The sequence below is a fragment of the Mustela erminea genome, chromosome 17 (genome assembly GCF_009829155.1).
Source record: "Mustela erminea isolate mMusErm1 chromosome 17, mMusErm1.Pri, whole genome shotgun sequence".
Taxonomy (NCBI): Eukaryota; Metazoa; Chordata; class Mammalia; order Carnivora; family Mustelidae; genus Mustela; species Mustela erminea.
Window position 1 is genome coordinate 53,416,202 of NC_045630.1, and position 144,179 is coordinate 53,560,380.

General features: G+C 34.5%; 1 protein-coding gene, 2 long non-coding RNA genes and 1 pseudogene across 3 annotated transcripts; 2 read left to right on the top strand and 2 right to left on the bottom strand.

Annotated features, from left to right (window-relative positions):
- The first annotated feature begins 16,885 nt into the window (after positions 1-16,885).
- Positions 16,886-18,884, top strand: LOC116575941 (annotated as a pseudogene).
- A 4,033-nt stretch (positions 18,885-22,917) lies between these two features.
- Positions 22,918-26,381, bottom strand: LOC116576156. Its single transcript, XR_004280061.1, has 3 exons — positions 26,335-26,381; positions 24,728-24,729; positions 22,918-22,932 (listed from the first exon to the last, which is right to left on the bottom strand). It is a non-coding gene; the product is annotated as an uncharacterized LOC116576156 (long non-coding RNA).
- A 17,798-nt stretch (positions 26,382-44,179) lies between these two features.
- Positions 44,180-63,331, bottom strand: LOC116575942 (tubulin beta chain-like). Its single transcript, XM_032317562.1, has 3 exons — positions 63,286-63,331; positions 62,473-62,898; positions 44,180-44,361 (listed from the first exon to the last, which is right to left on the bottom strand). The coding sequence occupies exons 1-3, from the start codon at positions 63,329-63,331 to the stop codon at positions 44,180-44,182; spliced, it is 654 nt and encodes a 217-aa protein (XP_032173453.1).
- Positions 63,332-80,538: 17,207 nt separating this feature from the next.
- LOC116575808 lies at positions 80,539-91,179 on the top strand. The gene is made up of 5 exons (XR_004279957.1): positions 80,539-80,622; positions 83,422-83,563; positions 86,747-86,793; positions 87,231-87,332; positions 90,976-91,179. It is a non-coding gene; the product is annotated as an uncharacterized LOC116575808 (long non-coding RNA).
- The last annotated feature ends 53,000 nt before the right edge of the window (positions 91,180-144,179 follow it).

Below are 144,179 nucleotides of genomic sequence, written 5' to 3' on the forward strand. Positions count from 1 at the left end.
ATGTGTATCACATGCTGATTTAAAAAAAAGACATATATGCAAGGAAAAAATACTAGTATCAACAATTATAGATGATGTTTATTTCATAATCTATTTGCAAAATACTGGTAAAAGAAAGAAATGACTGATAATACAGCAAAATTGTTTCACATTAGTAAAAGCAAAAGTGAAACTACATTGACTATGTAATCACTCTTCAACTTTTCTTTCTGAAACTGTCCTAATTCAGTTTACTAGAATATTTCTGCTCTTGACTAAATGCTTCTTGATTTATGTAAATATTTTCATTAAATTTGTAATCTTTATACACAGTTTTCAAAACTAAAATTGAAGTATCCTCTGGAAAAAAATACAGCTTACTCTCAGTTCATGTAAAATAAAAATAGTCCACCCTATAATGTCAAAGGTGCAGAGCATGAGTTCTTTTCTGTTCTGATTCTGTTAAGAATGATACCATGCCTACAGCAACTCTTCTAATGATAATTTATTGTTACAGAAAAGAGGAAAAATAGGCCAGGTCTGTTTATAGTTTTAACAGGCATCACATTCCATTATTTTATTTCAGTGCCCAGGTTTTCTTTGGGTTATGGTGAAGAAAACGAAAAATAACTTATTTTCAAGGCTGCCAGGAGCCACTAATGCTTTCAAATTGGTATTCGTGTGTAATTATATTTTACATTATGAACCTTAAACAGTAAAGAAAATTACATTTTTGTAAAAAATTTATTTCAGAGTAATAACCACAATTTGCTTCTTTTTTTTTTTTGCGTCTGCTGTTTTTGACAATGTACTAGTGACAACTTAAAAATATTCTCTGGGGCGCCTGGGTGGCTCAGTGGGTTAAGCCACTGCCTTCGGCTCAGGTCATGATCTCAGGGTCCTGGGATCGAGCCCCGCATTGGGCTCTCTGCTCAGCAGGGAGCCTGCTTCCTCCTCTCTCTCTGTCTGCCTCTCTGCCTGCTTGTGATCTCTCTGTCAAATAAATAAAATCTTTTAAAAAAAAAAAATATTCTCATAATTTTTGTCAACTTAGAAATTAAACAAATGCTGGTAAGTAGTAAGTGAAAATTAATTGAAAGGAAAAAATAAGGTGATAAGTGAAACTGTAATCTATTATCTATGATAACCTTTTTTTAAACAACATATCTAACTTTAAATATTCATTTATTGGTAACAAAATCTAGAGAAATTAATATTTTAAATGTATGAATAAATATTTGGTTAATTTTCCCAATAAATATTAAATTACAAATATCAGGAGACATACACACAGATAGGTATAGCCATGATTATATGTACCTCTGTAACTGTTTTTAGTTTTTTTTTTCAACTTTAAAAGTACAGAAAAGAAAAAAAAACTGTAGTTTTTTTCTCAATTTTTATGGAAATCATTAATAATTTTTTAAATTTACTTTTTTATTTTTTTAAATAATATTTTAACTATTGAAAATGAGGTCTAAAATCACATCAAAATCATAAGTAAAATTTGAAACAAAAGTAAATGATCCAGGCACTGGGTGCTGGCCCCTGAGCAGGCACGACTTCGGGGCTCTGCATTCCTGGCTCTGACTCCTTTGCAAGCTTGTCGACAAACCCAACATGGCTGAGATGGAGAAATTTGATAAGCCAAAACGTGAAGACAAAAATGTGAGAGAAAAAACCCACCACCTTCAAAGAAACGAATGCGCCACCGGTATATTCCACAGCATCGCCTTCTTTATTTACTTCTTTCAGATGCTTTTCTTTGTAAGGTCCAAAGAGGTTGGGTCAAGTGTAAATGACTGTCGAAGATTCAAGTCAACGAAGCCAGAGCTGTGGACAAGGAAGGCCGTGCCCCCTCTCCCATCAGCCTATCTGGCTGACAGGAAAGAAAAAGAACTTGCATGTTGGCAAAGGAAGAAGCTGGATGAAAGTGAGGGAAATCCAGAGTAAAAATCAAGTTGGTCCAAGGTGTCCCACAGGCTATAAAATGCAGTGTAATCAGAACACCATTTTTGTTGTTGTTGTTGTTGTTTAAAGGATTTTAATGAGGGGAATGCACAAACTTTTAATATGCAAATTAAAAGTTTTGAAACATGAAGAAAGGAAAAGAGTAAATGGTCTAACCTAATCTAAATGGTATGTGTAATTAATATTCCAGAAAGAGAGAAGAACAAGGAAAAGACACAAAAAATACTTGAGGAAATAATGATCTAGCTTTTCCAAATGAAATAAAAATTATAAACCCAGAGTTTCAAATAAACAAACTAACTGCTGAAATAAAGGTCCGTATATTCAGATCTTGAGGGAATATCAAAATGAAAATTTAAAATACCTATTATAATATGTATTTTTCCTGTTCTACTCAACTATTCTTGATCAGTTTTTTCATTTCTTTTCTTTTCTTTTTTTTTTTTTTTTAATTATTTATTTATTTATTTGACAGACAGAGATCACAAGTAGGCAGAGAGGCAGGCAGGAAGAGAGAGAGAGAAGAAGAAGCAGGCTCCCTGATGAGCAGAGAACCTGATGCAGGGCTGGATCCTAGGATCCCGAGATCACTCCCTGAGCCGAAGGTAGAGGTTTTAACCCACTGAGCCACCCAGCCACCCCAGTTTTTTTCATTTCTTTATACTAATTTATTTAAAGGACATATTTCTAATTTTCATTTTTTTGCTTGATAATTTTTTCTTCTCCTTTTTTTTGAATTTAACTTACTTTAAGTGTTTTGTAATCCTTTGTTGGAAAGTTAGATCACTGATTTTAAACCTATAAATATATTCCTTTTCTAATGTAATAAGTAAATCTAAGCTCTTCCTTTAAGCATTGCTATAGCTATACCTTCCCCAATTTTGATATATTGTTTTCATTATTATTCCATTCAAAATACATTCAAAATACTCTTTATTACAGCATGGGATTTCTTCTCTGACATGTATGTTATTTGGAGTTGCACTTTATGATTTATAGATATAAACAATGTTTTCTTTCAATCCTAGTGTATTAAAAAAACAAATCTATTATGGGGCACCTGGGTGATTCAGTCAGTTAAGCATCTGACTCTTAGTTTTGGCTCAGATAGTGATCTCAAGGTTATGAGATCGAGCCCCACCTCGGGCTTCACTCCTGGTATGGAGCCTGCTTCAGATTCTTTCTCTCAGGACACTCAGTGGGTTTAAAGCCTCTGCCTTTGGCTCAGGTCATGATCTCAGGGTCTTGGAATCAAGGGGTTCTCTACTCTGCAGGGGGCCTGCTTCCCCCTCTCTCTCTCTCTGCCTGCCTCTCTGTCTACTTGTGATCTCTGTCAAATAAATAAATAAAATCTTTAAAAAAAAAAAAAAAAGATTCTTTCTCTCCTTTTGCTCCTCACCACACCCCACTCGTGCTTTCTCTCTCTGCCCCTCCTTTTGCCCCTCCCCCCCATCTTTCTCTAAAACAAATAAATAAAACCTTCTTAAAAATTTCTGGAAACCAATTTTATGGTCCATCAGATTGTCTATCTGTTTCACTTGATAAAAAGTTTATAAAAAATAAGAAATTAATTAAAAAAAATTTTTTTAAAAAATAAAAAAAAAATGTGAAATACAGAGTTGTTAGTTGGAGTTTTATGAAAATTTAAGTCAAGTAAGGAATAAACTTGAGACATATAGTAATGACTAAAAATGACAATAAGAAACAGAAGAATATATAGTGATATTCTAGAAAAACAGCACTAATGGAAAATGGGACATACCAATATTGAATATGAAATCATGATTAAAGCCATGATGATCAGGGCAAACAAAAACACTTGGGTATATGTGTGAATGCACACATGCACGCACATGTACACACACACACACACACACACACACACACCAGCTAGTATCTCTGATATTTAGGTGTCATATGCCCTAAATCTGCAATATGGTTTTCCTCAATGTTTCATTTATTAGTCCCCTCTTCTTTTCAAACTTAATGTTTTAATACGCTTATTTTACAAATTGTCATGTCCTGAGCGGAATCCATACTTTGAATTATAATAACAATAACTGAATAAAGATAGTACATTGTTTGAGAATTCAGGGGGAAAAAAATTTAAAATGTGTCTCCCTTTCTATAATTTCTGCCTAAACTCACAACTTTGGTCTCAAGTATTTATTTATCTACATGAGCACATTCGCTTTTTTCTTCTTTCTATTTCTTCACAATTAGTTTTGAACATTTCTATTAAAAATCATGATCTTCATTCACATACACATTTCATCTCACTTTCCATAAGTATTTCCATAAGTGACCCTCTCTCTTTTTTGATAGTTTTACTCCTTTCTGGACCTTGACATTCAGAATTTAAATTTTTTGTATTTTTAAAGTTGGGCTTCAGGGGGCCAACCAATGGCCTCTTTGTGATATGAAATGAAATGGTATTTCAGTATAAAGGTAAACATTTTACAGGCATTTATTTCATCCTACCGTGTTCACCCTCTTGTCATAACAGTGCATGCTTAAGGTAAATGTTAGTTTGTCCTAGGGTTTTGTATTTGGTGGTAGATCGCTTTGAAATTTGGTATAATTTTGAAGTTTAAATCATTTGGAACACTTCTAAAGAGCTAAGTGTGGGACACTGCTTGCTATTCATTCCATGTTTCACCACCTCAACTTTTTCTATAGTACCACATAATGGAGTGGTACTGGGGGTACCAGAAGGACTTCAAATATTATGTGGAGGAGGAAGTTCTATCTCACCACTAAATTTCAGTTCTTCCTGTGGGCCTCATATCAGTACTTGGAGCCAGTACCACTCCGTTGTCAGAACCAAAAATCCTACCACTGAATGTTTGTGTCCCCTCAAAATCCTCATGTTTAAACTTAATCCCCAATGTGATAGTATCTGGAAGTGGGGTCATGGGGAAATGATTAGATCATGAGGTCAGAGCCCTTATGAATGAAATTAATGACCTTATAAAAGAAACCCCAGAATGACCCCTCATCCCTGTTGCCATGTGAAAACAGACAGAAAGACATCTAGGAACTAAGAGTGGGATCTCACTAGACACTGAATCTGCCATAAACCTTGATTTTGCACTTTACAGATTCTAGAAGTGTGGAAAAGGACTGGTCTTCAGAAGTCACCCAGGCTATGGTATTTCATGTGAAAGCCGAAAGGGATTAAGACAACATGATAATTATTCTTGATCACCATATCATCTCTATGTCAATAACAAAGTATCTTAATATCATCCGAATTCATCAAGTTTCTTTACATTATCTATACCTACCTTCAGTTTGTCACTCTCACTCATTTAAATTATTACTGGAGCCTATTAATCGTTCTGCTCCCAGTTTTACCTTTCACCAAAACATTCATTATCTTGCACCCAGAGTGACTTAAAAAAAAAAAAAAAAAAAAAAAAGCCCCAAACCGATTAAGCTTCTTCCCTTTTTAAACCTTTGCAGAGGCTTCATGCTAATAATTTGGTCAAAAATTCCATGTTTCCCTAGTTATGGGTTGGTTTCTAACCTATTTGTTTCAACAGTATCCCACTATTGTTTTATTATTTATTCCTCTTGTACTTGCTTAGCAACATGCCTATTTACTTCTTTACATGGTAAGCTACTTGAAAGCACAAATAACGTATTGCTCATTTTTTTTCTATATCCAGCGTCCACTTTCATCAGTGCAAAGGTGCAAGAAGCAAAATGGATCACACGATTCCATCAGTTATCTCACCACCTAAAGGGACATCTTTGTCTCTTTTAGGATCCAGCCCATAATAATAAACACAATTCCAAAATATATTTCACTATAGGACAGAATTATTATCATATGATGGAAATAAATATTCTAAATTCAACCAAAAATCTATATTAAAATTGTAGCAGAAGAAAATTTGCAGCAGAAAGTAGATGAACTGGTATCAACCATAAAATCTCAGATATAATCATTTTCTTATCATGGCAAAGTGTATCCCCCTGAACTGTGTGCTTGCTATTTCCTGTCAGTACAAGAGAGGTCTCGTCACAGCAGAAAAAAGTGCAAAGTGAGAGAAATAGGTACACAGCACCTATTTACATTGTCATGGATTATCTATCATTTTGAGTGTCTTGTGTCAGAACAGATCTGTAGTGATAAAATATTACTGAATACTGACAGAAATGGTATAAAGGGCTTCAACCCTTTACCAGTGTATATAGACTAGTACGTGTACATCGACCATTCTCAGCTGCACGTTACTTGTTTCAAGATTCAGACGGATATAGGACCCACTCAGTGTGATTGTAATGAGGATTCAATTCAGTGAAAACAAAAAATAATATGGGTGAAAATTAGTATTAGCAAAGGCTCAGTAAATGTTAGTCAAGTTTCAATATTAAGAATGATACAATATTTATTTCCTTCTGGCTCCACACTTACCAGGCAATTCCCTGAAGGTCTTCTGGAAGATCATTCTCTTATATTTCAATTCCTAGGCTTCATTTCCTCATTCCTATGTATCTTCCTCTCTAGGTCTCTATCTGAGGTTTGGCCAGAGAGATTTTGTTTTGGTTTGGTTTGGTTTCCTTAACATTTTATTTATCTATTTGACACAGTGAGAGAGCACAAGCAGAGGGAGCAGCAGAGGGAGAGGCAGAAGCAGGCTCTCCGCTGAGCAGGGAGCAGGATACAGGGCTCAATCCCAGGACCCTGGGATCATGTCCTGAGCTGAAGGCAGATTCTTAAGGACTGAGCCATCCAGGTGCCCCCCAAAGAGAGGTCTTCTGATACCTCTGGGAAGACGTCCTTATGGAAAGAAAGGGGGAAATCTTGAAGATACTTTTCACCACTTTTCCACTCTCAACCCTTCTGCATTGTGTCACTCCACTATCTTCAAGTCCCTTGGACTCCTTGACTTGGACTCCCTCCAAGTCAGCCTAAAACTGCTGGAAACTTTGTTCAGAGTTCCCTCAGAAGGGAAACTATGTTCTGATCCAACTGACCTTCAGTACATCATTCAGTACAAGGGGATTGTTGACCTTTCTGCAGCTTTAGCATCTTGCTTATACCATTGCAGTCAGTGATTCAAGTCTTACCTCCTTAATTTCTGACTGCTGCTTTAACTGGCTACTGTGAAACCTGACAGCTAGGCTCCTCTCCAGCTCAGCTGAGCTCCTGATGTCTATTAAAAGAAAATCAAAGTCCAATATACTTTAAAATTCCTACATTTGAATAAAATTCATTTGAGCAACATATAAAACAAAACAATATATCTTACTTTATGAATATTTTTATAATGAACATCATTGAAAATAGAGATTTTAAAATCTGTAATAGTTATTAAAAGAATACAATGTCATAATGAGCATTCATTCTGGTTTAAAGTTAGTAGGTGCACTTGGACTTTTTTGTAGGAATCGTATATATCAAAAAAGACACACTTTCCAATTAACAAGAGAGAAAAAGTTTTCTTATAGAGAGCCAATTTATGATCTTCATACATTTGCTTATTTATTGATTCAAGAAATTGATATTCAGTCTAAAACCTTTTTCAGTTGCTATTCTAAATCCTGTATACATAGCTGTGAGGCAAGACAGAAAATATCTCTTATCTCATAGGTTTTACATTTGAGGGGAACGTAGAAGAATGTTGGAACTCGAAAAACCAAAGTCTGTTGATGAAAGCAATAGTCATCCAGACCCCATAGTTCCCCAAAAAGAATTAAAAAAAATTGCAGCTATGTTTTTGTTTGCTTATTTGTTTCATTTTACCATCACCGCACTAATAAGAAAACTGAAGTTGCAAAATTGCAGGGTTATAACTAAGGTTTAGGGAATTTGGAAAAATATATTTATCATTAGGCACCAAATATATTTTTCTTCCTCTATGATTGCTTTCCTTAAATTTTCCACTGTAAATAAACTACAAAAGCCTGTAAACAGGAAGATACAATATGTGAGTCTTGATATTTTTCTGCTCCAGCCAGTCCAAGACCTGTTCAGTGGTCTCACTGATAGAGTTGCATGTGGCTGGCATAGAGGTTATGGGTTAAGTAGCCGAGGGACTCATCCCCACTTTAAAACTTTGACGTTTCGTGTATCCTTATAAATGGAAAGTAGCAAAGTGTTTCCATTAAAGATTTTAGTGCAGAATTCTGAAAACACAATTTAGAAACCTGAATCGAAAATGTTTTCTTTGTTATCCAACATGCAAACTATTAGAACAGGATTTTCTTTCCATAAAGAATTTATTTTTAATCAAATAATCAACATTTGTAGAGGTGGTTTTTTTAATGAGCAAAGTAATTCCATCATTCTAATTATATCTTAATTCTGTGATCACATTTTCCTACCAGATTGAATTTTAAAATGTAATCTTAAACCCTTTTATATATGTGTGTATGTGTATGTATTCATACCTCTTATTAAATTGTATGCACACACTAGGGTTTTTGTAGAAGTCATCTGATTGATTTCTTCAAAGAAGACATTGAAAATAACCAGTAAAAATAATTTTGTAGAGTGCCAGTGTGGCTCAGTTGTTAAGCATCTGCCTTTGGTTCAGGTCATGATCCCAGAGTCCTGGGATCAAGTTCAACATCAGGCTCCTTGCTCGGTGAGCAGCCTGCTTCTGCCTCTGCCGCTTCTCTCCCTGCTTGTGCTCTCTCTCTCTCTCTGACTCTCTGACAAAAAAATAAATAAAATCTTTAAAAAAAAATAATTTTGTATATTATTTGTGTTTATTTTCTATACAAATATATTATAATAATTTAGTATTCTGTGCTGATAGATTCGATTATCAAAATATCACTAATTCTAAATAATTTTTCTTTTGATATAAATAATTTATTTTTGGTTTACATAAATTAAATTATATGAATAAACTTACATTTTACATATACTCAAGTCATTAGATTTAGTATCTGTATCAACACCTATCTTTTTATTGTGGTAATTATATTATCTTATCATCTCAAAATGACCTGTGATATGGAATTTTATTTATAAATTATTGCTGGATTTATTTTAATCAAGTCATAGATACTCATCTTAAGGACATGATATTTATTAGGTCAATTTTTTCTTGCAGTTTTTTTTATATTATTTATCTACAAAACATAAAGAACTTTCAGAACATATGTTGGAAGGTGAAAAAAACTATTTCTTGGTATAAGACATTTTTTATTTCACATTTATTTGTGCAAAGGGTTAAGGTTATGTGAATGTCATCTCTTTATGAAGTACTACACTCAGTTTTATTACTAATTCCCCTCCGCATCAAATCAAACACTGCATATGGTTATAACATTGATTTCTTAATTTTATGAAAATTGCCCTACCAACAGCTGGTCTCTTGAACAAATGAATATGTCAATGACTGATTACAGATTAATGATATAGCTATTCTTCAAAGGTACAGCAATTCACATTCAAATTTAGCTTCATAGTAGTTTAGAATGCTTATTTAAAAGGAATGCTCTTTAACTTATGCATTTAAATATTTTTATTGATATAGAATTGAATGCTTTTGAAAATAACATACATACTTCAGAAGAAAAAAGGACTGAAAGAATTTAAATTTAGGATTACTGAAAAGCACATCTGCTTTGAATGTAATGATTTATTAAAACCAGCATGAAGCAACTGCTAATCAAATTTCCTTGAAGGCATCAGAAAATATTATATTACCATACATGCTTACTTAGGGTCTGTTTTTAAAACGCTTACTCAATTCATGAAAATTTAGAAGTTGAGTTAAAAATCAGAAAGTGCTCCGAAATTCCATTTGCCAAGCATATTTGGAAAATACATATCATTATGCACTTAAAATAATACAGAATTTTAATGATAGCAGTGGTTTTCTTGCATTTTGAGATACTACAATAACATTATTTTGCTACAACAGTTCTGGAAACGAGTGTTCTCTTACCTTTTCATTTCTCTGCCCATCAGTTACTGTCATAAATGGTTTAGCTATTTGTCAACCGTATATTTGAAAAATATCTTTTTATGGGGTCCCAGAGGTTGGGTAAGTAATGAAGAAACAAAAAACAGGATAAAATTGACAAATAAATCTATTCTCAGTATTAACACTATGAACATTAGCAGTGTGCCACTTCCCAACTTTGAAGAATTTTGTTTTTTTGTATTATTATGGTTGACATTTTGAAAGATGATCTTCATTCAAAATTCACATCACCTAACATTAGGTTTGAGGAAAACTTCGCTGATACTAAACACACAATGTACTTAATGTATATGGCTATATAAAAGACCTCCAGAACTGAAAACTCTCTTAAAATGTAATTAATGTGATCCAATAAAAACTATTTGTTTGGCTTTTTTTTTCTTCACAAAATCACTATTTCAATTCTTATCAGTTTTTAAAATTCCATTTAAGCAAACCTATAAGTTTTGGTTCATGGAGCACAAGTTTATTGTGTCACAAAATTTTCTATAATTCAATTCTAGCAATAGCAAAAGCATCTGCTGAGATCACAAGAGCATTTTAAGGAACTTAAACATCCCCAAAATACAGGGTATTATGTAATCTTGCCTTACAGAAGACAAACTCTTTAAGTGTGTGTTAGGCAAGTCCCCACAAAGTGCCCGAACACTTATGTGTAATACACACATGCACACATGCACACATGCACGTGCATACACACACATATGCACTCAGTAAAGTTACCTATGAGTTCACAAGCTATTTGTGCAGCAGTCAAGCTTTGTAACCCAACCTCTTAAACTTCTGTTGTTCTAAAAGTATTGTCTAAATGAGGTGACTGAGAAACAGGGAATGCAATTTGTTGAAGGCCACACAGTAACTAAGTGATCAAGCCAGGAAGACACAATTAAAAGATAAATAGTGGGCACCTGGGTGGCTCAGTGGGTTAAGCCTCTGCCTTCAACTCAGGTCATGATCTCGGGGTCCTGGGATCGAGTCCCGCATTGGGCTCTCTGCTCAGTGGGGAGCCTGCTTCCTCCTCTCTCTCTGCCTGCCTCTCTGCCTACTTGTGATCTCTCTCTGTCAAATAAATAAATAAAATCTTTAAAAAAATAAAATAAAATAAAAGATAAATAGTGATTAAGGCAATGTTTAAATTGAATGAGTTGCTAACCCTTTATTTGAATACTTTGGAAGAGTACTACTTTAAAAAAAATTATTTATTTGAGAGAAAGAGAGCACAAGTGTGCAGAAGGGCAGAGGGAGAGAAACAGACTTGCTGCTCAGCAGGGAGCCTGACACAGGGCTCAATTCCAGAACCTTGGAGTCATGACCTCAACCAAAGGCAGATACTTAACCGCTGAGCCATCCAGGTGCCCCAAGAATACTACTTTTGAAAGGCCCTATCATAGCTCTGACTGCTATAAAAATAGTATCTAAGACTGAATATATAAGTATCTAAGTATACATATAGTATCGAAGGCTTATAAACAACAGAAATTTATTTTTCACATTTCTTGAAGCTGAGAGCATCATCAAGGAGCCGGCATAGTCAAGATCTGGTGAGGACCCTCCTCCAGGTTGCAGATTGCTGACTTCTTATATCCTCACACAACAGACAGCAGGAAGAAGCAAGCTCTTTCCATAAGCTTTACTTCTGGATCCTATCACCTGGAAAGTAGGGTTTACATGAATTTTGAAGGACACACTATTCCGTCCATAACAGTTCCTATTCTATACATTAAAAACAACATGAGAACATTAGAGGAATATATTGGTTTTAATTATACCCTTCCTGAAAAATTAGATCTAGCAAAGATATAATTAATATGATTCAAGTGTTAGAGCATCAGCTAATGCTTAGAGTGCAAACTAAAAAACTATTTATTCATGTTTCCCTTAAAAACATAACATGCAGGGCACTTGGGTGGTTGAGTTGGTTAAGAGGTTGTCTTTGGCTCAGGTGGTGATCCAGAGTCCTGGGATAGAGACCCACATTGGGCTCCCTGCTCAGTGGAGAGCCTGCTTCTCCTTCTCCCTCTGCCTGCTGCTCTGCCAACCAGTGCTTTCTATTTCTCTGTCAAATAAATAAATAAAATCTTTAAAAAACAAACAAACATAACATGCTCATCACTTTGAGCTACAGAGCTGGGATTGTATTTTCATAATTTTTTGGTTCTCTTAAAATTTTTTTAGAAAGCCAGAAAAAAAAAAAAATCACTTGTAAGCATAGGGAAAATAATTTAATTATTAAAATATTTCCTGTGCATAGTGTTATTTATTTATTAAATATTTCTCACTTGGACTAGAAATAACCATTAAAAAAGTCTTGTGTTGGGGCGCCTGGGTGGCTCAGTGGGTTAAAACCTCTGCCTTCAGCTCAGGTCATGGTCCCAGGATCCTGGGATCGAGCCCCGCATGGTACTCTCTGCTCAGCGGGGAGCCTGCTTCTTCCTCCCTCTCTCTCTGCCTGCCTCTCTGCCTACTTGTGATCTCTGCCTGTCAAATAAATAAATAAAATCTTTAAAAAAAAAAATCTTGTGTTACATATACTGCTGCACTTAATGCTTTCCAACTGTTTTCCTTATTCTTATTTTTTCATATTTATGCAAATATAATTAATACAATTGAATAAGTTAATGAGACACAATAATTCTTTTTTTTTTAAGATTTTTTATTTATTTCTTTGACAGACAGAAACACAAGTAGTCAGAGAGGCAGGCAGAGAGAGAGAGGAGGAAGCAGTCTCCCCGCTGAGCAGAGAGCCTGATGTGGGACTTAATCCCAGGATCCTGGGATCACGACCCAAGACGAAGGCAGAGGCTTTAACCCACTGAGCCACCCAGGCTTCCCGAGACACAATAATTATTAACTTAGCATCTAAAATATTTTTCATCAAATTAGTAATTTTCATCAAAATAGTAATTTTCATCAAATTAGTAATTATTTCTAATTGCTTTATTCTGGTAAGAAGTATTCTAAATAATAGAAGTTTTAAAAAGCTTGATACTCAAGATAAAATACATGTTCAGGGGGAAATAAAGGGTGGAAAGCAGATGAATAGAATTAGAAAAATCTTACATTTGGGCTACCATATAAAACTTGTTCAGGAGCTGGTAAGAAAGGGTTTTTACTATGAAATTTATTCTCAGATATCTAATTCATTGCTTTGGGGAAAAACTTTACTAATAAATACCAGGAACAAATCACCCCAAAACAGATTAGCTAATCATTCTATTTTTCTCCCAGAAAATAACATATTTATATTTCTTAAATCAAACAGTGATAGTTTCTTCAAGAATAGGATCAATACAGATATATGTTTAAATTTTTAATTAATTTATTTTTTATTAAGCTCCACATCTAACACAGCTCAAAGTCATGACCCTGAGATCAAGAGTCACATGCTCCACTGACTAAGTCAGCCAAGAGCCTCAAAATATAGTATTTGTAGTCATATTATCTACAAATAAGTTATTTTTATTTCAATGATATACTACTAATATTTCTTTCATAATTTCATGTTTACAAATTTTCTTAAATGAATCTTTTATACAACCTTCAATGTTATGCTATTACTGTTAGTCATTACTGCCTATAATCTGTGAAATAACTTGTTTATGTACTTATAGCATGAACTTGTTAAGATGGGAAACTTTGTACTTTAAAATTTAAAATATCCATAAATGCACATGCATACAGCCAATATTTATGTCAAAATAATTGTAATACTTACATTTTATACAACCTTACTTCTTCTCAGAAAACTTACATATATAGATTTCATTTGACAAGGATTAATATGCATGATTTATTTCACCAGGACATTTAATAAATAGTCCGTACACATAAAGAAGAAACTATGTAAAGACTAATTATGTGCTTTTATTGACTAATCTCAGTGCTTCAATTTCAATTAAGAGTACTTGTATGAGCCAACTGCCTTGTCTTCAACTGTTCTATTTCTTCTTGCATTCAAATCATTCAATCTCCTTCTCTCATGTCCTGGAAAATACCTGAAGTTCTTCCTTCTTAGCCAGTGTAAGCAACCCAGCATTTCCAATAGGACAATCTTCAAACAACTGAAATAAAACATGCAGAATGCTTCATAGAGCTCTCTACAAAATCAGCAATGACAACAAAAGAATGGTGCGTATGATTTCCACGAATATAATAGAACTTAAAGTGTCAATAAAAATCTTTTCACATGATTGCACTGAAAAAAGCTTTTTTTTTTTTTTTTTTGGCTGAAAGAAAGAAAATATTGGTTTTATTCATTGGCACTCATGTAGTTCACATCCATGGAGGACTTTGACTCTTAATAGAGAATGAATTAGATTGTATTATGTTATTATTAGAAAGACAAGCCTCACTTCTGTATATCTACTATCAAAACACTGTTCTCACTGTTGAGTGATCTAATTCAACAGACCTCGATACTTATCTTTTCTGAATAAATTATCACATGTAATTCTATTATTGCTTAAATTAGTAATGGATGATAGTTATAAGAATTATCCATTTCTTCCATTCAAACTGGATGTGACCAAAGCAACTCAAAGATTGGCTCTGTAATTGACCTTTAAGACTGCTAAGAGGGCAGGGGTGTTTACATTCAATTTATTTGATTTATATATTGGGATGGGCAAAGAATACCCATTGCTCAAGTCCATGTTTAGGTAAAGAGAAGACGTGGGAGAAGTTATATAATTTATCAGTTCATAAATCTCACACACTGCCTAAATTCTTCTTTATGTTTTCAAATTTTCATCCTGTTTCTCATGTTATTCTTTCTTTTTTTTTTTTCCTTTTTTCCTGATCTGTTCTGTGTCCATGGAGTTCAAACAGAACAAATTGCATTATTTGAAAGACCATGTCTAGTCGTTTTCTGTTTGTTTTCCCAATGGAAAACACCAGCAAGAAATCTGCAAATAGAAAATAAAAAGATCAGGGTATTTATTTCTTTGTGTTTTTGTTTGTTTGTTTGTTTTCCCTATCTTGCCAAAGTTCTGAGAATAGAAATAATGTATCTTATAGCTCCTGTCAGTTCTTAACTTTTCCACAGATCCAACTCTCTCTCTCTCTCCCAAATCTGTGTTTGGAAAGATTTCCCCCTTTCTTCTTCACATGTAGGCGTTGAAATCACTTTTTGCTAGTCCAGAGAAATAAAACACTGGATTATTTCAAATCCAGGAGAGAAAATAGCACAACTCCATCATTCTAAAAGAAGGGAGCAAAGTCAGTATATTTTGATGATAAGAATTCACTTACTGCTACCTGTTCTGATTGTTTGAACATGTTCACAATAATTCATCAGTATCTGTACCATAATGACAAATATGTAATGATTAGTATTAGCTCTGATTAGAACTACTAAATGCATTCTTCCTTATGCACTGATCTCATAGCATGCTAATGACATCATCAAAGGTCTTAGGCAACGTCAACACACAAAGTAGACCATGTTCAAAGACAGGGATGAACAACAACTTAGGCTCATCTAAAGTGGCTTTCACCTCAACTTGTTATCACAACAATGAGGAAGGCAAAGGATACAAGGTATTAAGGCAAATCAAGCAAGTGAAAGTAATTACGCCATGGTTAGTTCTTCTTAGGAAGGCACTGCTATTTGATTTTTCAAAGCAGATAAACAGTAAGGAAGCTCCTGAATGATGATTTCGGAGCTAAGAGATTGCTGCCTTTTATTACATTAAGGAAGAAAGAGTTTGCCTCAGTATTTAGGGGCGAAATAATCACATAAAAACCAATTACTTAAGGAGATGCAGCAATGCATTTTTTTTTGTTTTGTTTTGTTTTTGTCTTGTTTTGTTTTGTGTTTTCTAAAACTCTAATTTTTGTCCTCGGTATTGACTTGTTTTTCACAGATATGTAGCTAAATGACTGCAGCAGTGCTAATAATCATATCCAGAAATTTAATGTTTCAATGATGAAGACAGTGCAAATCTTCCTGTGGCTGTCTTTTGAAAGCAAAAATATAAATAAATAGTAAATAAATAAATACTTTGAAAATTTTGCTTAAAGGGCTTGGTAGGGTGGGGGGGAGTTGGAATTAAATTTTACATCTTGTCATAGTAGATATAAGGTAATTTTTAAACAACTTTACTTGGATATAATGCACATAGTATACACCTCAAACATTTAAATTATATAACTTTTTTAGTATATTCATTGAGCTATTGAACCATCACCACAATCAATTTTAGAATATTTCTATCTATCCAATAAAGAAATCTTTCATCTACCAGAAGTCACTCCCCAGTTCCCACCAAACCACATTGGGAACCACTAATCTACTTTCTCCCTGAAAGAATTTTCCTGTTTTGGACATTTTAAATGAATGGGATCATAGTGCTCTTTTATAACTATTTCTTTTACATACATATATGTGTTTACACATATATTTTTTATATATTTCCTGATGAATTGACCCATTAGAAATACATCAACACTGTTTTACAATTACTGTCTTAGATGGTGTTCTCTTAAATCAGATAGTAGAAAAGTGTTACAAAAGTACTTCTATATTGACTTCTTTTACCTATGTAGTTACCTTAACAATGTTATTTATTCTGTGGTGTGGTTTCCACTTACTGTTCAGTATCCTTTCATTTCAGCCTGACGGAGTCCCTTTAGTATTTCCTGTGGTGAAGTCTGCTAGAAACAGTATATATCAGATTTGTTGTTGTTGTAAATAGATTTGCTAGATATAGAATTCTTGCCTTAATTCTTCTTTCTTGACATATTTGATTGACAATACTACTATAGTCCAACCTCCATTATATCTGATGAAAAGTCAATTGGTAACATTGTTGAGTATGCCTGTATGAGTTATGTCCTGGAACACACATTGCTCCAAAGTCTGATACAATTAAATTTGAGCCTTTGGGGGCTTTGCCTCATTTCCTCCAGCTCCCTTAGCTGAGCAGTGGTGACTGCACAGACATCAGGGTGAACTGCACCACCATGTCTGCCTGCTCGACAAAATGGCCACCATCAATACTTGAACCCACTTCAGCAATGACTACCAAAACTTTAAGGAGCTCCATAGTGCTACTTTCTCAGGGGTCTGCAGATGTGTGAAGAATTCTTCCATACAGAAATATGCTGCAAAAATCATCAACACCAAGAAGTGATCTGCCCAGGATGACCAAAAACTATAATGTGAGGTCTGAATATTCTGACTTTTGAAACACCATAACTTTCATGAGAGTATTTCTGAAGAAGGTTTTCACAACCTCATGTTTGAACTTCTTCCTGGCAAGGAGCTCTTTGAAGAGATTGTGGCTAGAGAGTACTACAGTGAAGCTGGTGTTAGCAATGGTGTCCATCAGATTCCACCAGCATGACATTGTCCACTGAGATCTCAAGTCTGAAAACCCTCTGTAGGAAAGTAGATGCAAGGGTAGCTGATTTTGGTCTTGCTATGGAAGTATGAGAACAGCAGACTTGCTTTAAGTTTGATCGAACCTCAGGTTATTTGTCCCCTGAGGCCTTGAGGAAAAAAATCCCTCTGGAAAACCTATGGCTATTTGGGCCTGTGGGTTCATTTTATATATCTTTCTGTTGGGATATCATCCTTTCTTGGATGAAGATCAGCACAAGCTATATCCGCAGATCAAAGCTGGAGCCTATGATTTCCCATCTCGAGAGTGGGATACAGTGACTCCTACAGCAAAAACATAGTTAAACAGAAACCATAAACCCCACAAAATGCATCGCACCTCATCGGTCTTCCAAAGATCCCCCAGTGGCCTCCATAATGCATCACCGAGGGAATATGAAATAGTTGTGCAAGTTCAATGATCTGAGAAAACTGAAAGGTGTCATGCTCATGGCAATGCTTTTCTCTAGGAACTTTCCAGCTCCCAAAATCATATTGAATAAGCAGTCAGAGAGGGGTGATGTAAAGGACCAGAAACTACCATGGTGTATCCAGTTTGCAGATGGTAGGGAGAGCTCCATAGAAAGCTGCCCCAGCACCATGAAAGATGAGGACATCAAAGTGCACAAACAGGAGATCATTAAGATCAGGAAACAATGGACTAAGGTTGTTAACAATGGGGTCCTTGAGGCCTACAGGAAGATTTGTGATTTAAACCTTACATTTTTTTTTTTTTTTGAGGCCTAGGATGACCTCTCACAGAGGGGATCGATTTCCATAAATCTTACTTCAAGAATCTCCTATCTCAAAGCAACAAGTTTATCACACCGCCATCCTGAACCCACACATCTACATGATTCATGTATGCAGCTTACATCCCTGTGGAAGGCCGCAATAAGGCTTGAGATGAGGACCAAACCAGGCTCTGACTTGTGTCTCCTTTAAAGTCCGAATAACCTAACAAAAGGTTTAGGATGGGAAAAGTTGAGTAGCACTAAGAAAGGGTCTGTGCTATGTGTTGTGCACTCGCCTACATGACTTCCCACACTCTTGCTAAACAAATGAGAACAATTCGGTTGGGGTCATAAGTTCGTGGCTGGTCCTTGCTGCCCTAGTACAGCCCATAAATTACTTTCAGGTTTGCTGTATCAGTACAGAACAATTGTACTGGCATCAGCCATTGGGCGTCACAAGGTCTGCTTATAGTTAAGTGTGAAACTTATTATGGGAACCCGTGGTTGTTTAACTAGACATAGGTGTATTGCTTCTCCTATTATTACTATATATATGGCCTTAATGCTTTGAATAAACTTAGCACTGTTGGACATCCTCCTCAGTGGTCCTCCTGCCCCCATCTCTCTGCTTCTCAAGTTCTTTTCTTCATCCTCTTACCCTCACGTTCCTGGTCGATTTGTTGTGCCGGCCGCGACACATCCCCAACATTCTGTTACATGGATGGGCAGGGTCAGCCTCTCACCAGCCAGTTGGAGACCCTGGTCTGGCAACACTGGGATGGTAAATGGCTCAGTGTCCTCTATCACCACTATAATGGGCTCAGCCACAGAGGCATTAGGAGATGCCAGACAGCCAGAGGTCACTGAGTTTCTGCAGCCAGTGGTTCTGGAGGCCCTGAGGCACACAGGCAGTCCTGTTCATTTGAGGTTTAAAACAAATTACAGAGCAGTGGCCAGCAAGACATGAGTTTGCATGCAGTCCTGCTGCCTCCCTTTTATGTCTGTGTTTTTTACAGTTAAGCAGTTAAGTGTTTTTTATAGTTAAGGAAAGAAAAAAAAAGATTGTTTTAAAAAAATGGAATTCGTATCATAGCTCTGATTTTAATTGTTTGAGAAACCTCCACACTGATTTCCTTAATGGCTGCACCAGTTTACATTCCCAACAGTGCAAGAGGATTCCCTTTTTTTTTTAAGATTTTATTTATCTATGTGACAGAGAGAGAGATCACAAGTAGGCAGAGAGGCAGAGGGAAACAGAGAGCCTGATGTGGGGCTGGATCCCAGGAACTTGACCCCAGGACCCTGGGATCACGACCTGAGTTGAAGGCAGAGGCTTAACCCACTCAGGCACCCGGGTGCTCCGAGTTTTCCCTTTATTCCATATCCTCACCAGAATCTATTTTTTCATGTCTTTTGATAGTAGCCATTCTGACAGATGTGAAGTGATATCTTATTAATGGTTTTTATGTGCATTTCCCTAATGTCTAGTGATGAGCTTTGCTTTTCCTGTTGGCTATCTGTATATCTCCTCTGAAAAAATGTCTAATCAGATGTTTTGTGCCATTTTAAAATCAGATTGTCTGAGGTATTTGTTTTTTGTTACAGAGATGTATGAGTTCTTTATGTATTTTAGATATCAATCCTTTATCAAATATGCCTTCCAAATATTCCTCCCATTCAGTACAGTTAAGGGAATGTAGTCAGCAATATTGTATTAATTTTGTATAGTGATAGATGGTATTACATTTGTCATGGTAATTATTTTGTGATGTGTACAAATATCAAATCACTATGTTGTGTACTTGAAAATACATTATATGTCATTTATACCTCAATTTTAAAATGAGAGAAAGAAAAAAAATCCATACAAAAAAAAATTAGTTTTTAAGTACATTTTGGGGGGCTCAATCTGGCTCTAAGCAAAGTCTTCTCAGCTATAGTTTTGCCTGGTTCGCTGTTAAAATTCTGACAGGTTGAAGTTTGGCTTGTTGCTCTCATGGAACTACCAGCCCTCTCTTAATTGCTTATTACCAAAATTTCCATTGTTTTCAACAGTGCCCCTGTGCTTAAACTTCCTCATGCTCTGTTCCGAATATAGCCTGTTTCCTTGGGGAGAGGACTTTGTTCTTACTGCCTTCCTCTCCTCTTGTGTAAATCTTGTGCGTGTCTCGTGAGGCGTTGAGATAAGGGTAGAGACAGTGGCCAAAGTCTCTTAGAATGAAACCTTTGGTTTACAAACAGGGCTCTGTGCATGGGCAGAACATGTGATCTTCTCAGCATGCCTTTACTGGCGTAAAACCTCTATCCTATGAATAATGGTTAAGCAAGGATGTTGGGCCACTCTATCTGGAATAGACCCCCTTTCTTATGGGTTGAGGTTAGATGGGAGAGGGGAACCCCAGATCTCTCATTGTCTAATGTCTGGAATACAGGTCCTACAACATAGAGCTGGGGAGAAAAAGAATTGCTGATGTCTTGCATTTCTTGGAGAGACTGTAGCCCTAGTCTGTGACCTGGAAAGAGAGAGAGCAATCTTGGCCACACCCACCTGAGTAATGATTGATCATACTCAAATCTATAGGTTTGAAAGCATAGTGGCTCAAGTTTCCACTCCCTTGGTATTTTTATCAACACTTAGTAGAATTTCTATTTTCTTCAATAAGTTTATCTTTGTTTATATCCTTAAGACAGTATTCAGGGACATTAAATGTTTCAGTTGCTGTTTTTGTTTGTTTGCTTTTTTTATAATTTTCACCAGTAAAGTTTGTTTCTCTTGGGAAAGGGTCCTCTGCCATCCCAGATGTCATTAAAGTCAGTTTTTCCTCCCAAAAATCAAACATACTACTAGAAGGAATATAATTCTCATTACTGTATTTGAGTAGTAATGGATGAGATACATTTTGGGGAATGAACTACTATTCTTTATAGTACATTGTGATATTTTGAGTATATTAAATGGTGAAATACATGTGAAGTTATTGAGCATAGGAGCTGGCATATATATGGTTATTCACAAATTTTTCCTCTTTCTGAATATGTTGGGGGTCATTTTGTGATTATAATTAATCATCTAAAATTTATCTTGCCTAAAATATAGGCTTGAAAAAGCCTTTTAGGGATGCCTGGGTGGCTCAGTCAGTTAAGCATCAGCCTTCAGCTCAGGTCATGGTCCAGACTCCTGGGATCAAGTCCCACATCAGGCTCCTTGCTCAGTGGGGGGTCCACTTCTCCCTCTGATTGCTGCTGCTCTGCTAGTCCTCTCTTTTTCTCTCAAAAAAAAAAAAGTAAATAAAAATCTTTAAAAAAATAAAAAAGAAAGAGCTTTTTAAAGTTTTATATTTTGTCAAAAGAGAACAGATGTTGGTAAGGAAACTTTTTGGAAATTATAATGTCTCATATTTAATTAGCAGAAGTGTGAACTATGTTTAGTTATATATGTTTTATATCAATATCAATTTTTATGCTGATGTTCACATATGTATGTTTTTCTTACATCTGTTATTTCTGCATGGAGAAATGCATCCAACTAGTACTTCTAATCCTTACCAAGTCCTCAAAGAACCATGTAGGTGAAAAGAATAACCCCATTAATATCACAAGAGTGCCAATCTCCTCATAGGTTCACCCCATACATTCGATTTAGTTTAATCAATTTTATTTTGTTCCTGGCCTGCAATTGTACTCTGTCTTTCAGATTTGTGCACTGATTAAGGTTTTTGCCTTATCCTTGGAACTTATTAAGTATGTAACTGAGACTTACCTTTTGGCTTTTCTCATTTTTATCTATTTATGAGAATTAATATTAGTCCTATCTTCTCCTCACATGCCATGAGAATAAGTAAAAATATTAATCACTTCATCAACTCTATGAGCCAGATAACACTTCACATGCATTGTAAATTGTTATAAACCAAAATATATTTTTAAAAAATATTTATAAGTTCAATGAATTATTTTAGACTGTTTGAATTAGACATAGACCTGAGAACTAAACTGGACTATTATTTTTGTTTTTTAAAAGCACTGTAGGCATTATAGAGACAACCTCTCTCAGAGCTAGTGAAACTGGGGTAGAGATCAAGAAAAAGATGAACATACACTGAAATTTAAGGGATTCCAATATAAGAAGGGAATCCTGAGTGAGTGAATTAATGAACTTTTGTGTAAGAGAAAATCTTAAAATTAATAAAACATGCCAAATATTCTTAGTGAGTAGAGGTTTTTTGTTTTGTTTTAACCTCCAAGATTTTATTTAAACTCAAGTTAGTTGGGGCACCTGGGTGGCTCGGTGGGTTAAACCTCTGCCTTCAGTTCAGGTCATGATCCCAGGGTCCTGGGATCGAGCTCTGCATCAGGCTCTCTGCTCAGTGGGGAGACTGCTTCCTTCTCTCTCTCTGCCTGCCTCTCTGCCTACTTGTGATCTCTGTCAAATAAATAAATAAAATCTTAAAAAAATATATTAAAAAAATAAACTCAAGTTAGTTAACATATAGTGTAGTATTGGTTCAGGAGTAGAATTTAGTGATTCATCACTTACATAGAATACCCAGTGCTCATCACAGTAAGTGCTCTCCTTAATGCCCATCACCCATTTACCCCATTCCCCGACCACTTTCCCTCCAGCGAACCTCCGTTTGTTCTCTCTAGCTGAATCTCTTGTTTGCCTCCTTTTCTGTTTATTTTATTTTATTTTTATTTTCCTTCCCTGTGTTCACCTGTTTTGTTTCTTAAATTCCACATATAAATGAAAACATATCGTATTTGACTTTTTCTGAATGACTTATTTTACTTAGCATAATACATCTAGCTCTACCCACATGACTGAAAATGGGAAGATTTCATTCTTTTTGATGGCTCAATGATAGTCCATTGTGTACATAGAATCCACCTTCTTTATCTGTCATCAGCTGATGGACTTCTGGGGTCTTTCCATACTTTGGCTATTGTTGATAATTGACTAGAGGTTTTTTGGAAGCAACACTGAAAGATCATTTTTGAGAACAAGTTGACTTCAAATGTGGAAGGTTTGTTCTCTCCTTTAATAAGTAAAAAACTCAGTATGTGTTGCTATTGCTGTTGCTTTGTTCTTCTCAGGAGTAGAGGAAGCTGATACATTAAGGAAATGTAAGTGAATATTATGAACTATTGATATACAAGATTTGGACAGAACCACACATTAGGGGCTAGTTTCTGTTATCTAAGCATGAGCTGATAAGGAACTAAGCATGGGAAGTTGCTGTGGGATTGGAAAAAAAGAGCCAGATGCAAAAAAAAGTCATGAAGTCTGGACCAGCAGGCTTCCAGAAGGGAGCGAGAAGCATCAAGTATAAGCAATGTTTTTCAAAATAAGATAGGAAGAAAAACAAAAAGTGTTTCATCCTGGGGATTTTAGATCTATGCATATTATGCACAACAGGTAATGCTCTCCACTACAAAAGTTTTAAAATCTGAAATAATAAGCAGAGAATGTGGCATATTATATCCAGAGATAATAAAACTTCATAGCCTCAAGTGTGTGCTGTGAAATTTCCTTTATAAAACATTAATTATATGAATGTGTCACATTAAGCAGTTCTTGGAAAGAATTCTTATGTTCCACTCAGAAAGCTGGATTGATTTTTCTACTCATGAACAGTGCAAATTTAGTTAAAATATTGCTTCTCAAGGATTTTACTTTCGTGTGTAAGAGATTATTTAATATTGGCTATCAATTCAGGTAACAATTATTTCCAATGGGCAATCTGTTCTTAAGATATATGGAACCGATTAGAAAACCCCTGTAGGTTGAATATTTAATTATAAACAGCCTAATTAACTTAATTTCTCCTAATACTAGAGTCTGAAATTTTGCAGAAGTCGGAGAGATACACTTTCCCATTCAAGACACATGCTTTATCAAAATTTATCAGTGTGGAAAAAAAATATTATGATTTTCCCCATTCTGGAAGTTTATACATTTGGCAAAATGTAATAGTTCTTCTGATTTATGACTTTAAATTTATTAATTTTTATTACTAGAACTAATTATGGCCATTTCTACTTACTATTTCCCTCATTAGAAAGCTCCATTACACATCATCAGTCAATTAATGACTCATTGCTCTCACTGTCTTTTCTGCTGTGTTATATTAACTTCATGAGTAGCAAAGGGTTTAAGTATTTAGATAATTTTGATTACTACTATTTGTAAGAGAAAAGCAATCAAATTTGTAATAAGGTGATCTGCATCACATCCAGGTTTTCTCAAGCATGAATCTTACATTTTGGAAGTATTTTTCAAGAGATTAAAGTTTTCAATTTATTTACAAAAATATAAATAAAAATTAGGAACTTGAAAGGGCCCACATGACTGAGAGATCACAAAATGTATGCATTTTGTGTCTGCTTCTAACGGAATGTCTGCTTCTAAAGAATACAATTGTCACTATGATATTTAAAGGGTGAGACAAATCAATTTCAGTGATGAGAAAAGCTTTCTAATGTGGCATACTGGGAAAAGTAGAGGAACTAAAGACCTCATTTTTATTCTCTTAATAAATGCTGTGGATAGAAAGTGATATATCTCTGTTCTTTAATTTTGTATTACCAACTCAGCTTACGGAATGTATACCAAAAATTAAAACTTCTCATCTTTAATACCTTGAACATAATTTTGTAGCTAATAAGATAACAATGGCATATCAATATATATTCTGGAAGGAAAAGAATACCACTGATAAAAATAAAAGGAGATATTGTCATTACTGGGGAAGTATTTGCAACACTTGCATTTGGTAAAAGGAAACTACTAAGAAAATAGAAAGAATTCCTACAAAGCAACAAGAAAAAAGAGACATACAGGTGGAAAAATGAAAGAGGTAACCAAAATAGCCAGTATATATTCAAATGATATCAACTTCATCAACCATCACAGAAAGACAATTTGAACCACAATGTTCGATACTAAGTTTTGCCTGGGGTGTAGAAGAGCCAGAGCTACGATACATCGCTGTGAGTGAGAATATGTACATCTTCTATGCTATCTACTAAATCTCAGTGAACATCTACGACATTACTCTGCAATTCCATTTCTTGGAGTGTCCTCAATAGAAATATAAGTATCTATTCTCCATACCACATGTGGTAGAATGTCATAGCAGTGCTATTCATAGTATAGCAAAACTCTAAAATTATGTCTATCATCATTAGAAAGATAGGTAAATTATGGAATACTTGTGTAATCAAATACTATACAGAGTAAAATGAATTAAGTAATACTTACAGAACATGAATTATCCTCACAAATATAATATTAAGGGAAAGGAGCGAGATGGAAAAAAATACATACTGAATGATGACAATTCTTTTTTTTTTTTATCCTTCCAAATTTTTGTTTAAATTCTAGTTAGTTTACATACAGTGCAATATTAATTTCAAGAGTACAATTTCATGATTCATCACTTACATACAACATCCAGTGCTACTCATGAAAAATACCCTCCTTAGGTGCACTTGGGTGGCTCAGTGGGTTAAGCCTCTACCTTCAGCTCAGGTCATGGTCTCAGGGTCCTGGGATCAAGCCCCTCATTGGGCTCTCTGCTTGGCGGGGAGCCTGCTTCCCCCTCTCTCTCTGCCTGCCTCTCTGCCTACTTGTTCTCTCTCTCTCTCTCTGTCAAATAAACAAATAAAATACTTTAAAAAATAAATTTAAAAAAGAAAAAAGAAAAGTACCCTCTTTAATACACACCACCATTTAGCCCATCCTCCACCTACCTCTCCCCATCCACCCTCAGATTCTTCTCTATCATTAAGAGTCTTTTATGGTTTGCCTGCCCTCTCTCTCTCTCTGTTTTTTTTACCCTCCCAAATATTCATCTGTTTAGTTTCCTAAATTCCACAGATTAGTGGAATCATGTGGTATTTGTCTTTCTGTCACTGACTTATTTCACTTAGCATAATACACTTTAGCTCCTGAGCCTAGGTGGCTCAGTTGGTTAGGCAGCTGCCTTCGGCTCAGGTCATGATCCCAGAGTCCTGGGATCGAGTCCCACTTCGGGCTCTTTGCTCAGCATGGAGCCTGCTTCTCCCTGTGCCTCTGCCTGCCTCTCTGGTCTGCCTGTGCTCACTCTCTTGCTCTCTATCTCTCTCTCTCTGCCAAATAAATAAATAACATCTTTAAAAAAAATACACTCCAGCTCCATCCACATCATTGCAAATAGAAAATTCCGCTCTTTTTATTGCTGAGTAATATTCCTCTGTGTGTGTGTGTGTGTGTGTGTGTGTGTGTGTGTGTGTGTGTGTATACCACATCTTTATCCATTCATCAGTCAGTGTATACTTGGACTTTTTCCATAGTTTGGCTATTGTTGATAATGCTGCTATAAATGTTGTAGTGCCTATACCCCTTCAAACCCATATTTTTGTGCCCTTTGGATAAATACCTACTAATGCAATTGCTGGATCATAGAGTAGTTCTATTTTTAATTTTTTTGAGGAATCTCCATACTGTTTTTCAGAGTGGCTGCATTTCAAAAGCTAACAAAACTATTCTGTAGAAATTAGTATTGTGCATCCTTCTATAGAAGAGGGAGGTAGCATGAGAAGCTTTCTGAAATAGAGGAAAGTCACTAACCTGATCTCTTGGTTATCACAAAGTTACCTTTTTGCATTTTTTTCACTTTTTTCAGTGTATGCTAAGTTAAACAACAGAAATTAAAAAAAAAAAATCCTCAGGAGGGAGAGGAAAGAAAGAAAAGATTCAGAAATTAATTGTAACCTTTAGGGTTTTTTTTTCTTTCTATCTTTCTTTCTTTCTTTTTTTTTTTACTTGATCATGAAAGACTAAAAGAATGTTTGCACGAATGAGACATTGAGAAAGATTATAATTTTGTGGTCATGTTCAAGTTAGTGTGTGGAAAATATGAGGTTTACATCTGTATAATGGATATTTCAATAACTTACTTAAACTCAGAAATTTATTAGAATGAAATAATGCCTAAGTGTCAACTGGTGTATGTGGGTTTGTTTTGGTTTGGTTTGGTTCATCACCTGCAGAAGTCAGTGGAGTGTTTGGATTGGAGCTACAATATTGGCATCTAAACTACCCACATTTCACCTTCCTTGTATCTGTGAAAAAGAAGGATTTTTAAAAGAGAAAATGGAGAAAGGTCTTTAAAACACGAGTTTCTTTGGAAGAAAAGTGGCTTAAGCAACAATTTAGCCTCAAGTTATTGTTTCTTTCTTATGATCATAAGAAAAATGTAAAAGCAAACTCTAGTGTGTTAAAAATCCTACAAAATGGTCTTATGAATTGGGTTTATCTTTTGTTTGATCTAGTAAATCTTATATAAATGGTCTTCAAATGTGGATGCTTGATGTTTGATGCATTAGAAGCAGTTCAAAAGGCAGAAATATGCATGAAAATCATCTTTTTTTAAGATTAAATTTTATTGAGAAAAATATTTATCATATTTTTAAAAATGTGGTTGTGAATCTTACAGTAAAATTATAATAAAATAATAGGATAATATGAAGCCTATTTAAAGATTGGCTAAATATGATGGTCTCCAAATGTCTACAAATAAAAAAGATAATTAAAAATGAAATACATTACATATTGTTTTCTCATTAGATAACCCATACTGTCCTAATTCACAGTATGGCAATAGTAAGACCATATTCCTAAGAAAATATTTTAAAAGATAAAGAATAATAATTAACTCAAATATCTGTCTCATTAAAATGTCTTTCTGATTGGATTTTAACTTGGAGAATTAGTGGATTACTAGTAAATATGATGATGGTAAGGGAAAAATTAGTTTAGTAAACAGTTAAAATACATAATGTAGAAATAATACTTGACCAAGTGTAGAAAAAATGCCTTGTGTATTTTTTAATGGTTTTGTACAATAAATGGACTTTTGTGAAAAACCTAAAATTATAAAGAAAAGAAAAATTATACTGAATAAGAAATAGTTAAATATTTCTAACTAGAGGTTTTAGATTGCCAGAGCAGCTGTGAACCAATAGATGGGAAAATATTTGGTGGACAAACAAGAAAGAGGTCCACTCTTCTAAGGATTAATCTTTTTGGTTCCCCTGTGTTGGGAACAATTTCCACAAGCTCAATATAAGAGGAACAAGATAAAAACATTAACCTGATTTGATAAAAGGATATTACAAATAAAGAACTCAGAGAGACTTCAGAGACCACAGAGATCTATATAAAGGGCCACTATCTAATATCATCACACTAGGAAACTTAGGAATAAAAGAAGGACATCTTGGTGGCTCAGTCAGTTAAACATCTGACGCTTGATCTCTCCTCAGGTCTTGATCTCAGGGACATGAGTTCAAACTGCCCTCTGGGCATGGAGCCTAATTAAGGGGGGGGGGAGAAGAGAATTGGTATTTATTTATTATTATAAAAAATAATTATTTCAGTTAAGCATAAACCTGGATTCCCCCGGGAGAATGAGAAAATATGGACACCTTACAAATTCAGGACTTGAGCACATAAAAGCGCATATTAGTTTGATGGGTAACGTCCAGTAGAGCCAGTGTAGCCAAGATGCACTATGAAACCAGAACAGTTTTAAGTATGAAGAAAGTCTTGAAAAATATCTAGTAAAATCAGACACAGGGCTTAGGAGGTCATAGTGTTTGTTTAGAAAAGTAGAAGTATAGCCATTGTAAAAATTGACCTAGAGTCAGAAGAAAAAGCTAAAGTCCTCAGAGTATTTGGAGACCTGAAATATATTACCAAAGACAAGTAAACTATAACAGAAATAAGAATACAATTTGGGGAGCACCTTTGTAGCATGACACCAGTCTCCAAACAAATAAGATGATCCAAAAAATGAAGAAATGACAGAAATATGTCTGTTATTGAAAGTAACATCAAGAAATATAGTAGAAATAGTGAGAAATACAGCATCAAGAAAAATAAAGTAACTTATCAAATCTTAGTAACTCATCTCAGGAGAGAGGACAAGTCTACTTCCTTGGGAACTGTGTTTTAGAAGTCAGAAATATAGAGGACCCAGCATATCAGAACACACACACACACACACACACACACACACACACACACACACCACACATACACACACACACACACAGAATACACTGACCACTTCCATCAGTAGGGATTCAGAGCTTTGTGTTGCCATGAAACTGCTGAGATCATTTTCATGATCAACACCATTCAAACCCCAGGGAAAATCTTCACATCTCTCGTTTTATAATCTTGATATGGAAGACAGCATGGTCCAAATACCCAGTCTCACGAAGTTTTGCTGCAGCTGATGATGGAGAATGCTGCCTCCTAAAGTGGAGAGGATTTGATCATCAAAAGCATGAAGATTAAAGAAAAGAAAAAAGAATTGTCATATCCTTCCACATGAATCAATGAATTTAATGAAGTCTTGAATGTATCGTTTCTGTTTGATGCCAAATATCAAAGTTCTATGCCTATTTATCCTTCAGTCCATGGTTCCTGAAATACTCATAACTTAGAGTGGTAACTAATTGCCCATAGCAGTAAGGAAATCTTCCAATATTAACTATACATTATTACTCTCAAATCTTGATATAAATACCTATACATAATTAGTAAAGTATGATATGAATTATTCAAATTAGAAACTAGATTTCAATATAATTTTAATATGATGTTCAAAATTATGTAACAACTCAGGTGTATTTAAATAAGTTTGGTTTTAAAAATTGATATGTATTAGTTATAATTGTATTTTGCCTATCAATTTAATGCATAATTTGAATATACTTGGAGAAAAAATATTTGTAAGCATTTTTGAAGTATATATGTAAGGTTTTGACTTTTTAACACTAAAATTAAATTATATTTTTTCATGAAAATATATTTATATTTTATATACTTAGAATTTAAATCTCTTCATCATTACTATCAACAGATTGTATATTTATTTATTTATTTGTCAGGGAGAAAGAGCACGCACACAAGCAAGCAGAGCGGCAGGCAGAGGCAAGAGAGAAGTAGGCTCCCTGCCGAGCAAGGAGACAGATGCGGGACTGGATCCCAGGCTGCTGGGATCATGACCTGAGCTGAAGGCTGTGGCTTAACCGACTGAGTCACCCAGGCATCCCACTATCAACTGATTGTATAAAACTACCATTAGAATAAGATAACTAATGAATTTCCTGATATATAGAAAAAATAAATTTTATAGAATAAATAAGAAGGATTTATGTATTGTGTATACTCTTATTTTGTTATTAATATAAACGTTACTTGTATATCAATGGAACACCCAGAAGTATGCAATATTGGTTTTATTTGATATTTTGCAGACTTCCAGTTTTCCAAAACCTTAGCTTTAATCATATCTGTCAATTTTGTTGTTGCAATTTTGTTGTTGCAATTATTTGTCATAATAGAAGGAAAAAAACCATATTTTCACAATGGATTAACTTTACTTGCAACTTTAAATTTCTTAGACGTACAAAATGTTAGCCTCCATTTGTATTCTAGCAACAACCCAACAAATGTCAGAGGTGTGCCTGTTTAGTGGTTTTGGAAGAAATTAATGGATGTCTGCTGAACTATGATTCTACATGGAAATAAAGAGTCCTAACAGTTACAGGGGAAATGGATGGATAGAGATATACAAATAAATGAAAGCAAATGAAGTTTCAGTACTTAAGAATGAAAATGAAGAATAGTATGGAAAAGAATATACAAAGCAAATAAGAGGCAAAGTTACCACCTCTACATAGATTCCATCCTGAGTTTTCAAAGAATACAGTGGAGTGATTTTAAGTACGTATTGAGCATTCACTGCAAGATACAGATAGGTGTTCAAAGCCACATTCTTTTCTAAGATAGGGTTAGAATTCAAACCATAGGTTCTATGGCTTCAAACCGTACACTTGCTACTGTGTTCCATCTTATGACTCAAGTGATTGTTGTTAGAGAAAAAATAGTTTAGCTATAGTATATTTCTCAGTTATCTCTATAAAAATAATGTATTTTCTAAAGGCATAAAGGCAATGTTTCATATACACGAATGAATGTCTTTGTTTTGGAATCCAAATCAGTCAGATTAAAACGTAATTCTATAGTTCCCATCAGAGTTGGCTAACTACTATAATTAGCAACCTGGTGTAAGTAGTTATAGATGTCATCTAGATGCAAGATTTATTTTTTTTTATTTTAATAAACAATAGAGAAAGAATAGCGATTACCCTTGATAGATATTAGGTAACCCAAATCTATATTCTCGCCTTTGCAAATACCTTGACATTGTGACCATTTGCAAATATAAATTCATCAGTATTCACATAGAGTGATTTTTATTTTAAATATGTACAAAGATTATATGAAAATTATTGATTTCTTTCACCTTTGGGTCAATAAAAATACAGAATGACAATAAGATTATAGATCTAGATATATTTCATATTTCATAACATTGTTATGTTAGAGAGTACTAACATAACAAATATGGTTTTTGTTTGCTCCTGATGAAATTCTAAATATCAAGGTGTATTTCTTGACTACTGTGAAGTAAAATATATTTATGCCCTTCACCTTTTATTTCTTAGAAAGATTATTTTATCAGTTTCTCAGGGAAAACTTTCACCTCTTCTACTCAATCACATTTTATTGTTCTTGATAACCTAAGTCTGCTTTTAGAAGACAGAAGTCAATGATTGTAAACTGTAAAATATAAATAAATAAATAGAATAACATAAAACATTGTGTCTCTACATGAACTTTAACTGGGTTCAAGAGACTTCAATAAAATAGGTATTTGCAAATATATTTTTCAATTTTGGGTCTGCAATCTCCAAAGTTTCCTAGGTGAAATCTGAAACTGGCTCCTGTAATGAAGAAAGAAAACTGAAGAAAGAGATGAGCTATTTTAGATTGGTACGTGGCAGGCTTGTTTATTTGTTCATTTGTTTGTTTGTATTTGGTGGCAGATTTAATAAGCAAAGGAACTTACATGTGAGGCTTACCTTTGGTGGCCACAAGATGACTAGATCTCAACATCCACCCACCAGAATGGGGCTCAGTCACAGTCCAGATGATTTCAACAATACCTTACTCTCTCAAGGCTCCATCCTTGAAAATGACTTCCACTGTGGAAACAGTGGGGAGAGTGTGCATTCTAAGGACAAGGGAGAGTGTCTGGGTCCAGATTGCCAGTCAACCAGTGGTTCCACACACTAAGTTACATCCTACAGCACGATCCAGTACACAAACTTTGTATTCGGTACAGAACTAATGCTCTTTAGAAAACAAAACAAAACAAAACAAATATTTATAGAATTCTCATTGTTTTCTTGAGAATAAATGATCTACATGATTAATATTTGCAAGACAATTCTGAACATTTTTATCATTTATATTATTTTGAGCTCTACTTGGTTAAAAATAATATTTCCAAGGGCAATACTTATAATACATCTTTAAGAATGGTTTAACTTGTACACAAATAGATTTATAAATTTTTAGGAAAAAATGAAAATCTAAGTCACTAGATTAAAATCTTATATTTTTTATAATGTAGATGAAGTATCATGTAAACATGACCATAATAAACCCACCGTTTCCTATTCCATTTAATTAATGACTCAACTGTTCCAATTACTATTACGTGCATTATCCCTCAGAAAACAGATTAACAAGGATTATTCACAATACCTCTGTGGAATATTATGTTTCTTGCAGTAATGATGACAGAATTAAGATTTAGATGGGTTAAAACACTTCTTTTGGTTAAGAAGTGACATTAGGACTATACCAATATTTTAAAACCAATGTTCTAAAAATCAGAGAACAGTACTTCTCTAATTAGGTTACATTAACAATGACAACAAAAAGAATTGGTGTAAGAATGACCAAACTCAAGCTCTGGATCCATTCCATATAAACCATTTATGCCCTGGCTTCTTCATCTACAAAGTACTAGAAGAGTGTCTCTCACACGGTGTTGTTTTGATAATTAATAAAGATAGAACATTATTATTATTATTATTTTATTATTATATATTATTATGTTATTATTATAACCCTTTCCATATATCTATATTAATTATTATTATTATAACACTTTACATATATCTATATTAATCCTTACCACCACTTGTTGCAAAGTCAATATTACCTTTCCTATAGGGAAATTTAAAATAAGAAACTGTAATTAGGGGTGCCTGTGTGGCTCAGTGGGTTAAACCTTTGCTTTCGGCTCAGGTCATGATCTCAGGGTCCTGTGATCGAGCCCCGCGTGGGGTTCTCTGCTCATCAGGAATCCTGCTACCCTCTCTCTCTCTGCCCTCTTCTCATCCTGCTTGTGATCTCTGTCTGTCAAATAAATAAATAAAATCTAAAAAAAAAAAAAAACTGTAATTAATTTGGCTGAGGTATTACAATTAAATTTTTATTCCATTAAATTCAAATACAGTTTTCACTTTATTATATTTCTTCTAAATAACTTATATCAAAACTGGCATGCTGTTATATAATAAATATGTTTCTTTGTCTTTTTGAACTTTTCTCCATAGAGCAGTCATTTCTCTTTGCACAGAATATGGCTTACATCAATCTTTAAAGTGATATTTACAGGTAGAGAGAGTAGGTAAGTTTTATGTAAGTACCAGGCAGGGCCTCATGACTCCCAGAAATTTCCCCATATCGTTTTACTAATGTACTTTATTTTTTTTTTATTAGTGAAGATTTTCTTCTCTTAAAGGAGACTTTTAAGACATCATTCTGCAATTTTCAGTAATATTAACTAATGTCCTACTTTTGAATTAATAATTTTCCATTCCCTGAGAGTAATATCTTAGAAAGTGACATGGATGGATAACTACCTCTGTTAATATAATAGAAATTGTAGATTTTTTTTTTCCCACTAGAGATTGTAGATCTTTGAAATGCAGAGCTATATATTAAGGACTCTGAAGTCCAGAGAAAGGAGAATATTCATTGAAAGATTAGGGCAGTTCTCACCATTAGGATAAAGTCACTTTGCTGTTACATAATTTAAAAACATACTTGAATTTGTAAAGATAATCTGTGCACTGTCCCCAACTATTGTCCTATAAATGCTAAATAGTTGTCATCTGGCCAGTCCATACGAAAGGCCAGGCAAACACAAGAGTAAATATTTAAAACAATATGAAAAATTAAATAATTTGTATGTCTCAAAATACCTAAACATTAACCATTATGTACAAAAAACCCTTAAATTTCTTGACTGTTTAATTATTATCTAGACCAAAGTTTTTTGCTAAATATTTATTCATAAAAAGAATATTGGATCAGTTGTATGTTGAACAACAAGTAATCCAACATTTTAAAATTTCTTGTCAGTAAAATCAGTGTGAGGAGCTTGATGAAACTCATTATCAGAGGAAAAAAAATAACTTTTAAGATTTACTTACTTATTTTAGAGAAAGAGAGACTCTTAAGCAGATGACAAGCTGAGCATGTTGCCTGACACAGGGCTAAATCTCATGATCCTGAGATCATAACCTGAGCTGAAACCAAGAGTCAGACGCTTTACCCACTGTGTCACCCAGGTGCCACTCCACCAGAGAAACTTTTAATGAACTGTCTAAAATTAATGAAGTCAGTTATTCAATGTTTCCACAGATTGCACAAATGGCTTATAATAAATTGAGAACCATCATTCCACAAAGTCTAGGGAAATTTTTAAGAACCCTGCAAGGCCAGGCACTTCAAGCTGGGGCTGCAACTTTCTCCTGTAAGGAAATATTCCAGGGGCTGGACAACTGAATATCAACTGCCCCAGCAATCTGTTGCAAAGGAGCTCTTCTAGGTGGATTCGCATCTATTGAACACCAACAGATCCTTTCTCCCAGGCTCCAAGGATAGACCTGCATAGAGGAGAATGAAGTGTAGAAGCTGGACAGCAACACAAGACTTACCTACTTTCCATGTACATACATGCACAGCTCCTTCTCCATAGGGGAGATCTGGATGGGGAGGGAGGACACAGTGAAGGACAAATTCTCCATCCCTAGCATGCTAGCTGCTGCTCCACAGAGAAGAGGTTCTGTCCTATCCAAGGACGGCCAGGGCAAGCCTCAAAAATTAGCAGTCCCTGGCCCTGAAGAGCCTAACTGTATTTGGATTACATTGTGGAACAATTAATAATCAGGGACTTGATAAAAATAGTAAAGCAATCAGCTAGTTATAAGTGGAGACTAACAACTTGGTGGGTTACCAATAAAAGCAATCAGAAGTTAGTAAGATCAGGGAAAATAAAGTAGAAGACTGTGTTAAAAATAAGTAAATAAATAAAACAAAGCAATCAAACAAAGAACATACCCACAAACTCCCTGAAATATGGAAGTGGTTCCCAGACCACACACACAATAAATGGTGAAAAACTTCCCGACACAGGGCACTTAAACATAAACTCTCATTTATCAGAACTTACTGCTAAACTATGCTGACACAGGAGCAACATCTAGGAAACCAGGAAATAAAGACAATAATAAGAAAAAAATCTGAATAGGGACATGAAAGGCTGCATAATATGGAGTAAACAGACCTCATAAAATTAGTTGATACAGTAGTTAAGACAACATGATATTGATGAAAACGTAGACAAATAGATCAATGAAACAAAATAGAGAGCCTGGAGTCAGAATTACATAAACATAGTTAGCTAATCTTTGACAAAAGAATAAAGGCAGTAAAATATGGCTAGATAATCTTTTAACAAACGGTAATAATCTTTTCAACAAATGGTACTGGAACAACTGGATATCAACATGCAAAAAAGTGAATTGAGATGCAGACTTTACACCTTTTACAAAAAGTAACTCAAAATGGCTCTCAGAACTAAGTGTAAAATGCAAAACTTTAAAACTCCTAGAAGATAACTCAAGAGAAAATCTCTATGACCTTGGATATAGCAATGACTTTTTAGATACAAAATTAAAATCTCAATCCACTAAAGAAATAATTTATAAACTGGACTTGATTAAAATTATAAACTGTTGCTCTGCAAATTGTGTTGAACCAAGACACTGAGGAAATAGAAAAGTGAAAAACAAATAATAATAAAACACTGAAAGGAGACAGGAAAAAATGCCCAGTATTTCTACAAAGAGGTTTTAAATGTCCAGTTTTTAATGAAAAATGATGAGATGTGCAAAGATACAGGGAAGTAAGACACTTTTATAGGAAAATAAGCAGACATGAGAAGCTGAAGTTGAGGGATCCTTAATGGTCCATAGAAGCCAAAGACTTGAAAACACTTGTTACGAATATACCTGCGGAGAACTAAAGGAAATCATGTTTAAAGGATCAATGTACAATATACTCAAAGTGCTTAAGAGGAAAAAAAAGGTCAATGTTGAACCTTAAATCCAGTAAAACTATCTTTCAAAAATTCAGCTTAAATAAAGATAATCTTAGATAAAATTTATTGCTGGAAGAAATACTAAAGGAATATCTTTAGGTTGAATGTGACAAACACAAAGCAGAGAACAAACAGAACAGAGAATCCAAATGAAGGTGTTATAAGAGATGTATAATTATATACTTCTCTTTTATTCTCTTAATTGATTGAATAGATATTGCACAAAATAATAGTGGTAAATTGTATGGTTGGGCTTGTAACATGACAACAGATGGTAACTGAAATCCACACATACACAAAATAAAGAAGAGAAGAAATAATAAATAAAAGTTTACATAAAACTCTAAAATATATTTTTGTCTTCCTTTCTTCTTGCTGCTTATTATGATTTGTAAGTTTCTATAAACTAATACTTATATTAGTGTATTAGGCTTTTAATAAATGTAATATTTATAACAATGGTAACATAAAAGAAGGGAGGAAATGGGGCTACACGTGTACAGTTTCTATAACTTAAAAGATGTAAGTTAGTATATACCTAAAATAGACTCTGATCAGGTAAAATGCATATTGTAAGTTCTAGAGCAAAGAAATTGTGTTCACATGCCCCCCCCACACACACAAACATAAATACATTTACAAAATTAATTAGACTGACCAAGAAAAAAATGATAGGAAACTCAATTTCCTACAAATAGTAATATATCTTGAGAAATCATCTACCAACATCACAGAAATCTAAAAAAAAAAAAAGTACAAAAACTTGTCAGAACAGATTATTTAGATAAATGAACAAAATTCTAAAAAGACAAAACAAAACAAAATGCTGCAAACGGGTTAGAAATAAAGAGAAAATCTAATCGCAAGGAGAATGTGGTGAGGTAGAAGGACCACCTGCCCAGAGGACCAACCCACACAATGCGTCATTGGGGGCTGCAGGAGAGCAATCCAGTTGGACCATTGGCACCATGGCTGCAGGGGGGCGGTGTCAGACATTACCAATCTTGCCAGAGAGGAGGCAGGGGCTGGCCTATCCCAGCTGCAACATAACCCCAGGAGGGCAGGAGATACCACTGCCAGTACTCAGCTGCCGCCAGCAGCCTCACTACTGACACCATAGGTTGACCCTCAGGTGAGAAACGAGTAGGATCTATGCCCAGTGTGGAGCCAAACATAAAGTTTGAACTCATGACCCCAAGATTAAGACGTCCGCTGAGATGAAGAGTTGGACACTTAACTGACTGGGCCATCCATGTACCCCAGAAGAATTGATTTCTAGCCTAGGATTTTATCCACAACCAAATTATCTGTGGAAGTTATTTTGTGTGTGTGTGTGAAAGTTTATATATTTTCAGACATTCATTTCAAAAATGTTCCTTCTGTGTATTATTATTTAGGATTATACTAAAAGATATGCTCCAGCAAAACGAGAGAGTGAATAAGAAAGAAAAATAATGGGATCTAGAACCCAGGGAAACTAACATAAAAGAGAGGCAAAGGAAATTCTTAGGATGCTGATAAAGGGAAGACCAGCATGATAGTGGTGTCATAAGTGCAGAAAGGAGTCCATTCAGAATGCATCAGGAGAACAGAAAGTTCCAGGAGGATCTTCCAGGGAGGAAAAAACCCAAACCAAAACAAAAAACCGTATTTGACCATTTGGAAAATTATATTGAGAAGGATTTTTGCTGGTCTGCTAGATAATTTAGGAATTAGGGGCAAATGTATAGCAAAATAAACCAAAAGAGACACAAATATAAATTATATAGTAATAGGGTCCACAGAATACAAAGTCACAATAAACACTGGATATTAATTTAACTAGAAATTACCAAGAAGGTGGGTGTGATATTGCTGAGTCTTTGTCTTTTACATGAGGAAGGAAAAGGAGGATGTTTAAAACCAAGAAACTAAATAAGCATATTATTTATAAACGCTGATGTAAATGCCAGCCGAGATAGCCAAAAGTAGTGGTCTTGAGGATGACATAGCGTGGGAAGGGTGGGACTGGGATTGTTATTTTTCATTATAAATGTGATAATACTATTTTAACTTTCTAAGCATGTACATTTATCCATTTGATAAAATAAATATTAAATTAAAAAATAAAGAGAATATCTAACTATACTATAAGAAGTAAAGACATTGAATTAGTAATCAAATGTTTCTCCTTAAATAAAAGCCAAGGATAATATATCTTCTCTGGTTAATTTTGCCAAAATATTTTAAGAAGAATGTGTATGAATCATCTTTAGAGTCTTATAAATGTAGAAGGGATGGAATATTGGAACTTTTGAAGTCATTTTTTTTGAGTCTACTATTAGCTCGATTACAAAGAAGAAAATCATAAGAGAAGAGCACTATCTCTTGTGGATAAAAATGCAAAAACCTTAACAAAATACTAACAAACAGAATGCAGTAACATTTAAATGGTTAATACCCTGAAAAAAAAAAAAAAGATTTATCCCAGGAGCGTAAGATTAGCTATGGCCTAAAAACTAGTGAATTTAATACACTATATTAATAGAATAAGGGCAAAAACTACATAATCATCCATATATTCAATTCAGATATTTGAGTTAGATCTAATACTTTTTCTTTGAAAAACACTATAAAATGTAGGAAAACAAGGAAACTAATCCTATAGGAAACTAACCGATAGGAAGTATAAGATAGAAAGATAAAAATCTCATAAAACAATGAAATATTTTTTTTTAAGGATTTTATTTATTTATTTGAAAGAGAGACAGTGAGAGAGAGCATGAGAAGGGAGAAAGTCAGAGGGAGAAGTAGACTCTCCATGGAGCAGGGAGCCTGATGTGGGACTCGATCCCAGGACTCTGGGATCATGACCTGAGCTGAAGGCAGTCACTTAACCAACTGAGCCACCCAGGCGCCCCAAAACAATGAAATATTTAAACAAAAATGTAGGATCAACATATACACATCTATTGCAACTCCATGTTCTACAAATGAACAATCTGAAAAGGAAATTAAGAAAATAATTTATAACATCAATAAAAACAGCAATTATTTCTTTATTTCTAAAGGTTTTGTTTTTTAAGATTTTTATTTATTTAACACATAGAGAGAGATCATAGGTAGACAGAGAGGCAGGCAGAGGGAGAAGGGGAAGCAGGCTCCCTTCCAAGCAGAAAGTCCAATGTGGGGCTCCATCCCAGGACCCTGAGACCATGACCCGAGCTGAAGGCAGAGGCTCAACCCTCTGAGCCACCCAGGCACCTCTATTTCTAAAGATTTTATTTATTTATTTGATAGAGAGAGAGAGAGAGAACACATGAGCCTGGTGTGTGGGGTGGGGGGGAAGGGCAGAGGCAAAGAAAATAGCATACTCTTTGCTGAGCAAGGAGCAGGGCATGGAGCTCAATCCCAGGACCCTGAGATCATGACTTGAGCTGAAGGCAGACAACTAACTGAGCCACCCACATGTTCAAAAGAATATTTAGAAACACATTTTTTCAAAGAAGCTGAAGACTTATTACTGTTAATTACAAGACATTATTGAAGGAAATTAAGTTCTACATACACTTATCATTATGTGGGTTTTTTTCTTTGTTCAGGTTATTTTAGTTAACATAATGTTCTCTAGGTTCAGCTACGTTGTTGCAGAAGGCAAGATCTTTTTTTTTTTTTTTTAAGGCTCATTAATATCCTATTGTATATTTAAGTGTTTTCTTTATTCATTTGTTGATAAATCTTTATGCTGTTTCTATATCATGGATATTAATGAAGAATGCTGCTATAAATAGGGGGGTACAGATGTTTCTTCTGGATGATGATTTTCTTTCCTTTGTACTGTACACAGCACAAAGTATATACTGAACCCAGGAGTGATCTTGCTGGATAATATGTTATTTCTCTTTTTAATATTTTAAAGAACTTTTATACTGTTTACCATAATAGCTTTACCAATTTCCATCTCCACCAATAGCATACAAGGATTACTTTTTCTCTACACCTCTTCCAGTATTGGTGATCTCTTATATTTTTTTAATAGTCATCTTAACATGTGTGAGGAAGTATCTTATTGAATATATAAGTTGGAGATACTTTATCCATTCCACAGTTTATCTTTTAATTTTATTGATAGCTTCCTTTGTTATATAGAAGCTTTTCAGTTTGATGTAGTCTTATTTATTTTTTTATTATTCCTTCATTCATTCACATACTTACTTTTATTTCGATTGCTGTGCTTTTGGAGTCATATCCAATAATTATTACAAAGACCAATGTCAGTGAATTTTTCTGCATGTTTTCCTTTAAGAATTTTACAGTTTCAGCTTTTATGTTTAATTCTTTAATCTGTTTCAAGTTAACTTTTCAGAGCGGTATAAAGGGTCCAATTTTATTCTTTTGTATGTGTATATCCAGTTCTTTCAGTACCATTTATTGAAGAATCTATGCTTTCCCGATTGTGTGTTCTTGGCACCACTGTCAAAGAGTAATAGGACATATATGTGTGGCCTTACTTCTGGGATCTCTGTTCTGTTCCATTGTTCTCTGTGCTTCTTTTTAATGAAGGTACCATATTGTTTTTATTACTATAGCTTTGTAATACAGTTTGAAACCAGGAAGTGTAATGTCTCCAATTCAGTTCTCTCTAAGATTGTTTTGACTATCAGGGTCTTTTTCTGGTATGTCACAAATTTTAGAATTGTTTTTCCTACGTTTGTGAAAAAATTTCACTGGAATTTGCTTTTATTGACATATAAGTGACATACAATGTTACATTAGTTTCAGGTGTACAGTATAGTGATTTGACAAGTCTATACATTATGCTGTGCTCACCACAGTGTAGCTACCGTCTGTACCATACATTGCTATTGAAATTTTAATAGGGATTAAATTGAATCTGTAGATCACTTTGGAAGGTGTGAAAATTTTTGACAATATTAATTGTTCCAAGTTATGATCACGGGATACCTTTCCACTTATTTGTGTATTTATAATTTCTTTCATCAGTGTTTTAGAGTTTTCATTGTACAGATGTTTAACATCTTTGGTTAAATTTATTTCTAAGTATTTTACTGTTTCGATGCGATTGTAAATGGGATTATTTCTTTACATTTCTTTATTCTTATTATTTTATTATATAAAAGAAGTTTAATTCCTTTAAAATCATTTTTAAATGAAATTTAAAAAATCTAAATAAATGTAAAGACATTCCTTGGTCAAAACTAAACTAGTCATAAAAAATAAAAAATTAATTAAAAAAAAAAAAAACTAAACTAGTCACATTTATCTACAGATGCAAACACTGTCCATATCAAAGTTCCAAAAAGCATTTTTAAAGAAATTGACAATCTGCTTCTTATTATATGAAATCCCAAGGATCTTCAGCCAATCCAATCTTGAAAAATAACAAAGCTAGGGAACTCATACTTTCTGATTTCAGGCTTTCCCACAAAGCTCACCAAATTGGTGAGTTAAAAATATAGACACACAAATTAGTGAAATAAAAATTGTCCCAAAACAAACTATGTTTATGATCAATTGACTTTTGAAAAGGTGCCAAAAATGCAGGAAGCAAAGGATCAGCTTGTCAACAAATAGCACTGGGACAACCATATATCCAGATGCACACAAATGAATACAGATCACTATCTCACAGTATACACAATAATTAATGGGAAATGAGCACAGATCTTAATATTATAAGCAAAATTATAAAATATTAGAAGAAAATGAGGCATATATTTTTTAAAGATTTTATTTACTTATTTGACAGAGAAAGACATAATGACAGAGGGAACATAAGCCAGCGAAGTGGGAGGAGGAGAAGCAGGCTTCCCACTGAGCTGGAAACACAACACAGGGCTCAATGCCAGGACCCTGTGGTCATGACCTGAACTGAAGGCAGACACTTAATTTCTGAACCACCCAGGAGCCCCAAGAATATATTTTCTTAACCTTGGGTTATACAGCTTTCTTAGATATGACAGCCAAGTCACAAGTTATTAAAGAAAAAATATACAAATTCAAGTTCATCATAATTAAAAACTTCTTTGCTGCAAATAATACCATCATGAAAGTGAAAAGACAACCCACTCAATAGAAGAAAATATTTGCAAATGATATGTCTTATGTAGGTATTGTATCAAGAATATATAAAAACTTCTTACAACTCATTAATAAAAGGTGAAAAACTAATTAAAAATTGGCAAAGTATCTGAATAGTCATTTCTTGAAAGTAAATATATGCATGTCTAATAATCACATGAAAATATGCTCAACATCATTAGCTACTGAGGAAATACAGATCAAAACCACCCTAGAAATACAGATCAATATATCACACCTTTGGATTGTCTGTAATTAAAAAAAAAAAAAATACAGGGAATTAAAGTCATTGGTAAGAATACAGAGAATTTGGGAATTCATACATTATTAATGGGTTTGTTATGGTGAATAATAGTTTGATAATAGTTTGGCAGTTATATCTCAAATAATATTAATATCTCCACAATTTAATCACTATCTTAAAATATTCTTTAAGTATATTAACATTAAAATTGTTCTTAAATTTGAAATTGTGCCTTATTTATATATTTTTTTTTTTTATAAATTGAACTTTATTAAAATTTTAAACTTTCACTCCACACAAAACTACTAAGAGAATGAAAACAGTCACCAACTGGGAGAATATTTGCAAATCACCTTTCCGTCACAGGACTTGTGTCAAGAATATACAAATTGAAACCATAATGACATACTACTACACACTTAATAGAATGACTAAATTTTAAGAAACTGTCAGTACCCAGTACTAATAACAGTGCTGAGCAACTGGAACTATTCCATGTTACTAATAGGAATGCTTAGAAAACAATCTGGCCATTTCTTTTTTTTTTTTTTTTTTTTAAATTTATTTATTATTTATTTTTTTATATTTAAAAAGAAGAAAATTGCTGTAATTAGTAGATAGACCAGTGATTTAGAATAACTGATTAAACTGGAGTATTATATACAAAAGTATATTAAATAATTCAGATTTAATACCATATGCTTAACTGACATAACATATAGTATACACCCACAATAACAGAACTACTTAGAGAAGTTATTTGCATAATGTTCTGACCTATACATGAAATGTAATATGGGATAGATTTTGCATTTTGAAATACAGAAAAGAAGCATGTAGAAACTTTAAGCAGATTTTTTTTTTCAAGATTTTATTTGAGAGAGAGAGAGCACATGCAGAGGGATTGGCAGAGAAAGAGGAAAAAGCAGGCTCCTTGCTGATCAGGGAGCCCAATTTGGGGTTCTATCCTAGGACCCTGCCATCATGACCTGAGCCTAAGTGAGACACTTAAGTGACTGAACCACCAGGTGCCCCTAAGCAGTTATTTTTATACCTGCTCTGTTTAAGAAATGTTATTTTCTGATTTCTAAAAGTGTAAATGTGAGCTGTAAAGATACTATTCACTACTTTTATATCTGTTTTAATTGGTAGGACAAAGTAAGTACAGTTGTACATTTTCTATTCTATGACTAGAAAATGCATCAATACATTAAAATAATATTTATTCCACCTATAATACGACTTTATCTTTTATGTCTTGTAGAGACTAAAATAAAATAAGCCATCATGGCTTTAGAATAAAATAGTCTATTAACATAAGAAAGTTCTAATTGCAAGATCTAGATTTTCCATTCAAATGCTAATACACTTCTGTGATAGATGAATTTGCCTTTCCATAACCTGTATCCCATTTTTATGCCTATTCTATGTTAGCTTACATGACAAAAGAGACTTTGAAGATTTAATTAAGGTTAATAATTATCCAGCTTTATGATAAGGAGATGATCCTGGATTATCAGTGTAAATCCAATGCAAGACCAGGCAGCCTCTAGAGGAGAGCAGCCCATGGCCAACAACCAGCCCATGGCCAATAACCAGCCCATGGCCAACAACCAGCATAGAAACAGGGATATTAGTCCAACAACCACAGGAACTGAAATGGGCCAAAAACATGAATTAATTTGGAAGTGGATTTTCCCTTTAATACTCCAGGAAAGAACTCAGCCTACCTTGACTTTGGCCTTGTGAGAGGCTAAGTAAATAAACTAGCCATACCATTTTGGACTTCTACCCTACAGACCTGTGAGACAATAAATGTTGTTTTAAATTGCTAAATTTGAAGTAATTTGTTAAATAGCAATAGAAAACTAATATACCTGGGTTAATGAGACTTAGATTTTACAGAAAATTTTATGTGGAGATCAACTATGCATAACTAGCTGCATGACTCATTTACTTGTTTAAAATTAATCTGAAAAGTTAGTGTGTTATAGTACACCTGCTCTTTTTCTTTAATTATGATCATTGAAAACAAAATGGATATATAATTTAATATCTTGGCAATAATTAATATTCCTTCAGGCTGCTAAGTAACACTTTGCTTTTAAAACACGTCGGCTTATTTTACATAGTTCATACGATTTCTAAAAACTTTTCTAGAGTCTAGCCAGTATAGTAAATGGTTTTCAAATAAAAGACTGTCTCTAATGTGAACTGACCAATCTAATCACCACCCAGGACAATGGGTCCTGGCCAACCCTTTCATTGTAGAGGATCCAGCTAAACTGCCAGACTCCTGATCCAAGAAACTATTAACTAATAAATGTGCATTATTGTAAGCTTGTGGTAATTTGTTATATAACAATAGAAAACTAATACAGAGACCATTAACAATACCCTAGAAAACACTGCTCTTTCCCATTTTAATTACTTTCTCCTATTTACCCCCCAAGAATAATTTAGTATGACTTTCATCAAGACAGTCTGGTACTGCCACAAAAATAGACACACAGAGCAATGGAACAGAATAGAGAACCCAGAATTGGACCCACAACTCTATGGTCAACTAATCTTTGACAAAGCAGGAAAGACTGTCCAATGGGAAAAAGACATTATCTTTAACAGATGGTGTTGGGTAAACTGAACAGCGACATAGAAAGAATGAAATTGGACCATATTCTTATACCACACACAAAAATAGACTCAAAATGGATAAAGGACCTTAATAGGAGACCGGAATCCATCAAAATCCTAGAGAAGAACACAGGCAGGAATCTCTTTGACCTTGGCCACAGGTACTTCTTACTAGACACATCACCAAAGGCAAGGGAAACAAAGCAAAAATAAACAATTGGGACTTCATCAAGATAAAAAGATTCCACAGTTAAGGCAATAGTCAACAAAACTAAAAGGCAGCCCACAGAATGGGAGAAGATACTTGCAAATGACATATCTTATAAAGAGTTAGTATCCAAAATCTATAAAGAGTTTAATCAAACTCAGCACCCCAAACAACAAATAATCCAGTTAAGAATTGTGCAGAAGATGTGAGTGGACACTTTTCCCATATAGACATCTAGATGGCTAGTAGACATGAGAAGATGCTCAACATCATTCATCATCAGGGAAATACAAATTAAAACCATGATGAGATACCACCTCATACCTGTTAAAATGTCTAAAATTAACAACACAAGAAATAACAGGTGTTGGTGAGGATGCAGAGAAGGGGAAACCTCTTGCACTGTTGGTGGGAATGCAAATTGATGCAGTAACTCTGGAGAACAGTATGGAAGTTCCTCAGAAAGTTAAAAATAGAACTACTCTAAAAGCCAGCAATTGCATGGCAAGGTATTTATCCAGAGGTTACAAAAATACAGATTCAAAGGAGTACATGCACCCCATTATTTAAGGCAGAATTATCAGTAATAGCCAAACAATCAAGAGAGCCCAAATGTTCATCAGCTGATGAATGGATAAAGAAGATATGATAATATATAATGGAATATTGCTCGGCCATAAAAAAAGAATGAAACCTTGCCATTTGCAATAACATGGATGGAACTAGAAAGTATTAGGCTAAGTAAAAAAAGGCAGAGAAAGACAAATAATATATGATCTTACTCATGTGGAATTTAAGAAGGAAAATATATGAATATATATTTCATACAGGGAAATAAACCATACGAGACTCTTAGCAATAGAGAACAAACTAGGAGTTGATGGAGGAAAGGGGTTGGGGGATGAAACGGATGGGTGAAGGAGGCAGTTTTTGTGATGAGCGCTGGGGGTTGGATGTAAGTGATGAATCACTGAATTCTACTCCAGAAACAAATATTGCACTGTATGTTAACTAAGTAAAATTTAAACAAAATTTAAAAAATATTCTGACTTTAAACTGAATGTTTTCTACTTATAATTTTCATATAATTTGAATAATATGATTAATATTCTTTGAGTCTGGCTTTTTATCAATATTATATTTGTAAGATTCAATCATATTGTATGTAGTATAGTTCATGTGTTCTCCTTGTAACATATTCACTTATATATATATATATATATACATATATATATGACAATATTAATTTTATAGTTGGTGGATACTGAGTTATTTCAATCTTAAGGCTTTTATGTAAAATGAAAGTATTTTACATAATTTTTATTATACATACTCATATTAAACACTGATGCTATTAAGTATCCTGTTTAATAAGTCTACCAACTATACATTCATACTAATTGACAAATAAAACACTGGATTGCACTTGTTAATCTGTACCCTACAAAGCACTGTGAAATTTTTCTAGCCAGGCACACATTTTGTACGACTTTCTGCTACCACTGCCTAGCATAGTAATTGGTATTTATCAATGTTATATGCCAGAAATGAAAAATGGGGCTGGGCTTTCAAAGGTGGACTAGACTTTGAAAAAAAATATTCTGACTCATATAATCAATTCCAATTTGTACATGGGTCATATTTGTCATGATTAAAAACAGAATAAATCATAGAATGGAATCTGTAGGGATTCATAATCTGGTGGCAATGTAAATATAACCAAGCATAGGTCCAGATTATAAGTAATTAATGATATGCTTGCCTTTTGGCCTCCCAAGACAGTTTATTCTGCTATCTCTAGCACCACTCACTGTCATTGAACCCATAGTATTAGCATTTTTAGATCTTGGCATCTTTTCAGTTTAAAGGGTAGCTGGCTGACTCTTCAAGTCCAGGAAATTAAAAGTCTGTATTTGACCAGGCATGGAGGCAGTAAACAAAGTATGGAGAATGGAACTTATCTTGGCTATTTAGCCAAACACCTGGTGCTCTAATTAGTCAGGCAACATTATTTCAGAAGCCACTGTATCTACAGAAAGCATCAAAGGACATTGAAACACTGGAAGAGACCCTAGGAGGAGAAAAATGAACCAAATGGAAGTGGAATAATTATGAATGATAAGCGCTAAATGATCACAGATATGTAAAGAACAGATCCCAATGAAGGAGCAAAAGATAAGTAGTTAAGAAAAATAAATTTATTTGAAATGTAATAAAATTATATGCACATAAAAGGTGTAGTATGATGGTTGGCTTAACTAAGTATGTAGCTGGTTGGATTGATTACTTTAAAATACCACAGTCATAAGTAATAAAGCATATCTTAAATGGAGAATTTCAATAATGACAAAAATTAGGATTTGCTATTATTTGATTTGACTAAAATTTTAGTGAGTGAAATATATATAGTCTTTTTTCAAAGTGTCACTGATTAACAATTAGCATATAATAAAATACACATACTTAACATGTATAATTGATAATGTGACATTTATATTAAACCATGAAATCATTACAAAAATCAAAACAATGCGCAATAGATGTAGATATTTTGACATTTATTTTTAACACAGTTTGTTGTTGTTGTTGTTGTTGTTGTTTTACCAAATATTTGCTATTTGATTTTGTGTTGCCCTTAGGGGAAAATGGAACATGAAGAATCCTGATAAAGTAATGTAGTGTAACAGCAAACCACTGTCCTCCAGAAGAAACATTATTAATATAAATGCTGTTGATGTGTTTTTGTGGAAACATAATTTATAAGTGTATATAATATACCAATTTTAAAAAACAGTGCTTTATGATATCCATGGACAAAGACCAAATGAATGCAGTCTTCATGGTTAATCATCTTTAATTAACAGACTATGTAGCTAGAGAAATCCCCTCCATTTTGAACATTACTTCCTTCACAGAAAATTAAAGAAGTGAAAACAGGTTATTACACGAGAGCAACCTTCTACATTTTTAGAAAAAGAGGTATAAAATTATATTTTTATGTTATATGAAGTCTTGTATCTGGCTCAATTCCATCACTTATTTTCCATCATGTAGAAGTAATTTAGAAAACAATAGAGAAAATTCTATTTCCCAAATACTTCACCTCTGCTTTTACTGATGTCATTTTTTCCACAATGAGTGTCTTCCAGATCTTATTGCTCTTTTTTAAAAAAATTCTAGCTGTACTTCAAAACATTACAACTACATCATCTGTAGAAATTTCTTTTCTACTTATTAAAAATTTTAATGTTTTCTTCTTAATACCTTCTTAATATTTTGTTAGAAGAACAAATCAATCTTGATATTAATCCTTAATCTGTACACTGTTGAAGCCTTTATATGGGGAATTTGCTAAATTCTGAACATACAAACTCAGTCTCTCCACCCATTGTGATTACATTTTAGTGAGGATCAGTGTAGATAATTTTACCAACAGTATCTTTATAGCATAATCAGCAGTATCATAATGAAAGTGCTGGATGCTACATGAATTAAATGTATGGACATTTAACCTGGATATCAAGATTTGTTTTCTGAAGGAAGATGCATCCGAGCTACAAAACAAATGAAAAAGAGTTAGGCAGGTCACATATAAGGAAAGTGAGGGGCATGTGGATGACACCCAATCTTCACATGGAAAAAGATGACACATTAGGTTGACATCCATATGATTGAAATTTGCTTTTAGAAGAAATGTTAAGGGGCGCCTGGGTGGCTCAGTGGGTTGAGCCACTGCCTTCGGCTCAGGTCATGATCTCAGGGTCCTGGGATCGAGTCCCGCATCAGGCTCTCTGCTCAGCAGGGAGCCTGCTTCCTCCTCTCTCTCTCTGCCTGCCTCTCTGCCTACTTGTGATCTCTCTCTGTCAAATAAATAAATAAAATCTTAAAAAAAAAAAAAAAAAAGAAGAAGAAATGTTAAAAGTTTTCACAAAAAAAAAAAAAAAGAGGAAGTAAGGAAATAATGATGTGCTCATTTACTCAATGGTGGAAATCTTTTCACTCTACCTCAAATCTTCACATTGTATCCTTTAAATACGTATTTTTATTATATTTGTCACTTGTATTTTAATAAAGTTGAAAAAGACTAAGTTTCCCTAAACTCATTGTTCTGCAAGTTGCTTTTGCATTAATCGATCTATCCAACTATCATCTATCTCTGTTAAGTAAATTTTATGTTTTGAAATTTATATAAATTATATCACACTTTAAAATATATGATATATATTGGGTTATATTATTCTTTAAAATATATGATGTATATTGGGTTATATATTCCATTCAATTTATATTCTCAATAAGTGTTATGTTGAAACAAGTGACAGTGATTTACTACTTTTATCTTCTGTATCTGAAATATGCATATATCACATATATGCATATGTGATATATTACACTTTTATATTCATTATCCTATTTATTATTATTACTATTTATTATTAAGTAACAACACAATTTATTTCTATTGCACTAGATTTTTTTAATGTTCTTTCTCTTTTCCAGGATCCTTTAAATCATTTATTAACTTAATATATTGATTCACCAATTTCATATCTGATTAACCTCTTCTAGTTTGTGACAGCTTCCTAGATTTTCTTTGTTTTTGATTACTTTGATGGTTTTAAGATATACTGGTTAGATATTTTATAGAATGTCTCTCATCTTGGGTTTGCTTTATTTTTTTCCCTCACGATTAGACAAAGACTATAATCTGGGGGAGGTAGACTATCACAAAGGTGAAGTGCTATCCTCATTACATCATATCAAAGGTACATGATATTGGATATGACTTAACTCCATTGGTATTAAACTCTATCATCTGGTTGAGATAGTGTTTGCAATGGTTATTCATTCTAAAGTTCTCTGTACTTTTTTAAAGAAGTTAGAGAGAGAGCGCATGAGCAGAAGGGGCAGAGGGAGAAGAGAGAGTCTCAAGCAGATTGTGCACTGAGCTCAGAACCCAAACCAGGTTTCTATTCAGTGCTCCATCTCATGACCCTGAGATCACGACTCAGATCACAACTTGAGCTGAAATCAAAAGTGGATGTCCAACTGACTGCATCACCGAGGTACCCCAAATTAGATATACTTTTTACCTCTCTTCTCATTTCCATACTCTGTACTTTGGAAACAAGACATTAAACTCAATCATATTTAAGATGAGGAATTCGAAACCTTTCATCTGCAAAAACCACTGTCCAGAGCTTGAAAAGAGAAGCTACAAATTGACCAAAGATGTTCCCTTTGTTCCTCACTGTTTGACAAATGTGGAATGACATGTATCTATCACTATGATATCATGCGGAATATTTTCACTGCCCTAAAAGTCCTGTGTGTCCTCCTAGTCATCCCTCCTCCTCCATAACCACAAATTGTTTTACTGTCTTTACAGTTTTACCTTTTCCAAAATGTCGTGTAGTTGGAGCCATACAGTATATAGCCTTTCAGATTGACCTATTTCTCTTAGTAATATGCATTTAAGATTCCTCTATTTCTTCACTCTAAGTCCCCATGTCCTCCATGCTATTTGTTATGCTCCACAAATAAGTGAAACCATATGATAATTGACTCTCTCTGCTTGACTTATTGCATGGAGCATGGGGTGTGGTGCAAAAATAATGAATACTGTTATGCTGGAAATTAAAAAAAAAAAAAAAAAAAAAAAAAAGATTCCTCTATTTCTTTCCATGACTTAAGAGGTAATTTCTTTCTAGTACTGAATAGTATTCCATTATCTGGATATAACACAGTGTATTTACCTATGTACCTACAAAAGGACATCTTGGTTGCCTCTAAGTTTTAGAAATTATGAATAAAACTGCTGCAACTATCCATGCACAGGGGTTTTGGAGACATAAGTTTTCAATGCCTTTGCATGGGTATCAGGGAGTGCAATTGCTGGATCATAGGATTTAAAAAAATTCCTTTGATATGTCCTCTTTGACCCACGGAATTTTTAGAAGTATATTGTTCAATTTCCAATGACATGAGAATGCCCCACCATATTATGTTACTGATTTTTAGTTTAATTGTTCCATGGTCTACAGACATACTTTGCATAATTTTTTTTTTTAATTTGCTAAGGTTTGTTTTATGGCTCAGATTGTGGTCTATCTTGGTATGATACATGTTTACTTAAGAATAATATGTATTCTGCTACTGGATGGAGTGTTTTGTAAGTAGCAAGTAGTTCAAGTTTATTGATAGTACTATTCAGATCATCTATATCTTTACTGATATAGATATATTCTGCCCCCTTAATGTATCAGTTACTGAGAGGTGACATTGATGTCTTTAACATTTGCCTATTTCTCTCTCCGGTTCTGACAGTTTTTGCCTCATGTGTTTGGACACAGACAAAAAACAAAAATTGGGCACATACAGCTTTAAGAACATTATATCTTCTTGGAAAATTTACCTCTTTACCATTAAATAATATTCCTGTTTATTTCTGATATTCTTCTATTATATTAACCTCCTTTTTCTGAAGTCAATAAAAGTATATGTTTCTCTTTGAACAGTGCTTACCTTGTATATCTTTCTCTATTCTGCACATATTAACTTGAGTCTATATTTCAAGTGTCTGTCTTCTTTTCTTTCTTCGTTGATTTTATTTATTTATTTATTTATTTGACAGAGCAAGATCACAAGTAGGCAGAAATGCAGGCAGAGAGAGAGAGTAGAAACAGGTTCCCCACCGAGCAGAGAGCCTGATGCGGGGCTTGATTCCACGACCCTGAGATCATGACGTGAACCGAAGGCAGAGGCTTAACCCACTGAGCCATCCAGGTGCCCCTTCAAGTGTCTGTCTTCTAACAAACCTTTAGTTGGTTCCTGTGATTTTTATAATCCAATCTGTAATCTCTGACTTTAACTTGTTTAGAACATTCACATTTAAACTGAAGTTATTGATATGTCTAAATTAAAATTCACCATTTTATTAATATTGTCTATTTGTGATTGTTTCTTGTTTATTTTACTTCCTTTCTCTGACTTCTCATTTTAATTGGACATTTAATAAGATTAACTTTCTTTCCTATCTTTACATATTGTTTATTTTTCTGTTTTTTTTCTGTTTTCATTTTAATTATAATAATGTTTCAAAACATATATTGTCAAACATACAGAATCTTTTAAAAATGTGCTTTCCATGTAATAGGGAATGGAATCTTCCAGGAGATCCTGAAGAAGAGAAAAGCAAGATTAATACCTAAGCCAATAGCTTTAACCATTTAGAAACACACACACACAAACACTCACACTTCTGGAAAATAAAACATTATCCAATAGATACAACAGTAGGGGGAAAAAAAACATATAGAGTAACATAGTCTAATTTAACCTTAAGGTGTGGTGCAGGTATCTTATAATAGATTATTTAAATTCTGTCTTCCCATTTTTTGTGACATTGCTGTTACTCATCTTACTCTTCCATGTTGCTACAAAAGTTGGGTATTTGTCCTTTCTGATGGAGGCATAATACTCCATAGTGTATATGGACCACATCTTCCTTATCCATTCGTCCGTTGAAGGGCATCTTGGTTCTTTCCACAGTTTGGCGACCGTGAACCATGAGAGACTATGGACTCTGAAAAACAATCTGAGGGTTTTGAAGGGGCTGGGGGTGGGAGGTTGGGGTACCAGGTCATGGGTATTATAGAGGGCACAGATGCATGGAGCACTGGGTGTGGTGCAAAAATAATGAATACTGTTATGGTGAAAATAAATTAAAAAAAAAATAGTGATGCTACTTGCTTGTGATGCCTGGGGGCACTCACCTGGGCCCTAAGTCAACTCCTACAGACATTTGCACATTTGGAGCCAGTGTCGTAGTTGGACAGACCCTTGCAGTTCTTATTTTGATTGCAAGATACACCTCAGCAACAATTGTTGGGGAATTTGGGGGGGAAAAAAAAGTTTATTACTCACAGCTTCTATTTTTTAAATAATTAATTTCAAACATCAGGTGATTGGAAAGAAATGCTTTTATTAATGTAAGTGAATGGCAAGTATTTTCTTTCATTATCTTTTTCTTCCTCTTTTTGGTGGGTTTTCTTATTAGAAACTGTGTATCATGAATTTGCGTGTCATCCTTGCACAGGGTGGGAGGTTGGGGTACCAGGTGGTGGGTATTATAGAGGACACGGATTGCATGGAGCACGGGGTGTGGTGCAAAAATAATGAATACTGTTATGCTGGGAAAAAAAAAAAAAAAAAAGAGTCACTTATGGTTTGTCTCCCTCCCAGTCCCATCTTGTTTCATTTATAAATAAATAAATAAATGATTAGAACATTCTACCTAAAAAAAAAAAAAGAAACTGTGTATCAATTGTGACACTGAAGAAAGGAAACCTTACTGAAAACAGAGGGCATGTTCTTGTGCCCAGCCTCTTAGAACAATTGCAGACTCCAACAAGAAGGGACATACCTTACATTCCCAACAGGAAGAAACCTATTTTACTGTTGTGGGAGAAAGGACGAATTTCTCCTCCCCCAGCCCTAGAAGAGGTCAGGATATATGTGTTTCAGTTCTCCCTACTTGCTGTTTGACTTTGAGATTTTGTCTGACCTTAAATTATGTGGGCCTTGGTGTCTTTAACTGAGAAATTAGGGAAGCATCTTTAACCATAAAGTTATATGAGTCTGTAGTTTTATAAAACAATTAATGCTGTAAAAACTCATGATAGACTTATTTTCATGTAAAAGGAAATTTCTCAGTGCTTTAGGCCACTTAATGTCAGGTATTAATACACCAACATCATCCTGCCATTTTGGCTGAAACTGATGCTTTATGATTTAAGAAATTCCAATTCCATTTAAGAATTATCAATATAGTAACTTTTTGTTTTCCTGCCTCAAATGGTTGCCATATTTGCTAACAGGTAAACATGTTGCGTAACATCTTGAAGAGACAGAATTGCATTATTAAAAGAGATACATATGTCACTGTGTTTCATTCCTAAATTATTTCATATTCCTCTCCTAAGAAATAACTACTCAGAGATAAATCTTGTATTTCACAATTGTTCCATTTCAGATACTCTTGCACAACTTGAATCTTGTATGAAGCAAAAACAAATAAAAAGGCATTTAGACATGTGCTTTTTGTGTGTAATAAGCAAGCTGTGCTTCCAACTTGCAATCTCCCATTTACCCCAAGTTAAACCCATAAACCTAATTTACATAGACTGCAATCCTAGTTAGGCTATTTTCTTTTTAAAAATGAGTTTCTAACAGTCACTTTCTTCAAACAATCCTGTTTCATCCATATGTAAACTTTTAGGCACACAACTCTGTTAACAATATATTTTTTTAAGCCACCTTGTTTTACTTTGTTACTGTTTTACATAAATGATTGTAACGAATATTGCCACCAGTCTTCAGGATTATCAGTCACAGAAATCTGCGTTAAAATGACTCTGGCTCTTGCATCATCAGACATTTTTATTCTTATGCTTCATTAATATCGTCAGTTCATGGCTATCTTCGAAACATCTAGAATCTATATGTTTACACAAACAACAGAAGTCTGAAAGCAAAATGTTTCTTAATTATAGCTGTTGCTAATGTCCAGCTCTTGCTTTTATCCTAGGAAGGCTTACCCTCACACTAGAGAACTTTCTTTTTTATACAAAAAAATTTGTTTGTGGGTCACCTGGGTGTCTCAGCCATTAAGCAGCTGCCTTCGACTCAGGTCATGATCCCAGGGTCATGGGATGGAGCCTCACATCACGCTCCTTGTTCAGCGGGAAGCCTGCTTCTCCCTCTCCCACTCCCCTTGCTTGTGTTCCCTCTCTCACTGTGTCTCTGTCAAATAAATAAATAAAATCTTTTAAAAAAATATTTGTGTATACATATAAAATATGTGCATGTACCTTATTTTACATTATGTTATTTTATGTGCCATCCATATGTACTTATGTGCATAAAATAATATATATATTTTACTTTTAAGAGCAGTTTTAAGTTCATGGCAAAATTAAGGAGAAAATACAAATAATTCCTATATACCCCCTGTCTCCACACATGTACAACCTCCCTCATTACCAACATTCCACATCAGGGGTACATTTATTACAACTGATGAACCTATGATGACACACGATAATCATTAAAAATCCATAGTTTACATTAAGGTCCCTCTTGATGTTGTACAGTCTATTATTTGGTAGGCTTTTATTTTTTTTTTTTAAGATTTTGTTTATTTATTTAACAGACAGAGATCACAAATAGGCAGAGAGGCAAGCAGAGCAGGGGGGAAGCAGACTCCCTGCTGAGCAGAGAGCCTGATGTGGGGCTCGATCCCAAGATCCTGGGATCATGACCCGAGCTGAAGGTAGAGGCTTAACCCGCTGAGCCACCCAGGCGCCCCGGTAGACTTTTATTTTTTATAATTCCCTAGTAACCTAGATTTTATATGCAAAGACCTCATGAAATGTGTTATCACTTAAAAATTATCTGTCAAAACTGAGAAGATTAAGTAGATTTAACATATTGAGAAAGAAAATATTGATATATGGATAAACCTTAATTTATACCTTTAAAAATAAAAATGTCTCTCTTTCTACTGAATATACTTGAGTCTTGCTCTTTAATCCAAAGTTACAATTTCTGAAGTTAATTATAGTGATTAGTTCACTTATATTTGACTTAATTGCTCATACCATTGGGTTTACAACTATTATATATATATATATATATATATATATATATATATATATATATTTGCCATTTATTTTTGATAAGACTCTTATCTTTGTTGCTCCTTCATTTTTCCATTACCAACTCCTTTCAGGTAAAACAAAAATTTTTTTAAAGATTGTATTTATTTATTTGACAGAGAGAGAGAGAGATCTCAAGTAGGCAGGCAGAGAGAGAGGGAGAAGCAGGCTTCCTGCTGAGCAAAAAGCCGGATGCGGGGTTTGATCCGGATCCCAGGACCCTGAGACCATGACGTAGGCTGAAAGCAGAGGCTTAACCCACTGATGGGTTAAGATGTCCCACAAATATTTTCTAGTATATTGTTTTAATTCTTCTGTTGATCTTATATTCCTTCTAGGACTTACAACATGTATCTTGGATGTTATGATCTACTTCACATTATTACTGACTTAATTCTAATGTAATATTGCAACTTTGCTCTGCTATTGTTCCATATCTATTTTCCTCTTTCATTCTCTTGCATAGTACTATAGTGAGTGAAATAAGACAGAGAAAGACATACCTTATAATGTCCCATATATCTAGAATCTAAACACATGTATAATATACTTTCAATATAGATAATAATATATGCATATACAAGCTCATAGATGTAGAAAACCTATTGGTGGTCATCAGGGGGAGGTGTGGAGTGTGGTAAAGATGGGTGAACAGCTTTCTTTCTTTCTTCCTTTTTTTTTTTTTTTAGTTTAAATAAATTGAATTTAAAAATCACATTTATATATGTTATAAAGCCAAAAACAGTACTATAATTATTGCTTTATATAATCTTATGTCTTTTAGTAAAATTAAGAGAAGAAATTTATGCATAAATGTATTCTGTATTTTTTGACATATTTACTATTCCAATGCTTTTTAGTTCTTCTTTTACCTGATTATTTACTATAATTTCTTTCTATTTCATCTTTTTTTTTTCATTTTAGTTATATCCTCTCTTTTACTTGTTTGGATTTAATTTTCTCTCTTTTTTAATCATTGCTTAACATGAATGATAATTGATTTGAGACCATACTTCAATACAAGTATTTAATGTTATAAAATCCCTTCAAGTACTGCATTACCTATATTCCACATTGCAATATGGTAAGTTTTTCATTTTTATTCAATTCAAAATATTTTCTAATTTCCCTTATGAATCTCCGTTGAACTCATAAGTTATTTAAAAATAATTGTTTAATTTCCAAATAGTTGGCATTTTCCAGATATCTTTCTATTGTTGATTTCCAAATGAAGTTTCCATTGTGGTCAGAAAAATATTTTGACTACAAATTCTTTCAAATTTACTGATGTTTATTTGATGGCCCAGAGAATGTTCTATTTTGGTAAATATTCCAAAAGTGGGGTTTTTTGTTTGTTTGTTTGTTTGTTTGTTTTTTAGTGTATATCTTGTTTTTGCTTCTTGGGTGCATTTAAAAGTGTCAATTAGGTCAGCTTCTATTTATCAGGTCTTCCGTTTACTGTATGTTATTTCACAGAGAAGAATATTAACATGTCCAATTCTAATTGAGCATTTCTCTTAATTTTTTAATCTTTTCTCTTAACTGATTACTTTATTTCTGACTATATTTCTTGTTCTGAATTTTATGTTTTCTTATGTTAATATAGCGACTCCAGCTTTCTTTGCATCACTGTTGTTTGATTATTTATAGTTTTAAAAAATAGTGTTAAATTACTTTTTAACACACAAAGAAATTCCTTTTTAATACAATAAATCAAGTGCTCCTTTCTATTCCTCTGTTCTTTCAATTCTATATTTTATTTATATAATTTATTTATTTATTAAATTTATTAAATTTATTTTTACTATTTTGTCTTTAAAGAGTCAAATTCCTCTTAAAGCAAGCCTACATAAGAAAAAAAACCCACATATTTATTTTCTTTTTTACTATTTCCAGAGATCTTCATTTATTGGGCAAATCCATATTTCTATTTGGTGTCATATTGATTCAAGTACCTTTCACTCAGATCCTTAAAGCAGCTTTACAGATCATCAACTTGTCTGGCTTGGATACCTTGCCTTTTGCTTAATTTATCTTGTGTGAAAACTCATTAACATTGCCCCTAAATTATTTGTGTAATCCCAAGGTATATAATTAAAAGACAATGTGAACGGATCTTAGTTCAGGTTGCCAGGGACTTTTTTTCAGACCAAGAGTGTCAGAGGGTTAATGTTTCAATTTCTAAGGAGATACTGACTTTGAAACAGAAACAGAACACAAAACGGTATCTTCTGAATATTGAAGAGTGTATGATGCTATTTCCTTTTTATGGATAAGGAAACAGTTCAGAGAGGTTATTCAAGTCACTTAAGAATACAGAAACAAAGAGGTAGATTTCACATTCCAGTCCAGATGTGTTTCTTAAACATTGTTTTCACTATCCCACACAAATTTTAAGGAGTTTGAAAATTCATATTTAGCAGGTATATATAAATCCTATGAAACTCTAAACTACCTGAAATACCTGAAAAGGCAAATTTATAATTTAGGTGAATAATGTAAACACATTCTTATTTTTACTGCTTGGCCAAAGATTAGTCATAGGCAATAACCAGCTGAAAAGCCCAAAAACGATATTGAAGATTAATAGGATGTATCTAGAAAAGTGATTCTCAAGGGGACAACAGAGATTTGAGAACCACCTCAGCATATTTATTCAGAAAAATATGCCTCGCCACCTTATGTGGATTAGGCGTATTGATCAATTGTGCAATAAAAAAAGAAACACATCTTTGCTTGCAGTTGTGATCAAGGCAACAATTAGTCTTAGATAAAAACGACTTTTTAAGTAATCTTTATATTCTGCACTAGGAAACACTGAGTGTGCACTCTTTAGAAATTGAGAATCCTGGCCTAGAGAAAATATGCCTGTGGGCAAAATATCTAGGTTAAAATATACAGAACATTAATGAGTACAATATTCTTTATTATAGTTATCTCTTAGAAGACCTTGGGTGTAGTTAAAACAGCTTTATATGTATTTCCTTAATTCGAAGCGTGAAATAGAATGTAATATTTTAAAGCTTCGTAGGGAAGAATGGAATTAAGGTTTCAACTGTATCCCCCCAAAGATTAATTCTAGGACCATATGGAAATTTGGATAATGTAAGCCCATTATTGTTCTTGCCAGACTAGTTACTATCATGAAGTACCCTTTCTCAGATAAGTACATGAGCTAAACAGAGCTCATTACTCACATTTTAACCCTAATTTCAACTTCTAAGTATATGAGAAATCTATTAAATACCTTCCCTTGTTGCAATTGTTGTAAATCAAATCTGAGGTAATTTTGTAGAGAGTGCTGAAAATATATTTTGTGTTTCTGAACCTTTACAAAACAGATTTAATGTCCAAAGAGAAGACAACATATTAAAAAAAAATTAAAAAAGGAAAAAAAGAAAGAAAGGAAGGAGGGAGGGTAGGAAAGGAAGGAAAGAAGGAGAAAAGAAAAAGGCATTTAAACAGAAGGAAACACAGAGACTGCTATTTTTATCATGTACACATGATACATGTCCAAGAAAGAAAATAAAAACCATGCCGTACATCTTGCTTAAATGCATAAATATTCTATGTTTGGGGTTGTTTAAAATAATAGCTGAAAAGTATGCACTTCTTATTTTAAACTTTTAAATTATATGAATGTAAATCTACAAAAATGGAGAGATATTTCCATATGTAATTATCATCAGCAATAGAGAAAGGATATGATTTTGTTTGATGCCATTTAAATATGGATATTGTTCTGCTTTGAATCCATCATTTTATATGATAATAGAGAAAAGAATAAAAAGACTCAAGTTTGAGCATTTCTTTCTACAATTTGGGGACTACAAATTTATATTCCTTTTAGGACTGTTAATGATCTTGTAGGCATGGAAAGTGTTCCACATGATTTAACAAAGACAGATATGAAATATGTCTAGAAATATTACATTTCATGTAAATTTCAGAGAGTTTAAAGAATTTTTTGGAAAGATTGAAGGAATTTTTGCCAATCATGTGAAGATCAAAGGAATATAGCCAATTCCATTCATTTCTGTGCTCAATTTGGTTAATCTCTGTAAATAAATCGTAACTAATCCTATTTTGCTGTCAAGTCCATAGCCAATGGTTTTTAAGATTCATTGTCTACCATATGTTAGCACAAAAAGTTTTCCAGAAGGAGATTTGAATTTCTAGTTCAGAGTACTCATCTGGACATATGTCAAAACATCTGTTCTTCCTTAAGGATAGCCAACTCCAATTTTTAAGTGTCTATATAAGCCCTCAAAATCTCACAGAACATTAATAAAGGCAATATTTCAAACTGTCTTTCGAAGTTTTTCGAGAATAAGTCCTGAAACATGTAGCATATCTTAAGCAAATGTAAAGTACACTTTGCAGAATAAGTTAAATGCATCATTCTTTATAAATGCATCACTTTTTCATATTAAAAAAGAAAACTCTTTAGGTAAAATAAAGCCAAGACCATTTTTACCATTCATTTGAAAATGTAATTTTATATATACTTTAATTTAAATTACTTAAATGTCTGTTTCAAACTTCCTAGTTTATGAACCCAGTTAAACATCCAGTAAATTTCCTTTATTTTCTGTGATAAGTTGATGTGTGTAGATATATCATCTATAATAAGTAATTTATTTAGGGATAATTTTTTGGTAAAGATATTCCTTCCTGAGTAAGAGGGCCATGGGCAAAGTTTACTGACACATGCAGGGAACTCAATAAATATGCTGATGGACAAAGCAAAATAATCTTTATAGATACACACATTATAGTGAAGCTATTTCCATGAAAAATGTGCATGAATTAGACTTGGCAATATCATCTTTAAAGGACTATAGTATATAATATAGCCCTAAGTATATAGGTATATAGTATATAAATCTCCTCCCTGAAGACATCTCTCCCCACAAGTAGGGGTACCCATTACTATCAGGGTCCAGAAGCACTGATGACATTTATTTTTCCCATTCTCATTAAGAATATGCATGACCTCACTATAGGGAAGCTATAGGGAAGCATGGAAAACCTCCACTTTTTCAACAAATATTATCAGAACTCATATTCACCAAGCATCAGTTGGGCTTAAGACACTATATATATGTTTTTTATGCAAAGTTTTCATTGAATCTCCATTATCTTTTAAGAAACGTATTATTATTTCAAATTTACATATAAAGAAGTTAAATAGATTGGTCCAAATCCCATAGCTTTTAAGTTCTGAAATTAGTGTCTGATACTAAGTAGCTATTGTGCTAAAAGGAAAAATGTGAGTGTTAAAATTCAATCCATAATGTCACAGTAAAGCAAGTAAATGGTTACTGAAAGCAAAAAAGACTTAAAATGATGGACCATAAGTTGCAAGCTCGCTAGGAAGAAGTATTTAGACAGCTCAGAATGGTGTAAACATTTCAATATTCAACATAAATGCTGTCTCCCTAAAAGACATTTCTTAAACCTTAAACTCTGTTACCCCTATTTTCAAAAGTGATATAATATTTTCAGAGAATTTCATATTAAATTGCTGTGCTTTTAATCAGAATATAAAAATGACTTGGGGATAACAATTTCAACAAATTCTCTTTCCTTCATGAAACTGTTTTCCTGTTTACTCATTTTAAAATGAATCTGAATGCTATGTGATGAAATATATTTTCTAATGCAGAGCATTTTCAAAGGACATGTCTCCTAGGGAGGAACGGCTCCAGGAAGCAATCAACCTTTCTATTTAAGGCAATCTGCTTTCATGCTTTGGTGTAGAGAGGGGCGGATGATCATTTCTGTGAAGTACCTGAAATAAAGAGGTCAAAGAAAATATTTAGATCCTGAGACACTCATACAGAGTCACAATATGAAATTGGTATAATTTCTCCTTGCTATATTTCTTCTAAATTTGGGGGCATTATATTGCCACTAAAAAAAAAAAAAAATCATAGTGAATAGTGAAAAAAAGAAAAAAGCTATGTTTGGAAAGACTAACTTAACTCTTTTTCCCTCTCAACTCTTTATCAGTCTGAGATTATCAATGCACATAACTTAGGTTATCTGATTCCATTCTGTATTTCACGATCATTTAAAAACAATGTAAAAAATTACATAAAAGAGTCTAATTTAAAATTTAAAAATATTTCTTTTCCACCATGAAAATGCTTTAGTGGTGGCGGTAAGCATGTGATGTCAAGACAGGAGCAAATGTACGCACAGTGAGACATGGATGTTGGAGAACAGGTTGTGATGGAATAGAGTTCACATGGCTCCCATGTCGTGCCAGGTACCAGACAGCTGAAGACCACCTCCACAACCATCTCCTCAAACTCACTGTCCTCTTTGGCTGTGGTGTCCTGGTACTGTTGGTACTCAGATACCAGGTCATTCATGGTGCTCTTGGTCCCGGTGAGCTCCATCTCATCCAGGCCTTTACGTGTGTACCAGTGCAGGGAGGTCTGATAACTGAACAAGGCTGGAAACTGCTTCAAGCTGGGCTTGAACAGCTCCCTGATGGTCCTGTCATTGTAGGTGAAAGTGGTGGACATTTTTAGCCCCCAAGGTAGGATGTCACAGAGAGTTGTTTTCACCTTGTTGGGGATCCTCTTGACAAAGCAGCTGCTATTCTTGTTTTGGACGTTAAACATACCAAGTTGAAATAAAACCAATGGTAATAATTAAACAAAGGTGAGTTTATTTGAGAATAGTGGGGGAATTGAAATTCAGAACAAGTAAACTATAGCGAACCAAAGTCAGTTCCAAAGAAACAAAAGGGAGGCGAGAACTTTTGTTAAGTTTTGGGAGGAAACTGAGGGCAACTTTGAGTGTAAATTCTTTGGAAGAGAATGAGAGTTCAAGTTTCTCACCAGCAGCAAGTGGTGGGCAGTTTATTATTATTGAGGCACATGGAAATCTTCCTTCCTCTGCTGGTCATGTAAGTCAAGAGGAGAGGTACTTGTGTGAGAGCTCTCCCTTCCTGGCTTCCTGACTCCAATTTAAGTCAAGTTTCTACCTTTGTTCATTCTCACAAGCATCTGTTCATCTACTTTTGTCATTGGCATGTGGTTCCTGAACATGGCTCTTTTTATAACATTACACTTTCAAACAGTTTCTCATGGTTTCTGTTTACCTTATTATAAACTGGTTGTGATATATTTTATTCCAATTTTGTTGGTATTATAATTTGTAAAATTCCAAATTTATCATTTCCAAAAGTTTATTTCTAATACAGATAAAAATAAAGATTTTTAAAAGTATTTAAACAAATCCAACATCAAAAGTATCTTGTGAGCTATAATATTTTTTTAGAATCTGAATTTTGTATATATAAGAAAGCATTATATATTAATAAAATTTATCTTGTTTTTTCACATTTCTGTCTTAGCCTACAAGGTACAACCTCCAAAAAAATATAAAAGTCATGATTTTGTTATCATTAATATGGCATTATATTAATATTGCACTAATATTGATTTAGATTTAGAAATGTATTAAGGTGTTTTTGAATATTCTTTCTGAAACTCATTATTTCTTTGCACATAATTCTTCTATCTCAGCATCTTCTAATTACTATATTTTTTCAATATTTTAACATTAAAATTGTTCCTTTTAATATGTTCTAAATAATGTTACATTCTATAAGTAGAGATGACATAAATAAGCCAAATTCAAGGAAGGAGATAAGATGTCCATGAGAGAGTCCCAAGTGCTCCGCAAACTGAGTTAAGCACAAGTTCATTTTTAAGTGGATATATCTCTACAGAAAAGATGATATTTGAGTTGGTCCTTGTAAGATGATGGTCCAACTCTGATCCCCACACTGTCTCCTGTGATATAACTTTTTGGTAAAATATTCATCACCAAGACTGATTTGTCCTTCAGTATGTTACTAAATGTGGAAAAGGTTTTGTTGATGACTATTACCCTCTTGGAATCTCTTCAAATTATACTCTTCACCTTAATAAAACACAGTTTCCAAATTTTCCAAACAAAGTCTGAGTATCAACGACCCTTTGTCTTTATGTAAAAATTAAAAGGAAAAACCACACATAAAATATTCCCATAGAAAACATTTTAAAAAAGAAAAATGTTTTATCATGAAAAAAAAAATCATCACCATTTGGTTTAACCTGAGAGATGATCTCATCTGATTAATACGTTTAGATCAACCAAAAATCTTACTTAGTGGGCAAATGCATGTCTGTGATTTCTATTTACTAATATGTAATCTGATTAGAGTAGGAAGAAATTTTTATGTAAATTACTACCTTTCTAGTCTTATAAATTGCATGGATTTACCATTTATATCTTTTCTACCGGATTTGGGGAAATGCAATTACATGATAAATGTCCATTAGTTATAGGCAGTCCATGTTATTTATCCTACTTTTTGATTAGCAGTGCTTGGGGTGTGTCAATACCAATTACTTGCTTCAGAGCTCTTTCATTTCACGTTGTCTCCGAGTGGGGTGCTCCCCACCACCCCTGACCCTCCTGTATCCACACCACTTTCTCTTCACCCTCTTCCAGTCTTTGTTTCAAGGTCAACCTCCTCCAAGTGGCTTACCTTGACAACTCTTTTTAAAAGCACAACCCTTTTACTGAATTTTGTCCTGTGTCTTCGTCCCATTTTTCTCCATAACACATATTGCTTTCTAATTAAGCAAGATTAACTTAGAAAAATTTCATTGTTTGCCAGCACTAGAATGTAAGGTGCATGAAAAGAGTTTTGTTGGCTTACAGAAGTACCCACTGATGTGGCAGGTATTTAATGGGTGTTTTCTGACTGACTGAATGAAATGTGTCTGAGGACTGCTGTAGCATTGTGGCCCATGTCGCTTCCCTGAAGCCTGGTTCTGTCAAGAGTCCCGTAAGGAGGACAGCTCTGTGACAGACTTTCTGCTTGCATTCTGCTTACATTGTGAACACATGAACTATTTCAAGCCAATGAAATGGCATGTCAAAAAGTCAAACAAACACTCCCTTGATATCCTAAAAGAATAATGCATAAGTCAAAGCAGTTTATGTTTTGCGGAAAGTGCACACATAAAAGAAAAGATAAAAGTTAGATGAACCTTCTCACATAAAACTGAGATGAGCTAAAGAGGAGTTAAATAAAAAACTTTACAGCTCTTATTTTAAAAATGAACATAGAAAATCCAATATTTTTAAAAGTGAATAAGGCAAATGACCGTAATTTTTCATTTTTGTAATTATTTTTTGAGTGTATTCCTTCCCCTTTGTTTCTTCTGTATCTGTTCCGTTTTCTTTTGGTTTTACCCATTTTTTCATTTCCTCATTTGGTAACCTTCCCTCAAAGAAAATTGCCTTCTTACAGTGCTTTGATGGTAGTTTCTTCTGAAAATGTGTCTTCAAAACTGATAAATCACTTTTGAAAAATATATTTGGCAATTTGGCATATCTGTACTTTATTTACAGATGTTTCTGTATCAATTATTCCATTTCTTATAAAAATATATTTAAACAAAATAATTACTGAAAGCTAGAGTCAGAATTAAATGTAGATGGCACCCATCTCAAAAGTGTGAAGGTCGAATGAGAGATGTTATTTATCCAAAGACCTGGATTCAGTGCACCTAATGCTCTATATGCAGAACTCACTTTGGGAAACTTGGCACTAAATCTACAGTGCCAGGGATTCTTCTAATGTTTTAGAAGAAATACATAATTCCTATACTTTCCATTACCAAACCAAAAAAAGTACAAGAATTTCCAATAGAAGAAAATAGACGGCATTATATATAGTGTATGCTTATATAGTATATATGTTATGCTAGTTATGAGACTAAGTATATATATGCTATACTAAGTGTATATATATATATATGCTATAAATATATATATACTAAATATATATATATGCTATAAGTATATACATATATGCTAAATACATAGTCTCATAACTATCTCAAAGGCCTCAACTTCTCTTTCCTATCAGAACCAGGCATGATTAGTTAAAACTTATTTGCCTGGGTTATCTTTCTCTGGATTTCACTTTTCCTGTGATATTAATCAATCCCATCCAATTATTTGTAATTTATCATCTCTTTACACATCCATGTTTGTTGTGACTTAGCCAGTCAATTACCTCTATGAGTCAATCCTATCTTTTCTTTTCTGTATTCTTGGTACTAATCTTCCATATATTTATAGACAAATACAAGCAGTGATAACAATTAGTAGTGCCATTTTAGGTTAACAAATTTAATTCATAAAAATTTTTGTTGCAGTTTAAGAAGTATTGTATTTTCCACTGATAATCTTTTTTTCTTTATCCAAAGGAAGCACCCTAATAACAAAACCCTAAAATTTCTTCGTGTATGACACATACACACCCTCATTCCTAGCAAATATATTTGCTTTCCAGTTCCTAGAATAAGTAAAAGACACAATAATTAAGCCTTGAATGATTGTCGGGGATACAACTCTGCTCTTTATTTATTCTGCGAAAGGCGCAAAAAGTGAATCATTGTGTTTTGAATATTGCTTTGTGCTATTTTTGTCTTCTGTGAGTCTTGCCTTCTTGTATTCATCATGACATGGAACAAATAAAGAAAGGTGGAATACATTATATTTCTGGTTTCAATTATACCATTCTGTTGCTACCAGAAGATACGCTCTTGCTAATATAGACACATTTATTTAATTATTATTTATAAAATGTTAATACAGACCTATCAAATACTTATTTCTCAAGTAAGTTTAAGATGTATATAACAGTCACTTAACAGAGCATTCTGGGGGAAAAAAAATGTATGCCGAAATCTGAAGCATCAAACTGAATGTTTATGCACATATTGGGCATTCCTTTGCTATAGTTACTTAAAAACTCCAATACCTAATAAAATGAACCTAAACATTTATTTATCCAATATCTGTTGCTCTACCATGCCATTAAAACTTGCCAAAAAGATATTATCTGTACCTGAATAGAAGTCTAGATTGCTGCTAGTGTATGCTGTTCAGGGTTAGAGTCTAGACTCTACTTTTAAGATTATTGATCCTGCATATATTTCTAATAAAATTAAGATTTTCTATCTAACAGTTTCATTACTATCATAAATTAAATATTCATAAAACTCTAGGTTCTCCAAAGTAACAGGACTAGGAAAAATGACCAAATAATGTTGGAGTGTTCTGGTTTTCTTAACCTTTAAAAAAATAAGACTAGGTACTACTTTTAGTTAGTAAAACTGTGTTGCAAACTATGAAGAACTAATATTGATCCTATCTATTACAAAATGTTCACCTTTGAATATCACTTAATTTTAAAATGCCTTTGGGTATAAATTGTACAACATGTTATAGTATGTTATACAAGAACTAAAATGACCTTTACTCTGAGTTGGCAACACTTCATTGAATGCCAGGAATGAGAAAAGAAACACTATAAAGAGTCGGAGTCATTAATGAATTAAAGACTTATATGTACAATCTGAAACCATAAAACTCATTGAAAAAAAAATAGTGAAAAAACTTCTGGACATTGGCTTAGGCAATGACTTCTTGAACATGACACTAAAAGCACAAGTAATAAAAGCGAATATAGACAAGTCAGGTTATATCAAACTAAGAAATTTCTGCCCAACAAAGGAAACAATCAACAAAAATGAAAAGACAACCTACAGAATGGAAAAAGATATTTACAAATCTATATCCAATAAAAAGTTAGTGTATAAAATACATAAAGAACTCTCACCACTCAATGTAAAAATCCAAATAATCCAACTTAAAAACTGGCCAAGGAAATGAATAAATATTTCTCCTTAAGAAACATACAGTGATTAACACTTATACAAAGAGGCTGAACATAAGTAATCATGAAGGAAATGCAAATCAAAACCACCATAAGATATCATCTCATACCTGTTAGGATGTCGGGATGACTTTTATTAAAAAAAAAAAAATAAATAATTAAAGATAACAAATGTTGGTGAGAATACGGATAAAAGGAAAATTATACATTGTTGGCAGAAATATATATTGGTGCAGTCATTAAGGAAAACAGTATAGAGGTTCCTCAAAAAATTAAACATAGAACTGCCTTATAATGTAGCAATCCCACTTCTGGGTGCACAATCAAAGGAATTGAAATCTGCACTTGCATGTCAATGCAAAATAATCCACAATAGCCAAGTCACAGAAACAAACCAAGTGTCAATTAACACGTGAATGGATAAAGAAAATGTGGTGTATACATAGAATGGAATATTAATCAGTCTTAAAAGTAAAGGAAATCTTGCCATTTGTGACAGTATGGATAAACTTAGACATTATGCTAAGTGAAATAAGTCAGACACAGAAGGACAAATGCTATACAATACCATTCATAAAGCATTGGAAATAGTTAAATGTATAGAAGTAGACACCAAAATGGTGTTTTCCAGGACTGGGAAGAAGAGGAAAGTGAAGGTATTAGTCAAAGGGCACAAAGTTTTGGTTATAGAAGATGAATATATTGTAGATATCTATTGTGCATTATAATGAGTATAGTTAATGCTGTTTTATATTTTTAAATTTTTCTAAGAGGAGAGATCTTATATTAAGTATACATATTATAAATAATTATAATCATAATTATAGAAGGATGAGAGGAAACTTTCAGAGGTGACATACAGGTTGATGGCACAGATTGGGCTGATGGTTTCATGGATGTATAGTTACCTTTAAATTTACAAAATTATATACATTACTTATGTAAAGTGTACAAAAATTCATTTTTGCAGGATGAGTAAATTCTAGAAATCTAAAGTATAGCATGATGAAAATAGTTAACAATACTATATTGTATATTTGAAACTTGAGAAGATAGGTCTTAAATTAAGTCTTCTCACCACACGCTCACAGTGGACACTATGTAATGGCGATAAACATGTTAGCTTGCTTGTGGTGATGTTTGACAGCATATACATATATCATTTCATCAAGTTCTACACCATAAATATACAGTTTTTATATGACAAAGATATTTCAGTAAAGCTATTAAAGGATGTCCCAACTTTTCTTCCTTGAACAATTTCTTAATCTACATTGACACTGTGGGTGATTTCTTTCAGTCTCATGACTAAAAAACTACCTTATTTTGATGCTTCTCAAGGTATATATCCAGCCTGAAGCCCTCCCTTGAATCTAGACTCATTTCTTCCAGCCGTGTACCAAGAGGTCTACTTAACTGTTTAAAATGTAGTTCCAACTATCATATGATCTCCCTGATATGAGGAAGTGGTGATGCAACATGGGGGCTTAAGTGGGTAGGAGAAGAATCAATGAAACAAGATGGGATTGGGAGGGAGACAAACCATAAGTGACTTTTAATCTCACAAAACAAACTGAGGGTTGCTGGGGGGAGGGGGTTTGGGAGAAGGGGGTGGGATTATGGACATTGGGGAGGGTATGTGCTTTGGTGAGTGCTGTGAAGTGTGTAAACCTGGTGATTCACAGACCTGTACCCCTGGGGATAGAGTATTATGCCTCCATCAGAAAGGATGAATACCCAACTTTTGTAGCAACATGGACGGGACTGGAAGAGATTATGCTGAGTGAAATAAGTCAAGCAGAGAGAGTCAATTATCATATGGTTTCACTTATTTGTGGAGCATAACAAATAGCATGGAGGACATGGGGACTTAGAGTGGAGAAGGGAGTTGGGGGAAATTGGAAGGGGAGGTGAACCATGAGAGACTATGGACTCTGAAAAACAATCTGAGGGTTTTGAAGGGACGGGGGGTGGGAGGTTGGGGTACCAGGTGGTGGGTATTATAGAGCGCACGGATTGCATGGAGCACGGGGTGTGGTGCAAAAATAATGAATACTGTTATGCTGGAAATAAAAAAATAAAATAAAATAAAATAAAATAAAAATAATAAAAAAAAAATAAAATGTAGTTCCAAGCTAATGTGTTCAAATATGAAATCCTAATATGCTCTTTTTACCCTTGCCAGAAAGCAAACATACAAATAGGAAAACCAGAAACAATAACATAATTTCTTCAAAAGGCTTCCTCTTTGAAGTTAGGGACCACTCTACCCTGGCATATGTTCAGGTTGTAAACCTTAACATAGGTCTTGAAATGAAATGTACCTAATACTATAATCTATGGTCATTATCTTTGACCATGGCTTTATCTCCTTGAATTTTATCAATAGCCTTCTAAATTATCTTTCTCATTCTGCTGTGCTCCTCTGTCTTTCGTTGTTAACACATCATCCAGAGTAATTCTGCAATAATAAAAATCTTCCCTTGTCACTTGTATGGCTATGCCTTTCCAGTGTCTTTCCAGTTCACACAATCAAAAGCCCTTACTATGTTATACAGGGCTCTCTGTGATCGTCCTCTGTTTTTATATTTCTGAAATCATGTCTCATTATTTGTCATATCTTTTTTCGAACAGAATAGCTAAGAAATGACATTTCTATTTTTTGTATTATTTTAATGAGAAAAAGGTAACATCTTGTTATTGCAGATTATTTTTATTTGATCAATGGGTTCCAGTTATGATAAGCATCAGTAGTAATAACAAGTATATATTCAGATGATCTCATCCGTGATAGGTCATGAATCATGGAAGACCATAAATCAGGAATATTTATGAGACATGCAGGTGAACAATACAAGAGATATAAAACCTACATAGAAAATTGGAAAAATAAAAAATTGTCTTTCATAGTCAGATACGTTACTCATTCAATTCATTATTTGTATGGGTTGGTTTTTCTCTATAAATGATATTGATTTAAGTATTCAAATGTCTCCTTCATTCAGGGTAGCAGAAGTGAAACATTTTGGTGCTTAGTCATAAACTACAGCACCTTATCCCCAGGAATGTGTTTTCTTATATGGAACCAGAAAAGACCTCGAAAAGCCAAAGGGATATTGAAAAAGAAAGCCAACGTTGGTGGCATCACAATTCCGGACTTCAAGCTCTATTACAAAGCTGTCATCATCAAGACAGCATGGTACTGGCACAAAAACAGACACATATTACAGGTGGAATTTACTATGATAGAGAGTAAAATTATTAGCTAAATTTCCTTCAGACCACAAGTCATAGACAGAATATAGCTTTTATAAGAGATGTTAACTCAAAACTTGCTAATAATACAGAAATAGCAGGATTTATAACACATGCAAACTCTGTTTCAGAATTTTTTTTTTCTCTCTAAGTGAAATTTGATGGGATGGATTTCATTTTAATATCACTGACCTGATCCATTTAAATAGCTGTAGCAATTTATGGTTTGGCCATAAAACATGCAATATTTACATGCCTTGATAAAAGCTAATTGCTACATTCAACCAAATAGTATATTAACTATATAATCATGTATAGCACTGTACTATTTTATTGTTAAAATTTCACATCTGTATGTACAGTTTTTCTACATTAGAGCTTCTATTTATGGCAACAATAAATAGCACAAATGAGCAAGAATAAATTGAGTTTTAAAGGAAGGTTTAAATAACTATAAATGGAAAATAAGACATTGATTATAATTTATAGGTGATATGTAGAGATATGTAGGAATAAATTTGGAGGTCTGACAATTTTTTTCTCAGAAATAGTATGTTTCTAAGTAGGATGGTTAGAAGCAAATAGTAAACATTTACTTGATTAATCTGAGCAAACATCCTCAAGGAATTAAGCTTCCAGAACTCTCAATTATAATGGGTGATCAGTATAATGTATTAAATTTTAAAAGCCCATACTGAGATTGGCACAGGTGACCAGCAACCCTGGAGGATGGATTAGCACCTGTTAAGATCTTGAAAAATACTGGCAGCCATGGGAGTGATCTAACTCTACTTTCTTTGATCTTTCAATGTATCACATATGTTCTTTTTAAGATAAAGTAGCCAGCACTTCCCCCTTGGCCCACAGATACTGTGCACAACTTTATCTTCTAAACCAATTGTTCTCAAAACAATTTGAAAAGTTTACATAAATACTGATCCATTTTAGGAATATATAATTACTTTCAACAATTAAAGAAAATCTGTTGCCAAGGTCAATTTTTTTTCACATAAATGGACCGTGATTGCAGATATTAATTGAGGCCACTGAATTAATTAGACTCTGATTCTTAGTTCTAGCCAAATTTTAAAAAATACACTAAGATGCAAAGTTATAAAAACAAAGGCACAAACATTTTTGTATTTTATATGATGTTGTTTAGGGAGTTTTAAAAACAATTCATATAGGCAATTTCATCAATCTTATATGGTGGGTGGTCATAGTTTTATACGTCAATATTTTCCCAACCAAACTAATAAGCACAAGCACGCAAAATCTATCTCGTAGTTTCATCACTGAGTTTGAGCACCTGATCACCATGGCCATCTTAGTCTGGAGTTGCTGTACTTGGGCATTTACAGTAAAAGCTGGACAAGGGAGTACTAAGAAGTACCCAGGTAATAGCCTGCAAGCTAAACAATCCTCCAGTCCCCATGTCTTTTTTTTTTTTTTTAAGATTTTTTATTTACTTATTTGACAGACAGAGATCACAAGCATGCAGAGAGGCAGGCAGAGAGAGAGGAGGAAGCAGGCTCCCTGCCAAGCAGAGAGCCCGATGCGGGGCTTGATCCCAGGACCCTGAGATCATGACCTGAGCCAAAGGCAGAGGCTTTAACCCACTGAGTCACCCAGGCGCCCCCAGTCCCCATGTCTTTACTGCATTCCTAACTCCTGATAATCAGTCAGTTGCCCCTGTCAATGCTGATTCCTCTTCTAGGCTGCTATTTCCTGACTTCAAGGATCTTTAAGGGCCCTGGTAACACTCACAGCGAATGGTCCATTGAGACTCTTATCTCCTGGTGGAAAAGGTTCTGCTTGGATGGAACAAATTTGTAAGGAAAACTTCCTCACATATCCAGATATGTAAATGCTAGTATTTGGGACATGTTTTATTTTGGAAAATGGTTTAACATATTCGAGATTGTGAACATGTTTGCTTGAAAAAAAATCTTCACGATAATTTCTATTATCCAATAATAATTGAAAATATATAAGAACAATTATCATAAAGTCATTGTATTTTTCAATTTAATGAACAACATATTTTTAAAACATACTGTTTTAAAAAATATTTTTAAAACACCATATGTTGATTATCTCCATCCAATTTTTGGTATAATTTTTCAGGGTTTTTTTTAAGATTTTATTTATTTATTTGACAGTGAGAGAGGGAGTACAAGCAGGGGATATGGGAGTGGGAGAAACAGACTTCCCACTGAGCAGGGAGCCTGTTGTGGGGCTCGATCCCAGGATGCTGAGATCATGACCTGAGCTGAAGGCAGATGCTTAATGACTGAGCCACCCAGGCACCCCTTCAGTTTTATTGAGATATAATTGCCATACAGCACTGCGTCAGTTTAAGGTCTACAGCATAGTGATTTGACTTACATATATTGTGAAGTTCACTCCATTACTGTATACCGGTGCTGTTCTATCACTTAAAAAAAAAAAAAAGAATCATAGACAAATAACTCAATATATAAGCTGTATATCACACTAAGTTTTTTCTGCGACCCACTCCCAATATTTTTATAGTGCTACAATGAAGACTCCCTTGGGTCAGGCAGAAAGCAGTGATATCACATTCTTTAATGCATTTAGGACAATAATTGATACCAGCACATACTCACTAGGCACGTCTTACTTCTGGAAATAGGTGGAAGGCAGCCAAAATGCACCAGCTTGAGAACGAATTATATATCATTTCCTAATATCAAAAGGAACCAATATGCTGTAACTCTGGAGATAATCATGTTTGCATCAGCAATTGTGCAGTAACATTTCACCTGACATACAGAAACTGTCAATAAGTGCCATTAAAAAAACATCAGAGATAAATCACAAATACCTTCCTCTTTCATAGCATCCCAAGACTTCTATTACACGACTCTTACCGGTTCCTTTAGAAATGTCCAGATGGCCATTCACTTCTCTTCTATCACCCATAATTTCATATCTTCTCTTTCTATCATATGGAATCATATATAGTTACCTATGTCTGGATTTTTCACTTAGCATAAGGCTTTTGCTAAATGTGTCAGCACAGGATGCCTGGGTGTCTCAGTCATTAAGCGGCCACTTTGGCTCAGGTCATGATCCCAGGGTCCTGAGATGGAGCCCAGCATAAGGCTCCCCACTCTGCAGGGAGCTGATTCCCCCTCTCCTACTCCCCCTGCCTGTGTTCCCTCCCTCAGTGTGTCTCCCTCTGTCAAATAAATAAATAAATAAAATCTTCAAAGAAACGTGTTGGCACTCATTCCTTTTTATTTTTATATAGTGCTCTATTGTATGAACATATGACATTTTGTTTATTGACTTATTAGTGGATATATAATTTGGGCTAGTACTATTTCTTAAATATCTATCTATATATTGTAACAGCCTGCTTTAGTAGAACCTGTTAACGCTTGCTTCTGCCTCTTCATAGTGCGTGTCCACATTTTACTTTAACTCTTGCACAGATGGAAATCCAGACTACCAGTGAATCCCTGATGTCACTAGTAACATGGAAAAGCATCCTTGTACAGAGAACCCAGAGAACAGTAGGATAATATTTCTGGGATACATCTACTACTCAGGAATAGAAATAGTGAGATTATGTGAATATGTAAGTTGCCTGAGGACTAAAAGATTTACAGATATGTATAGAATAGTTGTCATGTTGGATATTTCTAGCAGTTTTTTTTTTTTAACAGCCACTATTCACCCATTGAAATGCCTACATCTAAAAAGATCAACAATATGGCAATTTTAAATTTTTTCTACAATCTTATGAACAGTTGGCTTTATTCAGCTTTACATTTTTGTTAGATTAGATTGAAATATAAAACCTTATTCTTATGATTTTCCAACATTATTCCCTTGATGATTTTAGATATTTCAGTATCATTCCCTGATATGCCCTCTGACTGGAAATTGTGTTTTTCATACAACTAAATCCTGACTTTGATATAATCATCTCAATTAATACCTCTTGCAATGGTTGGTTTCAATCTCCATTTTAATTGCTTCAGATATATCATCTCATTTCTAGATTACAAGGATATCTTTCTGTATTTCCTTCTTCTAGCTTAGGATAGTAAATTAATAATGTAATGAAAAGATATCATCTGTTTTCTGAACACATCAGTGAAATGTGGGGCTGTCTTCATCATATACATACTCACACATACAGACACACACATGCATATATATACATATGTATATGTACCATTTATGTGTGTGACATACACATAAACATACATGTCACATACCTCATACACACATACATGTATGGTAGTTTATGTGTTATGCCTTAATAACTAAGAAGACAAATCATCCTTAATGCCTCATAACTAGTATATATTGATGACTTTCACAAATAAATTTGTGAAACAATAAATTTGCTTGTGAAAGCCATCATACAATAGAAGACTATAATAAACAAATGACATATAAGTGCAAAATTGAAAATAGAAAAATGAAATTAATAAAGATACTGTCAATCAAAAATCAAAAGAAATATTTAGTCACCCTATGCAAACAGAGTGATGGAGAACATCTCACAGTGTCCACCATTACGATACAATGTAATGAATGAAAAGAAGCCAGGTGTATAAAAATGAAACAAACTACTTGCCCAGAGAAATAGTACTAAATGTTTAAATTACACAGACAAAAAGAAAGAAAGTTAAGGGAAAAGATAAAATAAGCTAGGTCCTGGCCCAGTGGAAAAGTTTTCATAACCAGCCAGTTAGTTGATTTGTCTTTAAGATGGTGTGTAAATAATTTTTGTTGTTGCTTTTCACTAGTGATTCTTTGGTCTAGCTTTTTGTTGGTATGGTTTCATCTGTGCTCTCAATGATAATTGTGCACAAAATACTCGTTTCTTTCATTATAACCTAGAAGTCTTTTAACAGGAACAAAACTTGCCATTTCTCAAGGAAATATCACACTTACTAAATAGATCTGAGAGAAACAATATCATAGCACCCTGACTTACATTTCATTTGTTATAGGAAATAGAAAACCTTCTTGATTTAGGGCACAAGACAAGGGAAAAGGGACTAGTTGGCCAAATGTTTTGAAATGAGAAAGGTATATTATAATATTAATGAAATGAGGAGAACAAAGGAAACTGTGCATCGAGAAAAACCTTATCTATTAACAATAGTATTATTTTTTTTTGTCTAGGTCTGTAGTTAGCGTTTAATCCAATTAGAATCTACTTCTAGACTACTAGATTCATATAGGCATTTTCTAACTCATCCAAGTGTATGGATCAACTCACCACCAGTGGTGTTTGCCTTAAATAAAAATAGGCACAATATTATCCAAAGTTACTTGAATAACTGATGATGGACAGCTTTTCCAAATTTACCATCCCCCTTTGAAACACATAAGTTATAGAATTTTGTTGTTATTCTACATGGGTTTTCTGTAACACTAGACATTTAGTTATTGTTAATTGTGTCCCTAATGTATCAAAAAGTATGTTTTCAAGAACAACATACAATCTTGTTAGAAAGACTATTTTATAAGGTTGATTTTTCTGTCTTAAGAGTGCTAGTTATTGATCCAAACGCCATAAATACCGTGATTTAATCTTGTTTCTTGTTTATTGTCTATGGTTTCTCTTTACTGTAGGGCGAAACAAAAGCAACAGAGAATATTTGAGGAGTGCCAAGTTGCTAGAAGGACTGTTAACACTAATTGTGCAAACAATTGTAGAACTAAAAACAATCACAATCTTTAAATGTCCTCTTTCCTTAGTCACAATCTTTAAATGTCCTCTTAGTCACAATCTTTAAATGTCCTCTTTCTTTTTAATCTGCCTAATGTAATTATTTATTTGCACTTAGCAATTTTTAATAGTAATACTTCTAAAATATGCGTATTTATAAGAAGTGTACATGATCGCTAGCAAGATCTGTTTCTAAAAAATCAATAGCATGCTACTGAATAGAATGAGAAAAAGAAAGAAAATGATTGTTCCCTTGGCGACACCAGAGATCTGAATTTCAGTTTGGCACTTATGGTAAATCTGAAAGGAAAGCCAAGGAATATGATAGTAGGCTAAGTCGTACTTACTCTAATTTGTCTTCACCTGAGGTATTGTTTATCTGCTTTTCCATACCAAGTACAAAAGGTGACTTTCTAGGGGCAGCTGAGTGGCTCAGTCCGTTAAGCATCTGCCTTCAGCTTGGGTCATGTTCTCAGGGGCCTGGCATGAGAGCCCAAGGTCAGGCTCCCTGCTCAGTGGGGAGTCTGCTTCTCCCTCTCCCTTTCACCCCCTCTCATGCTTGCTGTCTCTCTCTCTCTCTCTCATATAAATAAATACAATCTTTGCCCCCCAAAATTGGTTTTCTTGGTTAATGATCAACTTTGTCAACTGATGGAATATGTTTTTGCCTCTTTCTTTGTTACCTCAGCTCTGTGAATTACAACACAAAGTCAGTTTTACATCTACCTTAGAAGACATTTACCTACAAAGCTAGCGGTACATTCATTGACTACATCTTGGCTTTTGCCATCACCAAGTCAATATCATATCGGCTGGAATGTTTTAGGGATAAAATAGCATTTTCTGTTTACCTTTACCAAACACGGCTTTAACTTACGGATAAAAGCAGAGTGAGTGTGTTTGAGAAGTTTTATGAGGAAAATCCCAAGTAGAAACTTCATGCAGACTAAATGCTCTGGCACTTCAGTGGGCCATTCTGCAGTTGACTGCCAGCTGAACAAAGAGATTTAGTACTTTTGGGAGCTTTGGTATATTTCTTCAGACATCACATTGTTAGCATTCCCAAAATCTCTTGAATGTTTCTCCTAGATCTCCTTATTTCTCTTTATGCTGCATCTGGAAGGAACTTTTAGCACTTCCCCTCCACAACATCTAAACCTCTGTCTGGGTCACAGACAGCTCTTTGTGTGGGAATGTCCACGGTTGGGCCGTCGGGCACCCTTGCTACGTGAGAAGATACCTGGACCACAGGTAGAACACAACTATCTACTAGAGCTAGGAAAAACATTGCTGTTGTTTTTAATTGTTCTTTATGCAAATTTCAAATGCCTATGTAAGTTTATCCCACTTGGATTCCCTGGGATCAAAGGGCTTTTATTTTTCTTTTTAAGTTTAATTATTTTAAAGTTTACTGTATTAAAGTGATTTTTTTATTTTAACACAAATTTACCTGGCTGTGAAAATAACAGATACAGTGGACTTGATCCAAATTATTTTTAACCTTTTTGTTTGTTTGGTTTGTGTTTCAAAGGACCATAATGAAAGTGAAAAAAAAAACCCACTGCACAATTAGAGAAAACATGTATTAATCATTTATCCTATAAGTGACTAGTATCTAGAATATATATAAAAACTTTTTAACTCAGTAATAAAGAAAAAAAATCTAATTAAAAATGAGCAAAGGCTCTGAATAGACATTTTTCTAAAGACCGTGATAGATAAACAAATGGCAAGTGCATAAAAAGAAAAGAAGTTCCACATCATTAGTCATCAGGGAAATGTAAATCAAAAGCACAGTGAGATACCACTTCAAATCTAGTAGGATGACTAAAATTTAAAAAAAAAAAACAGATAACAACAAGCATTGGGAATGAATGAGAGAAATCAGAACCCATATACACTGCTGGCTGGAATGCAAAATGATGTATCAGCTTTGGGAAACAGTCAGGCAGTTCCTCAAACTTTTAAACTTAGAGTTACCATATGGCCCAGTGATTCCACTGCTAGATATATCATCAAGAGAAATAATATATTCCCATACAGAAACTTGTACATAAATGTTCATAGCAGCATTACTCTCAGTACCCAAAAGGTGGAAACAACCAAAATGTCAATCAAAGGATAAATGGATAAACAAAATGTGGTATATCTTTACAACAGAGATCTATTCAACCATAAAAAGTAACAAAGCAACTGACACGAGCTATAACACAGATGAATCTTGAAAACAGTATGCTGATAGAAGTCGGTTTCAGTCATAAGACCACAGACTATTTGATTCCATTCTTATGAAAGAATAGGTGATAGAAAGTAGATTAGTGTTTGCTTAGGGCTAGGTGGGGACTGAGAAAGAGTGGGGAAGAGATACCTGTGTTGCAGGATTATTTTTGAGGTGTTGAAAATGTTCTAAAATTGACTGTGCTGATGGTCGTAGTTGTTTATGAATACACTAAAAATCACATCAAACTGTACAGTTCAAGTATGTGAATTATATGGTCTATAAATTAAAATTCAATAAAGCTTGTTAAAAATTAATAATTTTTGAAAATGAAAATGAAGAGTTTGTTATACTTCATTGAGATCCTTGAGTACTAGATTGAAAGGGATGGAATTGTAGTCAATATAAAATCACATGATGAAAATTATTTGGTTCTATCTGGTTTAGGTCATGAATTTTTATAGTAGTGTGAATGATACATTAGAAGAGAGAAGTGCTGGTACAAAATCCAGTTGAAAACTATCGTAAGGGAAAATAGATTGTGTGTGTGAGTGTGTGTGAACTAGAGTAGAAGTTACTTAAAATGACAAAGAAAGTGTAAAACAAAATAGCTATCTTATGTAGCACTGACTATTATTAGGGTCTGTTAATGCTCAAATCAATTAATCTTCACAATAATCCTAGAAGAATGTCATTTTCCAGTCTATAGGTAAAGAAACTGAGGAAGACAGCTCAAAGAATTGCTCAAGTATATGGTGCTAGAAATGAACTGAGTCAAACATCCAACCATTGGTATTGTAACCTGGACCTTAGAAGCCATGTTCTTTAGGATATAGAAACTTGGATGATTAATGGTTCTGTTCAGCAAACATTTACACAATGTCAAATGTGTTCAAATCATTGAATTAGATGCTGAGATATAAAGTCAACCATGAGTTCTCATTAACATCAATAACCTGTTTCATGGAAGACAAAGACAGGTACTACCAATCTATAATTACAGTGAGATGTGGTAACTACAGAGATGTATACTAGTGTTAAGGGAACACACAAGAAGATTCAATCAACATGACAGAGATGACAGCAAAAAAAAAAAAAGTAAGAAAGAAAAAAGAAATAACATTTTGAGTCTATTTGGGGTAACTGGTGATCACTTAGCTAACGTGCAGCCAATTCTCCACAAATAGATTCTACAAATATTATCTATATCCACACCTCTGATTGTGTTCTTTTATTTACTTTCACTTTGCATTTCTATTCTATACATTGCATTCTGTGTTCTATTCCTATTATGCAACACTTTTGGGTGGGGTGTTATTACTAAACTTGCTATGATGCTTTTTAAAATACCTAACTCTAGATCTTCTATTCTAGACCATTAAGTGATTTAGTATAGGTATGCCTTATTAATCTTTCTGTCATATAATCTAGGACAGTGACTGGTTTGTTGGTGCCTAATATTTTTGAGTAAGGAAATAATCATATAAAAGAACAAATAAGTGGATAGATCAATGGATTATTTTGTCTAAATGTTTTATAAAAAATATACTGGTGGGTGCCTGGGTGGCTCAGTGGGTTAAGCCTCTGCCTTTGGCTCAGGTCATGGTCTCAGGGTCCTGGGATCAAGGCCCACATTGGGCTCTCCACTTAGTGGGGAGACTGCTTCTCCCTCTCTCTCTCTCTGCCTACTTGTGATCTCTTTCTGTCAAATAATTTTTTTAAAAATCTAAAAAAAGAAAATATACTGGTTTGTGTGTAGTAAAAATTGATTATAGAAGGGAGTAGATATTTTGTTTTGGTTTTAACTTTTAGATTTAATTAATCAATTAGCTGGTTATCTATCTATCTAAAGAGAAGAGAGACAGAGAGAGAGAGAAGAGAGAGCGGGAGGAGCCAGTATATGGGAAATTCATTAGAAAATTAAAATCTTAATTTTAGAGCTATCAACTTTAGAGCATTTTCACAGAAGATAGAATTGAATCATCTCAAGAGAAAGAACAGACAACATGCATGACATAAGGAATGACTTTAACTATTCCTGAATAAAAGAAAAAGCTCAAAGAATTTGAAAAAGTCAAATATAGTAGGTTCCACTAACCAAATTCTCTACTTTCTCCTAAAACTCAACACCAACAATACAGAATACTGATGGTTAGAAATTATTGATGCAAAAATATTAGGGATTATGTGGTGGATTAAATAATTCCAGATGCAAATGCATGATGAAATTATGAACTGTATTACCGTAATTTAGTTGGAGATTATATATGCACAGAATCTGGTGTCAAGAACAGAAACACCAGGCGTTTGAGAAGAAAGAAAAGGAGCTGTTATAAGAAAGACTGAAAGACAGAAGTTGGTGATTAAACTGGAGATTTGAGGGACACAGCAGTTTTGAGCAATGCCAAAGTCTGAGGCATGATACCTGAATGTGCCATCACGTTCTTGTAGAGTTTAATAATTTCGCAGCATCATAAATGAAAGGAAATAGAAAATGAACATGGAAATATTTATGTCATCATTACAAGACAGAGACCAGAGCCAGAAACTGAATAAGAAACTTGAGAATTTGAGGAAAATGGAAAAGGATCATGGCATTCTTTATGTTCAAGAAGTCAGACAGGACTTTACCAAAGTCAGATGTCGTAACAATTTCTTGAACAACAAGTTCTCTTTAGTTTACTCTAATCTTCAGGTAAGAAATGAAATTAAACCTCTCTATAATGGAAATATTTTATTCCCTTTACACCAACATGAATCTCCTTCCTCTGACAGAAACCTGTCTCTCAAGGGCTCTTAATGTCACTTGTCACTTAACAAAATCTGTGTTACGGTGTTGGCTGAAAGTCATGTTCAATTTTCACAACCTCTTTATTAATAATCAGAATGTATCTCAAGAGACAAAATCCTCATACCTCATACCTACTTTTAGGAGGAAAAAAAAAGCTAATAGCTTTTACATCCATTGCAAAAGCAAGTCATTTAGGAGAGAAAAAGCTATCTGATTGTTTCAGCCAATTTAAATTAAATTGAAATGCCTTTTTATGAAACTCTGTCTGAATGTGCTATGGAAAATGAAGGTGCTTTAGCATTAAGGATGGGGTTTAGTTTGAAGAAACGCCAGCTTACTCTCTGATTTTCACTTCTCAGTTAAATTTGTAAGTTGTTGGTTTTTTAATTTTTTGTTTTTTTTTCTTTTTCTTTTTTTTTTTTTTTTTTGCCTTTTAAATCTGTGATTCCCCACGAGTTATCATTCTATATGGTTTCTTTTTTTTTTCTTTATTTTGTTAAAATAATTTGATGCTGATAATATCCATAGTAGGAACTATAACACCAGTACAATCAGTTCATTATATGAGAAACATGTATATCTTTTGCCATATGAAAAATTGGGGGGTTTGGTTATCATAGAAATGCCTATTTATGAGGTACCTATTTAAATAAAAGTATAAAAACTTTAGGTTTCTCCCAAATAATTTTACTCTTTTTTTAAAAATATAAGAATTATCACATACACTTTGGAATGTTCCGATAAACAGGAGTCATGTAAATTTTCCTTGAGGAGGGGCATGAAAACTAATTGTGTTATGTTTTTGTTTATTTGCTTTATAATACTGAGAAGCGTACTGAGCCATACTAGTCACCATTTGGAATAACACAGTCTTACAGACAGCACAAATTTAGTGAAGATTTTAAGAATAATATTAACAGCTACAATAACAACACTGACTCACTGAACTATGTGACTCACTGAACTATGAATGAAGCCAGCCCTTGTCCACACATAAGTCTAACTGAATACTCTTGGCAATCTGTCCTCTGGATATTACCGGACCCTGCTCTTCAGAACCCTGAGGGGACTGCTCTGCCGGAGACGTGACAGATCCAGGATTTCACAAGACAATTAGGAGACTCAAAACCCAAACTTACTTGTCATGCTTACAGCTTTATCTTCTTGAAATGTGTTAGAATCTCAATCTTCGGTTGAACCATCTCATTTCTGTCTTTTTTTTTTTTCCTCCTCTTTCGTTCACCACTCTGAACATGTCCTTGAATGACCTCAAAAATACCACAAGCTTTGATTTGGGGGTTAAAAATAAACTTTAGCAAGTAAGTGAATTCACAAATACATAATTCAAAAATAGGGAGGATCACGTGCATTTTTATGACTTAGTTTTGTCCTCTGTCCTTCCAGGCCCATGAAGAGCATTACAAGAATCATCTGAGAAAGTATATTTTTCCACTGATAAATGATATGTTTCATGTAAAACAGAAATAGGGACAAAATAAGTATAATTGTTTTTCACCTATGGAAAAAAAAACAAAAACAAGTTTATGTAAGTGATTTTTTATCTCAATTATATGCAAGACTGGAAAGATTTTATTTTCAACTTCAGCCTGTTATAGAAAGGGATAATACTGCTTCTACCTATAACAGGGTTTATTAATCACCCATTGTTGTACAACAAATTATTGAAGTTTAGTGGCTGAAAAAATGTATTATCTTATGTAATCTTTAAGTGGAACAGTTTAGTTCATTGGTTTTGGTGCAAACTTTTCAGTGAGTCATCCAAAGACTTCACTAGGACTGAAGTGGGACCAGCCATTCCCTCACATGGCTATTGGCTGAAGGCCTGAGTTCCTTATTTCTACTGGGATTTTATTAGGAGAACTCAGTTTCTCCCCAACAGAGTCTCTTCATAAAACTGCTGAGAATAGAACTAACTTCAGCTAGTGACAACGGAGAAAGAGAGGAAGTCATTTTTGTCTATTGATCATGGAAACTTAGACCTACATTAATGTTGAAAAATAGGCTAATGTTCTAGGTTTAATGTGTAATTGTTTATTAAGTATATGCTATTTGAATATAATGGACTCCTAATGAAAATATAATTTTTATAGAGTCCATCGATATTTGCTATATTATAGATAAATTAATTAGCAACTGAATTATTTTAAATATTTTTAATCTTTCAAAAGCACTTTTATAGATCATATATAATAATCTTATTTCAAAGGAATTTTTATTAAATCTTACCTTAATCAAAACATTCTACTAGCACATTATGTCTTAGCTACTTTTATTTTTACCTGACACCATCCATTCATTCAGACATGATTTTACTCTCAAACATTCCTGTGCACATTCATTTAAGAACCATTAATAGAGTGACTACTACCTGTTGGGTACAGGGGTAAGCACTGGTGAATAAAAGAGACAAAGAATGCTACCCTCATGCAGTTTTCCTTCTAGTGAGGACAGAAAATAAGCATATTCATAAGTAAAATAAGCATTTTATTTGGTATTACTATTACATGGAGGAAACTAAAACTGAATCGTAGAGAAGATACTGTTAGAGATGGATGAACTATTAACAACAAATATTGGACACGACCTCAGTGTCACTATGCTACAAAAGAAAATGCAAGCAGAGGGGTGCCTGGGTGGCTCAGTGGGTTAAAGCCTCTGCCTTCAGCTCAGGTCATGATCCCAGGGTCCTGGGATGGAGCCCCGCATCTCGCTCTCTGTTCAGCGGGAAGCCTGCTTCCCCCTCTCTCTCTGCCTGCCTCTCTGCCTACTTGTGATCTTTGTCTGTCAAATAAATAAATAAAATCTTAAAAACAAAACAAAACAAAAAAAGAAAAGAAAAGAAAAGAGAATGCAAGCAGAGAAATACTGAGGTGTAAACATTGCTGGATTAGGACACATTTAAACATCAAGGGAGACTGTTTTATCTGGAACAGAGTAAGCAAGAGAGGAAACAGCAGGCAATGAAATCAGACCTGAGTACTCACTTGATACTCTAAACCATCATAAGGATTTCTTTTTTTATTTTCCAGAATCAGAAGAGAAGCCATTGGAGAAAGAAAGGACACACACACATACACATACACAAAGGATTAGTTACAAGTCTGTTAAAATAATTGCAATGTCCAGGGAAAAGGCCCTATGGTATTAGTAGTAATTAATTTATAGGATCAGTGTCATTTTCATTTAAGCCCCAAAATACTTTTGTGGAACTAGACAAAAAGTAATTCTCAAATATATTAGAAAGAAAAAAAAAAAAAAGGTAAATGATAGTGAAGCCTGATGACGAAGATCAGGGTAAGTTCTCGTTATACCTAAGATCAATAATGGTATTGAAAGTATAGTAAATTAAGCACTGAAGTGGTGCTAGATGATACATAACTAAACCTAACAGAATAGGAGGTTTTAGGTTGTCTTTTATGAGAAAAGTGTTAATTTCATCCCTGGACTTTAAATTATTTATATATTTTTAAAAAATTATTTATATTGGGGCCCGTGGGTGGCTTAGTTATTAAGCGACTGCCTTCGGCTCAGGTCAAGGTCCGCAGGCCCTGGGATCAAGCCCCGCATCAGGCTCTCTGCTCAGCGAGGAGCCTGCTTCTGTCTCCCCCTCTGCTGCTTGCCTGCTTGTGCCCTCTCACTCTTTCTGTCAAATAAATAAGTAAAATCTTCAAAAAAAATAGAAATTATTTATTCATGTTAATGTACTGATGTGATGCTTTATTTTGGTACAAAATTAGAAGAAGTGCAGTAAAATATTGACATTGAACAAAATACTTAATGATATGTTAATATAAATAGGAGTGAATATCTGGGTTATCTCTCTTGTATACTTTTCTTACTTCTATTTTGATAGGCTTTATTGAGTTGGATCAAAAAAAAAAGTACAAAATTCCAGTTATAAGTACAAGAGACGGAATGTGCAACAAGAGCGTGAGAGATAAGAGGACTGTATGATATGCGAGAAAAGTTGCTAAGACAGTAAATCCTGTTTCTCATCATAAGGATGTATATATATTTTTTCCTTCCCTTCCCTTCTCTCTTCTGTTCTCTTTTCTCCTTACTGTATCTTTATGAGAAGATGGATTTTAACTAAACCCATTAAGGTCATCATTTCATAATCTATATAAGTCAAACCATCAACCTGAACACCTTAAACTTATACAGTGATAGATGTTAATTATTTCTCAATAAAACTGGAAGAAAAAGGTGAATTTGTAGATGGGAAATTAGCAATTGCAACTAATCTGGATATACTATGTGGTATTATAATCTAAAATATAAAGTATGTATTTGGTCTTGGTTTCCTTGCTGGTAGGAGCTCTTAAACCCTGGGAATTTCCTAAGTGATTAGAGCTTGGGAGGTCTCTTTTGTTAGGTTAATGAGGTGTGTTTTGTGATGTTGGAACCACTTAAAACAGGAGCCCTTTGCCAGGAGAGCCAACCTTGTGATTCCAGGGTTGGAATATTCAGTCTCATTCCCAGCCTCTATCTCCTGTTGAGGAGAGAAGGGCTGCAAGTTGAATCAATTGCCAATAGCCAATGATCTATTCCATCACGCATCTGTAATGAAGCCTCCATAAAAACCTAAAAGGACTGGGTTAAGAGAGCTTCAATGTTGGTGAACACATGCAGATGTGGGGAGAATGGAGAGGACCCCGATCTCCAGGCCTTTCTCTCATATGTTGCCCTATGCCCCTCTTCCATTTAGGTGTTCCTGAATTATAACCTCTGCAAGGAATTATAACCAGTGATCTAGTAAGTAAAAGGTTTCTCTGAATTCCATAAGCTGTTCTAGCAGGCTAGTGGAATTAAGGAAAGGGTTCGTGGGAACCTTTGATTTATACCCAGTCGGTCAGAATCAAGCCAATAACCTGGGCTTGGATCTGGCTTCTGAAGGTGTATTCGGGTGGGGGGCAGTTCAGTCCCAGTGATCTTTTACTTGTGGACTCGTTGTGTAGATATTGTCAAAACTGAATGGAGTTCTGAGACACACTGCTGTGTCAAAAAAGTGCTTTTTGGTGGGATGGCAAACCCTGACACCCACACCCACAAATCAGATTTCTGCTGCAATTTGCTCAGATCCTTGAACCCACTAGAATACAACGTTCACTTTGATTATTGGGGGAAAAAAAATATCGAGAATTTGCTTTATCCTATTGTTTGCCATTCTAAACAACATTCTTGCATTTCAGTATTTGTTCTCTGTTCAAGTTGACATACATGTATTTTAAAGGATATGAACTTTTTCCTGATGAGTTTTGGTGATGGCAGTAAGAGATAAAACCAATAAAAAGGTAAGTATTTATACTGTGTTATGGTATGTGTGTTTAGTATTTAACAGGTACAATAGTTTGATAATTTGAATCAATACATAAATATAGCAGCTTCCATTCCTTAGAGTTTTTACTATATGCCAAGTTATACCTAAGATCAATAATGGTTTTGAAAGTATAGTAAATTAAGCACTGAAGTGGTGCTAGATGATACATAACTAAACCTAATAGAATTATACATTATACATATATGTTGTCTCCTTCATTCTTAGAAATCATCATGGATATTTTGGCTTGTTAAACAAATGACAAGTTAAAATGAAACTTTTATCTCTCATAAAATGTCATGATAAGTACTCATAGGAGAGAATAGTCAATGATAATAAATTAGCCATTTTCTTAATGTATTTTTTATATTATAAAACTAGTAAGTCAATAGTCTGTGCACCTGCTGCTAGTAATTTGCAATTATCCATTGCTTGAAATTTTGCAATATGCTCCATAAACCAAAAAGCAAAGCTTGCTATCAAAAGAGAACACAAAATAGAACGCAAGTTTTCACTTTCTTTGAGCAGCCAGATGGCTTAGAACTATTTCTCTGCGATTGAATATAAAAGAAATAGAACTGAGACAAATTGACCATTTCAGGTTTATAGCATAGTTTTATGATTTTTAAACAATGAGGGGAATGTATAAAATTATTAAATCCACATATCATGCGGAAGATTGTTTAAATAATACACAACACATTTACAATATGTTACCAGCAACACACTTAGGCTGTAGATATTCTCTGACAATTATCATGCCATTTTTGCAAATTATCTGCATATATGTAGAAAGTAAAATGTTCAATTGTTCAAAAAACAGGCATTTCAATATAAGAACCAGAAATGAATAGTCAGAAGAATGGCAATTTAAAAAACATAATTTGTGTGGAGGAGATAACAAGGGTGACTAGGTAATTGGCATCTGGTTTAATCTTATTCTACTTTCTTTTTCTTTTCTGTCAAGTGGTGGCAATAGTAATACCTACATCATATGTTTTGCAAGAAAATTTAATTAAATAACCCATTTAAAACAAAATTAACTCTACGTTAACATTAAAAGTGCATAGCAAACTTTAAATAAATATACTAAATCAGAAGGAATAAATACTTAAATAATGCTCACTGATTTTCTTAGTGATAATCTGCAGGATTTTGTATCTGCAGTATGTTTTGCATTAACTGTTTCATTTTATTTTCCAATGCATGGGTTGTCTGAACATATATATCAATATCTAGAGGGTTCTGAAGATCATCCGGTTAATGTAAAGAATATAAAAGTAATTGAATCCAGTGAGTATAATAAAACTATTAATAAGGATATTATGGCTTCACTCTGTACTGTTTTTAAATCTCTGTGTACATAATAACAAAACTAGGCCAGAGCTCTGAACTTCAGTGTTATGTAAACTGTTGTGGGGAGGAAGGCGGATAGCAACACTGCATAGATACGGTGGTCACTCTAAAACGGATTTTAATCCAACTGTGCAAGGAAGACAAGAATGGACAAGTAGGTGATTCGAGCAAGCTAATAATTTGGATCCCTGAGAAGGTCAGTCTAACATGCATTTGCAACTATAACCCACGCATAAAGATGAGAGATGAAGAGAGAAGATAGATGATAGATTAGTAGGCGGATAGACAAGAGATAGACAGACAGACAGACAGATAATAGATAGATGACAGACAGATAGATAGATAGACAGATAGATAGACAGACAGATAGATAGATAATAGATAGATGACAGACAGATAGATAGATAATAGATAGATGACGGACAGATAGATAGATAGACAGACAGATAGATAGATAGACAGACAGATAGATAGATAATAGATAGATGACGGACAGATAGATAGATAATAGATAGATGACGGACAGATAGATAGATAGACAGACAGATAGATAATAGATGACAGACAGATAGATAGATAGATAGACAGACAGATAGATAGATAATAGATAGATGACAGACAGATAGATAGATAATAGATAGATGACGGACAGATAGATAGATAGACAGACAGATAGATAGACAGACAGATAGATAATAGATGACAGACAGATAGATAGATAGATAGACAGACAGATAGATAGATAATAGATAGATGACAGACAGATAGACAGACAGATAGATAGATAATAGATAGATGACAGACAGATAGATAATAGATAGATGACGGACAGATAGATAGATAGACAGACAGATAGATAGATAGACAGACAGATAGATAGATAATAGATAGATGACAGACAGATAGATAGATAGATAGACAGACAGATAGATAGATAATAGATAGATGACGGACAGATAGATAGACAGACAGATAGATAGATAATAGATAGATGACGGACAGATAGATAGATAGACAGACAGATAGATAATAGATGACAGACAGATAGATAGATAGATAGATAGACAGACAGATAGATAATAGATAGATGACAGACAGACAGATAGATAGACAGACAGATAGATAGATAGATAGACAGACAGATAGATAATAGATGACAGATAGATAGATAGATAGACAGACAGATAGATAGATAATAGAGAGACACAGAGACTAAATTCACATCTTGGCACACTCCCAAGTTCTCAACAGAGACATTAATGACCTCTATGCTTTTAAGCCACGAGCACAGGTTTTTTAGCACTATTTTTGATTTTTGCAAAACACTTTTCATGACTGTCCTCTCACTGACTTTTTAAAATATTCTCTCTACTTGAATTCCATTTTCTGTGGTCTTCCTCCCAAAGACCTCACTTGTTCTTCCAAGGCCCATGGTGTTCCTAGAACAAGCTATCTTCTCTTCTCGCTGTACTGCCTCTATGAGGCAAACTCATTCCCCAGTGTATTAATAACAACTGATATGCCTAACATTCAAAAACCTACATCTCTGTCCAGACCTCTTTTCTGAATTCAAAACCATATATGCCCACTCTCCTTCACTTAGGTGCTACCAAGGAAACTTACCATAATCATGTCTCAAATGGAGCAAGACTTTCCCCTCTATAACTAACAATACTGTGGAGTGTAAAAGAGTCCTCTTACACTAGTGTGGCTGAAAAGGATCATTATTTTTCTGACTTCTTTGAGTTTATCAACCATCTCGTTTCCGAAGAGCTACTGTCCCCTTCACATTTCTATAGCCCAACTCGCATCACCATACTCTGATCTAATGACGGCTCTCCTTGACCAATCCAACAGCTTTCCCAACAGGTCTGCAAACATCCACTTTTATTATTTTTTTCTTTTTTAATCACAAAATGCATTTTGTATATCCTGAGGTTACTAAATCTAAATATTACTCTCAAACAAACAAAAATAAAATTATAGTGACTTACCATCCCACTTAGAAAAGTATTCACATTCCTAACAGCACTGTGACAACACAGTCACATTGGTGTCTTGGAAATCAACACTGCAAATGAGCATGCCTTATGACAGAAAAAAGACCTTCATGTGTAAAAAACATGGCCCTCGTTGCGTAGGTTTTATGGGATTCAGCTTATCCCCTCACGATTTTGCACACATTTCACCTCCAGGTCTGTCTAGAGCCCTTGCCAGCTGGGTCATTGTCCCCAATACTCTGCTTTAACCATTCTTTTCAGAGTCACATACTTACATCTGTCAAGCCGTGACCCTGGCTCCCACCTCTAACAGAGGCGCCCCACTGTACAAAGAAGAGCAAAGAGCAGAACAATATCTACCTGCAGCAACTGCCATTCTAAGATGTCAACTCAGTGTATGATTTGCAGATGTCGAGGTCACCAAAAAGACATGACTCACATAGGCCCTGGATGGAATGATGTTTTACTTGCATAGAGAAGACAGATAAAGCTCAACTTCAATAGTAAGCTTTGGTCCCCAGTGACCTCTTGGGCTTAAGGTGAAGAACCCCATCCCTCTCTGCTGGGAACACATAGAGCACTGAGGCTGGCCAGGTGCCCTAGGACACACACTCTTAAGAAGAACAAAGATACGCACATCAAACCCAGAACACAGAAAGAGATTCCCAAACAAAGCAATATGCTTGGCACAAGCTGTGAAGGATTTTTATCTTCACATTAAAAAGTGTTCAGGCCCATGGCCCGCTTAGGGAACCATGCGAGGGTCAGCAGGCTGGGCACGACTGTCCTTTCCAGCAGTGTCAAAAATCTGAAGTTGGTACTAAATTTTCACCTTTCTAAATTTCTCAGTGGCATTTGACAGGATTGATCATTCCCACTGTGACACGCTCCTTTCTTACTTTATATCTGAGACAGTATTTTCAACTCAGTTAATTTAGATTTTCCCTCTTTGAAGTGGTCTGTTTTAATCAAACTCCCTGAAATAGCACCCTGGCTATTCTCTTTTACATCTGTTAATTTTCTCATAATACTTATCATTGTGTGAATATATATGCATATATATCTGGCATATATCTGTTGATAACCTGTCTCCAAAAATAGGATATAAACTCATGATAAGTGGAACTTCATTTCTATTTTTATTTTTGTCTAGTTGTGTATGGATGTGGTTTTTTTTCAATTTTTTAAACTTTTTTTTAAAGGTCTTATTTATTTATTTGAGAGGAGAGAGAGATAGTGAGAGAGAGCACTGGTGGAAGGCGGGCAGAGGGAGAGGGAGAAGCAAGCTCCCTTCTGAGCAAGGAGGTGGGGCTCCATCCTAAGACCCTGGGATCATGCCCTGAGCTGAAGGCAGATGCTTAACCCGCTGAGCCACCCAGGCACCCCATGTAGTGTATTTAAATGAAATGTTACTTTCAGCAAAATTTTAGATTTAGAAAAATTCCAAAGGTAGTAAAGAATGTTCCCGTATATGTAGACCCAGTTTCCTCTTTTAATATTTTAAATTAGGTTGATACATTTGTTACAAATAATGAACCGATATTGATATAGTATCATTAACTAAAGTTCATCCTGTGTCCAGAATGCCTATTTTTTACCTACTGTAACCTTTCTATTCCATGTCATGCATTTAGCATTATGTCTCCATACACTCCTCCTGGCTGGGAAACATTTCTCAGACATTCCTTGTCTTGATGACAGTTCAGAGGAACATTAGTCACTATTCTGTAGAATGTTCCTCAATTGGTATCTGCTGTGCCTTTTTTTTCTTGTCTCATGATTAGACTGGGGTTATGTGTTTTTGGGAGAAGGACCACAGAGATAGTGTCATTTTCATTACATCAATAGTACACAGTATCAGCTTTACTTAATAATGTTGATGTTGTGATCACCTGGCTGAGAGAGTGTTTGTCAAATTGTCCCCTAGAAATGTATTGTTTTGTTGTGGGTTTTTTTGTTTTGTTTTTTTGTTTTTGTTTTTTTTCTTACTGCAGTTCTCTTTGGAAAGAAAGTCACTAAGTGCAGCTTTAACTTACACTTAAAGAAAGGAGCCACACTCCTCTTCCTGGAGAGTAGGGGTTCTACATAAATTATTTGGAATGTTTCTCCTTCTCTTTGGTTATATGTAAAGTTTCACTGGAACAGGGGGAGGAGTGACTCTTATCATCTGCCATCCACTTACTTAATTGTTTATTATATTTATGTATAGGAGTATTTATGTATAGAAGTATCTGCATTCTACTTGTTAACTGATGACTCCCTCAAGATAACTTCATAAACCAGAGTACAGCCCTTCCATCATTTCCTTTTCCCTCAACTCTTTCAGGTTTCATTTATTTCCAAAGTTACTTAAGCAAGTACATTTCCCCCCACACCCTGCCATGAAACAATTTCATATATGTAATACAGTTGGATTGCTTTATAACATTTTTATTTTCTTCCTGAGATCCACAATCTCCTAAACTGTTTTTTTATTTGCATCCTTAAGGGTCATTCTTTGTTGCTCTAAAATTCTATGGCTTTGGATAAATGCACAATGTCATGTATCCATTATTATAGTCTCATACAGAATACCTATCTGACTCTAAAAAAAGCTAAAAAACTAGATTTGAATGTTAAACAGTTGAAAAATGCATCATTGACTGCCCTTATTAGACTGATTATATTTATTTTAAGGCAATCAATTCTCTTATCTCCTGATATCATTTAGTTTTTGAATTTCTAAAAAATGTTGTTACAATATTTATAATAAGTTTGTTACACAACTGCCGATGTCCCTAATTTGGGAATATTTCAATCTACTGAGTTTGTCGACAAGTTCTGTTAAGTTTAGTGAAATGTCAGCTACTAATTTTTAGAAAGAAAATCACATAATGTTGAAACATTTCCACTCATTTTAAAAATATTCTCTTGGGAGCACAAGATTTTTTGGGTAAATGCTTTATCATCCATTATTTAAAAAAACAAAAAAATAACATCTTTATCTTGAAGAGACAGGCGAGGAGGCACGGTTCTTGTTCCAGAAATCACTGCAAGTTCCTGCAACATTAAGAGCTATTTGCCACAACAACGTGCTTACCAAAAAAACTGAAATCATTTATTTATCGATGAAAAAAACACAACATTTTTTTTTAATTTTTTATTTTTTTATAAACATGTATTTTTATCCCCAGGGGTACAGGTCTGTGAATCGCCAGGTTTACACACTTCACAGCACTCACCAAAGCACATACCCTCCCCAATGTCCATAACCCCACCCCCCCTTCTCCTAACCCCCTTCCCCCCAGCAACCCTCAGTTTGTACATTTTTAAGTTTCAAAATACTTTGAAACATTTAACAAGAAAAGTATTTTAAAAAGAGAAAATAAAATTAGTAAGCTTCTGATCAGTGAAAATACTTTCATGATTTTCCCTCCTCTTCTTTTCAGACTTTATTTTTTAAAAAGTTTCAGGGCAGAAGTGGGTCGGTAGGTTAGACATATGACTTTGGCTCAGGTCAAGATCTCAGTGTCTTGGGATCAAGCCCTGTTCTGGGCTCCCCACTCAGTGGGGAGTCTGCTTCTCCTTTTCCCTGTGCTTCTTCCCCCCCAACCCCCAGCTCAACTCTCTCTCTCAAATACAATTTTAAAAAATAATTTTTTTAACAAAACTTTCTTAAGGTATAATTTCCACACTATGAATTCATCTATTCTATGTGTAATAATTAAATAATTTTTTAGTAAATTTAGAGTTGTACAGCTAATCATCACAATCCAGTTTTAGAACATTTCTGTCACCCCCCAAAATTAAATAATTTTTAGTAAATTTAGAGTTGTACAGCTAATCATCACAATCCAGTTTTAGAACATTTCTGTCACCCCCATGTTTTGTGTGTAAATCCCAGTTCTTATGTCTACCCTAGACAAAATTAATCTACTTTCTGTCTAAAATAAAAATAGAACATTTTTAAGTTCAGAGCAAAATTAAGAGAAAAGCACAGAGATTTCCTATATACCCCTAACCCCACACAGATACATAAATAGCCATCCCCATTATCAGCATTGCCCACCAGAGTGGGGCAGTTGTTAGAACTGATGAACCTACATGTAGGCAGCATTACCACCCAAAGTCTTTGGACATTTACATTAGGATACATTCTTGTGGTTCATCCCATGGGTTTGAACAAATGTCAAATAGCATGTGTCATCCTATAATATACTAGAGTATTTTCACTGCCATAAAAGTGCTCTGTGCACTCCCTAGTACCCTGCCTCCAACCCCTAAGATTGCTGATCTTTTTATTGTCTCCACAGTTTTAACTTTTCCAGAATGACATATAATTGGAATTACATGGCATGTAGTCTTTCCGGACTGGCTTCTTCCACTTAAGTAATGTAAATTTGTTTCTTATTTGTGTTTTCATGGCTTTCATGTTTCATGGCTCATTTCTGTTTTAGCACTGAATAATAGTCCATTGAATGTATCATGGTTTATTTATTCATTCATTGAATGAAGGCTATCTTGGTTTCTTCCAGGTTTTGTCTGTTATAAATAAAGCTACTATCAACATCTGTATGCAGGTTTTTGCAGGAACATAGGTTTTCAACTCTATGGGCAAATACCAAAAAGCTTCCACCTCATTTTAGTTAAAAATAATATTGTAAATGTTTTGTTTAAAGAAAAATCAATCCCCATAAGACATATCAGAGAATTAAAATGAACAAATTAAAAAATAGCAAATATTTCACTCTTATTTTTATATAGATGAACAGTAGTCATGTTATTTTCTTTCCCCATCCAGTAGATTTTCTTCCATTGTTCACTGTGGGGAGCACCAGCCACCTGGGAAGTACTCTTCTGCATTCTGTCCAAGTACTCTAACAATGTGTAAACTTATAATTTTTATTTCCGTACACAACTTCAGAGTTTCCAAATCTTTTGAGTATTACACTTAATCTCTTCAGCTTAGCAAATAAGGGTGTGCCTCTAAAATTTTTTTCAAGTGGTTTCTTCCCACTGACTTCTCTGAAATTTGTCCCTCACATTTCTATATACCATTATTTAGTTTCCTCAAAAACTCTTATAGTTCTATCTATCTTCACATACGTTTTGTTCTGTCAGCAACTCTCCCTGCCCTAAGAATGTCTTCATCTCACTTCTTTGCACACTAGAAGGAATTGTTCCGTCATCTACATTCTTCTAAGAAAATTCCCTGCTCCCTGCATATGAGTTCACTGTTCACAATCTAACTTTATATCTAAACACCACAATTTCTTTATCCAAACAATTAGGACGAAGTCGTTAGGACAACTTAGGCTGTTTTCCATATCTTCGTTATTGTGAATAATGCTTCAGTAAACATTACTGCAGATATATCTTCAAGATACTGATTTTCTTTCCTTTAGATGTATACCCAGAAGTGGGATTGTGGGTCATATGGAAGGTTCTATTTTTAATTTTTTGAGGAATTCCATTTCCTTTTCGCTAATGACTTTACCAATTTACAGTTTCAAAACAATGCACAAGAGTACCTTTTTCTCTACATCTTTGCTAAATGATATCTCATTGTGGTTTTCATTTGCATTTCCCTGATGGTTAGTGATATTGAACACCCACAATATACTGCTGGCTATTTATCTGCTTTCTTTGAAGAAATGTCTGGTTTTTCCTATTGAGTTATAAGAGGTCCTAAAATACTTTTATACTTAAAATTTACTATAAGTGTGGATATTAAGAAAGTAGATTACCACACACACACACACACACACACACACAAAATGGTAACTATATGTGAGAAGATGTTATATTAATGAGCTTGATGATGGTAATCACTTAAAATCATATAAAACATTATATGAAAACACAATGTTGTCCTTATTTCTCAATTATAGCTCTATAAAACTGGAAAATAAAATAAATTTGAAAAACATGATAACTTTGTTGATATGGACATGTATTCTATATAGTTTTGTGGTTGTAATGTGGTAGAAGTGAAAATATATATTTACCGTGATTTTAATATACTTTTTAAAGTTTTTTTTTAAGTTTCAGATCACTGTATCGAATTAACAGAAGCGTATTTTAAACTGTACAGTTAGTTTATTACTCAACTTTAACACTATTGATAAAGTGATATATGTTTAAATGTTTTGTTTTAATATATTATACTTGAGAAATTAATCACATAATTGATAAATAACTTTTTGTGGAAAAGTTTTAACTTTAAAATATCAGTTTCATCATCTAAAACTATGTCATGTATAATGTTTGATCACTGTGTTACCTTTCATAGATGGTGGGATCTTAATTCAGGGAGAAAATGTTGTTATTGCAATTTTTCGTGTCAAAAAAGTGCCAGGTATGAAAAGTTTTTCCTGATAAATTGGATTCCCTGTTTCTACGATTCCATGCATCATGCTTTTTTCTCACCCCTGCTGACAGAGTTTGTGATAGATATTCTATGTTTTATTGTGCTTTTTCTTCTTTTTCTTTTCCTTCCTTAATACCTTTAAGACAGTTTTCCAAGCCAATGACTCATGAAACTAAAGTGTCTATTTCTGATCTAACATACGATTTGCCTGTTGTAGTCTGGCCAATTTAGTATTCATCTCTTATAAAATCCTCATGAAGAAGTCATTTTGCACACTTGAATAATATGCATCTCAGCTCTCTGTTGGCATACCTTACTTTCAGTGTGGAATGTAATTTGTTCCTGGGCATTAGTTCTTGAATTTTATTTCCAATATATTGGCCTACTTTCAGTACAAGAGCTAAGTTTTATCCCCACCCCACCCCAGGAGGTAAACAAATGACATTCAGAATAAAGAGAGAAACTCAGTTCATAGTTACTACACATTCTATATTGTTTAATTCTCCAGTTAGTCTAGGGTTTGTTTCTGAAAATGGTACTAACAAGCAATTGGCACAAGATAATGCTATCTGCCTAATATAACTCCAGTTGGAATAATCGGACACCTTCTAAACTGTTATAATTTTTAAATAGCCTCCTATGGTCCAATCATTCATTAATGAACACAATTCAGATTTTAAAATTTATATTTATTTGTCCACTCTATTATGTTTATTCATAAAATTTTATGTATTTTATTTTCATAATACATTTGTAATGTGTTTTTAATTTGTTAAATATGTTCCCTTAAATTTAGTACTTTTTACGCTAATGATATAAGTTAGTCACAACTTAGTGGCAAAAAAAAGAACCACTGTATTATGCTCAGAAAATTCCTGGGTCACCTGGGAAGAACTGAATGGCTGATGGCTGAAATCCTCGAGACTAGTTGATACACTTTGATGGCAGGTCCTTCAATCAACTGTCTGCCAGCTAGGCTGAGAAGGCTAAAGAATCGGCTCAGCTAGATTCTGGTCTTGAGTGTAAGGGCCTACTTGGCCAGGGGGAGCATTTTGTCATTTATGCAGTAAACTTAGATTGACCCTATGCAGTAAACTTAAATTGACCCTGCCCCTTCTGGAGGAACTTACTTGCAAAGCCCAGATACAAGGTCAGGTCAAGCCAGGTGGGAACATCCAATCAATGGAGCGCACATACTGTCTCCCTAGCTACCAGGGAGAGTGGACCCTGCCTTTTGGGTGCCAATTCTAACCAAGGTGATAGGCTAGTTCAAATATCTACTAAGGTAAATTGTAATCTCATTGGCCACCTGTGTGTAGCCAGGCTCAACCACATGGCCTTTGCTCTATAAAAGTTAGTCTGTGAGGTGGGGAAGGGTCACCTCTTTGTAAGAGACGGCCCTGACTAGTCAGTTTGATTCTTGATACTTGGGGCAAAATAAAGCTTTGTTTGACCTTCGCTTTATATCAGTCTCGTCCCTTTGATTACGGACCCTAACATGGAGTACACATGTTTCTGATTCATGTGGTTTGGATGTCTCTCAGGATGGCTGCTGAGTTCTGAGCTGGCATATTCAGAGAGGGGACTTGACAATACCAAGACGATCATTTGAAAGCTCTGTCATTTGTGATGTAGTCTCAAAACTCATAGAACAAAAACAAACATACAAAACAAAGCAAGACAACAACAACAACAACAAAAAAGAAAGAAACAAAAAAGGAAAACAAACAAAACATACACACACATACACAGAGAACAAAAGAAACAAAAAAACAAAAAGAAGTCATAGAACATCCCTCCTTTATGACCTATTGTTTAAAGCAATCAAAAACTAACCCAGATTTAGGGTATAGGACAAAGAACCCACAGCATTACAAAGAAACTTACATATCTGTGATCTACATATTTGAGGTATTTGAGAGCTGGGTGCTAGCTTTCCTCAGATAAGGGAAATGATGCCCAGAGATTTTATAAGACTTCTCTAAAACTATTGAACAAGTAAGGTAAACAATGTCATTTCAAGTTCTGGCATATTCAGCTCCAAAGCTGATTTTCTTTCAGAAAAATGGGGTTCAGAAAAATGAAATAAATAGTCAAAACTTGCAAAGATAACATTGCAAAACAGCATTGCACTGACTACAGTAGTTTCAGCAGATTCTTAGGGGATATGTTCCAAGACCCCCAGCAGATGTCTGAAGTCAAAGGTGATACCAAACCTACTATTACACTTTGGGTTTTTTTTTCCCTATATATCATACCTATGATGCAGCTTCATTTACAAATTAAGCACAGTAGATCAAAAACGATAATTAAAAATAAGCCAATCATAACAATATACTGTAATAAAAGTTATGTGAACTAGTCTTTCTCAAATTATCTTATTGTATTGTACTTGCCCTTCTTCCTGTGATAATGTGAGATGATAAAATGCCTACATGACAGGATGAAGTAAGGTTAATAATGTGGGTATTGTGACTTCGTGTTAGACTGTTACTGACCTGCTAACAATAGGTTGGAGGGGGGATCATCTGCTTCCAGGCCACGGTTGACTGTGGGTAACTAAAATTTTGGAAAATGAAGCACAGATAAAGGGTGGCTTCTGTACGTGTCATACCCTGTTTAAGATAAAACAAAACAAATATACAAATAAAACATGGCTGGAGTAATTTTTAGTTTCTAGGCTCTAATACACCACAATCACTTCTTAGTTATACATCATGCATGTCTTGCTCCACAGAACTCAAGATCAAAACTGATCATATATTTTTATTTCTACAAAGTAAATTACAGTGAATTACATCTACTAATTATCAGACAGCACATTCATTGCCCTCTTCATGAGGATCTTCTCTCTTCTGGATAGTTCATAAAACATTGATTTTAAGTGGTTCAAAATGACACCCTTATTTCTATTCCTGAGGTGTGGTACTACCAGGGGTCTCTCACGGGGGCACACCTGCCACTATTCTTTACTTCCTCATAATCTTCTACATGTATCTCATTTATCTTGGGACGTGTTTCTAGAAATTCTGCCACTTGCATATCAATTGCTGCTCCACATGGCAATTTGGAGAAGGATCTACAGGTTACATCCAAAGTTTGGTGCTTATTTCAAATGAAGGTATTTTTGGTTTGGGCACACTCAGCTGCAAGTTTTGATCATTAGATATTTTAGGTTAGCTTCCCTGACTTAAATTCCCAAAATTTTTATCTTAAGAACCCTACTTATTTTTAAAAATTAAATAATATTATTATACTTGAAATGAAATCAAATAATAATCTAGCCTGATCTTTGAAGCCACATCAAGGAATAACTAGCATCAGAACCATTTGGTCAAACAAAGAAAGGTAAACATCAATCAGCAGGCAATGACTATTTTATGAATGGGGACTGTAATTTAACAAACACTTCAAAGTAACCAATAGATTGCAAGTATTTTGACATAATCCTAATTTTCTAAAACCTATTAACCATGACAGATATAATTCAAGAGAGAAAGGTGATAAAAAAAGTGAATTTTTAAAAAGATTTTATTAATTTGCGGGAGTGAGCAAGAGCAGGAGGAAGGAGGAAAGGGAGAGGTAGAAGCAGACTCCCCAAGGGTCCCTGATGTGGGGCTTGATCTTGGGACCCTGGGATCATGACCTGAGCTGAAGACAGATGTTTAACTGACTTCGCCACCCAGGTGCCCCAACTAAAAGAGAATTTTGAAATTTTCCTTATGTTGAGTTCCCACACATTGTTCATTATCACTGTAGTCCTGCTCATGTCTCTCAAACTTTGATACCCCACAGATGACATACGTCCCTAGTTGGTGAAATTTAAATACTATTTCAATATTGAGCTCATTCTTCTAACTCTTTCTTGCCTCAAGAAAAGGCTCCTTTCTTATATGACACATTATCTAGGAGCTTAAGGATATTGTCCATTTAGGTTTAGGGCTTGAGGTCCAGAACCCACTTATTGCATTCAGTATGTCCCATTAATTTTTCTCCTTCCATTTCTATCAGATCATAAAAACTAGAATGCCAGTGAAGCTACTCTTGTAAAATCAAAATCCTTGATAATGATCAAGGATAAGAAAGAGTTATAATTATTCTCTTAATATCTTTGAAACATGCCTAGAGAACTTAGCATAAGTTAACATTCAGAGTGTACAATCTTGGCCAACCACAAACAATATGGCGTAGCCTATATTGGTAAGGCATTGAAAATGATTGAGAATGATATGTTGAGAAAACAAAAGAAAAAAGTTTTAGATTTTATTCTGCTTTATGGATATTTCTCCAAAGATTCTTATAGAATTTAGTCACCACTAAGTTCATGATAATTTTAAAAGTAGTACTGTAATCCCATCATATGTAGATTTTATTTTGGTTTCTAAAAAGCATCAATAAGAAAATACATAATAGTTTTTTATCATATAGTGTCAAGTGATTAATTTAAAGCCTGTTTAAAAACATATATTGAAAAAATAATTCAGTAAGGACAAAGAATTTAAAATGTTTTTAATTCAAATGTATGATTCTCTTGACATTAAATTCTCATCCTCTTAATTTTATTCATAAAAATGAAAATATAAAATTAACAATGTAATCTATTTTAACTATGTAATATCACTCTCTACAATTTTATCAAAATAAGTAATATGCATATTACCTAGAACTCAGTGTTTCTTAGAGTTTATTACAATAACATTTCCTTTATCTCAGAGCACATGTTAAAAGTAATTTTTATCTTTTCTTTGGTTTGAGCCAAACACCTCAAAAAAAAAAAACAAAACAAAACCCTGAAAATATCAAGAAAACGTAAGGTTATGCATGTGTATAAGATAATCCTTTTATGTGCATATGAGCTGGTTCCTCACTCTTTTGATTCTGAAGACTAAAAACTCTTGTACTATGCCAATTTTAAAAAGCACATTTCCAAATTTTGTAAACATGAAGAGAAAAAAAACTAATGGTTTGCTAGAACTTATTTATTTAAATTATGGAGAATGTATATTTGAGCAAGTGGTGAAAACCAGTTCTGCCACGTGAAGACAATTAGATATACATTCTAAGGAAATCAGACAGCATAGTTGAAACTGCTAATACAAAGGGCAGGTTTAAAGTCATTAACAATAAGTCAGTGTGTCCTGATTCAATAAAACATGACCATTTAAATTTATACATAAAGTCACTTGTCTGTGCCTAGAGGGTAGAGATGTATATTATTTATCCCTAGAAATTAGCATACTGACACATACAGAATGGCCCTCAAAAATAACAAATTACATAACAAACTTTAGTTTTATGGTAATCAAGGTTTTTGAATTCTATCCTTGTTCTAAATCAGAGTAAAATAGGACTTTTTCTACTTATATCAAGGGTGCTGTGATATGACATAATAATTAGTTGTGTCTGCTGACTTTATAAGGTATTACCATTTTTGATGGAGTAGCCATCATTAGCTATATTTTTCTTTTAAAGTGCAAAGAAATCAACTTTAGTCAATGATCAGCATTTATTACATAAAACCCACCCCTTCCCTTATAAATGGATATTAGAAATATCTGTAGGCAACTAAAAGTGTTCTTTTAATATTCCTATCCCTTCCTTATTCAATTAAAAACTAATCCAGGCACCCATGTAGAAGGATTTGGCAGATGGAATTAAGGTCCCTAATCAGGTGAATTTAAAACAGAAGATTAGCCAGGATGATCCAGGTCAACCCTGTATAATCAATTGAGACCTTGAAAAAGGGAGAGTCAGTCAGAGTTCAGAGGGAGTGGAAAGCAAAGGAAAGATGAGGCTCATGAGGCTGTCAGAGACATTTGAAGTATGATGACTTGACTCATTGTTACTGTCTTTGAAATGGAAAAAAGGACCTACTACAGACCAAGGAATGTGGACAGGCTCTGGAGGAGGAGGGTGACCCCTGGCTCTCAGATAGCAGGAAAATGGACACTTCTGTTCTAGAGCCTGGGGAGGTTAGAATCAGTTTCTTCCCTGAAGTTTACAGCGATGACTATGGTCTAGCTGACACCTTGTGAGACCCTGGGACCCAGTTATGCCTGCTTGGATTCATGACTTCCAAAACTGTGAGGTAACAAATATGTGTTCTTTCATGCTGCTAAATTTGTGTTGATTTATAGAATCAGCATCACAATCCAGAAACAAAGATATGCACAATATTAAATGAATACAGAAAGACACTTACGTACACTGGCTTTAATCGTCGAGTAGTTTACATTATATAAGAAAAAAAATATCTGGGTATGCTGTATTCTTTTATGGAAAACAAAACACTTTACACATTTTAAGAATGGAGAAGAATAAAAAGAGGAATGAAGAAACTAAGACATATAAAAAAAAAAAAACCTATCAAAGCAGGGTTCCAGTCTCAGTTAACCATTCTGTTTTGTGGGTGCTTTGAATTTTTAATCATTTAATTCAATTGTGTTTAATAGTCATACTAGAGGTAAAAATCACCATAAAGTTTTATAGTGAAAGTACTGTAAACAAAGTTAGATATTATTGAACATGATTAAACAAACATACGCTATAAATCTATCAGGAGATCAATATTTGGAATTCAAATAGGATTTGTCTTTAGAAAATAGAATGTAGTACTCTAAGATATATGTGTGGATGTTTGTGAGCATATTAACAACATAGAACTAAGTCAACATTAGTATAAATACCACCAGCAAACAGTTGAGTATCTACATACACAGAGAAGAGAAGTTAGTTGGATTTTTTTTTTAGTTTCTCACATTAATGTACATTATATGTGGAATGACTGTTAATCCAGTGTTATGAAATGCACAATGCATGAAAAGAGTTTGTAAAGAGAATACATTTTTAAAACAGTAAGTGTGAGGGGTGCCTGGGTGGCTCAGTGGGTTAAAGCCTCTGCCTTTGGTTCAGGATCGAGCCCCACATTAGGCTTTCTGCTCAGCAGGGAGCCTGCTTCCCTTCCTCTCTCTCTGTCTGCCTCTCTGCCTATTTGTGATCTCTGTCAAATAAATAAATAAAATCTTTTTAATTTTTTTTTAAATATAAATAAATAAATAAAACAGTAAGTGTACATCTTAAAATGATGCAGATGGCATTTTATTGTACTTGTAGCCAGCATTGTGGATTTAATTATTGATGCTAGTTATATGTTACTATTATAATGTAAGCATAATGACATCATGTTTTGTTATAGTCAGAAAATATAGCTCATAATGAAAAGCATAATATAATCTTGTTCTCATTCATGTTATTCCTATACTTCTTCCAATGACATGTAGATCATTAATATTGTTTTACATGCCATTTCCAATATATTGTTAATAAGGCATTCTTGAAGGTACTTTACTTGGTATTCCAAACATCTCCTCTTCAATGCAAACCTGTGCTAGTTTAGCATGGTAGCCACTAGCCACTCGAGACTCTATTTAAAAAAATATTAATTAAAAAAAGTATTAATTTATATAAAATGATGTATTATGCTTCCCAGTTGCACTGATAACTTGGCCACTTTGCTAGTGCTCAGTAGACAAATGTCTTGTAGTTACTGTATTGGGCAGCACAGATTAGTCAACATTTTCTTCTTGATGATAGCACCATTGGACAGTATCAATTTAAAGAATATGAATACCAAGTCAATTTGATAGTGACTACAGACATGGAAAATATAGACTAACCCTTTCCTTTTTATAAGTATAATGCAAATCTTAATCAAAATGAAAATATGGGTGGAGCTTAAGCATGGAAATTAAACCATTTTTGAGATGTTATTCTTGTTAAAAGTAAAAAATGCACAAGAACTTCTTTTTATTTATTTATTTATTTTACAGATTTTATTTATTTATTTGAGAGAAAGTGAGAATGGGCATGAGCAGGAGGAGGAAGAGGGGCTGAGGGAGAGGGATAAGCAGACTCCTTGTTGAGTAGGGAACCAGACATGGGGCTTGATCCCAGGACCCTGAGACCATGACCTGAGCTGATGCCCCACCAACTGAGCCACCCCTGCACAACAATTTCCACAACTGGTTGATATACCTATTACTATAAGAACAACTAGTTTTGTCTGAGCCATAATCACAAGTACCAGTCATTGAACTCTCAAGAAACACAACAATGGAAACTCCAACTTTTGTATTCTCTTAGTATTTTAAAATAATTTAATTAACATTCCCTTATTGTTCTTTAAAACGTGATTTTTACCTATTACATGAACCACCATATATTTTTTTAAGATTTTATTTGTTTATTTGAAAGAGAGAGAGAGAGAGATCACAAGTAGGCAAAGAGGCAGGCAGAGAGAGGGGGAAGCAGGCTCACTGCTGAGCAGAGAGCCTGATGCGGGACTCGATCCCAGGACCCTGAGATCATGACCTGAGCCGAAGGCAGAGGCTTAACCCACTGAGCCACCCAGGCGCCCCTGAACCTCCATATTTTTAATTCTATGTGTTAGACCATTAAGATTAAGATATGTAATAGCATAAATTCACTGAATTCATCTAAAATGGAAATTTAGTGAGATATTAAGTTTATTGAAACTTTTCTAATCAAAATCAGCTACTTAAAATTCCTGGAAGACAGACACTATGTTAGGCACTGTAGTTAGCCTTCCAAATTTGCTCACCCTCTTCCACGGAGTAGTAACAGCAAGGTGTGATTTAGAGAAATGACCTTGTCCCAAAGGCAAGGATGTCTTGAACTAAGGAGAGTTAAATAAACAATGCCATGATTTGTTTAAAAACGTGTGTGATTTAACATAGGTTGATGACTTCAAGGACAGATTCCTAGGGATGCCTCGGAAAGTTTTCCCTTCATCTTATGAGAAAAAATTGAAAAAGTAAAAATGACTTTGTGCCCCACATAACCCCCACATCCTTCTACTGTCTGTGAGAGGAACTGACATAGATATAGAAAGAATATGCGTTTATAAAAACAGAATTAAGACAATAAAAACAGAATTGAGACACTAAACTTATTTGCACTGAAACTCTGCCTAGCAATGAGTTTTGATGTATGAGAATCAGTGGCTGAGTTTCTGTTACTAAAACCAATAAATACATAAAAGATAGATTAGATAGATAGATAGATAGATAGATATAGATCATAGGTAATAGATAGATAAATAAATATCACTATGGACCTGGCAATTTTCTCCTTGCCTCTCTAGTTCTCATTTGTTTTTCCTAGAATGCCTAATGTATTTTCCTACTTATTTTCCACTAATTCTTCAGATCCAACTGAAATATTTCTACTTCCATACAATATTAACCAATCTCATTTAAATGCTTTTAGTCATGTTACCAGAATATAAACAAAACAAACATAAATATGTTTATGTTTAAATCAATATGAATTAATTAATGACTTTAAAACACAAATCAAGAGATGTTAAGGCATGAAGGTTCTGAACAGCAAAATTAACATGAATTACATTATACACCCCAATAGAACCAAAGTAAGGAAGAACTTTTTCATATAGAAATATGTGAAATAGTGTATTTAAATTACTTTATATACACATTGCATTTACTGATGTTTACAAAATTGACTGCACTTACCCTCATGATTGATGGGCTTACAGACTGCTTTTCAAAAATGCGTATTCTGTGGTATCTCCACTAACAAAAGGGTTCCTCCTAAGTGCACCTGTGCCACTTTGTTCATACTGCTATTACTGTACCTGATGATTTTCTATAAATCCTTTCAAGTTAAGAGAATTTCCATTAATATCTTTATACCTTATATCTAACATAAGGGCTTACATGGAGTAGGTAATAAATAACATTTTTAAATAAATCATATTTTTTTTTACTGAAAGAAACAAAATTTAACTCTGAAGTACTATCAGATAAAGACATACAAGGGTACTTAGTGCATTCTCCTTAAGTTTAGACACAGAATTTCACTCAGTGCTAAGCACATGATTTTTGCTGATCTTTCTGTTTTAGGAAACTGATTCAAGATCCAGAGTTAGAAGTTTTACATTTATTTCTCTTTACTTTGTGTAGCCTATCAATATACTCATATTGAGAATTTATGTGTATATTATTGCTGAATGTTATTTTTATAAAATTTTCCAAGTTCAAATGACTTTATATTTTCCGTTAATAACACCACACAAAGAATGTTAACATTGTTTATCAATTTCCTGTCTGCCATGTCACGCTGATGATTTTTCATGGAGAATCCTAATGATTTGGGTGTCCTGTTATAATTCATTAATCACAACAGACAGTGTCATGTGTTCTCACTATCCTTAAAATGTGGGCCCTGTTGCTTAAAAACTACATCAAGTTCACTTTACTAAGAAAACAGATTCAGTGATTTCCCTTTCTTAAGCAGCATAATGATTCATTTCTGATTTTCCCTTCTAAATTAAATTTATATACCCAGTAGCCCCTTAAGTAAATATTAATTTAAAAATTTAAGTCATGACTTTATAATTTTATACTTTTTAAAATTTTCTTATTATGTTCAGTTAGCCAACATATACTATATCATTCGTTTTTCATATAGTGTTCGGTGATTCATTAGTTAATATAACATCCTCTGCTGGGGTAACTGGGTGATAGATATTAAGGAGGACACATGTGGTGATGAGTACTGACGTTATAATTTTTTTGAAAATTTATTTAAATGTTGAAATTGAATTCAGTCCACAATTACTAATTAAAAGACAAATTATTAGAGACGTTCAAGATAGGCACAGAATACGTAGTTTGAATAAGTGAAGATATGACGTGTATTATGAGGAATATTAGAATAAATGTGTATTGAAGCATTTTATTTATACACTTTAAAATAGTGATGAATGGAATGTCCCACAAATTACTTCAGAATGAAAGACAGTATTGACTTACATTACCATCCAGTAAACGAATGCAATCTGTTTGATATGTGGCTTGATTGAGGGCTTTAAATTTAGTGGACGGTTCTAAAACTCTTCACTTGTCTTGCTGTGTCTGTCTCCTTGATTATTTGGCCCTGTCTTCTGTTAGCTTAATTTTCAAGCAAGCTTTCTCCATGTGTTGGAAATTCCCTACTTTTTTGGTCCCCTTCTTCAATTTAAAAGTTAAATATTTGATATCTTGATTCTCCTATAACCATTCTTTGATTTTATATGGAAAAACAAAACAGGGAACTAACATGTCATATACCACTGTATAGTCAGTTCAAAGGAGAAGCGGTAAAACAAGCAGCAAATTTAGCTGCAATGTATCAGAATTGCCAGACCATATGATAGAATATTATTGTGAAGCACTCTAAAATGTATATGCTTGGGGCGCCTGGGTGGATCAGTCCTTGAGTATCTGCCTTTGGCTTGGGTCGTGGTCCCAGGGTCCTGGAATCGAGCCCCACCTCAGGCTCCCTGCTCAGTGGAAAGCCTGCTTCTCTCTCTCCCTCTCTCCCTGCTTGTGTTTTCTCTCTCTTGCTGTGTTTCTCTCTGTCAAATAAATAATACATAAAATCTTTAAAAAAAAGTTTATGCTTATGCACATGTAAATAAATGCATAATTTATAGAGAAGGAATAACATTCAAAAGTATTTTAAGAAATAGTAAGTACAGGGGTTTCTGGGTGGCTCAATCATTAAGCATCTGCCTTCAGCTCAGATCATCATCCTAAGGTCCTGGGATGAGCCCCACATTTGGCTCTCTGCTCAGCGGGGAGCTTGTTTCTCCCTCTCCCACTCCCCTGGCTTGTATTCTCCAACTAGCTGTCTCTCTGTCAAATAAATAAAAGCTTTAAAAAAATAAAAGAAAAAGAAAAAGAAAGAGTAAGTACGGCATTATAAGATTTAAATAAATTTAGAAGTTAAAAACTCACTTCCAATGATTGTACTAGTAGTATTCAGTAATATGACAATTTCTATTAACAGACTAGAGATGTCCTCTTATCATTTGTAGTGGTTCTATATGGAAATACATAGCACCTTGTCAACAATAACCACAGTTTCTTTTAAATTAAATTAAATTTATTTATTTGAGAGAGAATGAAAGAGCAAGAGAACAGGGGTTGTGGGGCAGAGGGAGTGTAGAGCTCCTAACACTACACACTTAACTGCACTTAGATCTCTGAATGTATTATGCCACTCTCACATGTACATCATTTCAAATTCTGTCCACTTTTCCAGAAATCGTCTCTTTTTTTTTCTCCTGCTTCATTTCTTTCTTTCCACTAACAATGGCATTTTCAGGACTTAATCGGTTGTGATTTTCTTAGGAAGCGTTTCCTATCCTTAACCCCCAAACTGGGTTATAGGGTCTTCATGTGCTCCCACAGCATATGATATTTCTCACAAAATAACATTTATCAACTAATGTTTATTTTCTCTTTCTTCTACTAACCTACTGAGCATGTGAGGGTAGGAAGCACATACTGTATTTCACATTATATTCTAGAACTATATTCTTGTAAGCTTAAAGTGAAAAGAATGACTAAATCAGTGAATGAATTATTTATAAATAACATATTTAATTCTAATAATTTTTAATTACTGTAATAATGTTGCCTCAGACCTAAATATTCTTCTAAAAGTATTTCTTTAGAAAGATTGAAATTCCTTTATATGCTGAATCTCAGTATAATAAGTAGTATAAAATTTATCAAAACAAATAAACCAATATAATCCAATGTTTTATGAGGCAGAACTGATATTTTCCATTCCAATGTACCCATTGTTGAAGTGAATATGAATTTTTGATAAAATTTACCACTATGCTCTCCAAAATGATTTGTTTGCATTTTCCCCATTTTGTGTGAATGTGCTCACTTTCCCATCCATACCAATGTTTGTGTTATCACATGTTTTTAATTTAGTCTTAATGGGCATAAAGACATCCCATATGTATGTCAATATTAATTCATATTTTTTGTAAAGATTTTATTTATTAATTTGACAGAGAGAAATCACAAGTAGACGGAGAGGCAGCCAGAGAGAGAGAGAGAGGGAAGCAGGCTCTCTGCTGAGCAGAGAGCCCGATGCGGGACTCGATCCCAGGACTCTGAGATCATGACCTGAGCCGAAGGCAGCGGCTTAACCCACTGAGCCACCCAGGCGCCCCTTAATTCATATTTGATTAACTGCTAATGAGTATATGTACATTTTCCTCTTTATTAGATTTGCTTAGTTATAATTTTTCCTTTGAATGCTATTTAAGATATGGTGGACAAATTTTCTACACAATGGACTTTTTCTGTCTTCATATCTTGTGCTCTTGATCACATTAGCTGATTTCTAAAAGACCTTTTCTTTGTGGAAAACTGAAAGATCAGGGGCACCTGGGTGGCTCAGTGGGTTAAAGCCTTTGCCTTCAGCTCAGATCCTGATCTCAGGGTCCTGGGATTGAGCCCCATGTTGGGCTCTCTGCTCGGCGGGGAGCCTGCTTCTTCCTCTCCCTCTGCCTGCTTCTCTGCCTACTTGTGATCTCTGTCTGCCAAATAAATAAATAAAACCTTTAAAAAAAATGAAAAATCAGCTGGTGGTTGGATGAACTAATGTTTCCTCATTCGTGTATCTCATAGTTGGATGGCTGCTGGCTGGTTGCTGGCTGGATCACTTCAGTTCTTCTCAGAAAGTGACTCATGAACTTCAGCTTACTCCAATGTTAGTCTCAGTTTTTCAAGCAAAGCCACAGAAGATAAACCGCACTTTTAAAGCTCATTTCAAGTTTCTGCTTATGCCTGATTTTTTTCACATCCTCACAGCCAAAGCAAGTCACATGGTTAAGCCCAGAATCATTGTCAGAGAGGACAACCCAAATGCCTTGTGGGAGTTGTGAACAAAGTAGAATCCAATGGAGTGCTGATTCACCACAGTGAATAAAAAAGCAAACCCTCTTAATCAGACCTGGGTCATTCAGGAAGCAAACAGCCAGGTCATCTGAAATGGGACTGAAGTGAAGATAATCTCTATCAAGGATGAACAAAGGGATCATAAGTGATTATTACACTTTTACAGGAACACACACTAGTGGAGACCATAGCTAAGTTACTGACCTTCTTGCCTTAAATTTCATCAGAGACTGGGCCAACAATTGAAGAAAACTTTGACATACTAGAATTGTAGAATTGATATTGGGGTATATATGAGTACACCCTTTTCTCCCAGTAAGATAGAAACTTCAAACCAATATATTGGAGACGTAAAAACAAAATACAAATATATCAGTGTTGTAAGGCCTGGACACCATTCATGTACCACTTCAAATACTTTCTGGTTCATCAGTCTTCAGAATTTGGCTACTTCTTCCAGCCCAAGTAACTGCTGTGGCCTAAGACTGGGTAGACTCTGGCCAAGAAAGATCGCATGAGCATATCCCAACACTTCTTCTCCCCATCTCAATAAGAATGATGTACCTCTTTCCACCTGCCAGAGGAATCATGTTAATGTAGAGCTGGGCCATTCAGAGTCCACACATCTGCACACTTGGAATACAGATAGTTTAACATGGTTTAAGATCAATATTTTAAATTTGAACATAGATTTGTTAAATTGATGTTCTTTGCATTATTCAGTAAATCTCTGCTGGATTTCATTTGCTGAAACTTAGTGTTACCTTTATAAAATATTGTGATTGAATTTAAAAATGTGGTTTAAAATAACATTTCAAAACTCTTACAGTCTACAGAAGCATGCAGTATTATGGAAGCTATATGAAATTATTTATTTATTTATTTATTTATTTATTTATTTATTTTTTAAAGATTTTATTTTATTTATTTGACAGAGAGAAATCACAAGTAGTTGGAGAGGCAGGCAGAGAGAGAGAGAGGAGGAAGCAGGCTCCCTGCCAAGCAGAGAGCCCCATGTGGGACTCGATCCCAGGACCCTGAGATCATGACCTGAGCCGAAGGCAGCAGCTTAACCCACTGAGCCACCCAGGCGCCCCTATATGAAATTATTTAGAATGTGTCCCTGAACACAGTGCTGAGCAACAATGAAAAATTACACTAATGGTCTGTGTTCATAAACATAGTGATCAATTCAGTACAAATATATATATATATATACATATATATATGCCCATATATAATTTAAAGATCATCACATATATGTTCTTTATTGACTTACTTGTTTTAATAAGCATAATGAAAAGTAGATTGCACCCAGTGTTTTATTTTATTTTTTTTTAAAGACTTTATTTATTTTATTTGACAGACAGAGATTACAAGTAGGCAGAGAGGCAGGCAGAGAGAGAGAGAGGAGGAAGCAGGCTCCCTGCTGAGCAGAGAGCCCGATGCGGGACTCGATCCCAGGACCCCGAGATCATGACCTGAGCCGAAGGCAGCGGCTTAACCCACTGAGCCACCCAGGCGCCCGCACCCAGTGTTTTAAATAGAGGATATGGCGAAATACTTTGCTTGAATCTCTGTTGTTATTATTGGCCCATATGTAATCATTCTACATATGTACGTATATGTCTAAATCGTAAACACAATGTCGTTTAAGTTTGTAAATATGAATTAAGGGCAAATGTAGCATTTTATTATTTCTATCATTGTCCCCAAATGTAATATTTTGTTGAATTATTATGGCTAAAGTTGGTGTTGTAAATTATCTGCATATTATTAATCAATTTAAGACTACTTGCAAAAGTCAAATTATTCATTATTTAAAACAGTTGACAAGCCTTCTTGTCACAAATCACAAATAACTCACTACCAACAATTAATTACAAGTTATTTAATTAAATGTATTTATTTAATGGTCAATGAAAAGAGAAATTTTGCATAATAATTGAGACTTTTAATTCATTCCTGTTTACTATGTCCTTTCTTCCCTCTACGTGTCAGCTTTTAAGCTCTTGGGTAGAAGATCACGTTCATTTCTTTTCCTCTTCCTCCTAGTCATCCTTTTTCTCTTCTTCCATCTGTGCCTCTCCTGCCCTCTTCTTCTTTCTTCCATTATTCAATACCTGGCAATATATGTTTTTGTTAAATAAATGAACTCTGGCTAAAGGCTCTGGAGAAATGAAGGCTGCCATTACAAATGCTACTTTTAGCTTCAATCTCATTTCCAAATCAGTTTGCATCATAATTAGTCAGCAATGATGCCAAATGCAATTTTTGCTCCATAATTATTACTTTTTTTTTTGTCTATGGATGAAGTATGTCATCTAAAAATCAGAAAATAAAAAAAATTAAGTTACATTTAAATTAAGTTACATTTATATATGATTTAAGAACAAAAAGAAAATTACACAATCAAAATGAGTTTTTAAAAGAAGCTGCCAAACATAATATGCCATCCATAGTTACTTTCCAACAATGATTAAATGTCTTTCTGCTACTAAAGTATCTTAGGAATTAGTGATAGTTGTGTCAGGAACTATGAATCCTCTAACCTCTTAAATTTGCTAGCCAATATCTGCATAAATTATATCATTTTTGCAATGATAACTTGGCAAGTAGATTGAAAAATCCCGTATTTTGAAGCCAAAAACAACCACACTCATCCATATATCTCTACAAAATTACAAATAAGAAATTTTTAATGCTATACTTTTATGTTACATTAATTATTATAAACACAACATACTTGACAAACTCAAACTTACACGTGCAAAGCCAAGGGTAATGTCAGGGTATTATTAGGCTTAAATATTGTTGCCTTCTACAGAGCATATGTTCTTAACGAATAAAACCCGAGAAATGTCAGAGAATGTGAGTCAATTTTGTATTTACGGGTGCTACTCTCAGTCAAAATAGATGGGGCTTCAGTGAAGTCCTGTAGATAGCATAATATGTTTCCATAACCTGAGGAATCAGTGAACTGATGTGTGAGTCATCAAAAGAAGGAGAATTTGGAGGAATCAACAAGGGGCACTAAGGCACAACAAAACAGAAAACTATGATCTGGGAAATAAATGATTGTGGACAAAGAATGTATGAGAATTTCCTATGGAGCAGAAATGCGCCAAACTTAGATAAAGCCAGAGATACCCAAAATGGCGGATCAGAAAGGAAATGGAACTCTGATCAAAGTAAAAGGCAAACAAACAAACAAACAAACAAAAACACATTGCAATGCTAAGGTTCTGAGTAAGCAATAATTAAATTTTCAGAAAAAAATAAAGATCCACTCTTAAGGAAATACATGAGAGAATCCACTTTAAACATTGGCTAAATACAAACAACATGAATTCTATATCCAATGAAAAAGAAAGAAAAAAAAAAGAGTGAAAGAGAGAGAAATGAAGACTTTCTCATTGAGAGAGAGAGGGAGAGAGGAATCTTTGGTATCAGATCTGCCCTAAAAACGAATGAAGTTTTCAGGCTGGACAAAAATGGCACTAAGTCAAATTTATAGGAAAGAATAAGGACCACCTAATGTATTTTAAAACTAGGATTGCTTAAATTAATAATTATTACATAGTAACCAGGATTAGTAATAATATAAAATAAAAATACAGATGGGGGCACCTGGGTGGCTCAGTCAATTGAGCATAAAACTCTTGGTTTTAGCTGAGTTGATGATCTTGGGTTTGTGGGATGGAGCTCCAAGTTGGGCTCTGTGCTGGGCATGGAGCCTGTTGGAGTTTCTCTCTCTCTGCCCCTCCCACTTGTCCACACTCCCTTTCTCAAAAAATAAAATAAAATAAAATAAGACAAAGATATAAAATATGTAATATTAACAAAAAAGAGGAACGAAGAAATAGAACTCTATTAAATTTGCTGTACCTTTCTAGAGTTAATCTTTTTTTTTTCTTTTAAAGCAGTTTGTAATAAACTCAGATGCATATTTAGTTATAGAATAACAACTAAGGAAAAAAACTCAAAAAATATAACAACAAAATCAACAATGGAAATAAAATGAGACATACAAAATTTTTTCTTAACAAAAATGAAGTAATCTAAGGGGAAAGAAAGACAAACCGAATAACAAAGTGGCACCATGAATCCAATCACATTATTAATTAAATGAATTAACATTTATGGATAAAAAGTCCAAACATCTGAAATCGTCAGACTAGATTACAAACAAGATCCAACCAAGTGATCCCAAAACACAAATAGTGTAAAAGTAAAACGAAAAATATTTACAATGTAAACAGTGGCCTTATAGAATTGGAGAGATATTTTAATATTAGCTATAACAAATAATTCAAGACATAATATTCACTTAAAATGAGAGGGACATTTTATTATGAGATAGATAGAAGACAGAGAGATGTAGGTATAGATACACACATGAACACAGTGGCCTTGCTGCCCCACGTGCTCATCTACGAGGCCTGGCAGGTACAGTGGCCCAATATAGGACGTCCCTGACCCCGACCTGCTGTACAATTGCATGGCCATCTCCCAGCTGCTCATCCCCAGGGCAAGCAAGCCCACGTGGAGCTGGCCTTGGAGGATGAGGAAAGGGGACCCGGGGAGAACACCAGCCTGGACACTGTGTTCTTTACATGATCACTGGTCTGCCAGGGATATGGACCACTCTTCGTTGTGCTGGAGCACAACCTACCCACGGATGTGCAGGACACACCGGGAAGCTCCTGGCTTCTTCGAGCCCTTTCTGCACAAGGGCCTCACAGGGACCATAGGCTCTGCAAGGACTGAGTTCATCCGCAGGGCGGGCAGTCTTCTGGCTGCCGCCACAATTGCTGCATCTGTGGTGAACTGCCCTCAGCAACCAGGGAGCTTTGTGTGAATTCTGCCAGTGCAGGAATGAGAGCTGTTGTATCAGAAAGAGGTGTCTGGCCTGATCGCCCTGGAGGAATGCTTCTCGTGCCTCTGGACCCCGTGCCAGCGCTGTGAGGGCAGCTGCACGAAGACATCATCGGCATCGGCCCCATGTCCCACCTTCCAAGTGCTCCAGGTGCTAGGACCTGGAGAAACAGAAGCAGCTTCTGAAACATTTCAGGCTGCCCAGCCTGGAGGTATATTGACCTGGCAGTTATTCCATGAGGGCTTTGGCTGGAGGTGGGGAGGGGGGGGGTGATGGTGGAAGAATTAATAAAGTTCATGCCTTTTGTTTTAAAAAATATATATTTTGGTAATATATATGGTATATAAATATTTATATTTATACTAACTATAATCACAATTTGGTGACTTTAAATGATACTCATTTATTATCTAAAAGTTTGTTAACTAGAAATTCGGGATTTTTTCTTTGAAAAGTTGTCATAATTTATGATTGTATATATATATTTGAGTGTTTATTTCTGTTACTATATCTCTCCATTAAAAACAGCATAAAGCAGGTCTGTCTGGAAGTTTCCACAAAGACACACGGAGGGTATAAGTTATGTCAATTTTTACTGAGTGTTTATATTCAAATTTGTTTAATGGATTTTGGTTTTTGTTTTTGTTTCTGTTTGCGTGAAGACATCTTTGCTATATTCGGATTTGTACATATCTGCAGAAAAATTCAGTCCCTCTTAAGAAGAGAGAATATAAAGACTTTGTCTTGATTCTGGTTGCCAAACCAGTTTCCATACTGGAATAAAGGGCCCCACTTTCTCTTCAACATAAGGTTACTCCATGTCCACACCTAGTAAGCACCTGATAACTACACTGTGAAAAGATCCCATAATAGAAGATAGTTATAATTTGGAGGGCACTGATTTTTCAAGAATTTTTAAGTGAAACAGGTAATGGAAAAGAGAATAAAACTTTAGAACATGCTGCCTTTATACCATATTAACATATCCACATTTTTTGTTCACAGTTAAAATTTTGCTCAACTTCCCATATTTAAATGTCTCAATAGATTTACCCATCTGCATGCCTGTCCCTGTATTTAAGGGTTTTCATATTCCTTATTCATATATTCAAAATGTTATCACCTGGCAAATGCTGGAAAGCCCCAGGCTCTCAGCCAATACAGTCCATTAATGTACATCAACCTATTACACAATAACCAAGAAGAGACTATCCACTTCACCCATGCAAGTTTGATGATCTATAAAATGCATATATCTGTGAGAGTTTTACAGATTCTTAAAAATCTTAAATGTGATTTCCTAGTTAAAGCACATATTTTACATTCACATCAATATTATCCTGGCATATAGCATATCAAAAATAATTTTTGTAACTGTCAGGAGATTGGAATGTATTTATAATCATCATTATGTGAAGGGCAAGCCTATGCATATTTTGTGATAGGAAAAAAAAATATTTTCACGTTAAGGATTTGGTAGAATTCCAAGAAGTTTTCAAGGTGGAATTGTTAATAAGCAAAAGTAGCCTATTCTGATACTCCATTACAGTCATAAAGATGCAATTAAAGTAGTGAAAGAAGGGACCTCGAACAAGGGATACGTCTACAATACCTTTATAGATACTTGCAGAAACATCTTATCCTAAGAACAGCAAAATGGAATTCAGGATCACATTATCTTGGGGAACTATGGAAGATACCAGGATGATAGCAGTCAGTGTTTCTGATAAACAAAGCAAAATAACAATAAAATAATGATATATCAAAAGGCATATCTATATAGCAGTTTATGCAAAACATTACAGATTATTTATACTGGTTTATATAATAACTTTCTAGAGGGGCAAGACTGTTATTTTCAACACTGCTTAAGAGAGACTGGAAAAAAAATATCTGTATCAAGTTAATGGAGGTAAAAACATAAGCCCAAATTGTGTCGGATAACTAAACGCCTATTGAAAATCCTCCTGGTCTTTTTGCTGTGGCTGCCAGCTGTGTGCGGACATTACCTAAGCTCTTGGAATCAGCTGCACTGTGTACTTTCAGCTTTCTGAACCAGGGCTTCTCTGCTACACCAGCGTGTCATTTCCACAAAATGCCATGGCTACTTAGGCTCCTCTAGACTGTGACAGTTTCTTAGCCTTTCCTACTTTTTGATGACTGTAGCGGTTTTGAAGACCAGGGATCCAGTATTTTGTATAATGTCCTTTGTTTGGAATTTGTTCGATAAGTTTCTTACAACTAAATCAGGACCTATGGGCTTTATGGAGGAAACTCACAGACATTAAAGAACATTCTCGTCACATCTTATCAAGGGCACATGGTGTCAACATGATATCACGTTGCGTGTTAACCTTGATCACCTTATTGAGCTAGTGTTTGTCACTTTGCTCCACTGTAATTATTTTTCCTCCCTTTCCTTACTGGACTCTTTGGAAATAAGTCACTATACGTAACCAACACTTAAGGGGTAGGAAGTTATGCTGCTTCTCTTTGAGGCAGAGTATCTACACAATTACTTGGAATTCTGCATGGGAGATGTTGTCTTCTATCATCTGTCTATCTGTCATCTACCTGTCTTCGGCCATTTATCATCTATCACCTGTCTAAGCATATATTTGTGTTATGTGTTACCTTGTATTTTGAATTATGTTCTTTATTTTGCTCAAGTTGTTTCTGCTTTGGCCATTGGGAGCTCACTCAGTTGCAGACTGTGACCCTTTGACATATACCACCATTATGGATTTTTTTTTAAAATATTTTATTTATTTATTTAGGAGAGAGAGAATGAGAGAGAGTGAGAGCATGAGAAGGGGGATGGTCAGAGGGAAGAGCAGACTCCCCGCCCAGCACAGAGCCCCATATGGGACTGGATCCCAGGACTCCAGGATCATGACCTGAGCCGAAGGCAGTCGCCCAACCAACTGAGCCACCCAGGTGCCCCATCATTGTGGATTTTTGAACCCTTCTTAACTTTCTGGTACTGCAATATTCCCCGTGCTCATTTTATATATTCCTTGCCCCAGTCTGAGAATCAGCTATTTCTTCAAGGAGTCCTGGTTCCTTTTCATTGGCAAATGGTATTAGAAAAGATGATCTGGACACTAGTTATATCCATTGCTGCTATAGTATCATTGCTCTCAGCCTTCTCAGATAACACAGTAAGTAGGTACATATCTTTATATTCAGATAACCAGAAATATTTCTATGTGTATATATCTGTATCCATATTAAGCTAAGCTTAACTTCATATTGATATTTTTCATCAAACCCAGTACTACATGGCTCATCCTAGCCCTCTCCCTTGCTTATCTGTAATTTTTAACTCCAACAATGAGAAACATGACTCCCACCACTCACCATCTTTAATTAATTCTGGTACATTTAGTTTCAGAGTTGTAATCCATACCCCCATGGGAAACAACTTTACCAAGTAGAATACTACAGTGTGTTTACATATGGTTCCTTTTGCCATTCGTCTTAGACCTATTCATCTCCTGAGCTGTCAGAACCTTTTCTTCAACACTTACATCCATATCTTTCTGTGGCTTCATAGCTCACTATACTTTTTTTTAAATCACTGAATAGTATGCAAATGCATAAATGGTCACAATCTGTTTATCCATTCACCTACCCAACTACATCTTGGTTGTTATCAGTTTGGAGTAATTTTAAATAGAGCTGTTTAAATATGTGTGTGCAAGCTTTTGTATGCACATACAATTTCAAATTGGGTAAGTACCCAGGAGCAATATTGCTAGACACCGTGAGAAGAATATTTTGAAGATCTTGAAGTGCAAAAGACAGTGTCATAAAGCCAATAACTGTCCTGTCCAAAATGCCAATAATTATTCACTGAGAAATAATTTGTTACCATTATGTTTCCCTTTTAAAAAATTCCTTCACAAGCTACTGTACCTAGAAGAGTAAAAATCCCTAATTTTTGTGAAAGTTACAGAACTGATATATTTTTGCAAAATACATTGCTCATCTCAGATATGAGAAAATCATACAAACATACATGTGCACATTGAATCTAAACAGCACTCTGAAAACCCTATGCTGCAAATTGAAGCCTATTTTCCTCCCTTTGTACTACTGATCAGTACAAATAAAAGCATCACACTTATCATGGCATAATAGCATCTTTTTGGAAAACAAACATCTGTGTTTGTGAATTCCAATACACTGTGAAAACAGCACTTTCTTCGCAAAAAAATAAAAAAAAACAAAAATATTATCCAACTTTTTGATATCTATCAATATGATATAGAATTCCTTGGCCTAAACACTGTCAGGCAGCAACAAATTAATATATACCTGAATCTTTTATTCTGTGTACAGCCTTGAGGAATAGTTGAACAAGAGTTTTCCTCATACAAGAAAGAGGGAAGCTTCTGTGAAATACATTGTACGTATTTTTTATACCCATTCAATTAATTAAACTAGAATTCTGAGTTATTATGTTTAGTCAATGTATAGCCACAGGCTTTCATTCATCAGTTTCACTCCACATACCACTGTATTATTTTACTCAAGTCCAGTCTATAATTACAACTGCATTTTAGTACTCTATTTGGTTTCACCTATTTTTCCATGACTTTTCCCTTGCCAGGAAAGATGTAATAACTTTTGTCTTCATCAGGCTCATTACAGTTGCTAAAAATGTATTTCGTAGCCCTTTTCTATAATAAACAATCCTTTCTTTTTCCTCTAAAGAGAGATATCTGCATGCATGTCCATTGAGTCTATATCTGAGTGCTACTTTTTTTTTTTTAAGATTTTATTTATTTATTTGACAGAGAGGAGAGCACAAGCAGGAAGAGAGGCAAGCAGAGAGAGAGGGAGAATCTGACCCCCCACTGAGCAAGGAGCCCAATGCAGGACTCTATCCCAGGACCCTGTGATCATGAACTGACCTGAAGGCAGATGTTTAAGGACTAAGCACCCAGATCTGAGTGCTGATAGGCAAATCTTTATATTGGTGAATAACTCAGAAATTTAAGCTATATCTGAGACAATCTTTGAATGTGGATTGTAAAAATATTCTAACTTTCCTTGGGAAAAACTATAGGCCATGCTATCTAGGAAAAAATACCATGTATTGTCACAATATTCTGTAGAGCAGAAGTGTTTTGAGTGGTAAGAAATTTACAAAAAATTATTTATAATTTTATAATGTTAAAATAGAATTTGTTACTCATTGTCATTAATAAATTTGCAAAAACACTTGAATCATTATGCAGACATGTATTGAATTAGAAATAACTTCTATGGAAATACTGGCGTTTCATATATAGTAATCAAGAAAGACTTCACCGTCCACTGAAAACATCACTGATAATTTTCACTAACAATCACAAGTAACTCTAGGTGTCATGGGTGCAGTAGCTACTCTTAAAAAAACTTGTCTAAACATAGTTTACTTTTAGATACATATTGTTATTTAGTTTTCATGGTTATAAAAATAGGAAAATATTTTGAGAAAATTCAAAACAAAAAAAAATAATAAAGATATGTACACAAAATAAGTGTTCAAAAATGGTGAGAATTCATTCACAGTATTTAAATTAAAATATAAACATAGCAATCTTTTTTTTTAAGATTTTTATTTATTTGACAGACAGAGATCACGAGTAGGCAGAGAGGCAGGAAGAGAGAGAGAGGAAGGGAAGCAGGCTTCCCACTGAGCAGAGAGCCCAATGTGGGGCTTGATCCCAGGACTCTGGGATCATGACCTGAGCTGAAGGCAGAGGCTTTAACCCACTGAGCCACCCAGACGCCCCTAAATATAGTAATCTTTTAGTGATCCTCAAGCATCCTTAGATCAGGGAAATTTTTATTCTAATTTAAACAATATTTAAGTGGTCAACAGAAGATTTAACATAATGAATAATATTTATATGATTTTTAAAAAGTGGAAAAATATAAAATCAAGGTAATTATAAACCATGACATGTAGATAAAATTGTGCTAGCTAATATTAATTTTCTTTTGGGTATACTTTCTGTAGAGACAATCCTAAAGGATTCCAGGCCTTGGTTGTTCGAGAATCAAAGACTATCAGTACCTGACTAATGAGTCCCTGCCACCCTTTTTTACAATATAAAGCTTTTATTTATTCTTTGATTCAGAGCATTGAAAATTCAATTGAATATGTGTAACAGATTTTATTCTAACATGAAACAAGATCATGACCACAGACCACATATGTAGAGGCAATGTAACCATTCATCTGGCAATTGAACTAGTAGTCTTGTTTGACAAATTGTGTCAATATTTGAAAAATATTTTTTGTCACCATAGCTATTAATTTCCTTTGAGTTTAGAAAGGCTATTTTCCCATTTTCCATATAAAACTTCTTGATTTAATAACATTGTGTAGAGAAACAACTGCTAAGTTAGATTGAAAATATCTGTTTAATAAATAATCATTTGATTGGAATAGGAGCAGAAGCACAGTGTTAACAATGTTATTTCAGATGATCTGTCAGAATTCTTCAGTTAAAAGATGAGTTATTGGCTATATATTGCTAAGACATTTTTGCAAACATAGTAAGGGTAATCTGAATACAAATATTTAAATGATGTGTGTACCCCAAATAGTTTAGAGTCAATTACAAATACTAACACATGGGATTCTTTTATTTATTAAGTTACCCATTAATATTTTGAATTATATGGAATTACATCTTAAAAGAATGTAGAAACTGAAAAGATTTGAAGTGAATATGTCAACACAATATTGAATTTTATGAGATAAAATTTAATGATTTCTAGAAGTTATAGTATTTACAATACCATTAAATTTGTTTCCTTTCTGAAGAGCTCAAAACATTTATCAGAGAAACCTATAAAGTAGTCTCCAAACTTTTGTAGTAGTTATGTTGTTTTACTGCCACTTTAGATTACAGTATAGCCCAGTAAGGATGTATAGGCAGTCCTTTTGTCACCTAGTAGATAATTTTTGGTAGTATGGCTAATACATATAAATAATTCAAGTGAAACCCTCTGTGAAATTAGGGATTGAACAAAAAGTTGCTAATTATAAGTAAACAGAAGTTTTCCATTGTGACAACAAATATTTTTGAAGGTCAATTAGATAACTTCTTTTTGAACAATAATTTAATATGTTTTCTCATAGGAGTTTAGTGATAGTAATTTTTTTCATCACAGTAAGCTATACATCTCCAGTGAAGATTTTTTTTTTTTTGCAAAAGTGTATATAAAATATGAAGGGAATAGAAATTTTGGAAGTATTTTTTTGTTTTTTTTTAATATTTTTTGTATTATTTCAAGTAGTTTTAAATCTATTAGATAGCTTTCTGCTACAAGAAAAACCTCACATAGTCTTGATATGTATGTAGTCTGTCAATAGATATGCAATATGCCTTTAGTCACCAAAGAAAATCTTTGTTTTATTTTGTATTTCAATTACCCAATTTAATTGTCTACTCTTGCTCATATTTTTAGAACAAGCAAATTACATATGTTTACTTTATAATGCTAAAAGAGAAAAATAAATCTTGTTTTCAAGTCTTTTTAATCTCATACTAATCAACATAAGTGTTTATAATCATCAGCTTCATATTGGATTTACTCAATCAAGTTTAATGATTTCAAACTGCAAGAAATTACAGTAATATCAGCATATCATATTGTCTATATACTGGTTAACTATGGAGTAAATTAAATGTACTTTGTTACTAAAAACTATTTTTTAAATTTAATTTTATTTTTTTCAGTATTCCAAAATTCATTGTTTATGCACCACTCCCAGTGCTCCATGCATTATGTGCCTCCAGAATACCCACCACCAGATTCACCCAAACCCCCACTCCCCTCTCCTCTGAATCCCTCAGTTTGTAAAAACTATTTTTTAATTTTAAAAAAATAGAACTTTTTTGGTCAGTGAAAACCCATTTCTCTTAAAGTGTCAATATTTTAGCATTGGAGAAAAATGGCAATGTCAACTTATTACTTAACATTGTAATAAAGTGATACATTTTATTGTGGAATATGATAATTGGAGTTTGTATTCACGCTTATCAATGGAAAGTGAAAATTATCTATGGAAGGAAAAACAGTACACAAAAATTCTTGGGAATATGGTAAACGTAGATGGTAAATGGTGATCCCCATTTCTCCATTACATGTGTTGCTCTTGGCTCACATGCTGAAGTAAAAGGTTAAAGTTAAATTCAGGGCACTTCGGGGACAGGGTTACCTAGTAATTGATAACTCTTGGTACTCCTACCTTTAACCAAGCAGATGTTTACATGTGTAAACTGTTCAATCTCTTCTTTTACTTTCCCTTTCATAGTTAAAATTATATCTAATATCTTGAGAATAAAGATACACTTTGTTTCTAAGAGATTACTTTTTTCAAAGACATTGGATTATTTCATTAGGAATGAGTTTTGCATTTACAAATTCATTTGGTGGTATTTGTTCATTTTTAAAATTTTACTTGTTTTTTGGGTTTCTTTGGAGGGTTCTGTATCCCTCAACTCATATCAATTTATTTCATTGTTTGTGAGATGCTTTCACTCAGGCCCAGAGATCCTTGAAGATAACACAAAATTTCTTTATGCCTTAGTGCTCTAGTTTGTTGAAATTGCAAAGTATATCTCAGATGTAGTCCTTGAGTCAGAAAGCAATTTCACACAGGTCTCATATCTGAGACTGCTTTTTTCCAACTAACCACACATTTCAGTCATAGAATTCAATAATAACTTTCAAAAAGAGGCATATCACAGTTTTCATTAAGAGATGAAGGAGGCTTGGGCAAGCTCCGGTTTTTACAAAGTGAGACAAGCTCTGCTCCATGTGTGGCAATCCGCTCTTCGGCTTCTGTTACTCTGCAGGAGTTGATATCTGACCTATCCTCACACAGGCTCTTTCTCAATGCATATAGGCATATAAATATGGTCCTATTTATTACTCTGTTTGTCTGTTTTGTTTCTTTAGAGATATCTACCTTGTTTTTTCATGTCTGTATCTATATCATTTCACCCACACACAAATAAAATGTATACAATGTTTATTCTTCTCTAATATAGGCATTAAGCCCTATGCATTTCCTTCAGATAAATGTTATTAGTTACTTTGGACAAGTTTTGAAATGTTATGGTTTCATTTTCATTCAATGTGAAATTCTTTGTAATTGTCTCTTTAGTATGTTCTTTGGTACACCGGCTATTTGGAAATGTGTTCTTTATTTTTTAATTACCTGGAAATTTTTCAGATATCTTTTTGGTACTGACGTCTAATGTACTTCCATATGGTCAAAGGGCATGATATGTATAATTCAAAACTTTAAAATTTTAATTTTTTGAAACTTGGTTTATGGCCTAGAAGAAACTCTGGGTTGATGCTCCAGATGCATTCATAAATAATGTATATTCTGCTACTGTCCAGGTAATTTTTATATAAATGTCTGTTAGTTTGGGTTGGTTGATAGTGTTAGTTGAGTATTCTATGTCCTTATTGACTGTATATCTATTTGTTCTATCAGTTTTGAGACAGAGGCATTGAAATTTCCAACTATTTTTGTGGGTTTACCTCTCTCCCTCTCTGTTATGAGTTAAATAGAAGCCCCCAAAAGACATATTCATGCTTTAAGCACCTGAACTCATGAATATGACCTTAAATGGAAAAAGTATCTTTGTGGAATTCATTTAATATCTTGAGATGAGGTCATCTTAGATTACCAAATGTGTCCTGAATACAATGACAGATGTTCTTGCAAGTAAAGTAAATGCAGACAGATATTTGACACACAAATACACAAAAAAGAAGGCCAGAGGCAGATATTGAAAATATGTTGCCACAAGACAAGGAATACCTTGAACCAGAATGGAAAGATCAATGAAGGTTTCTTCATTAGAGTCCATGAGTTTGGAAATCTGGCCTCTAGAAGTTCGAAGAAAAAAACTGTGTTAAACCATGAAGTTAGTTCTAATTTGTTATAGCAGCCCTAGGAAAGCAATAAATTCTCCATCCTATTCAGTCGGATTTTTTCTATATGTATTTCAAAGTTCTATTAGGGCACATGAAGTTTAAGATTGTTATGTCCTCTTGATGAAATGGCCATTCTACCCTGAGTAAAGTTCTTTCCACTGAAATCTGATTTTTCTGATGTAATATAGCCACTCAAGTTTATTTTAATAGGTGTTAATATGATATATCCTGTCTTCATTTTTGACTTAACAGTACATATGCACATTCAGGTTTCTTATTAGATGCGGACCCAGTCCCAGGACCCTGGGATCATGACCTGAGCTGAAGGCAGACACTAACCGACTGAGTTCCCCAGGTGCCCCAAATCTTTTAATGAACCCAGATATTTACAATTTTCCTCTTTATCTGGAGTACTGCCTTTAGCATTCCCTATGCTTTATTTCTATTGTCAACAAATACTTTCAACATCTATACATATAATTTTTATTTCACTTTCATGTTGAGTTAACATTGAGATACGTGATATAAGCTTGAAAAAAAAACTTTAAAAATATTTAAGAGCCTCAGTAAATATTTTTATACTACACTCAGTTTTATATAATAATCAAATTTTTATTTTTCAGCTGAGAAATCAGTAGAATTCAGTCTAATTAAGAAGGGCTATAAGAATAACACAATATATAGACATGTGGAGTCATTATGTTATGCAACTGAAAGTAATGTAGCACTGTGTATCAACCGAAATTCAATTTTAAAAAATTCTAAAAAAAAAAAAAGCAGCCTTCAAAAAGGATGTAAAAATGAGGAAATATAAGACAACTTGATTAAATTGATGAGTTACTATTGATAAACTATTGTTAACTAAGTCCATATTTACATTAGTGTTCACTGTTGGTTTTGTATGTACTGTTGGTGTATCCACTGTATCCACAAGTATCATGTAAAATACTTTCACTGTTCTAAAAATCACCTGTGTTCCACCTACTCAGCTCTCCCTCTTTCCCCAGACTTTTTATTGTCTCCATAGTTTTGACTTTTTCCAGAATTTCATTAGTTGGGATCAGTAGATGCAGTATATAGCCTTGGTTAAGTACACTCTTTCTACATAGTACAAAGACTGACTTCTTTCACTTAGCAATCTGCATTTAAATTTCCTCTATGCCTTTTTGTGGTTTAAAAGCTCATTCTTTCTGTTGCTGAATAATATGCCATTGTTTGGAAGCACCACAATTTGTTTATCCTACTTCAGGCTACATCTTAAGTAAACTATATCCTACTTAAGGCTATATCCTACTCTAGACATAGCCTACATCTTGGCTAATTCCAAGTTTTGTCAATTATGAACAAAATGACTATTAACATTCATGGGCAAGTTTTTTGTGTGGACCTAAGTATTAAGCTCATTTGGGTAAATACCACGAAGTGTGATTGTTGGACGGTATGGTAAGTCTACATTAAGCTTTGTAAGAAACTTCCAAAATATCTTCCAAAGTGCATGTGCCATTTTGCATTTTACCAGCAGCAGATGAGAGTTCCTGTTGCTCCAGGATTAGATATTATCAGTTTGTTTGTTTTTCTGTTTTCTTTTGTTTTGTTTTTTGCTATTTTAATTAATGTGCAGTGGTATAATTTCTGTCAAAATTTGCAATTCTTTGATGACATGTGATACTGAACATCTATTTGCTATTCTACATACCTGCTCTAGTGAAGTGTATTTTCAGATCTTTTGCCTATTTTAAACTTAAAAAAAATTATCGAGTATTAACATTTATTTGTAAGTTTGGGAAACCAGTCCTTTATCTGGTATATTTTTTACAAGTAATTTCTCTCAGTCTGCAGTTTCTCTTTTCATTCTCTTCAATCACACTGATTTTCTGCTTATATTTTTTTATAGATATCTCATCATTAATTTTACTAGTGGTTAAAAAATATATCTTTCGTTAAGGATTGTGATTACAAGGCTATTCTCATTTGTTCATTTTATATTATTAAAGTCAAGGGTACTTAACCCAGATGACATACCAGTATCTCAATAGCAACCACACACATTACAGTGACTATGGTAGAATGATGGTGTGCTGGAATTCTATATACTTTATTATCTATACAGTATTTGGAATTTTAAGTAGAACCTAAGGATAGAAAATAGGGGGCACTATTATAAATAGGTACACTATTGTAGGAGAGATTTTCTTTTCTTTATCATAAGAATTATATTCTATACTATTTCCAAATGGTTTTATATTTTTCTTATAATGTTAATTGAGCTTTAATTAAACACATAAATTTAGCAATTATTTGTTTTTAATACAAATAATATCCTTACTCATGAAGCAATGAATGTTTCAGCCTTTTTACAGCTGTATTTAATTTAAAAATTAAGCCTACATATAAGGAACACATTTTGGACACTTAATTTCTTTTTTATATAATTAGGTATAATGTAATTTCTTATGTTTACCTCTTATTCAACATTTCTTTCATAAAATTGCCTGAAGTTCTAAAAGTACTGGTCATATAAATGTTATAAAATATAGCCCAATATACTCTAAAAATGTAGGCTGAATTACCTATAAATTAAAGTGTGCAAGTATGGTTCCACTTTCTTAGTTATCTAAGAAAGACAAAAAGTGTGGTTTATCTTATAATTCCACCAACTCTATTCAAAGTGCTAATTAAAAAGAGGGCATTAAAAAAATCCTTAAAATCACTTCAGCTTTAAAGATATTTCAGTCGGCATTTTAATGAAAATTGTGCTACTTAGGTCTTTTAAAAATTTGATACTTAAAAATGAATAACATTCAAGAATTTTTTAAATTTTATTTATTTATTTGACAGAGGGAGAGAGAGAATGAGAGCACAATCAGGGGGAGTGGCAAGCAGAGGGAGAGGGATAAACAGGCTACCCTAACCCTATCCCAGAACTCTGGGATCATGACCTGAGCTGAAGGCAGAGGCTTAACCAAATGAGGCACCCAGGTCCCCCCTCTTTTTTTTTTTTTTTAAGATTCTATTTATTTATTTGACAGAGATCACAAGTAGACAGAGAGGAAGGCAGGGAGAGAGAAGGAAGCAGGTTCCCCGCTGAGCAGAGAGCCTGATGCAGAGCTCAATCCCAGGACCCTGGGATCATTACCTGAGCCGAAGGCAGAGGCTTAACCCACTGAGCCACCCAGGCACCTCTCCCCTCTCTTTTTAAAAGATTTTATTTGTTTATTTGACACACAGAGAGAGAACACACAAAGAGGGGGAGCAGCAGGCATAATTTTCAAGAAACATTGATAATTATTGCCATCTTTCAAGATTTGCCATTAAAGTGGAGTATTTACCATTTCTCATCATGGTCATAAAATTAAATACTACCCCCTTTGAAGCTCTACATGGTTTCTATGTAAACAATTAATACTTTTGCATCAAACTAGTGTTATAAATTTCTATATGAAGATGGGGTACAGAATTTGGCAGGTTTTTGATGCCAGGTCAAATAATGATATCCAAATAAGATAATAGAAATGAGGCAATCAACAGTATAGAAAAGTGTAGACGGTGGAATGGACAGATGTTAAAGTGGCACATGTGTCTCTGTAGTCTGCAGCTGAACTGCTGTGTAATCGCCTCTCACAGGACCTATGACTTTCCTTCATCAATATAACTATGCAAATATAATAGGATTTATAAGATATGCCTATGAGATTGCATAAGCATAGAGCGCCAGTCTTGTCTGTCTGTGTCTGCCTTTGAAGAAACTGATGCTATGAATCCTACAGCTAAATGTAGCTAAGACATTCCAAATTCTTTTTTCTTTAAGATTTTATTTATTTGACAGATAGAGATCACAAGTAGGCACAGAGGCAGGCAGAGAGAGAGGAGGGGGGAAGCAGGCTCCCTGCTGAGCAGAGCGCCTGATGCTGGGGTCAATCCAGGACCCTGAGATCATGATCTGAGCTAAAGGCAGAGGCTTTAACCCACTGAGCCACCTAAGTGCCCTGAGACATTCCAAATTCTTTCAAAGGAAAAGAAATCTAAAATAGTGATAGCTCCAAATGATTCTTCATTTAAGGAGTTATTCTTTTGTATCTCAAATATTCAAAAACTGTCAATGACCATTTACACTGTTGGCTCTTTCTGCTGCACTCCGGGCAACATTGAACACTGAGTATGTAGAGACATACATATGGGTATAAAATTCACCAGACCTGTGAAATTCGATTTCACACAAACTTCAACTTTGTTTAAGATGGAAAAACATTTTAGCTGATTTCTAAATTGAGGGTAATGATGGAATTAAATTTTGAGTTCTTAGAATCTAGTGAGAACTACTTCTTTTGCCATGTACTTTTATTAACTCATTTTTTTCAGCTTATGGAAGCCTGCAGTAGCAGACTATATTTGATACATCAACTGTATTTGATTCCTTCTTTTTTTTTTTTTTTTTGCTTTTATATTATGGATTCTTTTTAAAATAAGAATTCCTAATAATTTTGATTTTTTTTTTTTATTTCTACTTTCCATTGAAGAAGCTCTCATTTGCATCCCAGGAGTCTAAAGTCCTGGCCAGAGCCATCCTGAGATACATGAGATGGAGAAACACTTAAAGACCCAGTATATAAACACATGAATCATGAGATTCTCTTACTTGGCTCTGAATGCAGCTCAAAATTACATAAAACAAGAACAGACTTGGAGACAGCTCTTCTGGTGCCTGTCAACTGTCACTAACTGCTGAAAGTGAGAACATCACACATTAGTATTCTATATCACAGCTGCACTCTAAAGAATCTGCACACAGACCTGGCTCAGAAAAAAATATATACACATACAAAAATAAGTACAAAAATCTTTTCTCACATCATTTTTTTCCTACATACATATTAAACTGTGCCTCTGAAGTTTAAAGTCGAAGTACATCAATTTACATTTTAAAGACCCTTTGGTCCACATGCCTGGGTCCATGTGGCCAGAGTTTTACTAAATCCTTGCATAATTCCTGTGTGACTAATGTCCAGTGTGTGTAGCCTTGTTTATATGAATCAGTTCCTTGTCTATCTAAAACCATTTATTCACCCTGTAGTAAGGCCTGGGGTAATATTTACTGACATTTTTCTGTAATATTCTGACTCTTCTAATTGTGCATTTACCTGATTCAAAAATTTCAACATTTATCTCAATGTCAAACATAATCCTGAATATATGCACCTGAATCTTTTACAGGTAACCTAAATTCAATGTGACCATTACTAAATTTATCATCTTTGTTCCAAACTTTTTAACCTTGTAATTCTTATTTTGGTTTATTCACTTTTAATCTCCTTCTCAAAAAGATTTCTGGCCTATGAACCGGATTTTAATATCAATTCTACTTGAAATTATCACTCAAAACTATAATATCTCCCTCCAGATAAGGTTATGCCCCCGTAAATCTTACGACATTGAGATAGCAAAGTGACAATATGTTTTCTCTGTTCAGAAGAGAGGAAGAAAGGGACCAAACTTCTTCGACTGTGTTCCTTAGTCTAGACATAGAGCCACCACCCCTGGAGAGAAGAAAGATGGGGAGAGGTTGGGGAGAAATGAGACATATAAAGAGGAAAGACACACTCCTCTTAAGAGTAGTGAAGATTTTGCCATCTCTTTTATGGCAATTGAAACAGATTTCCATTAATTATAATAACAAAACATTTGAATTCTAAATATTTTAATAAAATTTTGATGAAGACACAATTATACAGGAAGAATGCTGATATACAAATTATGAAAGTTTGAATGGTTGAAATTTAGGCAATAAACAAATCAGGGACAGGAAAGAAAGATAAACTTAAGAGGCATTTCAAATATAGAATTGTATTTAAAAAGAATGATCAATTACCTAAAAAGAAATGATAGAAAGAAATTCTGAAAAATAAACTGAGAGTTTTGGAGGGGAGCGGGGTGGGGGTTGGGTGAACCTGGTGGTGGGTGGTATGGAAGGCACGTATTGCATGGGTGTGGGAGCTCTGGGTGTGATGCATAAACAATGAATTTTGGAACACTGAAAAGAAAAGAAATAAAATAAAATAATTAAAATATGACTTCAAAGTTTAAAAAATGTACGCACATGACATTGACAAATCTATTTGAAGACTTAAGTCCCTCTTAACATTAACTAAATGGATAATAGGTACTATTACCTAACAAAAGGAGTATTAGAAACAGTGGTTTGGGATAAAAGTGGTAACTTTAGTTTTGGCCTTTTTGAATTTGCATTAGTTACAAAAAGCTCAGTTGGAAAAAGATGGATAGAGAAGTTTGAAATTATTTAGTGTTAAGATTAAAGTTGTGGGAACAACTAAAGAATAAAGACCTGTTATTTATTCTAAGTGCTTATCTTCATTTACAAGAAAGAAAGACAAGAAAGTAATATTCTTATTGTAAGTCTTCCTGATGTTCCATTTTGGAAATATAATGTATGATTCACAATTGGTATTAATATCATCTAAGAAGTAAGAATATCATAAAATCAATGGCTTCAAGAAAATAATACTGAATTTTGATTGAATCTTGCAAATTCATCCAGCCATATTCAAGAAAGATTAATGATTATGAACAATGGCTGTTTGTGGCCAAATGCAGCTTCACATTTTATTTCCTGAAGAACTTTATTCAAGCTAATTAATCAATCTGAACATTAGTTTTCCTTTGTAAAATAGATTAAAACAAACAAAATCTTTCTTAACTCAGTTTCTACCTCATAGAAATTGACTGACATAATCACTGTAAAATAATTAGTATAGTACCAGTACATAGTTAAGAGTTGAGTAATTGTTAGCTTTTTAAAAATACTGCTATTATAAAGTCCTACACTAATACCATTAACTTAATTATAGATACACATTAAAAAAAGGCAGCTTTCAACTCAGTGTATCTGATTCTATGGTGATTTAAGAAATAAATCAAAAGTGAGTCTCGAGAGGAGTCAAGATGGCGGAGAAGTAGCAGGCTGAGACTACTTCAGCTACCAGGAGATCAGCTAGATAGCTTATCTAAAGATTGCAAACACCTGCAAATCCATCGGCAGATCGAAGAGAAGAAGAATTCTGGAAACAGAAAAACAACCACTTTCTGAAAGGTAGGACTGGCGGAGAAGTGAATCCAAAGCGATGGGAAGATAGACCCTGGGGGGAGGGGCCGGTTCCCAGCAAGCAGCGGAGCAACGGCGCACAAAATCAGGACTTTGAAAAGTGTGTTCTGCTGAGGGATATGCTCCAGAGGCTAAACCGGGGCGAAGCCCACGCGGGGTCAGCGTGGCCTCAGGTCCCTCAGGGTCACAGGAGGATCGGGGGTGTCTGAGTGTCGCAGAGCTTGCGGGCACTGGAATGGGAAAGCCGGCAACAGAGACAGAGCCGACCGTAAGCTCACAGCTCGGTGTTACCTTGAACCGGTCGCAGGCTCGGTAAGCTCGGAGCGCGGCCGGAGGTCAGGCAGACGGGAGTTACTGGGCGCTGTTCTCTGAGGGCGCACTGAGAAGTGGGGCCCCGGGCTCTCGACTCCTCCGGGCCGGAGACCAGGAGGCCGCCATTTGTATTCCCGTCCTCCGGAACTCTACGGAAAGCGCTCAGGGAACAAAAGCTCCTGAAAGCAAACCCGAGCGGATTACTCACCCCAGCCCCTGGTAAGGGTGGTGCAATTCCGCCTGGGGCAAAGACACTTGAGAATCACTACACCGGGCCCCTCCCCCAGAAGATCAACAAGAAATCCAGCCGAGACCAAGTTCACCTACCAAGGAGTGCAGTTTCAATACCAAGGAGTGCAGTAGAATTCCAGAGGAGGAGAAAGCAAAGCACAGAACTCATGGCTTTCTCCCTGTGATTTTTTTTAGTCTTGCAGTTAATTTAATTTTTTTTCTTTTTCATTTTTTGTTTTTTTTCTCGCCTTCTGGTAAAATTTTTTTTTAACTTGTACCCTTTTCTTTTTTAACGTTTTTTAACTAGTTTATCTAATATATATATTTTTTCTTTTTTATATTTTTCTTTATTCGTTTTCTTTTTTAATTCTTTTTTTTTTCTTTTTTTCTTTTTCTTTTCTTTCCCCCTTTTTGAACCTCTTTTTATTCCCTTTCTCCCCCCTCACGATTTGGGATCTCTTCTGATTTGGTTAAAGCATATTTTCCTGGGGTTGTTGCCACCCTTTTAGTATTCCACTTGCTCCTTCATATACTCTTATCTAGATAAAGAGACAAGACGGAAAAATTCACCACAAAAAAAAGAACAAGAGGCAGTACCAAAGGCTAGGGACCTAATCAATACAGACATTGGTAATATGTCAGATCTAGAGTTCAGAATGACAATTCTCAAGGTTCTAGCCGGGCTCGAAAAATGCATGGAAGATATTAGAGAAACCCTCTCGGGAGATATAAAAGCCCTTTCTGGAGAAATAAAAGAACTAAAATCTAACCAAGTTGAAATCAAAAAAGCTATTATTGAGGTGCAATCAAAAACGGAGGCTCTCACTGCTAGGATAAATGAGGCAGAAGAAAGAATTAGTGATATAGAAGACCAAATGACAGAGAATAAAGAAGCTGAGCAAAAGAGGGACAAACAGCTACTGGACCACGAGGGGAGAATTCGAGAGATAAGTGACATCATAAGACGAAACAACATTAGAATAATTGGGATTCCAGAAGAAGAAGAAAGAGAGAGGGGAGCAGAAGGTATACTGGAGAGAATTATTGGGGAGAATTTCCCCAATATGGCAAAGGGAACGAGCATCAAAATTCAGGAGGTTCAGAGAATGCCCCTCAAAATCAATAAGAATAGGCCCACACCCTGTCACCTAATAGTAAAATTTACAAGTCTCAGTGACAAAGAGAAAATCCTGAAAGCAGCCCGGGAAAAGAAGTCTGTAACATACAATGGTAAAAATATTAGATTGGCAGCTGACTTATCCACAGAGACCTGGCAGGCCAGAAAGAGCTGGCATGATATTTTCAGAGCACTAAACGAGAAAAACATGCAGCCAAGAATACTATATCCAGCTAGGCTATCATTGAAAATAGAAGGAGAGATTAAAAGCTTCCAGGACAAACAAAAACTGAAAGAATTTGCAAACACCAAACCAGCTCTACAGGAAATATTGAAAGGGGTCCTCTAAGCAAAGAGAGAGCCTACAAGTGGTAGATCAGAAAAGAACAGAGACAATATACAGTAACAGTCACCTTACAGGCAATACAATGGCACTAAATTCATATCTCTCAATAGTTACCCTGAATGTTAATGGGCTAAATGCCCCTGTCAAAAGACACAGGGTATCAGAATGGATAAAAAAACAAAACCCATCTATATGTTGCCTCCAAGAAACTCATTTTAAGCCCGAAGACACCTCCAGATTTAAAGTGAGGGGGTGGAAAAGAATTTACCATGCTAATGGACATCAGAAGAAAGCAGGAGTGGCAATCCTTATATCAGATCAATTAGATTTTAAGCCAAAGACTATAATAAGAGATGAGGAAGGACACTATATCATACTCAAAGGGTCTGTCCAACAAGAAGATTTAACAATTTTAAATATCTATGCCCCCAACGTGGGAGCAGCCAACTATATAAACCAATTAATAACAAAATCAAAGAAACACATCAACAATAATACAATAATAGTAGGGGACTTTAACACTCCCCTCACTGAAATGGACAGATCATCCAAGCAAAAGATCAGCAAGGAAATAAAGGCCTTAAACGACACACTGGACCAGATGGACATCACAGATATATTCAGAATATTTCATCCCAAAGCAACAGAATACACATTCTTCTCTAGTGCACATGGAACATTCTCCAGAATAGATCACATCCTCGGTCCTAAATCAGGACTCAACCGGTATCAAAAGATTGGGATCATTCCCTGCATATTTTCAGACCACAATGCTCTAAAGCTAGAACTCAACCACAAAAGGAAGTTTGGAAAGAACCCAAATACATGGAGACTAAACAGCATCCTTCTAAAGAATGAATGGGTCAACCGGGAAATTAAAGAAGAATTGAAAAAAATCATGGAAACAAATGATAATGAAAATACAACGGTTCAAAATCTGTGGGACACAACAAAGGCAGTCCTGAGAGGAAAATATATAGCGGTACAAGCCTTTCTCAAGAAACAAGAAAGGTCTCAGGTACACAACCTAACCCTACACCTAAAGGAGCTGGAGAAAGAACAAGAAAGAAACCCTAAGCCCAGCAGGAGAAGAGAAATCATAAAGATCAGAGCAGAAATCAATGAAATAGAAACCAAAAAAAACAATAGAACAAATCAACAAAACTAGGAGCGGGTTCTTTGAAAGAATTAATAAAATTGATAAACCCCTGGCCCGACTTATCAAAAAGAAAAGAGAAAGGACCCAAATAAATAAAATCATGAATGAAAGAGGAGAGATCACAACTAACACCAAAGAAATACAAACTATTATAAGAACATACTATGAGGAACTCTACGCCAACAAATTTGACAATCTGGAAGAAATGGATGCATTCCTAGAAACATATAAACTACCACAACTGAACCAGGAAGAAATAGAAAGCCTGAACAGACCCATAACCAGTAAGGAGATTGAAACAGTCATTAAAAATCTCCAAACAAACAAAAGCCCAGGGCCAGACGGCTTCCCGGGGGAATTCTACCAAACATTTAAAGAAGAACTAATTCCTATTCTCCTGAAACTATTCCAAAAAATAGAAATGGAAGGAAAACTTCCAAACTCATTTTATGAGGCCAGCATCACCTTGATCCCAAAACCAGACAAGGATCCCATCAAAAAAGAGAGCTATAGACCAATATCCTTGATGAACACAATGCGAAAATACTCAACAAAATACTAGTCAATAGGATTCAACAGTACATTAAAAGGATTATTCACCACGACCAAGTGGGATTTATTCCAGGGCTGCAAGGTTGGTTCAACATCCACAAATCAGTCAATGTGATACAACATATCAATAAAAGAAAGAACAAGAACCATATGATACTCTCAATAGATGCTGAAAAAGCATTTGACAAAGTACAGCATCCCTTCCTGATCAAAACTCTTCAAAGTGTAGGGATAGAGGGCACATACCTCAATATCATCAAAGCCATCTATGAAAAACCCACCGCAAATATCATTCTCAATGGAGAAAAACTGAAAGCTTTTCCGCTAAGGTCAGGAACACGGCAGGGATGTCCATTATCACCACTGCTATTCAACATAGTACTAGAGGTCCTAGCCTCAGCAATCAGACAACAAAAGGAAATTAAAGGCATCCAAATCGGCAAAGAAGAAGTCAAATTATCACTCTTCGCAGATGATATGATATTATATGTGGAAAACCCAAAAGACTCCACTCCAAAACTGCGAGAACTTATACAGGAATTCAGTAAAATGTCAGGATATAAAATCAATGCACAGAAATCAGTTGCATTTCTCTACACCAACAGCAAGACAGAAGAAAGAGATATTAAGGAGTCAATCCCATTTACAATTGCACCCCAAACCATAAGATACCTAGGAATAAACCTAACCAAAGAGGCACAGAATCTATACTCAGAAAACTATAAAGTACTCATGAAAGAAATTGAGGAAGACACAGAGAAATGGAAAAATGTTCCATGCTCCTGGATTGGAAGAATAAATATTGTGAAAATGTCTATGCTACCTAAAGCAATCTACACATTTAATGCAATCCCTATCAAAGTACCATCCATCTTTTTCAAAGAAATGGAACAAATAATTCTAAAATTTATATGGAACCAGAAAAGACCTCGAATAGCCAAAGGAATATTGAAAAAGAAAGCCAAAGTTGGTGGCATCACAATTCCGGATTTCAAGCTCAATTACAAAGCTGTCATCATCAAGACAGCATGGTACTGGCACAAAAACAGACACATAGATCAAAGGAACAGAATAGAGAGCCCAGAAATAGACTCTCAACTCTACAGTCAACTAATCTTCGACAAAGCAGGAAAGACTGTCCAATGGAAAAAAGACAGCCTCTTCAATAAATGGTGCTGGGAAAATTGGACAGCCACATGCAGAAAAATGAAATTGGACCATTTCCTTACACCACACACAAAAATAGACTCAAAATGGATGAAGGACCTCAATGTGCGAAAGGAATCCATCAAAATCCTTGAGGAGAACACAGGCAGCAACCTCTTCAACCTCAGCCGCAGCAATATCTTCCTAGGAACAATGCCAAAGGCAAGGGAAGCAAGGGCAAAAATGAACTATTGGGATTTCATCAAGATCAAAAGCTTTTGCACAGCAAAGGAAACAGTTAACAAAATCAAAAGACAACTGACAGAATGGGAGAAGATATTTGCAAACGACATATCAGATAAAGGACTAGTGTCCAGAATCTATAAAGAACTTAGCAAACTCAACACCCAAAGAACAAATAATCCAATCAAGAAATGGGCAGAGGACATGAACAGACATTTCTGCAAAGAAGACATCCAGATGGCCAACAGACACATGAAAAAGTGCTCCATATCACTCGGCATCAGGGAAATACAAATCAAAACCACAATGAGATATCACCTCACACCAGTCAGAATGGCTAAAATAAACAAGTCAGGAAATGACAGATGCTGGCGAGGATGTGGAGAAAGGGGAACCCTCCTACACTGTTGGTGGGAATGCAAGCTGGTGCAGCCACTCTGGAAAACAGCATGGAGGTTCCTCAAAATGTTGAAAACAGAACTGCCCTATGACCCAGCAATTGCACTACTGGGTATTTACCCTAAAGATACAAACGCAGTGATCCAAAGGGGCACGTGCACCTGAATGTTTATAGCAGCAATGTCCACAATAGCCAAACCATGGAAAGAACCTAGATGTCCATCAACAGATGAATGGATCAAGAAGAAGTGGTATATATACACAATGGAATACTATGCAGCCATCAAAAGAAATGAAATCTTGCCATTTGCGACAACATGGATGGAACTAGAGCGTATCATGCTTAGCGAAATAAGTCAAGCGGAGAAAGACAACTATCATATGATCTCCCTGATATGAGGAAGTGGTGATGCAACATGGGGGCTTAAGTGGGTAGAAGAAGAATCAATGAAACACGATGGAATTGGGAGGGAGACAAACCATAAGTGACTCTTAATTTCACAAAACAAACTGAGGGTTGCTGGGGGGAGGGGGGTTGGGAGAAGGGGGTGGGATTATGGACATTGGGGAGGGTATGTGCTTTGGTGAGTGCTGTGAAGTGTGTAAACCTGGTGATTTACAGACCTGTACCCCTGGGGATAAAAATATATGTTTATAAAAAATAAAAAATTAAAAAAAAAAAAGTGAGTCTCACTTTAACTTACTCAACACAGGTCAGATATCTATTTTTTTGATTCTTGCTTCTCCAGGGAGGCCATGACCTGAATATCCAGAAGGATATGGGTTTGTAAAACCTGGAAGAAGCATTTCAGTCCCAGGCCTGAAGCAATATGGGATTGTTTGTGAAAGCTCAAGCTTGATGTTGTGGAAGCACAGTGAACAATTGAGATAGAAATCTAAGACAAAGTTGAGAGATAAGACCCAGGGACATTAGTTGCCTATATTAGCTAATGCTCATCCCAAAACGTGCCCTCCTTAATACCTACACTTGGTCTACACAACAAATGAATCATTGAACACTGCAACAAAAACTTATGATGTACTGTATGTTGGTTAACTGAATATAAAAAAAAGTTAAGGAATTTGAAAAAATAAAACATTGGGTACAATCAAAAAACAAAAAAAGTCACAAGTACAGATTATATGGATCTTTGTAGCTTAGAGTAAAAGAATAACATGTTAATTATACTCTATTTAATTGGTAAATTTTAAACACCAATAAAATAAGAAAATTTTCTTGCTAAAATTACCTGGTCAGAGACAAGAAAATAATAGGAGCTAATATATGCAAGTAGAAGCTCATGTTGTATATTGAGAATAGACTCTAAATGAGTAAGAATGCTGGTCAGAATGCTATTACATCAGTCCTGATGAGAAGTTATTGCAGCCTGGTCCACTGTGGTGGTAAAGACAATGGGATATATTTGGGCATATATTTGGAATATATTTTGTGTATACCTTTGGAATATATTTTGAAGGCTGATTTAGATATGGTACTTGGAGACAAATGGAGAAAAAAATGTAGCACAAATTAAATAACCAATAATATTTATTTGTTGAATAAAAGAATAAGTGAGTCAAAGATTAATCATAGGTCTGAGACTTGACCAACTGAGGAAAATGGCACCATTTAATGATATAAGTCATTCTGAGGAAGAAAAAGTTTAGAGATTTATATTTTTGGTGTGTAAAGTTTGGATTGCTTATTAGAAATACAAATAGAAATGACAGCAAGTAATATAAGAATGTACTTTAGGAGTGAATTCAGGATTTGAAATGTAAATGTTCTAATAGTTAATATATTGGTAGATAGGATTATAAAGCATGAGATTTGTATGAGACTACATGGAAAGTGTAGCTAAAGAAGACATATGGAGAGGAGAGACCACGAACAGACAGACTATTGTAGGAGAGAGGTGGATAACTCTTTCTCAAGGCCTAAACTCCCAAGAGGACACAACACACTTCTAAAAGACAAAGACCAACGCATTCAGCAGACTGTGTTCAGTCTCATTGGTAGGTAAAAATGACTTCAGGTCCTTCACTTCAGTATATAAGGAATGGGAATCAAACATTCAACTCTTCAGAAGAAATAAAGAATGTCTCAAGTATCATCCATGTGATTTATCCATCCACATATGGGTGACACTGTGCTGGCACCAGGTGTCCAGCACTTTGAGATTTTGGACATGCCAGATCGTGGCTGCACTCATCAAAACTTACAAAGCTCAGAGGCACCTGGGTGGCTCAGTCATTAAGTGGCTGCCTTTGGCTCAGCTCACAATCCCAGGGTCCTAGGATCAAGCCCTGCAATGGGCTCCCTGCTCTGCAGGAAGTCTGCTTCTCCTTCTCCCACTCCCCCTTCTAGTGCTCCCCCCTCTCACTGTGTCTCTTTTTGTCAAATAAATAAACAAAACATTTAAAATTAAAAATAAAATAAAATAAAAATAAAAACACTAAATTCACAATTAGTCCACCCAAGCAATTTCCAAAATGAATGTTGCAGTGAAAGTTTTGAAGAAATATCTTTTCCCAGCATTCTAAAAATGCAGTAGATGGTGGCTCAGTGGGTTAAAGCCTCTGCCTTTGGCTCAGGTCATGATCCCAGGGTCCTGGGATCGGGCCCCACATCGGGCTGTCTGCTAGACAGGGAGCCTGCTTCCCTCCCTTCCCCCCCCACCTGTCTTTCTGCCTACTTGTGATCTGTCAAATAAATAAATAAAATCTTTAAAAATTAAAAAAAAACATAAAAATGCAGTAGCTTTTTTCTTAAGATAGTTATAGTAACTAAATGACAAATTTCCCTAACCAATCAGTAAACAAATTGTATTCTGGCTAATACATCTCTATTTTTGCTTTCAATATATTTAATACTTCTTCCCTAAAAAGTAAACATTTTACTCGACCTCTATTTAATCAATTTTCTTTGTTCATCAATCATATCTACAAGCCATTTCTCAGTGTCACCTCAAGTAGGTACAGGTTTAAAACATTATGCACACACACACACACACACACACACACAACTATTAAGCATTTTTTAAAAGATTTTATTTATTTTATTTGACAGACAGAGATCACAAGTAGGCAGAAAGGCAGGCAGAGAGAGAGAGGAGGAAGCAGGCTCCCTGCTGAGCGGAGATCCCAATGTGGAGCTTGATCCCAGGACCCTCAGGCTTTAACCCACTGAGCCACCCAGGCACCCCAACTATTAAGCATTTTAAGCACATTTTAAGCTCAACTATCTCCATTACAATCAAGCAATACTCTTTTGAGTTAAATCATCAAGAACTTTGGTTTTTAAACAATATTTTACAGAAAACAATACAACAGGAGAAAATATTTGCAAGCCACATGTCTGAGAAATGAGTTCTGTTTAGAATTCAAAAAGGGCTCTGAGAATTAAACAAACAAGAACAAACAACTCAGTTTTAGTGAAAAGACTATAAAGTATATCATAATAAGAAAACACACAAAAAAACTATCAGAATGACTTAAAAGTACAAAATAGAGTCAACACCAAATATTGGCAAAGATCCAGTGAAACTGGACCACTCCTACCTTGCTGATGAGAAAGTAACATGGTACAGCTTCTGTGAAAAACAGTCCGGGAGTTTCTTATAAAACTATATACATGATTCCATATAACCAGCAATTAAGTGAAATGAAAACTGATATTCATACAAAAACCTGTACACTAATGTTCAAGCATTTTTCTTTAATCCAGCCTGAAATCAGCAATAAAAAAGGAGAAAACTTTTGATCCACTCAGCAACTTGATGAATCTCCATGAAGAATGTTTAATGAAAAATGTGGGGGTGCCCAGGTGGCTTAGTTGTTAAGCCTCTGCCTTCACTCAGGTCATGATCCCAGGGTCCTGGATCCAGCCTTGCATCGGGCTCCCTGCTCGGTGGGAAGCCTGCTTCTCCCTCTCCCATTTCCCCTGCTGTGTTCCCTCTTTCGCTATCTCTTTCTTTGTCAAATAAATAAATCTTTTTTTTTTTTTTAAGGTGATCCCAAAACGTTATTTACAATATGATTCTATTTACATGTATTTTGGAAAGGAAAACATTTTGGAAATGGAGAACAAATTAGGCTTACCAGTGGTTAAATATGGGGTAGAAGGTGTAGTGGGAGGGTGGTGAGCTTGATTATAAAAGAGTAACGTATGGTGTGTTTGGGGGATGAAACTATTCTGTATCCTTTCTGTGACGGTTTCATAAAGTTATAAATTTTCACAGATTTATGTACACATATGATAAAATATATATGATAGAACTCAATTCATAATGTTAGATTTTATCAATGTCAGTGTTGTCATTGTGACATTATACTATAATTTTGCAGGATGCTATCATTGGTGTATTTGTAGTCTTTGTAAAGAGTCCATGGGTCTCCAAGAATTATTTGTTAGACTGAATTTGAACCTACTTTCAAGTTAATAAAAACTTCAGTTTAAAATTGGTTTATTCAAGAAATGAATGGAACAATAAGTGCCTAGATAGTAGTAAAATTTATAATTTAAGTGAAATGAGGTCTTCCTTTATTTACTTTTTAAACATTTTTTATTTTATTTTTTATCTTTTTAAGTAAGTCCCATCCAGTGTGGAACCCAACCGGGGCTTGAACTTAACCTGAGATCAAGACTTGAGCTGAGATCAAGAGTGGGACACCGCCAGCTGAGCTACCCAGGCACCCCTAAAATGAAGATTTAGAAGTAGGCAAAGGGCCTAACATGATGGCTTCTGTTGATTGTGATAAGGGATTTAAATTTTACTATAAGTTCAATGAAAGTATATTGTAGGAGTTTAAGACGAAAATTTGTATCACCTAATTACACATTGATAGACCATTCATGTTTCTGAGGGAGAAGAACAGTGACTAAGAAGACAGTGGGAAAGTTAGGATAAAATTGCAATAGACCAGTGGTTGTCAATAGTGGCTTGGACTAAATGACGGTGGTGTGTAGAGGAGATGCATGTGAAATATAGTTTGGATATATAATGCTAGGGCTTAATTTATTCAGATGTGAGTAGGGAAAAATTAATCAAAAATGTTTCTTGGATTACTGATCAACAGCTACATGGATAATGGTGGTATTTACTGCGTTAGAGAAGATTAGATTGGGAATGGAGTAAGAGAATAAACAAAATAATTCATTTTCATGCAGGTGATACATCTATCTGTATATACTCCTTGCTTACAAGTGCTCAATATTTCTATACCTTAATTTTTATTGGAGTTTTAATTAGCATGGGTGACATATTAATTTATACTAAATATTGCATCATTTTCTCAAATGTAAATTCATGTTAATTAAGTGTAACTAAATCCATTGAGAGGTTTTTAAATTTATTTTTTATTGAAGTATAGTTGACACACAATATTACATTAGTTTCAGATGTAAAACACAGTGATTTGACAAGTTTATATGCTATGTTATGCTCACCACAAGTGTAGCTACTATATGCCACTACACAGAGCTATTAAATACCATTGACTATGTATTCTGTGATTTACCTTTTATTCCCATGACATATTCACTCCACAACAGGAAACCTTTTCTCCCACTGCCCTTTACCCATTTTGTCCATCTCCCTACTCCTCCACCGTCTGCCAATCTGATTGTTTTAAAAACAGATGTAAAATTCTCCATTGTCTTGAAATCTAATTACACGTTTAAATTATGTGGAGGGGTGCCTTTGCCTTCAGCTCAGGTCATGATCCCAGGGTCCTGGGATAGAACCCCACATAGGCTCTGTGCTCAGCGGGGAGCCTGCTTCCTCCTCTCTCTTTCTGCCTGCCTCTCTGCCTACTCGTGATCTCTGTCTGTCAAATAAATAAATTTTAAAAAAATCTTTA

Excerpts from the sequence above, each read along its gene's own strand:
- LOC116575942 (XM_032317562.1), bottom strand. The coding sequence starts at position 63,331 with ATGTTCAGGAACCACATGCCAATGACAAAAGTAGATGAACAGATGC. Across the intron at positions 62,899-63,285 it reads AAAAGTAGATGAACAGATGC|TTAACGTCCAAAACAAGAAT; the intron begins TTGTGAGAATGA and ends AACTTGGTATGT. Across the intron at positions 44,362-62,472 it reads TCCAACATCCATGTCTCACT|TTCCTGTGGTTGTTGGACTA; the intron begins GTGCGTACATTT and ends GGCCCATTTCAG.